Source organism: Neolamprologus multifasciatus, chromosome 6, assembly GCF_963576455.1.
Source record: "Neolamprologus multifasciatus chromosome 6, fNeoMul1.2, whole genome shotgun sequence".
NCBI lineage: Eukaryota > Metazoa > Chordata > Actinopteri > Cichliformes > Cichlidae > Neolamprologus > Neolamprologus multifasciatus.
In genome coordinates this window covers 17,043,176-17,174,171 of record NC_140444.1, presented here as the reverse complement: position 1 = coordinate 17,174,171, position 130,996 = coordinate 17,043,176, and the positions used below count along the sequence as shown (strand labels likewise).

Genomic DNA, 130,996 nt, shown 5'->3' with positions numbered 1-130,996 from the left:
GGTATACTTGATAGAATTACCTTAATTCCTCATGGCACAGATTGAACAAGACGCTGAACATATCATGGATCATGATAGCATTACGTGATTGCTACCGATTGGTTTCTCATTCATGATGCAAATCTTTGTGTTTCACAACATGCCAGAGGTGATATCTGGTGACTGAAGTTCAGTTGAGTACAGTGAACACATTGTGATGTTAAGGAAACCAGTTTGAGATGTGAGCTTTGTGACATGTGTCTTCCTGCTGGAAACAGCCATGAGAAGATGGATGCGCTGTGGTCATGGACATTGTCAGTAACAGTAGTCAGACAGGCTGTGGCCTTTAAATGATACTCAGTTGGCATTTAGGAGCCCAAAGTGTGGCAAGAAAATATCCCCCACACCATTGCACTACCACTTTGAACCTGAACCCCAATAAGGGAGCAGAATATCAGCCCTGGCAGAATGTTTCGAAATCTTCTGTTTCATTGAGACTGTGCGAGTTGTAGTCTAAGTGTCCCGTTCTGAGCTGATGGGAGTGACAGTACGGTCTTCTGCTGCTGTAGCCCATGTATTCGAAGTTTGATGTGTTCTGCATTTAGAGATGCTCTACTGTTGATCTCGGCTGTAACAAGTAGTTATTTGAGCTTTTGTTCCCTGCCTATCAGGTTGCAGCAGTCTGGCCATTTTCTGATCTCTGACATCAGCAAGGCAGAGAACTGCCTCTCTCTTTTTCAGATTATAGCATATAAACTGGAGATCATTGTGGAACAAAATCCCAGTAGATAAACCGTTTTTGAAATAGTCATACCACCCCATTTGGCACCAACACCAATACAGATGCACATTCAGAAACATTTGATCAAATTTTTTTCTCCCATTCTGATGTTTAGTTTGAACTTAAGCAAATCATTTTGACCATATCTGCATGCCAGTGGGTTACTGCCATTTACGAGCAGTTGAACAGGTGTGCTTAACATTTTATGACAAAACAAAAAGAAACTATACCACCTTACCCTTACACCTTACTTTTGATTTTTAAATCAAACTTTAAATACGTTCCACATTTAATATTTAATTCAGTGGTTCCCAAACTTTTTTTGCTGGGCTCCCCTTTGTTTTACAAGAAAAATGTTCCGCACCTACACGAGTATTTTTGACAACGCAGCTGTTTCGTCCACGCGTAAACGGCGTTTCGAATCACCGAAAACTGAGATTTTTTTAAACTCCTTTTTCGCATTTATGTGTGGACAGGAATACAGAGTTTGTCACACAACGTCAAAAGTATGTGCCTTTTTTCACGTCACGCTGTGCGCCACATTATTGTTTACATGAGATGAACTGCAGAATGGCAGATAGAGACAAAATACTGTTACTGTTAATCTGACTATCTTCGGTTTTTACACGCTTACATATAAACACGCAGTTACTGTCCCTCTATTTACAAAAGCAGAGGTGTCACGGTGTAATTATTTTACGTGTAGTTGGTTTTTTTTCCCTGTGTAACAATATTCAACATTGCTATCAATACATTTTCAAAAAATGCCTCTCTGTGCAAAATGGGTTTAAAAACATAAACAACTGTGAGATACTGTTTGTCTGTGATTTGAACCAGGGGAACAAATCGTGGCAGGATCAGCATGATTTTATTTGTATCTCGCTTTAACTTTACTGTATAAAGGGCTAACATCTCCAAAATGTCAGGATTAGTTAGTCATTACAACAAGTGTTTGAACTAAAAATCAAGAATGTGGGATACTGTTTGTCCGTGATTTGAAGAGCCCAGCGAAAACCAATTCTGCTGAGGAGACCTACCTCGGCACTTGTGCAGGTGAAACCAAAGGGAAGATATGCTTCACCATATTTTCTAGTCTTTGGCTTAGAATGAAGTTGGTTTGGAAACATATTCAGCTATGCTACATCTCCTGCTTTGCGTTTCTGCTAGCAGTGTCCAAGCGTTTTGTTTTTTTCTCCCCCTTTTCATTCCGCGCCCCCCCTGCAATGGCTCTGCGCCCCCCCTAGGGGGCGGGCCCCACACTTTGGGAAGGTCTGATTTAATTCAAGTCAGATAAATAAATATGAAAAGCTAAACCTAATAAAGTAAGGCAGATATTCAACAAGTAGAAAGAAAGAAAAGAAGACATGAGGTGAAGCAGACCAGAACCTACAAACATTTTGTGAGTCACTGAGGACCATCAAAGAGGACTGTTGTGTTTTGTTTTTTTCCCTGACCACGTAACGTCTGCCCCCCTTCGTTAAGAAAGCTGAGCTGTTGACTGAAAAGGATCAGGGGAAGATCCAGGCTGATTTGCAGGCAAGAGTACATCAGCTTAGGAAACTGAGCAGGATACGTACACACATCAACCTAAAAGTTATAATTAGCATTCTGTAAATATATTTTCCAAATATTTTTTTAAAATTAAATATCTGCAACTATAAGTATCACTCAATGTTGATACATTTTAAATAATCTGTTCGCATTTAACCCCAGCATGTTAATGAAATGCTCCAAAGCCAACATAATTTTTCATCTTTCTTCTTTTTCTATATGATTTATCGCAAATACTCTTACATTTTATTACACTCGGTGACGCTGAAAGGACTTTTGTGGATTTTGTCCTTGACTTTTGCTCAAACAAATCAGGAAAGATTTTTCTGAGGGGATTTTTAAACTATTTTTCAACATTTTACACATTAAACAGTACACTGATAATCAGGCCCAAATGTATTATTTTACTCCCAATCATTTTTGTTTATGCCACATTATTTATTTAGAATTCCTAACGCTATTAACATATTTAGTTTGTGATTGAACTGATATCATTGATCATGAGTGAAATATACATATATACAGCATACAGAGAACTGCACATGTAAAAAAGTAATTTCTGAATTCACTGAGACGTAAGAAAAAGCTTCCACCAAAGGTCAGACTGTACAGTCAGCTTTAATTTGAGCTGCCTTTTAGCACTGAGGAAGATATCCTGTCTTGACCCAGGCACAAGGGGTCAGCAGGTCTCTAAATCTGTCATTACGCGTAGTCCTAGTTTCTTTAGTTCATCTCTTTAATTGTTTAATTGGATTGCACTGGTTTTTTTCCACTACTAGCACAGAAAGCTTTCATGAATTAATCTCTGGTGGTGGAGCAGTTGTAGTTGTGTGAGACAAGAAAATCACACTGCATAATTTTGTCCAAAAATAGGAATTATTTAACTAATCACAACTCAGACACTCCCTCTGCTGCTCTCTGACCCGTTAAATGTCAGACTGAACTTAACAAGGTCTGTAATAGAGATGCATGACCTAAAGTCATGTGAATAAGAGCACCCTCCTTCAGTCCTCCTAAGGTTTTACATACCAGGACATAATAAAAAAAAATGAGGTCATATGGTCATTACCAGGTTCTGAAATTATTTAATGCAACCCCAGATGAACAGCAACACATGACATTGTGACACTGTGTCATTATTTAACGAAAGCGAAGCCAAAATGCAGAAACAATGTGAATCACTCCATGATTCATGATTGGCCCACACTTCTTTACAGTGTTGCTTCAGTTCCTTGAGGTTTGTGCTCATTTGCTCATGCACATTACTATCACAACCTTTCAGTCAGGTTGAGGTCTGGACTTTGACTGGGTTCTTGCCATTCTGTTGTATATGAGCTGGATCATTGTCCTGTTGAATGATCCAATTTGGTCCAAGCTTTAATTGACAGATGCCCTCACCCTGCCAAACAAGCCATGCATTTTCAGTGTTTTTGTAATTGTACTTTGATGAAATTTAATATTCTAACTCTTGTTTTATTGCAGTTTATCTGAGTATTGCACAGTCTGATCTTGGGGGACCTCCAGTCATGGGAAGATTTTTGATCTTAAAAAAAGGTGCTTGGTCTTATAACTCTTTACTTGCCAACCCTTTACTGCCAAAATTTAAATCAAATAAATAATAACACAGTTTAATATGCTTAGGTTCTGTTCATCTGAGGTTGTGTTTAAATCAGGTGATGTAAGGTGATGGGTGGATGGATGGATATGTAAGAACTTAGAATTGGGCGTACTTTCTTTTCACTGTAAGCATCCAAGCAACATTTACGTAATAAGGTTATCACTTGCAGTTTCTTCAGAATGAAAGATCTGTTGCTATGGCATGTAAAACTGTGCTGTAATTAAGAGAAATGTGAAGGAGGCCATTCACATTGTTGACATTTCCACAAAAATGTCAACAATGTGAATTTCAATTTGTGATTTAAAAAAAGGGTTGCCCTTCAAAACAAATCTCTCTTTTTTGTGATTTCGCATTTTCAATGTGATGCAAAAAGCTGCTCGATGCAATGTTGTATTTAAACAGTCAAGATAATGTTACTGATTTTGTTTTATATAATATCAAAGACAGTCTGCACCATCTTATTAAAAAATATCAGATGGCTAAATGTTTTGTAAATGCCATCATCTGTGTCAAGTGACCTTTGAGGATTTCTTCATTAAACTGCAGAAACGTCTGCCTGACATTTCATGTTTGCCTTCTTCTGCCTAAAGATTTAAAGACAATTCAGCAGATAAGACAGCGCTTTATTTTTTAATTTATATTCATATGGGTGTCATTTTGTATTTGCTGAAGGTCACTGGTGTATATTCCCACATCCTTGAACGTAGTTTGATCTCAAGCTGCTTCTTCTCTGTGGGTCAGCAGTATGAACTCCCGCTGTGCTTTGCTGAACCTCCACAGACACCGCTGGTCCTAAAATTCAGATAAATTATTTTCTGTGGGGCTGTCTCAAGAGGCCTAACATTTCACTTGGCCTTTTCACCATAGGCCAGCTAGTTTTGCTTGAAATAGCTGATCCTGTCCACGTGGTGTCTCTGTTGCCCCACACTGGTATCTGGACTGTAAGCTTCTGCACATCTATGAAAGAGAGATGTTTTCTGTGAAGAGAAAGAGGTTATGACCCTGACATCAACTCACCAGTTACTTTATAAGATACACCCGTGAAGTCATTACAACAGATTGGCCATGATGAAATCAAAAAGTGATCTTTTTATTTTCATGTTTATTATTTAGGCCATGCACTAAAGTGAATTAAAAGTGTTCCTAATACTTTGCTGCTATTTTGCAATTTTTAGGGCAACCCAAAATCCAGTAAACCACACTCACCCATTATGACCTCAATAGCAAACAAGATTTTTACCTTTATGATGATCTCAGCAACAAGTGAAAAATAAATAGTTCATTAAAGTTATGGCAGAGTTGTATTGAATTGCACTGTATTTCCCAGGTTTACCCAATACGGTAGTTTAAGTGTAATTTCAATTTGCTAAATGGTATTAGATGATTAACAAAAGGATAAACTAAAATGACTTGAATCCAAGTGTTTTTTCACAACTCTCAGTATGAGGTCCAAAGAAATGGTGATGCAACTGAAAGAGGCCATCGTTAGGCTGAAATAAACAAAATAAATGATTCAGAGAGAGTAAAACTGACAGGAGTGTCCAAATCAGAAAAAGAATGACTTAAAATAAACACTCTGGTCAGCTCAGAAACACAAAAGGACCTCAAAGGGGATGGAAGAAAAATAAAAAGAATTATTAAATTATTATTATCATTATCATTATTTCCATAGTTAAGAAAACGGCTTCACAACAGAATACTCTCGAGGAGGCACATCATGGTCAGAGTCTACATAAACAGAAATACAGAGGGGTTACAGCAAGGTGCAGACCAATCCACCTGGTGCATAACACAATGGTGGAGGTAATAACAATAAAGAAATCTGTACTGCTATTCTTTCAGCTAAACGAGTAAAAGATGACCTGATTTCCAGTTACAGATGTTAAAGATGGCACACTTCATTAATATTTTAAGCAGGATTACTTTTTTATGTCCGTCTTTTACAGTTTTAAAAAAACTTTGGGAGCCCTGCGTGGTCAGTGCTTTCTTCTTTGGAAAATGTCAGGGTAAGTTATGGCTTTTTGAAGTGTTCCTGTTTAGGAGATATTTCTGCTTTGTTGCTGCTAAACTCTTCCACATGTGAGAGACTGTGTAGTTGTCCTAAAAGCGCTTCTTTTTTGGTGATGTTTATGTCTGAGGACTGTGAAGCAGATCACTAAATCTTAAGATTGTGTTTGTTGAAGTACTCTGTTACATGTGTTATGGTCTGTTTAGAATTACCTCTCCGTTGTATAAGCCACCCTCTTGTGCTCTTTAGCTTTTTTACAGACTGGGTGATGTTAGAATTTAGAGGTTTAACTAAATCAAGGTTTCCCCACCAGTGAAATGTTCTTGTTTTGAAGACCAAGCTGCTTGATTACAGCAGGAAGAATTTTGTGTGTCACTGCTAAAAAGCTTGTTCCAAAATGATTTGGGCTTCTTTAGAAGTTGTTTTGCAAGATCTAGGTACTGAATTTTATGGTGAGGACACAGGAGACTCTTCCAGTAAGGTCACAGCTGTGAATGTGTTGTAGACGAGTACGCCAACGCTCCAGTCTGTTGAAGGTTTTCGATTTGCATTTTGTTGCATTCCTAAGGAGGGGTCCTTTTACAAGTCCTTCTTGTTGTAATCTCTCTCACGAAGTTTCATTTGTCTTCCAAGTGTCAACTTGACCTTAACCTGAGCAAACACCTATCTGAAAACACTTTTCTATCTTCCTTTAGCCTTCGTCTGCTTTGTTGGCTTCAGTTATTTTACTTCTTAGAGTGCTGGGAAGTTGCTTAGCCGTATTAATAAAATATTAATAAGTAGTATTTAAAATGTTTTCAGATTCGCATCACCTCACCCTCCCTAGAGATGATTGTGAACACTAAAGCTCCAGTAGGGTCTTTTTATTAGTTTTATGGGCTATCCAAATTATTGCATAGTGCTGCTTTCTAAAATTGTACTAAAACAAAGAATTATTGAAATAATGTTTTATTATTAACTTTATACCTTCTTACTTCCTATATCCTTCTGTAATGGGCTGATTTAAGTGCCAATTAACTTATAAATCTGCACATAACTTCAGTTCATCTTCTACTCACCTAGCTCAGTTTTCACAGTAATTTGGTGCACAATATTTGGCGTGGCTCTGAATATTGTTGGAATTGTTCTATTTTTTTAGAGACAGGGTCCACTTTACCAATTAGGTAATCAAGATGCACAGTATCTCTTTTCTGTTTCTCTTGAAGTCGTTCCCCCTTCTCTTTATTTTGGTAGGTTTACGAGTTGTATGATGAGGCACCCCCGAGACTGCAGATCGTATGGTGTTTTATTTAAAGACACTCACTTTCTAGACTAGGCTTTTAGCACAGCTGTAGTCTGTGACCCACTTATACACAGACACTGTTGGCAATGAGGAGAAGGTGGGTGCTGTACGGGCTGTAAGGAAATGAATAAGGAGGTAGATCTGTAGGATAAAAAGAACGAGTAAGTATAAAAAAAAGAGAACAATGAGAGGACGTAAAGAGGACTGGGCTGTAAGATGAGTGTTGGGAGATTAAAGATTTTGAGATGTTTGCAAAGTTGATGCTGAGCAAAAGGAATACAGAAATTTTGTCTATAGTCGTGTAAAATAACATTTACCCAGGACTCTATGCAGTCTTGGAAAAACCTAAAGACACCCGTAGTGCTTCTATATGAACTAAAATTGTGGGTAGTACCGAGGTCCTATTAATGAAATGCACTTTATTAACTGATCATCAACAAGTGTGAGCACCTCTATAAAAGCTGATGTTTTGGCAGTTTGCTGGTCTGGGGAATTCAGAGGTTTGTTAACACAACCCATCAAATTCACCTCAAGGTCATTCTCCACTGCTTAGAGAAATTAAAAAATACATAGGAACAACATTTCAGACTGTACTGGCCTCATTTAGCATGTTAAATGTTAAAGTTCAGGACAATAGTATTAGAAAAACACTGAATGAGTATGGCTCATTTGGAAGGGTTGCCAGAACAAAGCCTCTTTGCTCTAAAAAGAATATGGCAACACGGCTTAGGTTTGTAAAGTTAAGTTGCATTTTAACCAGGGGTAGGGAACTCCAGGCCTCAAGGGCCAGTTTCCTGCAGGTTTTCAGATCAACAGACCTGAATCAAATGATTAGTTCATTACCAGGCCTCTGGAGAACTTCAAGTCTTGTTGAGGAGGAAATTTAATCATTTAAATCAGCTGCGTTGTATCAAGGACACATCTAAAATCTGCAGGACACTGGCCCTTGAGGCCTGGAGTTCCCCCAACCCTGATTTAAACAAACCACAAGACTTCTGCAACAAGTTCATGAGAGAGATGAGACCAAAATCGAGATGTTTGCACTTAATGCACAGCTCCAAGTTTCATGGAATCCAATCACAGCATATCAGCGCAATGATGGTGAAGGTGGAGGGGTGATGACCTTGCAGTCATTGAGTTGCCTCAGTGAAGCCATCTGTCTGATAGCCAAAGCTTGGCTGAAATTAGGTCATGCAAGAGGACAATGATCCTAAGCACAGCAGCATAATCTACAACAAAAGATGAAAGAATCAAGATGCTGCAATCTCAAGGTCGATACATCAACCTCTTTGAAATGCTGTGGTGGGACCTTAAGAGAGCAATGCATAAAGAAATGTCAGCAAACCTCTATGACATGACTGAGCAAGTTACACTTGTTGCATGTAGTTTTTCACAGGACTGCAGAGAGTGCTGTAAATATTTTATGCTTCACATGACCGTACATGTAAGCGAATGCCATAAGAACCCACAAACTATTTTTTTGTATATTGTATGTTCTTTTTAATTAAACAATTAAATGTATCATACCAAGATAACTGCAGGTGTGATTTATAACAGTAATAATTATCACATTATATGTAAGCATTCGTGGTGTACTTGGTGGAAATCAGACTGATTATTTCATCTGTGTTTTACCTCATTTAGTTTCTAAACTCACATTATAATGCTTTAGCCAACGCTGTCAATGCAACGTCATGTTATGGATAATATAGGTAATATTATCTACTTAGTAGCAGCCTATCGGCTTTAAATAATTTGTGGCTTTTTGCACTTGTATAAACAAACAAACAAGCTCCAGCAACCTTCTTAAAGCCATCATTGCTCAATGTTTATAGGGTTTTCCCAAAGAATTATATAAACTCTTACTAATTCATTATTTTTGCTATGCACTGAGTACATTTTTTAAGTTGAAAAAGACTAGAGACTCATTGTCGGGGCTGATTTTAAAGTAGCTGTTTTTGCAGGTCAGACCACATCCAACATACACACATTGTGCGATATCAAACAGTTGGCTGCTGAACCAGTTAGAGTTAAGAGTTTAGTGGTTTATTCCTGCATGTGGGAGTTCTTTGGGGTTTGGTCCGACAGACACAAGCTGCACTTTGAGGAAGTCTCTTTCTGGGATTGCGATTTGTTTTCCTCTGCTTTCATTTTCTTTCTTTTGATTTAGAAAACAATTAGCTGACCAATTACAGATTTACAATGGAGTTAATTGCAGCCTGCGTGTGATAAAACAAGGTACAATATAAAACACCACAAGTTACTCAAAACACCGAAAGACAATTACTCTGTTGGTTTTCTGAATGTTGTATTTATTGTGCAGCTTTTTGACTGGACTGCACTGACATTAACACATTTTTCATGTTTTTTTGGCACACTGTGGTGTAATAATGGTCGTTTGGAGAAGAAAAAGCGTATAGCTGATTAATTGGTCAAAAGGATCTCTGATAGTTTGTAAAACATCCTACTGGGGCTCTCTAATTTACTGTATACTCCTTGTATATAAATATGATTTATGACTGCTTGTTCCCAGTAACAGCAGTATGCTACGGTTTGTCTCCACACACACACACACACGCATGCACAGAGGATTTGAATGCAGGGGGAACCACTTGCAATCTATGAAGAGATGTGAGCTGACATGGCTCTTGTGGCAGGCTTACCACGACGGGAAATGGGATCCCAAAAGCGGCAGGCATACTCCAAAACCCAGCCCCGCCGAGCTTTTGGCTGCTGAACACTGACCCAGTGCGACCTCCCTCAAGGCATCCTTTGAAAAAGTGTGACATCATTTTGGGGAGCTTTTGCACAGAGTAACAGAAAAAAAGGTATTTGCCTGTGAAACTTCATAATTTCTGAGCTCTGCCACTGCAACCTCCTCCCCCTGTTCAGACCTCGCAGCATTTAATGAACAAAAAGATGTAAAATTCATGTGTCCTCATTCATTATTGAATAATAATACGGAACAAAAAGCAGCATAAGCTAAATGCGTTGGAGAAGTCAGACAAGCTGATAACTGGGTCACTACCTAAAACCTATAATTTTTCACCTTCTGACATGCTGATGACCATATTTGTCAGATATGGTTTGTAAACCCTCCTGCTGATAAGGCCAGTGTCAACTTGATTGGATTTATGGTTAACATGTAGCACTATGTCACATCTCACAGATTTTTAAAGTTAAACCTGAACTTAAACCATATTTATTAATGAAATCTCATTGATTAATTGAATGAAAATCATTCACTTAAAAACATTGTGGACACACAGAGCAATACTTCAGTAAAAAAAAAAATCACAAATGCTATTAGAAACAGAGGCTTTTAAAGGGATGAGTATCTGGGTCTGAGTTGTTGCTCATTTCAGTAAATGTCAGATGCCACTGTGAAAAAGGTTCAACAAGAATGGATTGAAAGCTGTTCTAAAATTATTTCTAAAGCACAGGGCTGCCCTGCACAGCTTAATACTGGTCAAATCCCCTTGAAGAAACATGGTTGCCGCACCCATGTTCTCATTGTTTAAGCTTAAAAACAACAGGAATTATTTTTGCTTGTGAGTACAGTTTTGTTTGTACGATTAAAACAATCAAACAAATATCTCATAGGTTGTTTTTGTTTTCAAGTAATGTGTGGTTTAAACAGCAGTGTTGTAAAAAGTAGAAGGTTTTGTTCTATATTAGAGGACAACATACTTATCAATAGCCATGGTAAAATCGATTTATTTTTTATTCAATATCCTAACTACTTATCAAACGAGGTATCGGGGATAGGGGTTGGAGCCTGTCCCAGCAGATATAGGACAAAAAGAAAGGTACACTCTGCCACACACACCATACACTATACACTCATGTCCATATACTCATCTTCAATTCAGAGGCACCAATCAATGTAGTATCGCCTTACACGTGAGTGACCTCCAGTTCAACACTGGGAGAAGCTGTGCTCCTTGTGCCGATCCCCAAGGAAGGGTTGCGTCATGTAACATCTGTGCCAAATCAAACATGCGTGTCCAACCACTGTGGCAACTACTCAGGAAATATGTCTTTGGACTGTGGGCCCATGCAGATTCTTTACAGAAAGCCCCCCTTTAAAGTACCAGGTTTTAGCGAGGTATAACACTGAGCGTCTACAGCCATCTCTAAAACACGTGGAGGCTCTGTTATGATTTGGGTCTGCATTGCAGCCAGTGGTGTTGGTCGCACTTGTTGGAATTATGAATGCAGATTTTGATCCGCCATAGAGGAAATATCACAAGCATTTTAAACATGACGATGTTCCCAAACACAAAGGCAATGCACTACAAACATACCTAGATAGAAAAGCATCAGACATGGATTGGCCTCCCCAGTGCCGGGAGCTCAATGTTATTGAAACAGTGAGATCATCTTGACAGAGAACAAATCAAAAGGCATCCAATGTTCAAAAAAGGGCCAGGGTCCCCTGATGGGCCTCAAAGGTACTGCAGTGGAGCCACAGTAATAACAAAAATTCAGTTTGAAATTAATCAAACATAGCTGGTATAGGCCCCATGGCCCTAAACCTCATCTTTGGGACTTAAAGAAAACACAAGAAAGCTTCCCTAATAGAGTTCAGGCTGTGTTGAAGAATAAAGCTGGACATAACAAATATTGACTTTGAAGCTTGTTAGAACTGTACAAACTCTGGTTTTGCCTTATATTCTGTATTCCCATTTTTATTTGCACAGTCTTGTTTGAATAAATCCCAGTAGCCATTTCCCATTTTCCTAGCAAAGCATAAAGAAATAAAGGTTGACTTTTGCACAGTACTGTACATTAGAAGAGGGCATTTTTCTCCTTATGTCTTCAAAGTAAGACTAAAGCTTTGGTGGTGGAGTATTTGGGGAGTTGACGTTGAACTCAGAATTATCTGTCAGCACTAAATCCCGCAGTGAGAGGGAGTAAAGCTTGCCAGCTCCGTCTGCTCAGAGAGACGGGGATCATTTAGGCCACAATGCTAAAAACCATTAAAGTCCCCCTCCTGTCTCCCCCTCTCCTGAAGCTGGAGCTAGACCAGCTGCCTGGCCTCCTGTGTGTTTTTCCATCTCCACATTGATCCTTCTCACAAGCCACCTTTGACCAACATTTCTGTCTTTCTTTCTTGTGACAATGTTTAACAGTATAATATCATTCAGAGACACTGTGTGAACACTGTGATGGACTTTGCCCCTAAATGTTACAGTGCAGTCAGTGATTACTACTGTGGAGTGATTTTTCTTTAGCATTGATTGGGATGTGTATTCCTTTTATTGACTGTGTATTCACATCTGTCTTCATGCTCAGCAGGGAATAACATGGTTCACTTGATTTGGATAATATCAGAACGCACACAGTTTCCCTTAATATGACAGCATCCCAAAAGGCCTTTGTCTTTAAAACCACAGCAGTGGAAATTTCTCATGTTCATTCATTAGCATGTGGATCAGGGATGCAAGTAACTCAAGGGTGAGGAGCTGTGAAATGTTATGTGCCAATGAATCCCATGTGTGACAGGTGTGAATGTTGAATAATGCATAATGCTTGATGCCATTTTTCATAGGAATACCAATAGAAAGCATGACAGTGGGTGGCTGGAAGATGCCATTTATGAACAGCAATGTTAAACCTTAAACTTGGAGGTAACTTAATAACCCTGAATGCAAACATTAAGGGAGGATTTTTTTAAAAATTTATTTTAGGTAGGAGTTCAGGTTTCAACGAACTGTCATGTAGGGCAGCGGTCCCCAACCCCCGGGCCTCGGACCGGTACCGGTCCGTGAGTCGTTTGGTACCGGACCGCGAGAGTTGAGGCTCAGGTGTGAAATGTATAGTTTTCAGGGTTTTTATCGGTTTTCAGCGTTATTTTGTTATCGTTTTGATTGTTAACTCAGTTTTCCTGGGTCTTTTCACGTGTGTTATGAATAAATCTTCTTTTTTTCGGTACCGGTACTAGTTTTATTTTGTTGTATTTATCCGCGACACATTAAAGGCCGGTCCGTGAAAAATATTGTCAGGCATAAACCGGTCCGTGGTGCAAAAAAGGTTGGAGACTGCTGATGTAGGGTGTGTCCCTAAAAATCCACAATATAAAATCAAACAAATGTCCCGCACCCCCAGGACTGACTGATCTTCATCTTCAACTAGAGTAGAGACGTCAAATACAAGAAGATTCAAATCTGAACCTCTAGACTTATTTGGAAAATGTGAAGGCATACATTTTAGACTTTTGAGTATTTTCATAAATGTTAAAGCTTTTCCTGCTGATAAAGACCTTCCCCCACAGTCATTCATATCACACTAAAGTAATGCATTAATCAATAAATATTAAAATGACAGGAAAAACCCTGTTTTTCATTATCTACTATAGAAATGGGGACACGGTAAAAATAAATACATAAATTAATTAAACAAGACAATTTATGTAAGTTAACAAAAACATTCTGCTTTATAATTACACTAGTGAACTTTTTCTGTTATTTTTCACACATTTATTTATTACAATTTAAGCTCAAAGAGCCTTAATGATAGCTTTCTTTCATTGGCTGCAGCAGCATTTCTTTATCATGTAAAAAAACTGAGGTAAACTGTTCAAATTAAACTTATTTTTCTTACACTGAGATATTGTAGGGATTAAATGGCCAGTTAAACCCCTATACACTGGCAGAAAGGAGAGTTTCATTGGTCCAGCGCACTTGAGACCCTACCTACAAAGTGGGCTGTATGTGGCCCCCAATGTAAAATGACTTTGACATCCTTGCTCTACAGGCCCTTAAAATTACATAAGGGTTTTAATAAGGTGCTTTATACTGTGAGGTCAAGACCCTATGCAAAGAAAACAGTGAAAACTCCCAACAATCATATTTCCACCTGTGAGCAAACACTTTGGCAATAATGGGAAGGAAAAACTCCCTTTTAACAGGAAGAAATGACATGACCCATGAAATTATTGCAGTTATTGTAAAATAAAAGAAAACAGCTCAGGTGGAAGGTTTTTTTTTTTTTTTTTCAGATTTACTTTCATTTAGTGATCCTTTGGAATACCAGTTATGGTGCTAAATAGGAGCTGGTAATTGAGATATACAAAGATAAACTCCTCTACCAAAACAACTGTATTTAGTTTAATACTTTTAATTTATATGTAAGAGTTGAAATAACAGGTTGAGCACTCAGTGAGTTCTTCAGTACATAAAAATATTCTACAGCTATTTATAGAACAACACCAGGGGCCAGTAAATGAAGAAACAGGTACACTATGTCCCCCAGCTTCACTCTACAAGCCTCTTTAAAAGAAATCGTGTCTCCACTTTCCTCCTGCTCAGTTCCTACCTGAAACCCCTGCTATTATCAGAATAAGGAACAGAAAATCGCACATCTCAGCCGGCACAGCTAGTCTTTCTCACCGTCTCCGGTCGCTGAGGGGTTAAACGTCGCTTGGTAGTAGGAAGTGGGTGGCTGGAGCCGAGGATGGAGCAAAGACTGTGAAGCAAACACAGATCATTTCTTCACAGGAAAAGCGGTGCTACACCCGAGAAGAACAGAGTAAACACATCGAATACCCGAAGACGGACAAATCCGTGTCCCAGAGGACGAAAACGAGAAGCGATCAACCTGCTTTCGATGCCGCTGTGTTTGCATGTTTCACCAGATGGACGGGTAGAGGCGCTTCTCATTCATCGTACCTTTCCCCCCTTTTTTTCTTTTTTTTTAAATGCACATATTCCCTGACGTGGATGTGTGATAAGATCGAGATCTGTGGTAGTGATGTGCAGTATGCATGCAGTGAACTCTGTGTACCTGCACGCAGCACATAGATGTATGTGGCTTGGCTGCTTGAGGACTTCTTTACTGGGTTTTTAAACCAACGGAGCATCATCGCGACAGAAGCATCTAAAATGGTGATCTAATTTAATTTTAGTGAAAATGTTTTTTCTCTTGGGCCGTGGATCACCGGCGGTTCGGGAGTGAAGATGTGCGCAAACTTTGTTTTATCTTCGCCTCGATAAGCCTCGGTGTGAGGGGTTCTTCTCTATCTCCCAGCTGGACTTAAGTTCATGCAGAGCACGCTGATCCCACCGTGAAGCCTCTTGCTTATTCAGCACTTCGCAGAGGAGCCTAGTCAGTACTCACTGTCAGTCTCAGCCAGCATGGGATGTCGGCTGGGGTCGAGCACAGGAGCGGCACTTTTTATATTTTGGTCAAACCCCGGTGTAGTTTTTTGCTTGTAGCACGTGACGGTAAACGTTTATATATGCGTATTTATACATAGGATTTATGGTATTTCTCATACTGACCTTAACAGGGCCACCTAATCTCCGGAACATCATCTGCTTTTCTCTGAAAAGTGATGTTGACACCTACCGACACTCCGTCGGGTGTTTCGGCTTATTAGCGTTCAATTATCACGTCTTGCTGGCTCGCTGAAAGCCACGCGAGAGTGGACCCCTTCTCGCCCCGTCACCTGGAGACCAGGGGGCCTCGAGACCAACCGACAGGTGTGACATCCCCTCCGACACGCGCTATGGATGATTCAGGGATCATCCGAAGACGGAGGCTGCAGGTGAGAACTTTTGGGGTGTTACGCAAACGCAGTCATTACTTGGATAGAATGCCGTCATTTCATAATAACAGAAAGTGTTTTCATGGAAGTATGGAAGATTTCTTTGGCCAGAAGCTGCTGCATGGTGGTGATTTGTAGATGTAAGATTCATGTAACACGCATTCCTCTAAATTCGATGCAGTTTAAGTAGTTTTTGTACATATAATTGAATCTACAAATTACAGTTATAAGATCATCATCTTACATTAAATGATTAACAAGAAGATTACCCAGCATACAACCAGTCTTACAATCATTTAACGTGACAGAAAGATGATTACGATACAGATCGAATAGAAAAGGAGACAATATTCCCTCTTGTCTTACTCCATTAGATACAGAAAAAGATTTAGATACCTCCATGCTCCACTTAACTTGCATAGTTCTATGTGAGTACCAACACAGTAAAATCCTAATTAGATATGCAGGGACCCCTCTGCGTTGCAATTTAACAAACTACTTCAGATGTCAAATGTTTTGGAAGCATCTAAGGAGCACATAAAAACTATTGTGTTCTGCCTCTTAAATACAATTCCTTATAAATGTCAGTGTCCTTTTCTTAACCAGCTTACATGTATCACAACTGAGAATATGAATGCAATAATTGGCTAATATGGCACACAGACACCTGACAAATCATAATGTTGTCATAGTTATTAAAATAGATAATTAATTTCTAGTAGTGGTTACATAAAGTGATAATAAACAGATAATAATCACAGACCGTATGAAGCTTTCTTTATATGTTGGACATCCATAGTAATCAGTTGTGTTGGAGACTGAGTAAGTTAAATGGGTTGTACTGTTACATTTGCATTATGTAGGTTAGTCACTTTTATTGTGACTGACATGTCAAGGCGCCGGTAAAAGCTTGCTCTGACGCTCGTGTAGTGGGCGAGTGAAACTAATCAAGTGAGACAGGCAGAGCTCACCATTAGTGCCACTGTTTGCTAGTCTGTCTGAGCTGCCTTTTAAATTAATTTACAGTAAGATTAGTTTGCTGAAAATATCCTTCTGTAGAAGAGTTCCCATCACTTATAAATAGTAATAATAATAGAAAAAATAATAAACAATTTCCTGCAATGCTATTCCCTAGATTGTAGTTTGCCTGTGTCCCCACTGTAAGGTCATGAGGAAAACAAGGCAGTCTGTGGGTATCACAGCCATCCCTGCCATTGTTGAGCTGCACTTCTTGAACTCCGTGTTGACATTAAGACCAAGCATTTGATAAAAGTACAGGAAGCAGTAATGTTTGTGTACTTCCCGAAATGCATTTGTGCGTGATTAACAGGTTGTTATTTACCAGAGTGTAGCCTTTTATTAAAACTGAACTCCCATCAGCTTTTCCTCCATCTAAATGATTTATGCTGATTACCGTCTAGTTTGACTGCTCAGTCTATAAAACAGAAGAAAATAATGAAATTACATCCAATATTAATCTCTATTGAGAGAGCTTGATTTGTTTGTTTCAGTATCAAATGACTAACCTGGACTGACCTGAAACCATAAAAGTTTGTGAGTTTTACGTCAAATTTGGATCATTAAAATAGTTGCTTCAATTTTGCATTTTGCTGCAAGTAAGTTGTTTTTACTCTGAACCTATGTGTACACTGTATTTTTAGACTGAAAGATTGACACCATGTTAAAATATACTGAAACATGGCAATCGCAGGTTACCAGCCTCCACCGGTTACATGTAGTATAAAAAGTAGTAAATCTTGACAGTGTCTTTCCTTATTAAACAGGTGTTATTCCTTCAGCTCTGCTCTGAATGGGCTTCTCTGATGAATTCCTATGTGTTAGAGTTGTGTTCTTGCACCTTCTTAACTCTTCACACCAGGAGACTGATCTTGTACATCAAAGAAGTAAAGAGATCTGGATCAGATATGTAATATAGATATTCTTCTCTGCAAATGAGTACCAGAGCTTGTTAGAGTAGAATTTAGTTCACCTCAATGACTGCTCTATGCTATAATGATGGTTTGGCAGGTTTCAGTGTGTGAATGAAACACTCAGAAGTCCTTAGTGCTGAATTATTTCTTCAGAAGTTAATCATATCGGAATTTCAGCTGTGGATCTCAACACTGTCAATAGAAACAGAGAGCGGGTAAACTGGCAGGGGACAAGAGGCAATCTGATGTGCACATTAATGTTATGCACATGCAAATACACAACGAGACAGAGACACACTCTGTAAAATGGACTGTAATGGTAATCAGGAACACATAACCACATAGAAACACACAGGTACTTGGTTCGTGTACTTTTTAGTCATGTGGTGTTTAATGTGTAGGTGTGTTTTCTAGTTTTTACAGATTATTTTGATTTAAAAATCATGTCTCCACAAATCGTTATGGAGACTAAATTTCCTTATAGGATCATGAAGTTCCCCTAAGGTAGCATAAACCATTGAATTTTAAGGTGAAGACATGTTTTGAAGCCAACAGTTAGTTTTTGTGTGTGCGTGCATAACACACAAATTCTGTATATGTACATACAAAATCGACTCCCACCCTCTGGCCCTATACTCTCCAGTTCCATTGAGAAGTGGTCGATATCCATATCTCAGACAGAGGAGGTCTAAATGCTGAGGATGTGGTGCAGTTGTCAGGCCCATTAGTAGGACTAATGGTGGCCTAACAGCCCTGTGTGCCCTGAGGGAGGAAGACCAACCACCAGCAGCAGGATGGCCTGAAAGGGCTCGAGGCTGGGAGGAGGAGGAGGAAGGGTGGCGGCAGCATAGATTAGAAGAAGGCAGCAGCTGTGGGCTATACTAGACCCCATTTAAGTGCTCGTTACAATATCTGGATCCCTTTACTGTCTAGATCTGCTTTCATACCAGAGGGATGGAGGAGGGAGGAAAAGGACTGAGTGTATATACTGATGACATGTTTGTGTTTAGCACTGATGACTACTTCACTGGTCAACTATGACAGTGAAGTTGACCAGTGAAGTTCAGTGTCCACTTGTATGTGGACACTGAACTAATTTGGGGTAAAACTGAGGTGGCTGAAACACATAAATAAGTGCAATAATGTTTTAGGTCATCTAATAATGTTTCAAGTCAATATTATATATATATGTTATATAGCACATTTAGGCACAAGCAAAACTATCATAGGAATAATATTAATGATTTAAGAACAATAAAGAAAAATAGAGTAAATAATAATAAAAAATAATAAAATAGTAAAAAAGAGGAATTAGGAAAAATTAAGCAATAGTCTGAAGATGAGAAAGCTAATGAGAAGATGTTTGTTTTCAGTTGCCGAGGAAGATGACTTAACCTGAGAAACAAGATGATTCCAGGGAGTTTTGGAGCTTTGACTGAGAATGCCTGATCACCTGTACAACCTTATCGGGAATTTGAAATTACAAGAAGTCAACAAAGTGAGCGTCATAGAATATAGCATTGTAAAGCCGTAAACTGGAGCAAGCCCACAAAAGCACTTACATGTGAGAAGCAACATTTTTAAATTGATCCTGTATGTCACAGGAAGCCAGTGCAATGATTTAAGAATGACTGGAATATGATTCCACTTCCATGTAGCAGTCAAGAGTCTAACAGCAGCATTTTGAACCAGCTGCATTCATGATATCAGGTTTTGCTCAGTCCAACAGATGAGGAATTGCAGCATTCTAGTCTAGATGTAATAAAAGCATGAATGACTTCCTTGGGATCATTGATAGAAAGAAATAATTTCTTCTTTTTTTAAATGAAAGACTTTAACGCTTGATTTAATTTGTGAGTCAAATTTAAGAAAGGAATCAAAGATAGCAACAAGATTTTCTGATGTTTAAGATTTGATGCCAGGGGCTTAAGATCTGAAATGTCGGGATGAATCACTAAATGTTTGGCATTGAACAGTTTATTTTCAAATCAATAAATCATAAACAGAAGATACAAGGTAAAACATGGGACTTTAACAAAAGTACCTGGTGCCAGGTACTACGAGTCGTGCTGAGTAGGTGCTAGTGGAAAAGGGCTGCTAGACCTCCTGAATGCCCCATTCCAAACACTTACACATGTCCAGCCATGAGGTCCACTGTATATCAAAACTTTCAGAGATAAGAAATACTTTATTAATCCTAAAAATAGGTAAAATACTGTGTTACAATAGCCCAAACAGCTTATATCAATAAAAAAAATGCAATGTTACAGACCAAAATAGGTAAGAAAGGTTAAAAAATAAAACTAAAGAAAAAGCTTGGTTAAACTGAAAATAACAGAATATACAAAAAAAGTAAAGGCTTCAAAAAATGTAAATCTTAATATGATTCAATAAGGAGCTTAAATGAAAAAAATGATTGCATTGTACTATGAGGTGGAAAATATTTTCTGCTTTTCATCCTAGTACCAGCGACGCTGAAACAGAAGTTAGATGTATTATTGAAAACATGTATTAAATATGCATCAATTATACATGGCCTGTCGTAATTATGGTGGTGCCAAAGGAGGAAGTGAGGTGATGCTATGACGGAGTGACAGCGAAGTCTGTAACAACACGAGATCCAAAAACATCAGAACTCAGGACAGTTTTCCAACCAAAGATGATTTCCTTTATAAATGCTCATAAATATTAGCTAACTAGTTATTTGTTACCATAGTGATGATTGCTTTACCTTCACAAAGTCATCATTTAAACTCAAACCCATGAAATTGTATATTTATTTCTGAAGGGCCACAAAACTGATGTCTTCATATCAATAGGTGCATCAGATTTATTTCTTGTTCTGGAGAGCATGGGCAAATTTTATCTTTTAATTTGGAGGGCTTGTTGGACAGAAAACAAGGCAGCATTGAGAGGTGTGCCAACAGAAATCTGTGGCTGGGACATCGAGATGTACCTTTGACACTCGTGTGCTGCAATTTCAACACCAGTTTATGTGCATAATGGGTGGATATTGATGAAAATATAGGCCCAGCAGATGGAGTGTGTATGCTCGACTCTGCTGTGGCTGGCACGCCAGACATATTTAGCTAATAGATTAAACATATAAGCATGTGAATTTTCATGGTCAGTAGTTTGCTGATTGGCTAAACCTGCTGTCATCTATAGTTTAGTAGTCATTTATCTCCACTGGATCCACAGTAATGTTTTATACCACTTCATCTGCTTCACGTGTTTTATCCACCTATCTTCCTCTTCGTGTCCAGCCTTCCTTCTGACTGTATCATTTTCATTCTGCAGTTGTCCAGCTGCCACATCATTATGATGTCACACATAAATCACTGTAAAACATTGACGTTCAGTAGATGTTTTGATCTAAAGTTTTGGTTTATGTTTTTTTCCCCCATATCTCCTGTTGGTCCTTTCTGTGATATTTGGATGTGCGACAACAGCTTTAGACTGACTTACACTTTTCATGTGAATTTGATATCATGTTAAATGACAATTACAGACTGTAGTGCTCCAAAGACTTTATATCAGTCACACAAAGTCATGCTGTCATGCAACAGAAGCAGTTGCCTCATTAGTAAACACACAATAATAGAAAGTAGATCACCAGCAATCATGACTAACACCCTGAGTTTAGGCACCTTTCCATCCATTTTATTCAACTGTAACCGTAGTCTCTACTGTGGGAGAAAGTGTATCAGTCATATGAGTTGTTTTCATCTGAAGAGAAGGTTATCATATTGTCCGAGCAATTGTACGTGTGTGGAGTACAATATACTTACACTTAACCCATATGGTCAAACACTCACGCACACACAAACAAACACAAATCATGCTGTGTGTCTCATCCCGCTCTCATGTAGGAGTATGGAGTAAGCCACTTACACACACACACACACACACACACACACGCACACACACACACACACACGCATAATTTGTCCAATATTTTGTTCTGGGCAGTGTGCCCATTTCCAATATGCTAAGCACGAGGGATAAGAGTGTGATCACTGCAGAAGATCCAGCTCTGTTTGCCAAGTCCTGTCACTCATTGCCATGCCCACTGCTTTGTTCTGCCTCAACACGTCCTTCTGATGTCAGTATTATTCAGAAAAGGGTAGGTTTTGCACTGGGAGAGCAAAGTGTACATCAAAGCAACAAATCTAGGCCACAATATATTTGGGAATACTTTCAAATATTTGAACTACTTTTTGCAGAGCTAGAATTCCCATGCCAGAAACCTTTAAAGAAATAAAGTTTTTGCCAGACTTAATTCCCGAAATACATGAAGTAAGAAAAAAATACCAGCTCTTAAGGTTTCAAAATCTGCACATTTCTTCGAGATGCTACATTATTTCAGACCCTGGTGTCAAGAGCTCTGAATTGAAGGCTATTAAGAAAAAACTGAAGACTTGCAGACTGTTAAACTGAACAATACACTGTGTGACATTTGCCTTCCAATCTGCTCTGAGTTTTGGCAGTGGAAACAGAACAGAAGTCTCATGACTCTGCCCAGAGGAGCAACATATTAACATTTTTCTTTTCTATGGTTTGCACTTGGCCTTCACTTGGTCCTTGGGTAGATATTAACTGAAAAGCAAAAGCCAAAGAAAAAACATCTGACACCCTGTCTTAACGTCTTAGGCAAACTTGCATAATATTTTAATCTGGGTTGAACTGTCCTGTCTTTGCAAAGCATAGCGACCGAGGAGCATGTGATTAATGGGCTGTTACTTGGCGCACGGAAGCTGTGCATAATACATTAAATGTGCCAGGGAGGTGTTTGTTTGTATGTGCAGATTTCCGTGAGTCTGGCTATGTTGAATTAAAGCTGTAGAAAATGCTTAACTAACTATTAACTATTACTATAATGCTTAACTATGCTTAACTATAACTTTTGTTTAAATATTTGTATGGAGGCTTTCTTGTTATGTAATGTAACTGCAGTGCCATGAATGTGAACTGGAATTTGTATGTGTGTCCGAGATTACACTTCTAAATTGTTGCAGTGTGAACATGGACACATTTTTGCATTAGTATAAGCACAAAGGCAGAAAATGGGTGCTAATAATGAAACGTCTTGCTAGTTCCAGGTCGGACCTCAGTTTGTCTTCAGAAATGCCTTAAATCTTCATGGCATAGATTTAACAAGGCGCTGGATTTTGGTCCATATTGGAATAATTTGGAATTCTCACATTGGCCGTCTGAATAATGCAGCAGAAATTGTGACTCATCAGACCTGGAAACATTTTTCTAGTTCTTTATTGTCCAATACTGGTGAGCTTGTGAGAGCTGTAGCCTCAGTTTCCTGTTCTTAGCTGACAGAAATGACATCCAGTGTGGTCTTCTGCTGCTGTAGCTCATCTGCTCAGATATGCTGTTCTCCATACCTGAGTTATAACGAGTATTTATTCAAGTTACTTTTGGGTTTCTATCAGCTTGAAGCAGTCAAAACTGCTTTCAACTGATATTTTCACATTTTTGGTCCATTTTCTGTAAACATTAGAGATAACTATGTAGAAAAATCCTACAAGATCAAAAGTTTCTGAAATATTCTACACACCCTATCTAGTACTAACAATGATGCTACATTTAAAGTCACTTCAATCACCTTTTGTTCTGTTTTGATGAACTTCAGCAAGTTGTCTTGACCGTGTCTGCATTACCATATGACTGGTCACAAATGGTCATGAATCATATGACTGGTTGATTAAATATTTGTGTTAACAAGCAGTTCAACACATGTACCTAACAAAGTGGCTTGTGAGTGTATAACCGTGAAGACAGAGAATGAGTTTTAATAATGAGCCTCAGTGATACTAGCACTGTATTGCTTATGCATCTTCTAAAGGATGATCTTTAATCATTTCAGATGTGCCCAAGGTGTCAGTTGTTTTAGAAAAAGAAATGCATAAAATACATGAAATGTCATAAGAAGTGATTTTATTTTGAACATGATACATTCTTAAGCATGAAAGTGACGGCGCCTGGAGACAAATACCATAAAGGAGATGAAACAGAAATCAGATAAACAGAAGCAAACAGGTAACTGTTTTTCTTAAATCAGCTGATCAGTTTTTTTTATTATTAATGTAACAATTGTTTAGTAATGTGACATCTTTGTTGCATTACAATCAGTTCAAAATCTCAAAATTTAACTTTTGGTACAACTTTGTATAAAATAGTTTTACATTTACTTGTACACACCTGGAATCAAAGGAACATCAGCAAATTGTCAGTGTTTTTGTTGTTCTGTATTAATTCATTTACTAAAAATTAACAAAAACACTTGTTCATCAATTGACCAGAACAACAGAAGTACACATAGATTCAAAAATATGTATTAACTTTTCATTACGGCTTTTAGAGACTGAAATAGCACTTTGCTACATTGTGTTAAGGATGCACAGTGATTTATTTATGAGATTGAAATCCTTATTGATTAACAAAGGATTGCCCTTTTTTGTCTTCTGGCTTAGGTCTGACGTGTGTCAGGAGATTGTGGCTACTGCTGCTATTGATTAATTTTATTGTATATTAATGTGTAGCTTAAATGTGCAATTATTACATTTCATATTTATTTATACAATATGAGGTTTGTGTCATTGTCAGAACTTCTTTTCTCTGAACTCAAAACAAAGGAGAAACTTTCTGGAATTAAAGAATCTCAAATCTCTGATGAATGGCTTTTTAATTATGAAGAGTAATGGAGTTTTCAGATAATTACCAATAATTTTTTTTAAATAATGGATCAATTAATCAGTGCAACACTGCGTCAAATGTGTTTCAGATTTGCATTACTATCATTATTTATATTAAATCATGTAAATACTGAACAGTGGAAAAATCTTATATTAGAGCTAAAATTTAGAGAATAATAGTAATATTGGTTTGTGCCTATATCTTGCTGTGATACGCTTAGCAATAGCCAGTAACAAGAAAGCAGTACATACAGTAGCTGTCAACTGAAAAGACAGTGAGAGGGAGCAGGTGTTGGGGTTTGGTCCATTAGCCATCCCTATTGCCCCATATACACACACACACACACACACACACACACACACACACACACACACACACACACACACACACACACACACACACACACACACACACACACAAGACTCCAGTGGGGCGCTCTCTGAGTCACCCTGGCGTAGCTCACTTCCGCTTGATGATGTACCGTATTAGCATCCCTGAAAAAACTGACCATGATAGATGATGTCACTCCCAGATAAAAACTGTCTGCCCTCCGCTCTACCTGAAATGCTATTATTAAAGTTGCATATTTTAATATTGAATATAAGTTGTAATGAGTAGTTGTCAAGTAGCACTTTCTTGGCAAGAGTTCAGTGAAGACGTCATGTCTGTTCGGCATGTATGAAGCTTCAGTTTGGATATGATAAGTGTCTCTTATTATAAAGACTGAAAACAAGGACGAACACTGCTCCATACCACCGACGAGAGTGGTAGATTTCCTGCAATGTAATTCTCTGCAAAAAAGTGATTAATTTTGGTAATTTTTGGTCTTTTAATGATTTCTTTCAGAGTGGAATGATTGTACAGCATACATATTTAATGACTTAAAAAATAATTGGATGCACAAGCTTAAATCTGTGAGACAGATAGTAAGTTGATTGGCCAAAACAAAAGTTGGGATCATTCTAAAAAAGCAAAAAATGTCTAACCAAGGAACACGAGCAGGACAGCAGGAAGTTAAGAATAATCTGCAGGCAAATAATAATGATCATGTAATGAACCAATCATCAGATGATTCAGTGAGAAAAAACAAATATTATATGAGATTGTAACTTATAAAACAATACAGAAAACACCCAGAAAGAAAGTGGAAGCTCTTGTACAAAGTTATGGACTCATGAGGAAAAAAAGATGTGACAAGAACAAAATATGTAGAAAAATGGCTCATGACCCAAAGCACACCACCTCATCGATCAAACATAACGGCTGGTCTGTTATGGCTAGGCCACCTATGGCTGCCAGCTTAACTGGCACACTGCTTTTTATGTATGATTGTACTGCTGACAGAAGAATGAGGAGGTATACAGGAGCAAACTGTTTGCTCAAATTCAGCCGCATGCATCAAAACACGCAGCCAAAGCAACCAGAATTATTCAACTCAGTCTGATTTTTGCTTGTTGAAAGCTGGGCTAAAGATATCGACAAGAGCTAAAGGTGGTTGCAGTGTGAGAGCATCACCAAGGCAGATAAGAAGCATCTGGCTGCGAGACAAAGACTTCAGGCAGACAAAAGATTTTTCTCAAAATATGAAGTGTGATGAGCTTATTTCTGTCCTTTCATCCAGTTACCTTTGACTTCAGTTTCTAAACATCTGGACCAACTGTTCTGCGTATTAAAACCTTGTATGCCTTAACACATGGACCATTCTTGTCGTGCTAAATACTGAATATTGTAATGTAATTTTCTATCAACGGACTGCAAGTGTGTTCATGGCCCACGGTGTTGGAATTGGGCGGGTTTGGGTAGCCGGCTTATTTTGAGACTGGAGACAAAAGCTCCAGCTGTCAAGTCACGTTTCATCAGTTTGACTTTGTAATGCTGGTTTACTTAAACAAAGGCAACGAGGGAGATGGAGGGACAGAACTCTCAGGATCAAATCAAAACCAGTGAAAACCAGTCACAGTCCTTTATAATTACCTTATTTCCCTCAACTTATGTGACCCTAGCGTATCTAGTCACTTATATTCATTTGAATTCACAGACATGGCTGTGTGTGACAAGCCGAGTGGGGGGAAAAAGACGTTATCTTTTTAGCAAAGCCATTGAGAGGTAGAAAATATCCTGATAAGCGACACAGGACAGGCTGACAAGAGAAATTGACAGTAACCTGATCTTAGCTAAACTGAATGTTTAATGGTTTTAAATTGGGACTTGATGGGTAACAAGCAGCATACAGATTCATCCCAGTAGATCGTAATCACATCAGAGTCTTTACAGTTGTGTCCCAGTGTCATAAATATAGCAGCAAGAATTTTTAAATTGATTTTGTCTCCCTCCAACCTGGTGTTTCCTGAAGCCCTAAGGTCTCCAAGCACTTACGAGGGATTATTTGTCAAACTGCTTTTCACTGACAGTATACATGAACAATATAGTATCACCTTAAAGCCAAGCTGTAAATTAAAACATTGCTCTTTTTTAAAATTTTCATCTAGGGTATTTTTATTAAGATAACATATTGAACATACCCTGGATCCCTACTCTAAACACTTAAGCCAGTGTTATACTTTAATCGTTTTAAAATCAGCTCGGGGTTTGGCTGTAGTGCAGGGGTCGGCAACCTTTTCTATCACAATAGTAATTTCAGATATGATATGCTTATGTTGCATATACAAAATTACATAACTAAAGTTTCACTACAAGTTTATTTTTTCATGCAACATTTAGGAAATAAGGGATCATTATTATCATGTTATGGCCCACTTTGAAACAAACCAGCTGTAAAACCATGCAATCCTTTAATGAAATTTATTGATAGTAAAAGAAAGGGGGCCAGTTTCCATTTAGTTTTGAATAAATGGAAACTAGCCTATTGCAGACCTAAGCAACTAGTGAGCAAGTAGCATTAGTGGTGAACTCTAAGGAAGAGCAAATTCACAGATTGCGACTTTATGAATGTTAACCATTTATATATATATTATTGCTAAACAATTATGGTTCAGATAAATGAGGAGATGGTACCAGGTGACAGATGTATGCTGTGATGCACATATGATTTTTTTTTAACTGATGGGCAAAAGAAAGAAAAATCTTTCCTTTACCTACAGTAGTTAATATTTATGTTACATGTAACTTTTGCTATCAATTGCAGGAGTAAATCTCATAAACGTTTTCTGCAATATGTGGATGTGATTAATACTTAGGGGGCACAGTCACAGTATAAGAGATACTGTATAACACTCATGGAATTTACATTAAATGTACTTTAATCTAGGGCTGGGCGATATGGCCTAAAATCCATATCGCGATATAATTTGAAGCATGTGCAGTAATGATATATATCACGATATATTCTTTTCTTCTGTATAACATATTTTCCAAAGCACACTTAAAATCCTTTAATTTTCTCAAAAAGCGAGAGTGTGCCTTATGCATGAATTCTGGTTGTGCTTACTGACCTCGAACAGATTTTGGCGTGCAGAAATCTGTTAAAAAATGTTTTAGTACAACTTTGGTAAGCTGCACTGCTTGATGGATTGTCAGAGCATTACGGCTGCCGTAGTGAGGAGCTTTGCGGAGTAATCTGGGTCCAAAACTCCTTCTACTTCAGGTCCCAAAGTCAAACAAACACTAAGAGTTAAAAACGGTCTAAATTCTTTCATCTTTAATTAAATCATCAGCGTTGCTGCTTTATCGGGTGTAACAATTATGTTTTACATCCATGAAAACAGAATTTATTAAATTTAACGGAGTTAGAAGTTAAGAGGAAGTTAGCTCGCTAGTTTACACCTAAACATGACATACCATGTTCTGACTGAGAGATTTTTGAAACCAATTAAAACGTACAGGTCTGCTACCACTTCCAACATAAATGAAGACAGAAAACTAAACAGGAGTGGCGTTTGCAGGGTTACTGAAGTTGGACTACCTGGTATGTGCTACGTGATTGCTAGCAACACAGCTATGTTAGCATAACATTAGCACAGTGAAGCTGGAGGATGAAGCCAACTTTTTTCCCACTCGATAAAAGTTAACGTGAGGGATTCTGGTGGTTTGGGACAAATGCAATTGCATAGCAGGATGCTATACACGGGCCAAACTTCAGTCAGGAGAACAACTGAGATTATTCATCCACAATACGAGGTTAGTTATTAACATACTGCAACAACATGGGAATAGAACAGCTGCCAGAGAATTCAACATTAATGTATCAATGTTACGGAAGTGGAGGAAGCGCAGTTTTTGGCTTTCCCCATATTTCAAAAGTGCTTCATCTCTTTGCTATGACTGTCACCCAACATAATTTGCAGATGATAATGGTTTTAGCCGCTCCGATGCTTTCAACCAAAACAGGTGTGATGACATCATCAACATGCGCTATCGCGATAGAGCGATATAGTCAAAATCTCTATCGTTGGCCAAATTTATATTGTTTCTATTGTATATCGTTTATATCGCCCACCCCTACTTTAATCCTAGTTTTGTGGTAATTATTTTCTACCCTTGTGTCATATATGCATTTATCAGCCTCTTCATTACTGGGTTACTGGGCTGGACCATTCAGAACTTCCTTAATTCTTCATGGCATAGATTCAAAAAGGTGCAGGAAGTATCCCTCAGAGATTTTGATGTCATCAAGCAGTTTCTGCAGATTTGTTGGCTGCTCTGTTGGATTGAGAGCCATTCTTTCATTGTTGGTGTCCAACAACCATACCATTTTCAAAGCCACTTACATCTTCCCTGCTCGTTCTGATATTCAATTTGATCTTCAGGAGGTCGTTTTTGCATGTCTTCATGGCCCCAATGTAAACATAGCTGTTTAGGTATTTGTGTTAACAAGCGCTTAAACAGGTGTACCTAATGTGGCTCATAACTCGACAAATATCTGTTAGTAACATCCATGATGAAATTTTTTTAAAGACTTTAGGACAAAATGTGTGCTTTCATTCAGGTTCCTGTATGTTCCAGAGCATTTCACATTGAAACAGGCACGTCTAATCCCCACCTGAAACAAGAGGACACAAGCAAGGACAATGACAATTTTATTTATATACCACGCTTCATTACATGTAAAGTCAGAGTGCTAACGCATAAAATAAAGGTATAAAAATCTGTGTATGTTCACAATGGCCTTAAGGCAGAGAAAACAACATATTGCTACATTTTTTTGTGTAACTCAAGATCAGTCTAAGTTTTGACCTTGATTTGAACGTGCTTGTCCTGTTTTCTGAGAAATTATGCTGTGCTTCAAACAAAACATCAGTGCAAAATGTGTGAAGGGATACAAAAGGAATTCATGCCACATTAAATTGATAATATGACAGAAAATCTGGTAATTGCGTGTCTTTAATAAGTAATTATATCAGTGTGGTTAGATTAATCATAAACTCCTGCTGGTAACAGTCTGTATAATGAGATATTACAAGAGATGTTATGCTAATTCACATTTCATTACCACACTAATAGTAACTAATAGTAACAGTTTTCTGCCTTTTAGAAATGAGTCCTGCAGATTGCATGATGTGTAAAACTCTAACCAGTCTCATTTGTCTGCTCCCCCTCTCCTTCCTTTTCTCTCTTGCCTTCTCTTTCTCACCAGAAGGATCTACCTCTGCCCCGAAAAAGTAGTGGGTAAGTTTTCCTCTGCATTTCTCCTACATAATAATATGTTTTTTATTCAGTAGTATCTGTAGTGCACATGTGTGACATCATCAGAATACTTCCTGGAGTTTCTTTGTAATGTTGGTTGTATGGCTGTGTGTGATGTGAGTTTTTTTCCTGCTTTGTGGAATATCAGGAATTTTGTGAGATCCTGGTGGGAAAAGTATGATAATTATCTGTGAGGTATTAAGGAAATCAAAGCGCATTTAATGTGCTTTGCTACAATATACTGCTATTTTGCAATTCCTTGTATATTGTATGGGCACAGTTGTCTGACTTGAATGGCATACTGTTGAAAAATGAAGAAGGAATCATATTTTTTAAAGATTTTTTAAAACCATTTCAGCTTTATTACAGGAAGTCATGGTCAAATGATGTTATTGTGTAGTGGGAGCCTCATCTACTGACTGCAGCATGTTTCAGCTTTGCAGGAGCTTTTTCACTCATGGAGCTTCTCTGCTGGTTCAATCTGTTGCACCACTGAGCTGTGCAATGAAAGTTCAGCAGCAGGAGCACCGTGCTGTGACCTCAATGCCCCGTGTGGATGAGAGGGGTCTGAGGGTTGAGAAAAGAGAGCAGAGCAGTCTAGGACTTAAGCTGTCGAATGTTTAGTTACTTACCTTGTGGTGGGAGAACTGCTTGTTTATTGAATTACCAATATAATACCAATATAATATCTGCTGTTGCAAACTTACAGTTGGTGTGTCACCAAAACAAAAAAGCCCTGCGTGATGATACCATAGCTGGTGTGGCTATCCTAAAACTGTGAGCGTTCAAGCGTAACAATCGGTAAAAACTGTGTCATCTCCTTGTCACCCAAGCATGATTAGTCACTCTGCTACACCTGTGCCCCTTATACGTTCCCCCTGCCAGGCTGTGCTACACTGCCACCCATGGTGAACCCAGTGCAGACAAACACAAACATAGCAAGAAGCCCTTACAGTTGGTTAAGTAAGGCATCAGACAGTGAAGAGCACCCTGACATAGTTAACGAAGCTCTTAAACATGACTGAAATAAGGACTTACAAAAATCACCTTACACATACGGTGAAGATAAAGGCTGTGCTGAGATTTATTCTCAGAGAAATATTCAGAGCAACAGAATGTCTCTTACCATTTTCTCTTCATAGCCTCAGTCTGGGTGCCCCGGCTGGCTGATTCGTCTCTTAGTGAATGGAGCACAGAAAGGGAGAGAGAGCTGTCTGCAGAGGGAGAGCAAGACCTTAACTGCAAAGCAGAACGTGTCCATGGATTCTGCACAAAGTGCTTTATTGTAGGTTGGCAACAATGAGGTGAAAAGAAAAGAGTCATGTACCTAAGCTGAGGTACGCATATATCCTCTGCCAGTAATGGGTTTGACACCCATTAAACTTCAGAGCTGTCTCTAATTCTTTGTGACAAAGATTCAACAAGGTGCTGGAAACAATCCTCAGAGATTTTGGTCCATCTTGACATGATAGCATCACACATTTGCTGCACATTTGTTGGTTACGCATCCATGATGGGAATCTCCCATTCCACCATATCCCAAAGGGGCTCTGTTGGGCCATTTGAGTACAGAGAGCTCATTGTCATGTTCAAGAAACCAGTTTGAGATGATTTGAGCTTTGCGACTTGATGTGGTATCCTGCTGGAAGAAGCCATCAGAAGATGAGCAACAATTTTCTGGTAGCATCTTAAACGAGGCTCAGTTGGTATTTCTGGTTGATTGTGATTATTTGAGTTACTTTTGCCTTCTTATCAGCTCGAAGCAGTCCGGCCATTATCCCCAGACATCTGACATGAGCAAGGCATTTTCACTCAGACAACTGCCACTCACTGGATCTTTTTCTTTGATCTATAATCGCCAGACATGGTTGTGTTGGAAAATCCCTTTAAATCAAATGAAATACTCCAACCAGCCGGTCTGGCATCAAAAACCATGTCACGGTCAGAGTCACTTAAACAGCCTTTCTTCCCCATTCTGATGTTTGAATTTCAGCAGGTTGACTGAGTTCCTGCCATGTGATTCGCTGATTCTACATTTGCATTAACAAGCAGTTGAACAGGTGAAGTGACCATGAGTGTATATTGACTTCCCAATATTAAAAATTAAATGCTTATCCAGTTAATATTTATGCACACCGCTTAATATTTCAGAATTAAATTTACACCCACTTTTATTTTATTTTAAGGTTTTTTTTTAGTTTACATTTGGTTTGTTTTGACTGGCTCCTGGCTGCAGATGAAGAAAAAAACACGAAGCAGATATTTTTAGAATCAACATGACTCACACTTCCCTGGGTACGTCCGATGCCCATTGTGAGAAAAAAAATGCAAGAAAGAAACAGCTTATAAATAATAGAAAATAAGAGTCTCTGTATAATTTTAGGTTGCCTGACACTCATTGTGTTTAAAGTTTAAATAACATTTATATTGCAAACACAAAAAATACTGGTTGAGTTGGCTGCAGTGTATGACTCATTTTGTACATGACTTCATCAAGATCATAACTTGAAAACTGTAAGAAAAAGACCCACTAACACTTTGCTGTAGTTGTGCCTTTGAATGAAATGATTAATGGGAATTCCTTCATAATGTCCCACGTTAAAGCTATCAAGTCCAGAGTCAGAGTTCACAAAAATATGACTGACTTATCATACTGAAAGGAAACTCTGCTTAAGTGAGGTGCTTTCTGTGCAGTGTAGGAGTGAATGGGATAGAATGAAGTTTCGAGGTTTGACAGAACCAATTAAAATGGCTCGAGGTGTGGCACAAACATGTGAAACCCCTTCACATTTGACAGCTATGTTGGTTAAAATATGAAATGTATGTATGTATGTATAAAAGAAGCTTAAACGACGTGCGAGTCTCTGTCCATGGTGCTGAAACCAAGTTCCCCACTTTTCCTTTGCCCCTTAGTGCTGGTTTATCATTGATTCTTTTGTCCTCGGAATGCAACATAAGAATAGAACTAAACAAGTATTTTTATTTTTAAATCTAGATTTATATACTGGAAGCCAATGTAATAAAAACTTTGCTGTTCTTAAAAATCAGAAGCCTTGTTTTATTCCTCCCATCCGTCCTAATTGCTCTTTACTTTTTGGCTGTGTCCTCTCTTTTGCTGCTGCTCCTGCTGTTAAAAGCCTTCCACAAAATCAGGGAGAATTTGGAAATTTGCCTTCTGCTCAACATGCAGCCGGCAAATACCTTTGAACCTGGAGGACAGTGTAATTTTTCTCTATATGCTTACTCTTTGCTGTCATTGCTTCAAGTGTTGAAATCCTTGAAATTTTTCTGAAATTGATGTAGCCATGCCTTCCTCCCTCCCCTGCTTATTTTCAGCTCGCCCACTTTTGCTGTGCATGAGTTGAATGTGAATCGCCTAGCTCGCTCACATGTCAGTTTGTCATGTAAACTGTTATTGTTGTACTGCCTGTCCTGGTCGTTTAGGGGGTTATAAATATGAAGCATGGTGTTAATTCTCCCCATAGAGCTCAGTTTTAAAAAAATATATTATTAACTTCATTTTTTTTATTGCGTGTACTTCTCTGTTTAGTATTCTGTATACATCTTACTCTGAGCAGAGGTAATGTCTGCTAGCTGTAGTCTGACACTGTTAGCATATATACATGCCAGGGGTAGTTAATGTGCGTCTGTATCCTCGTTTATTGCAGTTTACTGTTAGACTCGGTTTGGCCATGCGTGTTTGTGTGTGTGCTCTTATGTGAATCATGTATGTGTGTCTCCAGCGGCTGTCATTGGATGTATTTTGTCCGTGACCTTTGACCTGTGTGGAAGGGTGGCAGATGTCACAGCATGACATGAAGGTGATGCTGGAGAGCTGGAGGCTCACAGCTGGTGCTGCTTTTGGGTTTTCTTTACATGCGTCGTCGTGTTGGGCAGTGGGTGTAATGACTGACAGTTTATGCAGAAAATAAATTGAAGGACAGGCGGGTCACCAACAAAAATAACACAGAAACACGGAAACACCCACCTTGTCTTCTATATGATATCATGCCACCCATCCCTCTCTCTGTGACCCCCGCTGTGTTTCAATGATATCATCGCCCTCCTCCCACTTCCTCCCCTTCTCTCCTTCTCTTCTCTCCCATGTATATTTTATCCACCCAGACTCCCACATTAGAGACGGCATCCATTATTGAATTACTCCCCTCAGCACTACTGTGCAACTGTCACCCCACGTCAGCTTTAACATTTGGTGGATTTGTTTCAAAGGGAGGGAAGGAGGGCGTACACATATGCACACACACACAGAAATGACATCTCTCGTGGTTGGGCATTGCAGAGCAGCTCCTGTGATATCTAGGACAAAGAGACAAGTGCCAGAGCTCATCCAATCTGGCATTTCATATTTTGGAAAAAAAAAACATAACTGTGTCAGTGTGTTTCTATATGCATGCATTAAAGTAAAAGGCTGGCATATAGCCGTGGTCAGACGTTTACACGCTGTCATCATGGGCATGAATATCATGGGGATTTAGGGCTTTTAATGATTTCTTTGAGCTGTTCTTTTTACAGGGTGGAATGACGGAGCAGCATACATCTTTAATGACTTAAAAAGTAAGAAATGGGTGAACAAGCTTATTTTTGATTTTCTTATATTTGATTAAATTTCCCTTAGCAAATTACATCTTGGTCATCTTGATTGCTTTTGGTAATCATCAAAAACTTCTACCATTCTATGGCTGGACATTTGACTGCTTTTCTTATCAGAATTGGTAGAGTTAAATGTTGAATTTGGAGGTAGTCCTCCTTCATTATTCCATCCACTTTGTACAATGTATCACTACCACTGGCAGCAACGCTCCAGAGCATTTTGCTAGCACCACTATCCTTGACAGTTGGTACAATGTTCTTAGGTTTTAAAGCCAAACAGCTCAGTCTTTGTCTCATCTGACCATAAAAGTTTTCTCCAGAAGGCATTTGGCTTGTGCATGTGGGCTGCCGCAAATTTCAGTCAAGCTTGAAGGACTTGATTTTGGAGCAAAGGCTTCTTTTTTAAGTGCCAACCTCCCAGTACATGGTGATGTAAAACTCACTGTGGACGGTGCCACTGGTATTCCTGCAGTTTTCAGTTCATGGCAGGCTTGAGCCTTGCCGGTCCCTGAACATCCTAACCAATCTCCTCCCAACTGACGGTTACAGTTTAGGTCCTCTTTCAGACCTAAAAAAAACCCCAACTCTACTCAATCAGGATCAATAACTATACATTATTAGACCTTGACCTTGATAGGTTAAAAGACCCTGTAAAACATTTAGCACAAATTACTAAAGGATTTAAGTGAGTGTATGGATACATTTGAGCCTGTATGTTTACTTTTGAACCCGTGTGGATTACAGAAAATCCTAAATAAATTCAAACTTGTGCACAAAGTAAAAACCTGAAAAAAGAACAGTTCAAAGAAATCATTAAAAGCCAACAATTACAATTACATTTCTGCCCACAATGAGTGTATTTAAACTTGTGATCACAACTGTTGTTTTTCAGTAATTTCTCACTTCCCCATCTGCATCTGCAGATAAGTACTAATTTACAGCAGTAGAACAATGCATGTGGGAGTAAGTAAAAATAGAAAAAAGGCAATATACCAACCAATAACTGGCTTAAAGAAATATTTTTAAGGTATGAGTTTGCATATATTTTCTGATTATCCCAATAAATCTAACAGAAGATCTAAGGATAAATTTATCCTACTGTTAAATAAGTATTGTAGTGTAGCAAAACGCCTGGTAGGTCCTCTGTGTTATAGAGCTCCCCATACCATTGCATTGCACATGAACACCAGTAATTATTTTGAGTGTTTATCACCTGCCTCTGCAAAGCAAGAAAGTACTTAGTGTTTTATTAAAAACCCAGAGTATTGGTGTCAAACTTTTCTGACTAAATGCACGTGTGTATCGTAGGCAGTAAGCAATGATGGCTCCTAGAATATCTAATATTACATTACTGCAAACCTGACATAGTTTAGTTGTAGTAACAGAGCTTCAGAGGCCATTTTTGATTGACTGAATTAATGAAGCATCACCTTGATGATCTATGAGCAGACTGGGAGGCAACACATTTGTGGTTAGGGTCAGGCAATGAAAGCAAGTAATAACAATTAGGAAAATATTGTGATTTTTTTTTAAGAAACGTTAAGATAAAAAGAAAAAATGCTTCATAATTTACTGTCAGCTATCTAACCAGCCTGAATGTTACTATAAAAAGCTTTCTTCTAATTCTTGTGTTAATGCAAGTAGATTTTGCACTACAAGGCTTGATAATATTATCAAAAAAGAAAACATGTTAGTAGTTGTTGCTTTATCATGAAACCTACAGACATTAATACCATCCATCCATTTGGATCCTATCCCAGCTATCATAATTGTACACATGGCACAGGTTAGCAGTCTATCACAGGGTTAACACATAGAAAACAGACAGTCAGTCACTATGGCCAACTAACCTAACATGCATGTCTTTGGACTGTAAAAACTCCACACAGTCAGCCAGTGGATTCAAACCCAGGACCTTCTTGTTGTGAGGCAACAAATCTAACCACTGCATCACTCTGCTGCCCTTGACGATAATACAATATAACAATAATATAATATTTAAAGCAAACTATACAAACACAGACGGCAGTTGATGTTGGCATCAGTACATGGGGCAGAAAAGAGAGAAAGAAAAATATAACATCATTGTCCTTGAATGGTCTGTTTTTTTAATGATGTCATTCCCTGCCTGGTGGTGCTCATGTGTAAGCTGTAGCATACACAAAAACACACAAAATAACACATGAAAATCACATTGCAGTGTCCCTCCTCTCTTTCTTTCTCTGCCTCTCTCTGTGTCTCTCTTGTCATTCACATTAGTCTCCAGTTCACTGCCCCCCTCATCTCTCCACCTCTGATTGGCTTTCACTCTCACTTGCGTTCCCCCCACATGCTGTTTCTTTCTTTCTCTCATTCATACTGCATATACCCCTTCCCTTTATCTTGTTCTCCTCCTCCCTTTTCTCTCCCTCTCTCACTCTCTTTGGTGCCCCCCCTCCCCCTTTTGCTCTGTCGCTGTACACTTCCTGGCTTGGCACGATACCCTTGAAAACAGCTCCACAATCCTCTCTCCTTCCGAGAGGGATGCTCGGCAGCCTGTTCCCCCTGTCTCCTCTCTCTCCCCGTCTCTCCTTTTTTTCCAACTTAAATTCTCATTTTCTTCATCTGTAACACAGATGACATTTCCAAATCCCTCTTCTCTCCCTTGCACACACTCCTGTAGGCATGCTCACGTGTACAGACATCAAAGAGAGAATGTGTGTGTGTTTTTAACTGGCCAGAGGAAGCTGACATGCCAGCGTGGAGCGTAATCGCTGCTTCTTGACTGCGCGCGAGCCTGTGTGTGTGTGAGAGAGTTTATTTCGGTGTGTGTACGTGTGGAGGCTCAGCTGCTCTCATGTTCATCTGCCAACACAGCCTCTGCCACTACCAACATGTTTCGACGCACAAAAAGGTAAACGCAAGCAATCTGTCAACGTGCAGTCTTTGTGACCGGTGTGGTGCCCTGCTGTTGTTAGTATGTGTTGATTCATCGGAGGAGGTTGTTGTGTTTTTCCATGATGTGTCCGTTGTCCCTGCCAACTGTCATGCTGTCTCACAGTTGTCTCCCTGTCTCCATTTAGCTTCAGCAATATGGTGTGTGTACTTGTGTGTTTGTTTTTTGGCATACATATGTGTGCGTATAATGTGCTTCTGTGCACACAGCATGTTTTTATATGTGACAGGTATATGGCAGGAGGGTTTTTATAAATGCATCATTTGTTTGCTTATACACTCCTTATGTGTGCTCATCTCTCTTTTACAATACAGTCCAGCATAAGACTTGTTATTTGTATTTTCACACATGTTAATCTTTATTTTAGAGTTGCACATGCTTTAGATTATGGGTTGTGAGTTGGGCTCCTGTCTGGCACACTCACTCTGGAAGGTATGTGTGTGCTTGTTTAGTAGCCTGCGTGTCGGAGATAGCTTTATGAAGTGAAAGCATTTCCAGTGTCCAGGGAGTGCTTGTGTAGCAGAGAGCCAGCAGTGGGCAGTACTAGAGTGCTGGCTGCCTGGCAAAGCTCCTGCCTTCCTCTTCACTTCTCTCCTTCTCCTCTACCTTCTCTTTATTCTCTGTCCCCAGCATCCCCCATCTATCTTTTTTCATTGTGTCTTTTTTCCTCCCCCATTATCCCCTCCTCGCCGGTCTCCACTGTGATTAATTGTCCTCATCTCATGTCATCTCAGGGGCATTAGTCGGACTCTTCACTGTCCCTCTCCATGTGCTGTATGTGAACAGGAGTAAAGCCTCCCTCACTCAAACTACCCCCCCACCCCACTTACTGTATGTGCCTTAGAGAAAATGTGTTTATTTGGGAGACTGTATATGTCTGTTTGAATTTCCTGTATGATCTTAACTCGTGTCTATATTTACACAGATGACTGTAAAATAGCAATACAGATCCACCACAGTATGAATTTACATCAATATGAATCCAGTGATCCTGTGCTCGTTTTTGGCTTGTTTTTGTCTTGGTGATTAGTCATTCATGGAAGTTGTTGTTGATTAATTTTCTGACCGTTCGAGTTTTTATGTTTGTTGGCACTGACCTGGCACTGTCTGCAGCACTAAATATGGAAAGCTGTCAAGTACTGTTGGCATCAGATGTCTGGTTAGATTCATAATCGGGTTTTCTTATTCTTTGCTAAGATGCAAACAAATAATTTGCTAGTTCTTAAGTTTAATTTCGACAGAGATCTTGCAGAAAACATGTTTATTAAACATAATTTTGCTTTAGGGTTTTTACAGTACTGTTTTTTCAAATCCGATGCCAATATCCAGGAAAATACTGAAAAGGGGGAAAAAAACAAAAGGCATTTTTAAAAATAAGAGTTAGAACAATGATGTTCTGTGCAAATGTATTCAGCTCCAGCCCTGTTTGTTTCCTGTGCTTCTGGTGACTTGGCACCACATTTTCATTAGTGATCACATAGAGTTAAGGCAGACTGCCACTTTTTCTGTGTACTTGTTGGTGAACCTTTACCTGCTTCAGTCTGGGACAATCTCGTTATTGATTAGAATAAAATAATATTTTAGACTAAAATATAAAATGCTGCGTTTTGTAAAAGAAGGTTTTGGTTATGCTAATCAGTGTACGTGGATAAGACATTGTCCAGAACAGTGTACCAGCCACATTTGTTTTTAAAAAATGCATTTCATTCCTTCTTTGTAATGACCTGATCTATATTTTTCACTTTGTAAGACACGTATGACTTACCCTCTATTCTAGATCGAAACAACATTAACATCTGTCCATTTACAGTTCAGTTTTTGCCACTTTTGACCAGAGACAGGATGTCTAGGTTTCAGTGATGTTTGCTGGCTGAAACCTGGTGAACAGACTGTCTATTAACCTTACAGATGGTCAGGACTGATAATATTTGCTGCCTAGCCCCAACAGTGACATTATTTTATTATTAGCTATAGCTGCTAGCTGCTAGCCGCTACCTTAACCATAACTTAGCAGACTGCTAATGTGGGTCATTGCTACTAGTTAAACACATAATGTTAGCGTGTGCAACAGCCAGGTTAATATTTATGATAACTGTTTAAATGGGAGCTTTACTGACCTCTCAAGATTCCTCAAAAAGCCACAGTGTTGTTCTTTAAGACGTTTGTTGTGCTGCTGTTCTGGTGTTCAGCTGATAGTGATGGGAGGGGCTGTGTGTCTGCCTGTCTACAGTGCTGCTGTTGTGTGATGGCACTGTTGGTATCAATCCTGTTACAAAAAGGAATATATGTATGTGCCGCCTGTGATATTTACATCTTAAAAAAAATAAAGCTTTATCGCATTTTCATAATTTTAATAACAAAGGTATCATAAGTTCTGGTGACATCCCTGTTATGCATACTGATTTTGTAAAAGTGTTGAGACTCAATTATTGTATCAGCACTGAAAAACGTTCACCCGTCCCAGGTTCTGTGTTATAAATATCATCCCTGCTTCCTCTCTTAATCTGCGTTTTTTAATTATCTTCCTTTCTCTTTCTTTTGTGTGTGTGTTTGTGTGTGGGGGGTTTCTTGGCCGACTGTGGCAATTAAGAGAGATAATGCTTTGTGTCCACTCCAAACAGATTGAGCTAGAGGAAGACAGTAAAAGTGTGTGAGTAAGAAAGAGAACAGGAGGCACGAGACAGCAGCAGGAAGAAGGAGAGTAGGGTGGGATGAACGGCAGAGCCTGAAGTAGAGTCTCAGTGTACGTTTAAGTGCAGCCCATGACAATAGAGTCCGAGTCCTTGTCTGCTTCATTCTGTCTTACTTGATTTCACCATCTAAAGGTAAACTCTGGAGGTTTGTTGCTCTGGATTTTGAGATCATGAAAGAAAGGCAGGGAAACGAGAGGAGAATTAAAAGATTCAAACTGGATATATATATTCGTTTTGGACATCATGCAAAGTACCAATGAACCCACTCATGATCAGGTCAACTCATGACGTTTCATCCCACTCACATGCAGGTGTTAATGTTTATTTTTCATTTGCAACGCAAAGGAAAGACTGACTCAGAAGGAGCGATCATTAGTATTTAGGTTTCCTGTTAGCTGAATCTTCCTCTTTACTAACTGGGCACCAGACTGCAGGCTTTATTACATGTTGCTCTAATCTAACTTCATTAAATATTGTAAATACTAGTTCCATTGTACCAATCTGATATGTGCAGATGTTGTTGTGGTCTCTGCAACAAGAAACTCTCAGCTTCAATAGAGCATACATTATGTTGATGGACCTGATACCCAGACATAAGTAGGTTCCACAATTATCTGCTTGAGCACATACTCAGTGGTGTTATGGCTTTTAGATGCTACAAAATAATGGTCCTTTTTCAGATATTTTTGTCAGCACAGTGTTCATGTATGAGGTTAAAAACAGGAACATGCTTATCTGCACTTTGCAGCAGCAGATGCATAAAACCTGGGTCTGTCATTTGGTGTTTGAGCAGCTTTATTGCGCTGATGTTTTTTATTGAAATAGCTGTGCAGAGAAAGGTAGTAAAGAAAATGTTCAGCATCGAACATGGATTCTCTTCTCCGTGCTTTATGCCTGTTGTTTGTACCGTGACAGCACCATCTGTTACTGGCTGGTGTTCAGGCTAGCCTGGACCAAAACACACAGACTGTTTTTGGTTCATCTCTGATATTGCGATGACATTATAACACAACTTATCATATAGACCCCTGAGCTGGATGACAGCCTGGCAAACCTGAACTGCATGATATCAAACCTGAATCTTCTGATAAAACATTTTTAGATAAAGATACATTTTCTTAAGTTCATCTTTATTATTCAGCACAAGGAAAGCTTTGAAATTAACTGAGCAGCTGGTGTCCGTTATTTTATTCAGTATAAATTTCTGACATGCATAGTTATTGAAAACTGCTATTAGAGTTGACCAAGAACACTGAGCTCATTTTGATCTTGCAAACAGAAAATATTTGTGTCAAATTAGTATAACACAAAACAAGTTGATATCTATTTATCAACAATTTACTGAGATTTCAGACACATATTAGAGTCGCTTTCTCCATGAGGTATGTGAAATAAGGTTTAAAGTGGATGTTTTCAGTAAATATGAATAGATATGGCGCACTAATGCAAAAGTCTGTCTTATTTTGTCAGTGATATTGTTTTTGTGTTTGTTTATCATTTACACCCATAAAACATATGTTGCAATGCTTGTTACCACAGTCATATATCGTAACCTTTGCTAAATAATTCGTTAAATGTGTTAAAGGTAACATGATCAGCTTGGATTTTCATATAAAATGTTACTTCTGTAACATTTTAAGCATCTTTTGATGACTGCAGCAGTACTTCACTTACGAACTTGGCCTGTATTTGTATAGCGCTTTTACTAGTCCCTAAGGACCCCAAAGCGCTTTACACATCCAGTCATCCACCCATTCACACACACATTCACACACTGGGGATGGCAAGCTACATTATAGTCACAGCCACCCTGGGGCGCACTGACAGAGGTGAGGCTGCCGGACAACTTAATATAACGCCCTCATATTGTACCGAACAGTAGGACTAAGGTGATTGCCTGATTATTCAAATTTTGTCTTAATAATCATAAGATTGTGGGTGGGTTTTATGAATGTGAGAAAGAGAAGTTGTCTCTGTTCTTGACTCTCCTGGGATTACAAAACTAAATATGTTTGGAAAGATGTGATTGCAGTATGCATGATTTGGTGTATTTAAAAAAAACAACAACTTAAAAGTAATGAAAATGTGAATTATTATATTTTGACAATCAGCCTGTCACATGGCAGACACTCAATACAACATGGTTGAGATGACCTGCTGAAGTTTAAACTGAGCCTCAGAATGGGGGTGAAAGGTAGTTTAAGTGACTTTCAACATTGTATGGTTGTTGTTGTCAGATGATCTGGTCTGAGTATTTCAGAAACTGCTGATCTACTGGGACTTTCCCACAGAACCATCTCTAGAGTTTACAGAAAGGGTCCAAAAAAGGAGATAATATCCAGTGACCTGCAGTTCTCGAGGTGAAAATGTCTTTTTGAGGCCAAAGGTCCATTCTGCCTTGTATTCATGCTGATGGCCACAGTATTTCTTGGTACACTGTGATGCACACTTAACTACAGACAGAGAACAGAGCACTTGATGATCTCTATATGCACAGTAATTTTGACAGTGGTTCAAACTCCGCGACTGTAGAAAGAAATGCAAACTGAGAACAGCTTTATTTTTGTAAAGGCACATCTATACTTCCTAGCACTAAATCATCTGGTGGTAACAGCGTTGTCACATATCTGATAAGAAAATGTCAAAATGGTTTCATTTACAGTTGAGTCATTTTTCTGTCTTGGAACACTGAGTTAATCTCCCCACTGCTATCTCCAAGAGATGTTGTGCCTTTGCTTTCTTGTGAACTCACATGCATTACCCATAATCACGTGATTTTTAATGTGTGCTAGACATGAGACTCCCTACTAATGCAAACGAGTGCTGCTCACTCAAGGAAGGGTTTTATTCTTTATGAGGTGGTGGCTAGGGATCGTTTGCTGTGAATGAGGTCACGAAGGGAACAAAGTGAAATGCCGTTGTTGCAGTGATTCAGAGCACTTCTCGGTCTCCACATGCAGTCTCTGCAGACAGCTGACACAGCTATCAACGCAATGTGGTGAGAGTAATGCAGACAAACAGGAAACCAGCAAATGAAAGGCCTGATAGACACATGCAGAAAGAGCCAGATAGCTCTTTGCACTACCGCAACTTCCTGCTGCATCACTCTGGCTGAGGATACACTTTCACACCTTAACAGGACATCTGACAACACCCTCATCTATAGAGGGAATGATGTGACTGAAATAGATGTCTGGATTTTTATTGTACCCAGTACTTTATTTATTTATTTGTCATATTTATGAGCTCTGCCCTGACTGAGGCACTGCTTTGAGACCAGTGAATCTTTGAATGTCATGTTGTGTCATCATACTTTTTTCATAATACACAGAAAGCTGTGCTGTGCTGCTGCTTCTGTGATTATGTGAGCTGTCTTTTTTAAGTAGTTATAAAAATTAAGTTAAAAAATCTAATCCAACTTGTGAGTTTTCTCTTGATAGGAAAGAACCTTTCACGAAGGTTCACAAGGTTGCAACCACAATCAGTTAGCAGTGTGCGCTGCAGCCTTTAAATTAGTCTTTTATTAGCTGTGATTGGTGTGACATGTCCATGTTGATTTGATTAAACAGACACTTTGATACTTTTTAGCAAACAAACACGTGTGAACTCAGTGAGGCGTCCAGGTTTTGTTCGAAGAATCGGTGAAGATTTCAGTACAGCTTAATATACCGTCATTCCTCAACCAACCTTAATTTATGTTCTTTATGCTAAGCTAAGCTAATTACTGATCTTTGTGTACACACAACAAAACAAGACTTATAGGCATCTTTCAATTAACACCTAACAATGAATTAAAACAGTCCAGAACAACTACAGCTAAAAGGAAATTAGTTCCATCCACAGTAACTTATTTTTGGCGTGTAGCTCTCTGCTGGCAACTCTCCATCGTTCCAGGCAGAGCAGCAGCAAGACCCCAGCACAGAGAGGGCATCCATGTTAACAGAAATGACACTGATTAAGTCAGACACATAAAGATGAAGAGGTGGGGTGGAGATCAGCTGATTTGGGTTGGGATTGAGATCAGGGGATCTGTAGATATTGCAGCTGAGCTATTATTCTGAAATCTGAACAGATTTCCCAAAAGATGTTTAACTTTAAAAAGAAAATGCAACCTAGATACCAGGTTTACACGCATACCAGGTTGAATAACCCATCTGTAGAGTACTTGGCTGCTCAGATGTGATTCTAACCCTGTTGTGATACGATCTCCTCTGTGAGCTTTTTTGTATCACCTTTATTGCTACAAACAGTAGGGAAATCAGTGGGATCAGGGTCAAATCTGTTTGTAATAATACAATGTATAACAGTGAAAAATTGGTAAAAATCAAAAAACCTCTGCTGTCTACATACATAAAAACATTAAACAGAATTTCACATCCAACAAGTCCAACAAGATCCTATTAAATTTCAAACCAAAATAGTGACATAGTTGCTGCAGAACAGTGATCTAACAAAAAAAAAAGCACAGATGAAAGGCATTGTTTTATATAGTATACGACCATACACCAGAGTTAAGTCTCTTTTTGCAGAGAGACATGTCGCAGGGAAGTTGCACTTGTCAGCACAGACTCACTCAGATTGATTGCAGCATGTTTACAATCTGCCTGCATTTATCAATTAGACTTCAGTTATTTTCAAATCTTCACCAACTGATCTGAGAGTAATTGCAGTCAGTCTGTGCAATTGCCTTCCTATTGAAAGTGGTCATGCAAATGTTAAAGGTGCTGTACGCTCAGTCTGTGGCCAGACATTCATGGGAACTACTTGCAATCATTTACAAAATGCTAAAAATTGAGTCATAAGCTTTTGTAGAGTTCAGGATCACTTCGTTATTCATTGTTAATGCACTCTGTCAGTCTCCTCTATCGGCTACCCACATGGTCAGTCACAAGTTTAACCAGTAAGTCAGTCTGAATGACAGGTTTTTAGCAGACCGGTCACCAAATTAAACAGTCAGCCTCACTGTCTGTTAGCCAACTTTCTTATACAATCAACAGCTGCATAAACAGCTAGGTTTAGAAAAACACAGCAATGTATTAAGTAATGAATTGGCAGCAACTCCTAGTAACAAGTGAGCATTGTCCCTTTTTCATAAATTCAAAATAGTCAAAATAGTTTTTTGACATGCTGAATTTTTTTCTGTGACCTCTTTTATTCAATCTTTTTCTTCTATTTGTCATTTTTTAAATTTTCTTTTCTGCCTTGTACAGAGGTGAAGCTATGGGTGTTACTTTTTTGTCCGGCTTTGTCACGCTTTCCCCTCGGTTAGTCTCTCATGAGGAATAACACCAAAAGCCTCTATTTATGTCTCTCTGTGCTACATGGCATAGCAACAAGAAGGCCATGTGACTAACCCCTGCAGCAACTCCTGACATCCAGACAGTCCTGTTGTTGCTCTCCTGTTTTCTTCATCATCATTTATCTTTTCTGCTTTTGTCTTTTCTTTTTTTTTTTGCATCACCTGTTTTATTTAATCTGCTGCCTGTCAGAATCACTCATTCATTCTCTCAGTCTCCATCTAGATGTCCAATGCTCAATAAATCTGCCCACATGGCTTGATTTGGACAATTTCCCAAGTTTGGGATCGATCCAGGTCTCAGTGACTGTTTCGCAATGTGCCTGTAAGAACAGAGGATGCACTAACAAGGACCAGCCTCTTAAAGGGGCAGCATTTTATTAGGTACAACCCTTTTCCCACAGTTGTAAATATGCACTCTATTTTAAGAGGTCCTGGCAAGAGACAGAGAGACAGAGAATGTCACCTGACAGGAAGTGAGACTGGATGGATCGATGGTGTACCCATTGAAAAGGTCTTGTGTCCTGTGTGCCCTGTGAGTCAGCACTTAGAGCAGAAGATGACACCACTGACTGATAGACAACACACACACACACACACACACACACACACACACACACACACAGAGAGAGAGAGAGTTAATAATCAGCAAGGTAAAGCACATTAAGCATGCACAGGCGCTCGCTCACACCTATCTGATGGATGGTGTAATGGGCGTAGGTAAAAACTTGTGTGTTTCCATTCCATGTGTGTGTGTGTGTGTGTGTGGGTGTGGGTGTTGTGTGTACGCCGGTGGACCATGACTGATATTCTATTTGCATGCACATGTTAGCCTATGACAGGTAAACCCCTCATCATGCACTGTTAGGCTGTTCATTCAGAATCTGCTGTCCTTTAATTGATTGTATTTAATACGGAGCTGCTGTCTTTTTATCAGTGACCATTTGTTGTAATTAGTGTGCTCAGCTGTCTGACTATAATGTGGTCAGACAGCTGAAATCTTTTATGATATCAACGAGAAAAGAAACCCAAGTGTTTCATATCCCAAAGTAGTACAGTGCTTTCGAAAGGTCGTGAGTCACCCTTCAGTTCTTTATGTGTTGCGAGCAAAATGGGACAAAGTTGGAGCGTTTTATTGTACAAAATAACCCCAAAACAGAGTTTGTACCATTTTAATGAGCTTGAAAGTCAGTGTGTCATAACCTCAGAGGCTGAACCTCTTAGGCAAACCTTCTTGTAATTTCTTTAGTTTTCAGGAATAATTCTTCTAGATTTTTGAAATACATTCAAAGCTCTTTTTGAATTCCATCAATTCTGACAAGATCCCCAACATCACATCCCTAAACCATGACAGAGGCTCCAGTGTGTTTTACAGATTGCTATAGACAGTCACTGTTGTGTTTAATTTGGGATACCTGAGGCTTTTCTCCTCATTTCCCTTTCTTAAGAATCGCTTCTTCACAGCCACATTTGCATCACTTCCTGTTTTTCCTGAGGTTTCACGGTTTTCACGGTTGTTCCAATACCATTATGTTCTCAGCTCCCAGTTCTTACTTTAAGGCACACTACATTATCACATATGAAGATCTGGATTTTAATTAACCCAAATTTGCCTTCAGGGAGAATCTTACAATATACGTCACATCTGTGCTGATTTAAAAACAGGTTGTTTATCCTTCCAGAGAGAGACTATATCAGCCCCAGCATTGCGTTAAATATCCCAGATTTAATCCCCCACATCCATGTGTTATTGTTTGCATCATTTTTATTTTCAGTTTATTGAATCTTTGGTCGGTGTTATGGGGACTGACCCTGTGTTTTTCTCCATGGTGTGTTTGTGTGTAAGAGACTAATGGCCCTATGCCAGCCAGAGGCCTGTAGGGGGATAATTGCTCGTCAAAGCTTCTGCACGAGTCATTACCACAGATTTAACCTTTGACCCCCTCGAAGCAAGCTGACCAGAGCATCATAACCACTTACAGCACTGGGGTTTCATCACTGGGAGATTGGGACACAGGCAGGGGTTGTTGGCTGTCTACATGTATATTTGTGGTATGTGGTATTTTTTTTAACAGCAGGATGTTTGCATCTCTATTTAATTTAAAAAAAAAGTGTATATATTAAAAAATAGAGTAATTTATACATGTAGTTACTAATAGCTTTGTTCTCTAAATGCGCAGCGCCCAACAGTATTCGTTGACTGGTCTGTAACTTGATCCAGCTGCTGACTGGTACTGGGCAGGTAGAGTTCAGTGGGTTCAGAACAGACGTGACCAGTGACAGTTAACTCGAAACAGAAAAGTCGGGGCTAAGGTGAGCTCCAGAGTTGCTGATAATTATGCATTTGCTTCTCCAGCCACACTGCTGATTTAAATCACACCTTAGTTTTCATCATAGTTCATTTTCTCCTCAATTAGTGTTTAATTAGTTTGTTGGCTTTTTGACCTTGCGCACATCAGCAATGTTTGCAGTGCTGCAGTTAACTTCTGTATAATCACACTGTTGAGTTAAGTTTCCCTTAAGTGGCTTATTACCATGTTCTTGTTAGTTAGAAGTACTTGACGGAGACGTGAATGAAGGAGAAGCTTGTCATTGCTGAGGATGTTTGATAGTTTCTGCCACAAACCTGGATGCCGTGTGCTATGTCTCCAGCGTATTGCATATAAATTGCACCTCAGGGCTCCGTGTTTGTTGACTGTTTAATCTGCACTCAGCATTAATCTCATGTTAAAAATGCTCCTTGTCACTGATTAATATTAACAGCAGATTTTGTAGGAAAATCAGCTAATATTACAAGATTATTGCCTGTATATAAAAAATGGAAGTACCACAGTGACACTACACGTTATGAATTCTTGAGCTTGGCTTTCTTCCCATGTTTTGATGATGTGGCTAGCTAGCAGTGGCTCTGACTGTAATCAAAGAGTACAGCACGCTCACATTGTAGCAACTTCTCACTCCAGAGGGAACCACACCCTATTTCTTACTCTTTTTAACTTCTATTTTACTCTAAAGGAAACCATCATTTACAAAATCAATGTAACTTTGTATTAACAAAGACTTCACACTTGTGATCAAGACCATAAAGTCAGTAGTGAAAGTTGGCACCGATGTTATAAATGAAGTAAGAATTGCGATCACTTCGATCGTTTCTTCTACATAGTCAAACTTATTTTTGCAAGCAGAGGAGTCGCCCCCTGGTGGCCAGTGGAATCAAGAACATCTCTTATTTACAGTGAATGCTCTGAGATAGTGTAGCCTTTCTATGATACCCATATGATAGCTGGGATACATGCCAGCTCCCCAGCCTTAATTTGTTGAGCAGTTAAGAAAAGTATGTCCACCTCTTCTTCATGCTCGAGATGTTTTAGACTATACTTGGAAGCAAAAAAACAACAACAAAACAACAAAAACATGTATGTCCTATGCTTTGACAGAGATGACAATGTCACGCAGACACACTTTTCTTCTCCCTCCCATATTAAAAGTAGCGTCACACTCGCAGCTTTCTCGTCAGCTCTGGTCGCTGTCCACAGAGGCCCACACAATGGCAGCATGCACCGCTGACCCCAGTGAATCACACGCTGCCTGATTGACACTAACCTCCCGCCTCGCCACTAGCCCTCTGTCACACACAGATTGAGCCTGCATGATGGATTACACAATGGATTATGATGGATTAAAAAACTGGCATTCACGAGAAAAACACACAAACGCTCATTGGCTCTGTTGTGTGAGCAGACTCTGGTTCTCAGTACTGAGGTTCACTGCCGGGTGAAATCTTTTTTCACATTTTTTTGTAGATTAGAGCTGATTCAGTCTCGTACTCACCTTAATTATTTAATTTAATACAAGCTGTCTCCTTTCTTGCTGTGCGCTCTGGTTAAAACCAAACAGTTGTAGATGACGCCGTTTGCTTCTCATGAGTGTGACTCTATTTCTGTTGCTATGGTAACATTGTACAACCCCCCCCCCCCCCCCCCCAGTTTCTCTTCGTCTTCCTTCTGTATGGATCGAGAGAATTTTCTCTTGATTGGCCTAATCTGATCTGAAGCGGTTTGAATATTTTAAAAGGAAAGAGTCTTGTTTTTAGTGACGCTTCAGCCTCTTATGTTTAAAATTCATGCATGCATGAGACGGATGACTGAATGAGCACAAATATCACTGTCAGCCTGAAAACAGAGAAGCTGGCAGATGATGTATTGCAGGACTGTTTGGCTGTAAACTGACAAACTGTAAACTGTTTGTATTTGACTACTAAACTAGAGGCAGATTTATGATCCAAAGATGGCAGTGTACAGCGTATTAACTGTGTCTACGTTTCTCCCACACATACACACAGAGACACACAAACACACACACATACTAACATCTTCTTAACCAGACTGAAAGAAGATGAGCTCAGGCTGCACGGCTATAACCGTGACGGAGTGATTTAAAGTCACATTACCACACACACCAGCTTTCTCTTATCTCCTTTGCTTTCCCAGTGAAGTGTATCCACGGCGTGTTAGTCAGAAGCCCCAACAGCCACCTATGGCGCCTATATTCCTCACTGACTGCTACTAATTATCAGGAAGGGATATAGGGTGAACATGATTGGACTTTGCAGCTTTCTTAAATGATCTTATTGGTACTCCCTAGAGAAGGGACAATGGTGTAAATATACAGTTTTTATAGAGTGTGCATACCCATAGAACAGAGCAACTATAGCTACATTAGTGAGCCTTTTTGTACCGATTCACTCCCCACGATGTCACACATAATAACTGGGGCTGCAGCTAATAGGAGTTGATTGGTGAATTTATAATTTGACTTTAAAATATCAAGTGAACCACAGGAAGTTTTATCAAAGTAACAGTCCAAAATACAAACATATTCATTCTAACACATATAGACAATAAGAGACAGAAATATGCACCAGATACAGCAATGAGCAAACTGTAATGTTTTTGGTTCATCGGCTAATTATCCACAAGGACTGATTTTTTTTCTGTGTTTTGACTGTTTCAGTTTTAATACTGTTTCATGTCTTACCTCATCACATTACCGTTTCCTCTTGAAATTGTAGTTTTAGTAAAAAGAAACCACAGATATACCTGTTCAAACACACATTAGGGCAGATAAATAATCAGCCAATCACATGGCTTTGTTGATGCCAGAGGTTAAAGGAGAATTGCCGAAATGCTTTGATCTGATAAAAAGACAGCTCTTACTCAAATAACCAGCTGTTACAACTAAGGCATGCAGAAGTGCATCTCTGAACACAAAACATGCAGTAAAGTAAGTGGGCCGCAGCAGCAGAAGACCACACCCACCTCTAATAGTGGGAATCTGAAACTGCTAAAACAACAAAATTGGACAATAGAAGATTAGAAAAATGTTGCTTGATCTGATGAGTTGCAATTTGTGCTGCAACATTTAGATGAAATGGTCAGAATCTGCTGTAAATCCATCCATAGCTGGAATCAAAGGCTCAGGTTGCTCTGTTGGTATAATGAAAAGCATTTAAACAATACATCAAAAATTTAAAGCCAACACATCTGCAGCATCTGAGTAGTATCATGTCACTATGGCCCGAAATGTCCGAGGAATGTTCCCAGCACTTTCTTGAGTCTGGATCACAACAAATTATCAGAGTAGCTGCTAAAACTGATAAAGTGGCCAGAGAGGCAATATAGTAGACATCCAACAAACAGAAACAGGCGTTTTGTTAAGAGAACATAAACACGTAAGCTGAGGAAAAATTTACAAATGCTGCTATACAGCTGTTGATGATCAATATATGGTGATCTCTGTGACCTCGACCTCAGGGTTGAGGTTAGAGGTCAAGTTTTCTGAAAATCTTGTGAACAAAATAAATCAAGAAAGATTTCCCCTTTCCAATTTTCACATTTATGCCATAGGTTCATCTAGCAGGAGGCTGTGCGGCAGCAATGGTGACTGCCAGTATTTTCATTCATATGTTGTTTAAACTTAAAATACAAGCACAGGAAAGCTGAAAATCGTGTGTGCACGCATAATTATACAAAACAAACAATATTTTTATGAACTGTAAACAAAAAAGGAAAATATATTATGCAATATTATATATATTAGAACAATGCAATGTAATATACAATATTGCAATGCTATTTAATTTGTGTTATTTAATTTTTTGTATAGTCTTTACTGTTATGTACTCATATTCCTAATTATGCTGCATCAAGTTTGATGCTAGAAAGCGGTTCTTTATGCCGAGGAGCACTAAAGCACTTTATGAGGCTTTCTTTTGATGTGTGACTGATTTGGCCTCTGTATGTAAGTCTGTCTAACAACAGTAACCCAAACAAACCAAATTGCAGTAGGTTGCAAGGCACTGAGCTTGGTCGATGGTTTCAGTTTTGTAAAAGCTTTTGTAAATGTGTGTTCATGCTGGTTTTGTTAAACAGGTTCTTGGTAAATGTTAGAAAGGTACACTGAAAGAGACCTAAAAAGAAAACCCAAAACAGTGGAATATACAACCACCATGGTAGGATGGTTTTACGACCCGTCCCCCCTTTCCCCCGCTGTGTCTGTCATATGTGCTCCACTTAGTTTTAACAGAATTGAAGTAGCAGGGCTCTTACGGTGACCTTTACTGGTGTGACTGGCAGTTGGAGTATAGAATAAAGAGCAGAGCTCCTATTTAACCTTTGCTACAGTACAAATGCTTAGGGCAAGATACCCTTTTGAAGCATTTCATTTAAGATAATGTTGTAATGCAAAGAGGCTCTCAACTCCACAGGAAGATTAGATGGCTTTGCCTTTGTAGGGTTTTCATTCTGCTTCGTTTTTTAATAGTTTAGTCAACCTTGTATTGCCTTAAAGGGGAGTTAGGGGAGAGAATGACTTTTCCTGACGTTACACATTTCAATTATTCATCATTTAGAGAGTTAATTTGGGAGAAGGAGAAAGCAATATGGATCCGGGCATGAATGGAGTTATCAGAATATGGTGACGCCATTTGTTGTGACTGGGGATAATAGAGAATAGGAGGAAAGTCGCAAAAAGGAGGCAGGTAGAATTAATGCTCCTTCCCGGTAATATGTGGTTTGCAACATTAGGTACTAGACCTGAAAGTGAATCACTCCCATTTAACAAGTCACTGATAGAGTGTTTCTCCTGTAGATACGATGAATCATGAATCATGAATCAAAAGCTAAGAACGTGTTCTGAAGTGAAGCTTGAGTGGTGTACACTCCAGCGATTCAGCTTTTTGAGAAAGAGCAGCAGTGAGAATGTGGATTTTTTATGCCTCTAGGAAAGAAGAGGAAGGGAAATGAAAGTGAGTTTCAAACAGGTTCAAGGAAATGTGCACTCGAGTCTTCTGTGCCTTTTTTTTTATTCCTTCCTCTGCCACCCTTCCCCCTTCTTCTGTTCTCGTTTTAAGAGAGTTGAAGCAAAGTATGGTGTTAAGCCACTTCTAGCCCTCTGTCCAAAGCTAATGCATTCCCCTTAAATATTTCAATGTGCTTCTCTTGTGTTCTGCAACACTGAGTACAAGCTCTCCCTCAGCTGGCACCCACAGAGGCGCACTGCCACCAATGAAATCCTGCCAGTTAGACTTCTCAGACTGCTAGAAACAAGCACTGAAGATTTGCATTTAAAAAAAGGATAGAGATGAGGGAGGTAGGAAGGAACTCTAAGACTGGGATGTAGATTATAGATACAGGGTTTGACCATGTTTGGGATTTTTTTTCTTTACTCCTGGGTGTAAATGCTGTGATTGTTTTTTACTTTCTGCACAGATGTAGAGCAGCATGCTAGCTGATGCAATAAGAAGCAAACTTGTGTTGTTTGTCAGATTCGGTGCTGCTTTCTAAAATCTGCTCTGACAGGCACTAATGTGAGTCACACACAGAGACATTAAAGCCCTGTGAGCAATCCTTACAGGAAAAGAGCACCTGAAAAATCCTCTTCCCTCTTTATGAGCTGTTACATAAAACAATGACCCTTGTGCACTCTCTGTCAAAATGCACAGCGGCACCTCCATTGGCGGCAGCATGTGTAGTCTTTATGGTTCAATAACTTCGTTCCTTCATTATGGTCTATACCTGCCCTCCCTGTTCCTTCTTTTCCTCCCTGTCTTCGTTCCTGCCCTCCATCAATCTAGCCTTTATATTTCACAGCGGCAGCCATCATGCAGCTGGACCTTGAGGAAATTAAAATCTGTCTTGCTTTGTCGCACTCCCCTGTGGACCTGCAGATGTCAATAAAATCCTCTATTATGTTCTGGCACATGCACACACAGAATGACATACTGTACTCAAGATAAACAGCATGCACACAAATATTTAACTGCAGGCTATAGAGTTATTTGGGCTGTCATGTAAGCGCACGGCCAAGCTCGGCGAGTGTATTCATTAACCTGGTGCTCCCTGAGTCGTTTGGGCTGTCAGCTGTTAATTGATCTAATAAAGACAAATACTGAGGTGCTCTTTGTTCTTGTTTACGTTTGTAGTTGCAGAACCAGTAACCGGAAAAGCCTCATCCTGACCAGTACCTCCCCCACCCTGCCACGACCGCACTCACCACTGCCCGGACACATAGGTCAGTATGCCTGATGTATATGTTTTACCACATTCTCAGTTTCATTCCAGCTGCCTTTCCTGAACATCATATCAGTCTGTCCCGCCGCTTGTTTCTTATCATCTCAATTATCTGCTATGAAAGCCAAAATAAATTGTCAAAAATGGGCATTGTTGAAAATTTGAATTAAAAAGAAAAAAAGAAAAATTAAATGAGGTGCAAAGTTTGAAAATAAAACAAAATTTACATTCACTGTTTTTACACCAGCCAAAGGATTGTAATTATATTTTTTCTGTTGACTCTTTCTGCATTTGCATGCAGTCTGCAGCTTGCTTGCATTGGCTGTGTATCCTGTCAGGTTGATCAGTAGAAAGCTGTAAAATATCCCCATGGCTGTCTCATTGCATCGGCATGCAGGAGCAGAAAAAAATCCAAGAACCCGCTCATGCAAACATGGATCCATATGGTTATAAGCAGAGGGATTAGAAATGAGATGCACATTTCCTAAAGCTTTTGACACAGTTATTCTGAATATTCTAGGAAGTGAACAAAACCAACTGACTTTTAATGTAAAACAACCACAAACAGAATGTATTTTAGTTTATTACCCTGCCCAGTAACCCAGAGCGTCTGTTTTTTTTAACTGTTTTTTCTCCATATGTATTTTATTAGGAAGCAGTCCGTTGGACAGCCCGCGCAACTTCTCACCAAGCGGACCTGCCCACTTCTCCTTTGCCTCTTCTCGAAGGTTGGCATCAGTTCTTTTGTGCAAAATATTGGAGCTTGACTGCTGTTAGGATTATTCTGAGACACATGCACACAAACACACAGTGAAATCCTTCAGGGAACACACCCACTCAGTCGCACACACACGTGTAAAATGGAGCTGCAGCTTTGTCCTGGGTCTGTGTGACTGAGGCGTGACAACAGGCCGACATGAATCAGGCGAAGTGCCTGGACTTTGCCCAAATGAGTCCCCCCTCATCACTCACTCAGGGGAAGTGTCAGACTCCGGGACAGACAGAGGAGGCCTCAGGGAAGAGAGGGATGAAAGGAGTGAAAGTGTAATTGGATAGATTGAAAGGCAGTGAAGGTGGCAGAATTGCTCCGGTATAACAGCCAATTGTCCTGTTTGGAGGAACAAAAATAGAAACTGACATTTCGAATTTTGGCTGTTAAAAGTTGTAGAGAAAAACAGTTTTTGGTTCCCTTTGTGTCTAACATATGCTTTCCTGTTTTTCACTTTTGTTTTTCATTTCTTTTCTCAGGGCCGATGGTCGCAGATGGTCTTTGGCTTCTTTGCCTTCCTCAGGATATGGCACCAACACACCCAGCTCAACGGTAGGTTTCAGCAGAAGATCGAACTCTTTGATTATCATTCCTGCAGTTTAATGTGATCATTGCTGGAATTCTTTTGTCTGGTTAATGTATTAAATGCATTTCCTTTGTCATAAAACATGTGCAAGGCTGATTTCATCATATTTTCATTGTTTATTCTTTACATCCCGTCTGTTTTTCCTGACCTTGTTGGTGCGTTGCTACATTCCTTGCTACCTGAAAGGCAAATACAGATTAATGGAACAAAAAAAGGATATAGCATTTGTCCCATTTCATTTATGCTTAATCCGATTTGTCAGAGTTGATCTTCAAAAACATCAGTGTCACTGACTCATTGTTGTAAAGCTTTTGTTGCTAGAAGGCTGACTCTATAATTTACACTTTCCGTAAGGTGGAAATGAAATTGTTCCTACTTGCCGCAGCTTTTCAAATCTTACTCTGGCTGTGGGTAAAGATAAGGAGACTTATCGCATTTCAAAATTCTTCCATGCGTCTCATCCGTCGAGCCCAAGGTTGTTCATTCCGGCACCACTAAATCAGAGGGTGTTTTCTTTAGTGGAAAATAACCTACAGGCCTTGAGGGCTCAAGTCAGAATCACCACTATTAGCTATCAGAGGGCGATAAATGTCTAGTCATCATTTGACTGACATATTTCTACTTGATTATTGCCTGCATGAAGATATTTACAATCACTGAGCACATGGGCATTCAGCCTGGACAGATGATCCATACTATAGACAGACAAATCGACCGAGAGGTCGCTCCTGTTAATGATGCTGGGCAGGTGTCTTGCATTGCCATCTCAGCCACCATTTCTGTAAATGTGTGTCTAAATGAGTGAATGAGAGGCAAATTTTAAAGAAATATGCTGTGCAAAGGTTGAAAATCACTATGTCAGAGCAGTTTATTTGTCCTTCATTATCAATAAAGGCTTCCACACCATATGTGGCAGCTGGAGCTCAGATGATACAGCGAGTGGGCCATTAGTTGCCGAGTAGTTGGTTAGTCCTTGAGTATTTAAGTACTTGAATGCTTAAGGACACATTCCTATACAAATATTAAAGAAGGAGAATAAATGAAAGCAGGTGTATAAGAGGTTACCAGCATTATTGACCATACAACAGATGTGGCTTCCTTGGCGACAACTTTCCTCCATCTGTTGTGTATCATTAACTGCACAGCCACTGCTGCTGACTAAATGTGTCCTAAGACAAAACATGTGTCTATCAAACTATGCTGCACAGTGTAGATGCAGTGAGCTTCATATAAACCTTCTGATGTAAATTGTTGAGCCTCTATGATCATCGTATTTTTTAGTAGACATTCTCCCCGCGCTCCCTTTCGAAAGTGCAAAACAGAGAAGTGTGACCAGATACTACGTACTGCCTTTCATTTATAGTTTTAGCAGAGAATCGTGAAAAATGACAACAAGAAAATGTGAAATGTGTATTTTGTTTTGTTTTTTTCCCTTTGGCTAATTTGCTGCCTAAGTCATGAAACTGCACCAGAACTTTACTTTCGATTTTTCTTCCATTGCTAAATAGATGAGGTGCATTTTATAGCCTGTGCATGAATATGGATTTCACTCAAAGAATTCATTTGCATATATTTACATGCACAAAATCAGCTCTGGCGCTGCTGAATTCATATTCTAAAGTTGCATGTGCTACATTTGTTCCGTTTGGCTTTGAAACAATTACAGGCCACAGTCGCGGCTAAATGCCATGCATACACAAACACGCACAACTCCGCAGTCTTTGACTTTGTAATTCCTCTTGTCAGTCCCAGATGACTGTTAAGAAGCTTCTGAGTGGCAAGAACATGCATCATGTGTAAACCAGAACTAAAAATAAGTAATCAGTTGCTAAGATATGTTCGACCTGATTTATCTGAAACTGATGACTTGGCCTCTCTGGAAAAAGTAGAGCAGAGATAATTGTAACCAGTCTGTATTCATGCCTGTTCCAGTATGTATTTCTCCATCCATCATTTCTTCGCAGAGACACAGAGAGATGATAAAGAGGGACAATGGAGACAAATAAAAGAGAGTGTAGGTGGAAATGAAACTCGATTTGAAGCAAACAGAGAGCTAAAAACAATGTTCGCTTTCTTCTTGAGTGCAAGATGTTTGCGGCATAAGAGACTACCCGGAGAATTGAACACTGCCAAGGCCCATTTGGTAAAGACTCCATTTGAGAAATGGACTTTAATGTGTTTGATGCTCAGGTGGATGCATTGACTCATAATCCACTCCCTGTACATTTCTGTGCTGTCCTGAACGTGATCGTTCCCTCAGCCTCTCTTCTCTTTCGCACATCATTTCTTTCATTGACTGCCTCCCGTGCTTCTCACAGCTGCACATGCAGAGACACGCACACACTGTAGATAACCCATTGATCTGTTTTTACTGAGATTGAAGGTGGTTGCTCTGTGTCTCCATAATCTTCTCCACCTCCATCACTCCTCCTACCCTGCCTTCCGTCCCATCAATCAGTTTTCAGTGCTCTCCTTGTTCTCCATTACTTGCTTGATTAGCTACAGCAGGGCCACTGTATACTGAACAGAGCAGATCAGAGTACAAGGTGTATGTGTGTGTGTATACCTATAGGTAGAAATGACATAATATTTTAGAGAAAACCTACAGAAAAAGTTGGAAATGTATACAGACGGTTTAAGCCTTACAGATGACACAAACAATAGATTCCTAATTTCTGCTTAGATCCTGCCTCACACAGCAAAACAGCAATTTTACACCAGGGCAGATACAGGCTTGTCATATTACTCCTAATGCTCAGATTTATTATTATTTTTTTATATTTTTATTTCTACCTTTAACTTGTTTATAGTTGATAGTGCAGTCATAAGCTGAAAAAGCACTTTGGTCTTTTAAAAATAAGATGCATGTTGAATATTTCACTGAAAATCTTTGTAGTGGGAAGAAACTATGTTTTGCCATATGTCGGATTATACTTTACATTTCTGTCTTGGTTCTTTGTTAGAGATAGGAGTACATTAAAAGGAGTCAGTTGAATTTGTTTGGACATCTAGCTCTTAATCACCTCCTAGGTGAGGTGTTTCGGGCAGATCCTCCAAGGAGGAAGACCCTGATACACATGCAGGACAAACTAAAGAGTTTACATCTCTCCAGCTGGAGTTCTGGAGAAAACCACCCTTGTTTTTCTCCAGAAGGGCTGACGGAGTTGATCAATAAGAGGGGGGCTTGGGCATCTTTGCTTAGACTGCTGCCCCGCAACCCAGATGAGCTTTAGAAGATGGATGAACGGATGGATGGATGGATTAAAGAAAATAATTCCAATTTTTTGTTCAAATGGTGAGACATTCTCATTTAAAATCAATGCAGTCAAACAGTTTCATAGCTTATAAGTGCAGCAGTGTCAATACACAATCCAATGGAAAATGCATTCCGCTCATACAACCTGGTATTTTTGTACCATTATAAGTGCTGTGTGCATTTGGTTCTAAGCATACAACCTATATGTTGCTGAGACTGCCTATTTTGTAATTTATTATGTTCGTGCCCTAAACCAGTAGTGACTTTATAACACATTTTATCATGAATCTGAATCTTTAAGCCACGCTTTTCAACTCTTTGGAAGGATCTGCTGCTATTCACTTTTTTGAGATTTTCAGTAAATGCAGTGAAAAAGAATCATTTTATATAGAGGCAACGCTTCCAGTAAATATTCCATTCTGGGACTGACTTTATATTTTCCTATAAAGCTGTTAAGGCCAAGCATTTTTTATGATCTTCAAAAATTTCCTCCTCGGGCTATTCTCAGTAGCAAATCTTTCTCACTCCATTTATAAGCCCGATGCACCTGAAATGAATCTGCATATTCTTCAAAATATCTTTCAGGAAAAACATGCAGAGACTAATTTCGCTTTCTGTTTAGCCTCAAAGCCATTAAAGGTCAGAAGCATCAAGGTTGAATGACCAGTGATTCAGCTGTGCCACCATAATAACAAAACTAAATGTTGCAGATATTTATCGTATTTGTTTTTCCTTAGTAGTAAGCAAGCAGAAGTGAAGAAAGACTGACAAGTTGGAGAAATGCTCCAAATGAAGTAGCAAAAGCAAATCATATAAACTTTTATTTATTCATGACATCCATCATGTTCAGTGGCATTTCCCCTCATTCTTCAATCTTGCTCATTCTTTGGGGAACTTCTTAATTGATCATGTTGCACTCTCAGCATTGCAATTTCTATACTTTTCTTCAGCCTGCAAGAGACTAACACCTGAAAAGAGTTTCTAATGGATTTTTATAGCAGAAATCATTGTGTGGCCAAAGCCAACCATTATGTCCCATTGGGAGATGTGTTCATTAAGGCTCTCATTGATCCAGGCTGTTTTTTTCCTTCGGTGCTGTAGAAAAGTCTTTTGTTTAAAACCAGGCAGCGCTGCCATTAATCGCCCAGAGGCATGAGATGCTTAACCAGCAGTCAACTTTTACTCAGGGTGATTTTTTGATTCCCTGCAGTCTTTTTGCTCTGTTTTTCAGTCTGCGTTACTCTGTTTTGCACTCCTACACCAACTCCTTCTGGATATTTTGCTTGTTTCGCCACCTCTCTCCTTGTTCTTTTAACTTGGTTTCTTCTTCGTTTCAGTTCTTTGTTACACCCACCCACATTATAGTACACCTTGTTCTTCTCTTCTCTTCTCTTCTCTTCTCTTCTTGTCTCTTTGTTTTTGATGTTCTTTTTCATCACTGGATGTCTATTTTTAAACTATTGATCTTGCAGCTCTTACAAAGGCTTAAAAAAAATCAAACGACGGACAGTTCACTTTTTAACCTCCTTTTCATGTCTCTCATGTCTCTCCAGTCATCCAGCTCATCCCAGGAGCGTCTGCACCAGCTGCCCTTCCAGCCAACCATGGATGAGCTGCACTTCCTGTCCAAGCACTTTGGCAGCACAGAGAGCATCACAGACGACGACGGCGGGCGCCGCTCGCCGCACGTCCGTCCTCGCTCCCGAAGCCTCAGGTGAGAGCGTGACAGGTAATGGGCAAAAGACTGTTTAAGTAAAGGATCCCATCCCTCCTGTGTGACACTGGAGAATAAAGATGTCAACATCAAAGCTTTGTTTGAGTATTCTGTGTAAGACATAACAAAACTAGCCAAAATTCAACATGGCAAGCTGTTATCAAAGGACATTTAGCAGCCATTAAAGATGATAAAAGTGATATTTATTCAGTTACTGTGCAGGACCAACTTCTTTCTGTTATTAAGAGGTGTGGAGTGCTCTCAGTCATTAATTCAGATGAGTCGCCTTTTGTGAATGTGCCAGTGCTTTATTTGGTGCAGCTCGCATTTACAGAGAGGGGACATTTGGTTTGTTAGGCCTTTTCATCAAACACATCATGCTCTGTTTTGAAGATGTGTCTACCTTAATAAACAGCACTTAAGTCCTTGCTGTACCGGCACCAATGCAACACTGTAAAATATCCCTTTATCATGGTATAGCGATAGGTTTGCAGTAGTACGCAGGACACAGTCGACAGAGGTGGAAAGTAACAAAGTACAAATATGTTACTTGAGTTTTCAGGTACCTGCACTTTACATGACTAGTTATTCTTCTGACATGTTTCTTTACTTTTAGTAACAGTATCTACTTTACTGTTACCACTCTAGGCTCTAGTTTGAACACATTTTAGGAGAATATTTTGCCTTTCACACATTAAACCCATTTGAACCTAAATAGAGGGAACATGAAAGATAATCCTATTGGTGGATCCAGCATCAGTGCTTAATGCTTCTGACTGGCGTAAAAGACGCAGAGATGATATGCAGGGAAGAGAGCAAAGATGGACCTGTGACAGAAAAAAAGTACCATTAGCAGCTCCATGACACACAACAAACAAAAACAAAGATATTGATCAGTTAGCTTTTCACAAAACTAGCGGATAGAAATACCCCTCGAAGAGTTACTTTGTACTTTTTTTGTCGTTAAGCTGCCGGGGCGGCGAGCCACGTGGACACCTACGTTTGTGAATGCGATAACTCAAGAAAGAGGCAACGTAGGAGCTTCAAACTGATACCATAGGTGTGTCTAATAGGAGGCTGAGGGGTAGCGCCAGTTTTCACTTTGACCTAAAAGATATTGAATTAATATTTCTACCTAAATCTTTCAGAATGCAAGTACTAGCTGTACTTCTACTTAAGTGAATAATCTGTCTACTGTTTCCACCAGTGCAACAAAAAATAACCAGTAATTATCTTTAAGATGTCAGCTGTCATGGGCAGTTTGCTAAAAGCGTACATAAACAGTTTAAACTGGTCCCTAAGTATAATAAACAGCTTAGAATAATAAACTAGCAGTTAAGGATAAATGGTTGAGGACGTTTTTATATTTTCCTCTGAAAAGCAGTGAAGTAGAAGTACAAGTGCCTCAAACTGTAGCACACCATTGATGTCTCTGTACTTAGGGTTAGGGTATTTTCCACCACTGTTATTATATCAGTAGCGAGTCCAGCCTCCAGTGTGTTGAGCATCTCCAGGGTGCAGCAGCTTCTTTAATAGCTGAAGCCTCTGGTGTACACTCCCTGCAACCACACCTATTATAGCCTCCCCTCTGGATGCAACATGTCCTAACTACATCCGACACATCACTACTCATCAGTATTCAGTTTTCATATTAAGCTCCTCAGCAGTTCCTGGCCTAGATAAAATCAGCTTACAGACTTTCCTTATTGTGTATATGTTAAATTATAATGTGTTTTCCCATAAAGGACTTTTTATCAGTTCCTTTTTCTTTACAGATGTGTAGATCAGCTCAGTTCCTGCGAAATAAAATCAACAAAGTAGACTTTTGCTGCCATATGTTGGTTTAGCTTACATCTTGTGAAAGCATATGCTGAACTTTCATGTTTACATGCTTGTGACATCTTTGCCACGGTAAGGATGGAGGAGATGTAGGAAGGGACTGCGTTCATAATAGAAACGTGGCGTACTGAATTTCTGATCAGTTTATTAGCGTTATATACCAACAGAACAGACATGAGGGAGTGCGTTGAATATTTTCTCCGTTCAGGTGAAAAATACAGAATTGCTTCTCTTTGGGCTGCCTCCTCTCACTCTGTTCTGCTCAGTCGGTGCTGTATATTACACTCCTGCTCTCTGTTTGTCTGTTTTCAGCCCGGGGCGCTCACCATCCTGCTATGACAATGAAATAGTGATGATGAACCATGTCTACAAGGAGCGCTTCCCCAAGGTCAGGCTCGCACAACAAATACGCAAGTGTAAACTGTACCTCCACGCACACCTCAAAATACACACACACATGTGCGCGAACACATACACAATACGCATACTGGCAACATACATCTCTCAGCTACATTTAAAATATTTGTTATATTTCTTTTATCCAAAGTGAGTCACTATTTGCAAGAATCTGTTGTTTTAAGTAAGCAGCTGATGATCTAAAAGTGCTGGAGGGGCTGAACATGTAAACAAAACAAGAAGTAAAACAAAAAAAGCAGCAAAGCAGCTCCCTGGAATTTCAGACAGTGATAAAAGCTGCACTTGTTTACTGTGATGATGTTAAAATAATTCAAAGGTAAAATGCTAAGTTCTAGTTCCAGAGGGAACAAATAACTGAGTTAAGGTCTTGTTGACCTGATGTTGCTTTAAACAGATTTTGCATATGAATATAAAGAATTTATAGGCAGGGAGAGGAATGGACACTGCAAGTTTCCTCCCTGAGCACGCTTTGGTGACATGGTGAAGCTTGCCATCCCTCTTTTGCACTCCTGATGGACTTCAGAGACCAAAAAATGGATGGCATATACACCAATTAAACTACTTGCTGCTACACCAACCAGCAGACCAGTGACTACTGACCAGGACCAGTTTGAGGTTCATGGCTGTGTTTAAAAATGCTTCAAAACATGGGCAGCCTTGTGATCAATGAATGACACACACCCTATTTTAAACCATTTCAAAACTAGAATTTAACATTTAATTATTTCAAAGTGTAGTGCGCACTCTGTGCCCATTTCTACTCATTTTCAGTTCGTACTGGATTCCACTTTAAGGGTTTTCTGCTGCCACAGATTCCCTAATGCACACTTCTCTTACAACAAGCAGGTATCTGTGTGCTTGGTACTTTAAACAATGCTCACCACTCTTTATTTATTACATGGTTCATGGTAAGCTGTTAAAAGGTCATCCATGTCTAAAGTCCTTTAGCAGATCAGAATTATAAAAGTCAATTAGATGTGTTTTAATGACTCTGAGACGTGTAAACATGACTCAGTGTCTCAGGGAGCCAACCATTTTGATGAACAGTGAAGTGTGTGCAAGGAAATCTTTCACATTGCAGGTGTCCTCAAACACCTGCCTACACACACACACGTATACACACAAATCATAATCCTGCTCATTCACAGTGATGCATTGTGAAGCAGCACGACTCTTCCCACTCACAAATCCCAAGTTGGTGAATGCAGGTTTAATATTGCTGTATTTTTTTAATGTTACTGTAGGAGTAGTTATCATTTGCATACTTGAAAAAGACTTGCAACAACTGTATAAAACTGACCAAAAATATTTATCACAATATACATTTGAAAATTTGCGATAACGATATAACTCACAATATAATTGACACTAGACAAAATACTTTACAACTCCACAACTTGCAAAAAAACCCAAAACATCAATGTATTTTCACTTAAACAAGCAGCTGTTTTTTACGTGCATTAAAGTTATCTAAAGATTTAGCGTCGTACTAAAACATTTGACAGATTTTCGAGCACCGTGTGCCACATAAAATCGTTTCGAGGTCAGTAAACATCACCAGAATTCAAACATAAGGCACACGGGATTATAAGGGGCACTGTCGATTTTCAGAAAAATCAAAGGATTGATTTTAAGTGTGCCGTATATTCCTGTAATAACGACGGCCCGCTAGCATGCGCTACCAAAAATAGTGCTTTGTTGTTTATTTGAGGGACGAAAGCTAAACCAGTTCCACACCACTGAAGTTGCAGCATTTTCACAAACCAGTTCTGGTTCATCCGTTTCATTCAACGATCCGCTTTCGCCCTTCTCATTCTGCGTTGCCGCCATGCTTTTCCCGCCATGTGCGTATGAAAACAAAGGCACTGCGCATGCGCATTTTACCCAAATTCTATCGCGATATTTCATTTTCTTATCGTTGCCCAAAATTATACCAGTACTACCGTGAACGGTATGATATGGCCCAGCCCTACAGCTGAATTAATTATAATGACCATTAAATGAGCTTAAGTGTCTTTACTTATTAGAAAATAATAGTAGCATCCTTGCTTTGCTTCGCCATATATGAGTACTGGTCATTTCTGAAAATAAAATAGGCAGAAAAGGCACATTAATTCTCTAAAGTAGCACTTTACTGTGGCATAATAATAGCAAGCTGAAATACATACAGATTGAAAGCACAAAAATGCACTCAATATAAAGGTTAAAAAAGTGACAACAAATCAAGGTAAGCCTTTATACACACAAGTTTGCAAAGTCTAATGTAGTTGTCGGTCTCCTCCTGAGGTTTGAGTTTTATGAATATGATGGAAATACTAAAAAGAATAACACAGTCAAAAGAGGTGCAATAGCAACCAAATGAACAAGGACCGAACACAGGGCGCGTCACGTTGTGTTACATCACTTCACACATCATTTTCGTTGAGGTGCCTTAGCTGAGCTGAGTTTCTGCAGCCCGAGAAAGAAATATCCTAAAAAATCTTTTTTTTTCCTGCAGGGGAATGAACAGTGAAGTGCAAAAAAACATCAAGGCCCTTCCACAAAGGCTTGTTCAGAAAACAATGAGTGTCGTGTTTAAAGTAGCACATTTATATAGAATGTGTGGAGCTGGCTGAGCACCGTATATTGAGATAAAGACAGGTGATCGTATTATCTTACACTCACTGACTATTAACCACTGTTGTGTCTCTAATCAGGCCACAGCTCAGATGGAAGAGAGGTTGGCAGACTTCATCCAGAACTACTCCCCAGAGAGTGTTCTGCCACTGGCCGACGGGATTCTCAGCTTCATCCACCACCAGATAACGGAGCTAGCCAGAGACTGCCTGACCAAATCACGCGAGGGCGTCATTACCAGCGTTTACTTCTGTGAACTGCAGGAGAATCTGGAGAAGATGCTGCACGACGTGAGTTGTGTAGCAGGAATCTGATGTGATGTGCTTCCAAACCTCACTAACTAACCCTGTCTCTCCAAATTTCTGTCTTTCTTCATCAGGCCTACAAGCGCTCTGAGAGCTCGGAGCTCACCTTCGTCATCGAGCTTGTCAAAAAGCTCTTCATCATCATATCTCGTCCTGCCAGGCTGCTGGAGTGCTTGGTGAGTTCCGCCCTGCTGATCTGATTGTGGCTAAACTTTCAAACACATCGAGAATCCAGACTTTCTTTATTTCTGGAGGCATTTTCTACCCCCATTGAGCTGCTCAAAGACACTCCCGTCCTCCCACATGGAAACGGAGGGTCGAATATGCTGAACTGGTACTACAGAATCTAAAAGTAGGGCAGAGTGTCGACTGTTTGTTCATTCTGAACTGATGAAACATAAGTGTGTCACTGCAGGAAGCTATGCTGCCACTCCAGTCAGGAAAGGTTCAAGGTTTGTTTAATCTTTTATGTTGCATCTGTTTTACCAGTATGTTATTAACAGAGAAAGACAAGACAGGATGTCTTCTTTATGTGTTTCACTTTTGCAACTTACAAGTATAAACAAGTAGTGTTTGCAGCAATAAAACTGTGGTGGAATAAAACTGTGAAAAAAGAACAGGATAAAGGTCCCAATTATACAGATAAAACTACAGCAATGCTGGTGTCTCTACACAGCATTAGGAGGCCAACATTTTGGCTACTAAGCCAGAGAAGATGTCTGTGGTAAGTGATTGCCAAATAGCAACAGACCTCAAACCAACTGACCTCAGACCATCCCCTGGGGTATCCCATTGCTACTGCCTTTTTCCCCGTTAACCCTGACACTTTTACAGAAGTACAATTTTTTTTTTTACACCTAAAAAAGAAAATCTGCATACAATTTCATCAAACATGGCAAACACCTCTGTCTCAGATTTTAGAGAATTCAGAAGCCATTTGAGCCTTTAAATGTTCTGCATTTCCTGTGTTGAATCTTGCATATTTGAATCTCAAACCAACTCTGCTTGATTTGTTTTTATTCTGTCATAACTTCAGCGCACACATAACACATTTATCACCAGTTGGTAATGAGATACAGGCCCAATCCAGTGGAACATGGAGATAAAATAAGCAAGATTATAAAAGACAAGAAAGGCAATGCACAACACCTCTTAATCTTTGAATTCAGGTAGTTCAACCCCTATTGCAACAGGTGTATAAAACCAAGCCTTCAGGAACAACAGCCACTCAGCCATGAAATGTCTGACTACATAAAGTTAAAGTGCTGAGGTCCATAGTGTGAAAAGTCACAAATGCTCTGCTGATTAAATAACTGCAGAGGTCCAAACCTCGTCTGTCATTAACATCAGCATAAAATACTGTGTATCAGGAGCTTCATTTGCCATAAAACTGCCAAATCAAACATACGCAGCTACAAGCTGTGGTGACCCTTGTGATAAGGGAGCAGTCAAATGTAGCTAGCTAACACGTTTTTAAAAGAAATACTGACATTGGCCATCAGAGTACAAATAACTTTATCACGATGTGATTTAGTAGCATGTCATATTTTTCCCCTGTTAATTACATGTAAAAATTAGAAATTTTAGACATACCAGTTGCCAGATTGCCATGAATTTGTGATTTTTTAAATCCAAGCCAGAAGATGTACCATTATTTGTTTCACACCTGTCTTCTCTTGACATGCCTTTGCTTGCATTTGGAAGTAGCTGCTACAATCCATTCTCTTACTTCCCATAAATGTTGCTTTACCTACAGCATTCTTAACACATGGGAGTGTATGAATGCTGAAATACACTGTATTATACATGGAGGTCATGGTTTTGTTCAAGCTGTGTCATTCAGCACATCATTCATCCTCTGTTGCTGCAAATTGCATGATTATTGCTTTAGGATATTTTTCACTCTCGTTCTTCCCACCCCCTCAACTTGTCCGTTTTCACAACAGAACATCAAATCCGGTCCAAGACGGAGCTGTGTCCTTGACATGCTGATTCATTAATTCAACAAAACTTATTTAGTAATAACAAGCCTCTCTGCATCCACAGGACACACCTGAATATCAGCTCCCTGATTGATGGTGCGGTCCCTCCTCCCAAACCCTCCCGGCTCATCTTTCTGTTGCCAAGGCGACCGTCAGAAAAGGTCGATAGGGTCAGGCAGGATGTGGAGGGGACTTTAGATCTTCACGGCCCGTGGGTTAGAGAGAAGAAGGCACACACAGATGAAATGTTGTCCATATCCGTAGAGTTCATTTAGCATTCAAGTCAGTCACAAGGTCTCATTTGGTGAAAATGTCACACAGTCAGAAGGCTGTTAGCTGCAAGAATATTATCCTCCAGCAGCGCAAACTATCAGAGAGCCAGGTTAATTCCCCATCTCCGTACTCCTTTTTTTTTTTTCCCCTCTAGTCGAAGGGAGCAGATATGAGAGAGAGCAGGGAAAGAAATGATCCTGGCTGCCCCAGGCTTTCTAATCAAAACGTTACTCCACCAACAGCAATGAGACCGAATCCCATAAGACACCACAAAAGGCTTTATCATAGGAAAAAATGAACATTTTCAGAGAAAGCAATTTAAAGTTTGGAAGTGTATTAACACTGATTGTGTTTGTTTGACAGCCCTGTAACAGTGTTCGGTCATGAATTTGCTGCAGGTTGAACTAAAATCTAGTTTTATGATTATAAGTTGGATGTACTCTTAGAATTACTTACTGTTTATGTCTCATGGCACAACATAACATCGTTTTCTTTATGCTCGACTAGTGTTAGCTGTTATCACATCCTTTTGTGACTCCACACTAGAACGTTGTGGTTCAGTAGCCGGCTGTTGAACTGGAAAAACGTAATCTGACACATTGTTTTATCAACACACTACAGTTTGGATATTTTAAAGTATATAAAGAATGATATTGGTTCGTGATTTTAATTGAAATAGAAACTATAGAATTAGAAATAATTCGAGGTAATAATTTAACTTATAGCTTTCACAGTGTAAATATTTGTTGGGTTTATCAGTTGAATCTGAATTAAATGTAGATTTTTGAGTGTTTAGTCTGGTGATTCTCAAAATTATGTGACCTTTCATAAAATATATAATCACTGGCCAGTTTTTAAGGTACACCTTGCTAGTGCCACATTGGGTGTCCTTTTGACGCTGTGATGATTTCAATTGTCTTGTGCTGCACACGTCACCACTTCAGCAGTGGTCTTTGTATGTGAGATCATGTTAATTTAAGATGCATGTACAGTACGAGTGTTTTGTAGCTTTTCTTGACCCCTCCTTGTTTGTTGTTGGAATTATAGGAGTTCAACCCAGAAGAGTTTTATCACTTACTCGAAGCAGCAGAGGACCACGCCAAGGAGGGACAACTGATGAAGGCAGACATCCCTCGATATATTATCAGTCAGTTGGGACTGACCAGGGATCCACTGGAGGGTAAGAAATGGGAATAATAGGTTTCAGGTTTTATTCCAGAGGTGTATATATAATAGAAAATATGAAAACAAATGGAAGTGTAAAGTTTTTAATTTGCAAGAATGCTTTCCAACAGATGTTTGCTGGTTTCAGGTGTTTACTTTCACTCCCAGAGCTGGATAAGTAGATCAATACCACTTGTGTCTGAGTCGGGATTTGATTAACCTACTTCACTATAAAAGCCGAATGCTGCTGGAAAGAGCTAGCCTGGTACTGTTCAAGGGGGAAAACAGAGCCACCAATACAACTGACTGTACAGATTAGCATGCTATGCCTGTTAATTTAGCAAGTTAGCATAAATAATGTAAGATTTTGGTGGGAGTTTTGTGCTATAACTCTCCTCCTGATCTAAAGCAGTGAGGTTCAGTGACTTCACATAATCTTAGTATTAAACTGATACAGTAGGAAATAGTGACACACTTTAACAGCTTGATGTTTTTGCTTTAGTATGTTAGTAAGATTTGGCAGCAGTAGTCGTTGCAAAAGTGCATTTCATTTAGCTAACGTGGCTTCTCACTTGTATCTTTTCCTCTCATCCTATCTGCAAGCATGTGAGAAAAATCCACAGAAAAAAATGTTTCATCTCTATTTTGGGTGGTGGCAGTATGAGGCTTTAAAAAGTGCCACTTTGAGATATTGATCAGCTTTTCTTTACGTCCATGATGAGGATATATTGAGATGAAGAGTCTGAGCTGCTTGGATCATTTGCTGTCTGGTGGTGCGGCTACAGTTCTCTTTTTCATTCATCATCATGGCTCGAAATCAGCCCCCAAACTCACAGTTCACTATTCCCATCTGTTCAGCCACTCCCAGTCTAATCCATCAAGAGCTCGCATTAGCTGATGGGTTAAATGGCTCAGAATGACTCTTCACAATAAGCCACGGTGCTTTTATTTCAGAATTCATGAGAGATGTATCTGGTTAAGTCTTTGTGAGTTAATCTCTTCTAACAATGTGCCTGCTGATATCTCGATCTTGCACTTTCTTTAGCACCTACATTGTCATGCATAGGCACACATGCACACCCACATAGCTGCTTACACTTTCGCACTCACATTTCTTTTCTTGGTTTCTCACACAGAAACAGTGTCAAACAGACACTGACAGAATATACAGTTTCCAGCTCAGTGACTTTTATCTTATATAAAGTTTAGAACTACAAAGAGGCTTTCAAAAGGTAATTATCATTCAATTATTTCAACAAAACAGTTGTGTAATCAGTGTATTCAAGCAGCTGTCACATACAAAAAATGCAAGAACACTGGAAATTAGCTGCCACTCCTCTGCCACTGTTCATGAGGGGAGTAAGAACAAAGTGAAGAGGAGGGAAATCTGAAAAAGAGAAGAAAAATTAATAGAAAGAAGCTGTTTTAATTCTCATATTTTACTTTGTGGGATTTGGTCTGTAGCGGTTAAGAGCTGCCGTTTTTCTAACTGCTCACAGCGGTGTGGGAGGCCTAGTGTCGCTTTTTATTGTCACTTCAGGTTTGTCTGTTAACTAACATATGTCCCAACAGAAATCGTGGGCTTTGACAGCTACGACAGTGAGGGTCCGCACACTCCAGAGACCGATGACTCAGCAGAGGTGACGAGGAAACACGCATGCACAGACACAGGAAACAAATTACTTGTTTTGTTTTTAACTTTGAATTATAATTGTAAAACTCTGGGGATTTCATCAGGGAAAAGGGAGAGCCATCAAGCCACCAACTGAGGAAGACTTTCAGACCATAAAACTGATCAGCAATGGAGCCTATGGGTGAGTAACTGATTAATACGTCACTGATCACACATAGAAACCTAATTGTATCCAATTTTTTTCTTGAGCTTTAAAACTAATCCAGTGGCTAAACTTGGTAAAGATCATGAATCTAAAATCATTTCTATTTGAGCTACAATACAGATATATAGTCTGTCTTTATGTCACACACAGGGCAACAGCATGAAGAATTTGGATCATGAAAACATTGAAACATGAAAGCTATTTATGAAGAGATTTCTAACAAGCTCCAACACAAATGGCAGAAAGATTGTCAGACTGAACAGCAAAGATCTAGAATTGGACTTGAATGTGTATAAAAATATTTGTTCAGTCTAAATTGGAACTGGTCAAATCCATCAGGAGCAGTGTAACAAATATTTGAAACAATCTTTCAAAAGTGGATGCTGGTGCTGAGTTTACATGTTTGTCCCTCTGCCATTCATTTGAAAAATTCATTAGCCAGTTCAGTTTTCAAAAATTTTCCAATCTGGTAACTTCCTGTTTTAAGACCAGTTGTACATTTCTGGCAGCTTTATTTTGCGGTCAATCGCTACTGCGAAGATGGACTCCAAAATCATGGCCAAAATATGAAAACAGAAAGATTGCGTTAAGTTACAAAGAGCAGAACACTCACCATTGCTGTGTCATAAAAAAAACCAAATTATCAGTTTTGACGTTTGAAGAGTGTAGATCGATTGGTTGTTTACATCGCTCAACACAAGCAGAACTGCATTACAAAATGAGAAGACACATCGTCCACATTCAGAAGCACATCTCTGTATAGTGACAGTTCTAATGATTTAAACAGGCAAATGTTCAGCATTCAAACTACAGGCGAACATTAGTCAAAGCCAGATGTCTCCCCGTTATGTCGACATCAGCGTGCACAGTAAAGTACATACCTACACAGCACGTCAACAAATCATGAAAAAAAGTCACAGGATCTAAAAGATGAATGAATGATTGCTGGTAAGGGTCTCGATATATCAGTACTTACGAAGGGTATGTTGTGACTTACCTTCAAAATTCTACAAATACTGAGAAATATCAAATTTGAATCCTTTCTCTCCTTTGCTCTGAGGCGCGGGGGAAAAATATCGACAAGTCGATGAACATCATCTTCAGATTTATTCGGTAAATGCCCAAGACGTCTTGAGAAATATAAATCGCCGCTTGATTCATTCATTTGGTTGTCTTGTTTTGGAAAACCCGACTGTAAACAAGGCGCGACTATCACGCCGGAAAATAAGCGCTCTACACGAGTTTTCCTACCGGAAGTAGCATTTGCACACCAAGAACACAGAATTTCAACCTCTGGCTAAATTTCACCAGTTACACTCTTGACTTAAATGCTCAAGTATGGTGGACCCGAAATGTCAAATGCACAACTTAAGAAAATACAACAAAGAAAAAACACGCAAAAGCACACAAAATAAAATAGGTCATGATTAAAACACAACAGAACTAGAAAAATACAACTGAAGTATTTTTAGGGAGATAATAATGTGACGGACCAGCTGCGGATGTAACAAGCTAATACTACACGGCTAATAGCAAGCGTATCTACAGTGTTATATGAATCATGCGATTAAAACACACGTTATCTTGCATCTTTTTCTTCTTCTTCTCACAAAACTGATGAAGACTTTTAAGCGTGTCTCGGTGCAGTCCTTTACATATTTTAGTTTTTGTAACCGCTGCAGTTGGTCCTTCAGATAAATGCCTCATTTCTGTTGTGTTTTGTGTGCTTATACAGCGTTTTTTCTATGCAGTCTTTTTCAAGTTGAAGTGTATTTTGAGCTTTCAGGGCCACTGTACCTTTGACTATTAGTGATGGGATTTCCGGCTCTTTTTAGAGATCCGGCTCTTTCGGTTCGGCTCACTAAAAAGAGCCGGCTCTTTCGGCTCCGAACCGGCTCTTCAGGTTGTTTTGTTGCTTTAATTAATTTATTATTAACAACAATATAAAATTATGCACAAAAGGAATTACTAACGTTAAAAAAAGGGGTTTTATTTATATATGTTTATATATAAATATATGCGGTGGCCCCTAGAGACAAAACACGTACAAACTCCAAAACACATTTCTAGCATGAACTGAACTTCCAAAGCAGAGCTACTAGATCACTTAAATTACACAACTGAAAGCATGTGTGTATTGTTTGTGTATTTATACACAGGCACTCATATATATTCAAATAATTTAAAAAAAAGTTCATTTACCTGTTACTACCACACACCAAATCCATTGGTACTTGCTGGCTTGTGTAGCCACTAGGTAACAAAAGCTCAACACTGCGGCCAGCATCCTGGAGCACTTCTGTTGTCTTTTGTACGTGTTTTGAGTTTTTACGTGCTTCAGAGTTTGTACGTGCTTCGGAGTTTGTACGTGTTTTTACGTGTTTTGGAGTTTGTATGTGCTTTGTCTCTAGGGGCCACCGTAAATATACTTTTATTTATTCACTCCACATAAAATGTAATAAATAAATCATATAATACAAAAACCAACTATTCACATTTCAAATTTTAACTATTTAAATTTTCAGCTTTTTCCTTTTACAAATTTAAAGTGAAACAACACAAAACACTGCAAACCACAACACAATTAAATATAAATTAAAATATGAAAACAAAAAGAAGATGCATATTCTCTGTCATATGGGCCTGCATGAATAAACTTTCTGAATCCTTTATCATCTGCAACTGAAAATAGTTGTGGATGATTACTATACCTTTCTAATGTGATGTTGTTGTCCCTGGCTCTCTTTCTCTCTCTCTCCCTCTGGCTCTGTTCCTGTGCTACCGAGTGTAACTACCGCCCCTCCCCCCTCTGCCCAGCGTAAAGCACAAGGCTGCGTGCGGAGTGAAGAGGAAAAAAAGTGCGAGAGAGAGGCTGAGAGAAAGAGAAAAAAAAACCCACGTGACGGCTCGCTATAAGGAGCCGGCTCGCTTCCTTCACGTCAAAGAGTCGGCTCTAAGAGCCATTTCGTTCGCGAACGACCCATCACTATTGACTATAAATAACTGAAATTTATAACTTCAAAGCTTCTCAAGAGCTCATTTGTCTCAAGTAAAGCCGAGCAATTCACATTTGCTACATGTTACTTCAGTAGTCCGATGACAACTGCAGAGTGCTGTGCAGGTCGAGGCACTGCCTTTTCACCCATGTGATAGCGCTATGACACATACAACTCGGTTAGGACATTTAACATTCATCCGGTGACATTTTTTTCCTGTGCAATTTGATGCATGAAGTCTCCTTTATCCTTGGCTCAGCTCTCTCATGCTGGCACATCCGTCATCTTTTTTTAGCCTATTTTTTTTAGCAGGCTACCACAGAGAGACAGATAACCATTTACTGTCACGCCAACAGCTACTTCAGAATCACCAGGTAACCTAACCTTTTGCTTTCACCTAGTACTCAAAGCACTTGTTACACTGCAAGCTGCATCCACAGACACTATTTTGTTCATGGACACATGAACAAAAATGTATGTGGGGTTCAGTTTCTTCCCAAATCCCTGATAGCAAGTTTTAAAAAAAACAAAAAATGTTTCAGATTTCTACAAGTTGACTTCTAAATGGTTGAATATGCATGATTTAACAATAAGATCATTCAGAAAGCAAGACTAGTTTACTGTAGAAATTACATGTTCTTGCCTTTGTCAACAGCCATATTGAAAGTGGACAAGATCTTGTGTTTTCAAATTGCTAATTGGCTTTATCAAACAAGTGATCATAAAACAGTTTATGTACCAGTTTTGGTACTTATGTCCGCCTGTAAACGATTTCCCTATAATGTCATCTGCTGATATGTTGTTACTGCTGCAAAGCTGATAATGGTTTCTGTTCCCAAAAAAACAAAATCATAATGCCCTGGGTTCAGAAATTGAAGGTTGGTAATCACTAGATTTTCTATTAGCATAATGATCCCAATCATGCATCCAAATGAATCAACATTTAATAGAAAATGATACTGGGACACGGTAGCAGTCACTGAAGTCCTCAGGATCCTGGGATGTAAAGAAGACAGTGGCACTGTGAATACTAATATAAATACTAATGATAATACCAGAAATGTGAGCAGGAGCCAAAAATACCAACTAAAAGATGATGAAGCTTGGGAAAAAACCCTGAAAACTTGAGTTAGATCAGAAAACAACAAAGGTACTTCTATTAGTATTACCAAAAATAGAATTTGGTGGTTGTAAATTTTTGTTTAGATAAAAATTATTATCAAGGTTTTATGCATTTTTAGTGTTCATATATAATATTGTCTTGTAATGCCATGAGGGATGAGATATAATTGGCACGGCACAGGAAAAAAAAAGAAATAATAAATACAGACACTAAAAGCAGCGCTTAATCCTTCATTCTGTCACAGAGAATAATTAAAACGCACAGAGAGATTCAGATGGGATGTATTTTAAAATGCACATTTGACATGTTGTCAGGAATCGGGATTCTCAGGGATTCAATGATTTGAAAGAAAATAAAATAATAATACATTTAAAATGCACTTCACAGCAAAGAGACGGCCAGTGGGGATGTAAACACATGAGTAACATATGGTCTCCTCTCCACCTTGACCGGGTCACATGCTGCTGCATGTTAAAGACTGTCAAAAGCTGAGTTAGGTGAATCAGCGAAGAAAGCGTTGTACCTGGCAGGCCAGCATTATTCTACCATTATCTGCCAATGAGAGAAAATGGGTTATTTTTCAGGTGTAGTTCAAAGACTCGGTTCAGGATCAAACAGAAAATGAAGATTACGAGCTTGGGGGTTGACATTTTGTGCTTGAGGTTTTCAAGTCTTAATGTCCTCCTTGATGTGTCCACACAGCCACACTTTATTGAGCTCATGTCTGAAAGGAGATGAAATATCCTCTGCAGTTTGTACCACTTGCTGTTTTCCTCAATACCTCATTTCTTCTGTTCTGTACTCGTCTGTCTCCCCTGCGTTGCAGCGCCGTCTACCTGGTGCGCCACAGGGAGACACGTCAGCGTTTCGCCATGAAGAAGATCAACAAGCAGAATCTGATCCTAAGGAACCAGATCCAGCAGGCGTTTGTGGAGAGGGACATACTCACATTTGCGGAGAACCCCTTCGTCGTCTCCATGTTCTGCTCCTTCGAAACGCGACGACACCTCTGCATGGTCATGGAGTACGTTGAAGGTAAGGGGGTTGGCTGTGGTTTTTCACTAGATCTGAGTTCAAATTGATAAGATCGTATGAAGCTACTCTAAACACGTGCCTTGATTTCTTTTTTGTTGTGTGTTGGTCAAGTTTGTGCCTTGTGTGTAAAGTAACACATTTCCTCCCTGACTCTTTTACATCTGTGAAATAACCTCCAGCACGTCAGGATACGCTTTTCACGCCACCTTTCCTTTGGATGCTGTAGCCATGGCCTTTTCTGTTTTATCTACATTTTTTTATTTTAATTTTCATTCAATTCCTGTACTTATTTTTTAAAATTGTGAATAAAACTGCCACCTGAGCCTCTGGCTTCTAAACCGAAGGTCAAGCATTCAGGAAACGTGCAGTGAAGTATAATGTCTCAGTTACAAAAAAGGGCAGGGGAGTTTCACTGGCTCACGGCTAAAGCTCGACTCAGTTTTCCTTCTATTTGTGCTGAATTGTATTATTTTGTCAAGATCGCTGTTGATTCACAGACACACTGAACTGTCAACGGTAGGTACGAATTTATGACTCATGTATGATGGCAGTGCCAAATATGGATGGCACAAAAATTAATTAAAACCCCCAAAAATAGAAACATAAAAAGCAAATTGTTTTACTAATTCACAAAAGACTTCTAATGTTCTAGTGATAAAAACAATGACTCACATTTAATGAATTTGTTCTCCCTAATCAGATCAAAATATGTCTTTCTGGGGTTCGGCATCATTTGTTTGAAAGTTTTAACACGTCGAGCATAGATTTATGTTATAACTACAAATTCACATTAACAGTAACGCGTGTTGTTTATGTGATTGCAGGTGGGGACTGTGCCACTTTGCTGAAGAACATTGGGGCTCTGCCTGTTGAGCTTGCGAGGATGTACTTTGCTGAAACTGTATTAGCCCTGGAGTATCTGCACAACTATGGGATCGTCCACAGAGACCTCAAACCCGACAAGTGAGTGTTTAAAATTTATATTATCAATCAATATAACCACTTGTTTAATTACACCTGTTCAAATATATTATTAACCAATCATATGGCAGCAACCCAGTGTATTTTGGGTTGTAGACATAGTCAAGACAAACTACCAAAGTTCAAACAGAGCACCAGACCAGGAAAGAAAAGTGCTTTAAGTGACCCTGAATGTAGCATGTTTGTTATTTCCTGACAAGCTGATAAGCTGAGTATTTCAGTAATTACTGAGATTTCCACACAAAACCATTTCTAGGGTTTACAAAGAGTGTTCAGAAGAGGCAAATTATCACGTGAGCGGCAGTTCTCGTGAGGAAAATGCTGCAGTTAGCACTATTGCTTCACTATAAGAAGGTCCTGGGTTGGATTCAATCAGATGACCTGGGCCTTCTTCATATTCTCACTCTGCTTCTTTCTGTGTACTCAAGTTTCCTCCCCAACATTTAAAATACATGCAAGGGGTTGGGTTAATAAGCAATTTCTGAATTTGCCATAGGAGTGAATGTGAGCTTGAATATTTGTCTGTCCCTCTGTGCTAGCCTTATGTTAGACTGATGGCCTGCACAGGGTGTACCTAGCCTTTTACCCTATGACAGCTCGAGCCCCCTGTGATCCTAAATCATAAAAGTGGATGGAGAGATGACTGAATGGATGATAATAATAATAATAATAGACATGGACCGAAGCCTAAGATAATGCAAAAACAAAACTCATCCAAGTTTTTCTTTAACAAACAGCCCTTGATAAAACTTTAAAAGTCAAAAGCCTGGATCGGGTGCATTCATTAATCGAATTGGCAGCTTGCACATCTGGAAAGGCACCATCAGTGCTGAAAGGTATACACAGATGTTAGAGCGGCACACGCTCCCATCCAAAGGTCTTTTTCTGGAACAGCCTTGTATATTTCAACAAGACAATCCTAAACGGCAAACTGCATTGAGTGCAACAGCCTATTAAACAAGTCCAGCTGCTGAACTGGTCTGTGTCCAGTGTCCTCTGTCCTTTCACTAACTGGAAACCTAAAAATAATAATCAAACCAAAAATACAACAAAGAAGACCCCAGACTGAATCCTATATGGGAACAGGAGACATTCCTCTCCCAGAAGTTCAACAACGGATCTCCTCAGTTTCCAGACACGGCCGTGGCCATGGTATTTGTAATGCCTTATGTAATTTGTGTAATATACTGGGGTATTTATAATCAGAGGTATTTATATCTATTAGAACTATTTTGTCATGTTTTGTAACATTTAATTTACTTTAATTGGTTCGGTACTTACTGTGTCGGAGCTTCTCTGACTGCATATTTTCACATAATTAGAGATCAATAAAGTGTTCTGATTCTGATCATGGCCCAGTCCCAACTTCTTTTTTTTCAACATGTTTAATGTATTTAATTTCCTCAGTTTAAGTATTTGATGTGTTTAATGTTTTCTATTGCAGATAAAATATGGGTTTACAAGATTTGCAAATTGCTGCATTCTGTTTTATTCAGATTTTACACAGCTCCTCAATTTTTGAGGGATTGGTTTGGATTGCTTTATGGCTTATAGGTGTATAAAAACTTCTGTTTTTGGTTTTGTTTGGGGGGGGGGGGGGGTTTCATGTCATTTGCCAGAATGAATGCCTGTTTTCTCTCTCCTTGTAGTCTCCTGATTACCTCCATGGGCCACATTAAGCTGACTGACTTTGGCTTGTCGAAGATGGGCCTAATGAGCCTTACCACCAACCTGTATGAGGGACACATTGAGAAAGATGCCAGGGAGTTTCTGGACAAGCAGGTACGGTACCCACGACCTCACACCGGTCGCATTAAACATGTTAAAACATGAAGTACAGCATTTTAATGCAACATTTTTAATTAGTAACTTTATGAATGAGGTGCATGTCCACTTAGAGGCTAATTAGCTGAATCCCATTTTAAAAAATCCTTTTTTCAACCACGCATGCAAACCTGCCAAGTCATCTGGCAAAATCAATATTATCCGAACAAAGATGCTGCATTACAATGCTTCCTGTTTAGTCTGAATAAGTGAATCATTAATGCCCTCCATCTCCATAACAATCCTGTTTTGCAATTACAGTAATTGTTTATACTCTGAATTAAACCAGTCGTGAGCAGTCAGATTGGGCCGCGTGTCCTTTTCATCTTCTCAGTGGAAGCAAGCATCTGTGTTTCTGCCAGTAATCAGCTCACATCTGCAGAAACAGACTGCAGCTTTGTGGTGGAGATTATGGCAGAGAGAGAATTTCTCAGTCAGTCAGAACTTTTACTATTGGGCTGTCCTGATGTGTCTGATTTAATTTGTCCACAATTCTTGTTTTGGATAGTTCCCACTAGTTGTCACTCAGTATTGATGTACCTTTTGTTTATCCAGAGCATTTCCATTACGTCCACAGTCAGGGGCGTGATTTCCAGGGGGGTTAGGGGGGTTATGACCCCCCCAATAAAATTATTAATTATCTTGCATAGATAGGCTGTTGATTTTCAATTTTCTAATTTCAGTTATTACCAGCAAAATAGTTGCATCTTTAATCATCTAGGAATTTATCCAGATTTATTTATTTATTTAGACAGAGATCTTGACCACCCCAATGTTCAGCACAAAGTTACGCCGATGTCCACAGTAGCAGCTTATTTTTATTAAGGATGATTAACTTGTCTTTCTTCCTCTTTCTCTCCTTTTCTCCTTTTCTTTCTTCTTCCATTCCTCCAAATTGTCTCAATCATTGCTCACAGGTTTGCGGTACTCCAGAGTACATCGCTCCAGAAGTGATTCTCCGCCAAGGCTACGGGAAGCCGGTGGATTGGTGGGCCATGGGGATCATCCTCTATGAGTTCTTAGTGGGTTGTGTGCCTTTCTTTGGAGACACTCCTGAGGAGCTGTTTGGACAGGTCATCACAGGTGAGGAAATTGTGATAAACCTATGTTGCTACTATGTTTTAAAGGCCTTCTCAAACTGCATAAAGATTATAAGTGGTTAATGATAAGTGTACTAAGACTTAAAGCCTTCTGTAAAGGTTAGAAACCAAAGATTTTGAATTCTGTTCCAGAAACTAAGTATGTATTTTTTTCCCTTTATTATTATTCTCACCTTTTGCTCTCTGTTTCTTGTGCCTCTGGTAGATGACATAGTTTGGCCAGATGGTGATGAGGCCCTGCCTGCAGATGCCCAATCCCTCATCTCTGCCCTGTTACAGACCAACCCTCTGGTCAGGCTCGGTACAGGTACTGGTTTGCTCTTTCACTTGATAGCTGGTTTGACATGTGCAGCTATTTGCAACAGGAATACGAATGCAAAGTAACATTAAAAGGAACAGGTGCAATATAAAACAAAAGTATTTGGGGTCTTGTTTCTTTTTGTGCCCACTGAATATGAAGCTAAAGCTAGCCACTGGCTAGCTTAGCTGAAAGACAGATAAAGCCACCTAAAACAAGCTGTGGCTTTAAGAAAGCATAATAATTCTTCACCTCTTGACACAGACAGGAAAGCTGTTTCTCCCCTGTCCACCTATAACTTTCTGGCTTAAGCGTTTATATAATGCATAAAAAAGTATCATAAAAAATCTTATCATCTCCACTTGGCATTCTACAATATATTTTACATTTGTTCTTGAAAGACTATTCATCTCATTCATCTTTATTTTTGGATGAGGGTAACAATTAATGTTGTTTACACACCCACCACCAGGGGGCGCATTTGAGGTAAAGCAGCACTCCTTCTTCAGTGAGCTGGACTGGAACAGTTTGCTGAGACAGAAGGCAGAGTTCATCCCTCACCTGGAGTCAGAGGAGGACACAAGCTACTTTGATAGTACGTGTGTCTGGATTTATGTGAAATGACATTAATATTAGGTTCATGGGTTATTTAAGGATGTTCTGACACAACCCCAGCCGGAAAATCCCATTTTATCTTCTCTGCCTCTCTCTCTCTCGTGTCTGCCAGCTCGCTCCGATCGTTATCACCACATCAATACGTACGACGAGGATGACACCAATGATGATGAGCCAGTGGAGATCAGACAGTTCTCATCCTGCTCTCCTCGCTTCAGCAAGGTCTGACTTTGCCTCTCACTTTTTTTAATCTCTGTCTCAGTCACTTTTACTTTTTTTTCCTCACTCTGTCACATTTTGTCACACAGACATCGGACAGGATTCGATGAGTGAAGAGACAAGATTTTTAGATAAAAGTAGGTCATCCTGTACATAGTGTAGCATCTGGAGGTCGGACCAGGTCTCATGTCTGCTGCTAATAACTCTAATTGGACTCACTCCTCCATCATCGCTGATGCTCTTTTCTCTTTCTATTTTAAGACAGTCAGGGTCTTCCACCTGCTATTTTTCTAATTCCTCACACTATATTTTTTGCTGTTCCTATCTACAGATGTGTTCTGATCCAGACATCTTTTTAACTATATTTGTTTTCACATTCACACTTTCTGCTCGGCTCCTCCAATTCTGATCTGTGACTCCCTCTTCTGTCACACTTTCTCCCTCAGATGGGATTTTCTCACCTCATGCTGTCTTTTCATATCTCTTTGTCTAACTCGCTCTGCCTTCCCTGTATTTGCTCCGTCCACCCCTGCTTGAAAACAGAAAGTGCCTCAATGAAATCCCAATTTCAGTTAAATTTAAAATAACGTTACAGTTAGCGTTGCAAGGCTGTTTGGCAGATTTTTACAGGTATTGCACGTGAACAGAGACATCTGCCAAGCACCCTGAAACGACAAGATCTGTAGCAAATACACTTATGAATTTAATTCATTTTAATGTACTGCTGTAGAGATATCATTATTAATAATGATAATTTAATCACAAACTACTTTAATTATTAGTTAAGTGGCTTAGATAAGCAAAAGTCTGCTGGTTTGAGTTTCTTTGGTGTGAAGACTGGGTACTTCTCTCTTACTTCTGTAGCTCTAAAGATAAATCTCTGACATTTGGACTGAGAGTGAGACAAACTTTGGTATTTTATTTGAAAGCTTTCTGACATTGTCCACACCAGACTATCAGCACAGGAACAAGGAATCTTACTCGGAGCATGCAGGAGGGAAAGCAGATTGTCAGATAAAGACTAAAAGAAAGACAGGAATGTTTATACACAAGGAAGTGATTACTGATTAGCAAGGTTTCCAAACTCAAAATAAGACAAAACCCAGACACTGTGACACCAAGCTATTAGATCATTATCCAAGAAATTAAAGAACAATTTAATTAGTAATGTAATGTCGTTCTGCAACCAACAAGGGCGTGAATGCAAAACTTAGACCAGCACACTTTTAAAGTAGGTTTGGTGACATTCATTAATCTTTCTTCTGCATGCTATAACAGAATGTGTCACCTCATACATCAGTGTTGCTAGACCCCTTTTTTAGGACAAGGGCCCCAGTAAAATCTCAGGCTTGAATTTTGACAAGCACTTATATTTGGCAGGGGATTTGTTCAGAAGCCGAGGAGCATTTGCAGGTGTGTCCGGGCATGGAGGCTGCAGTGAGCAGCCAGTTATCCATGGATCAGCATTCTGGCTGAAACAAGAATCAAAATGAATGTGCATCAACGCAGTTGGGTCACTTTAATAAGGATCTTAGTTAGGGGAAGTTTAAATAGCATGCTGTATGGCACAAGGTGGTCTTTGGACAACTCTCTCCAAACTTCCTCCTTACATACTGAAAACAGTTTGAATGTAATTTTTAATTCATCACACTGATTTTCAGTCCTCAGCCTTTTCTTCCTGCTTCCCTTCTCTAAAAATGGGCTTATTGACAGCCACTTTTCCACTGAGACCATTTTTGATGAGGCTTCAGCAAACAGTAGGTTGGATAACTGAAGAGCCAGATGCATCTCTCAGGTCCTGTGTCAGATCTTTGCTGGATTTTTTTCCAGTAGCAAAAATGCTATTTTATGCCTATCAAACTCTGCTAGCGCTGTCATTTTTCATATTCAACTAAAGAAATTATCAATTTTTACGACATACTGCTAGTATCAAAGTGCCTGAAGGTACAGCCTAAAATTGATTCTTTGCTAAGTTAAGTTGCCTGTTATTTGTAGACACAATACTGGTTGTTCCCTTGAATTAGGTGTCTTTTAATGTTTGAGTGATTCATAGAGTTAAGTGGATTCATAGAGTTAAATGAAAAAAAGTATCAGGTAGGACTGGACTGAGAGTGAATGACTGTAAATGAGTCTAAAGAAAAACTTTAAGGACCTTCAGAACGCCTGGAGAACTGTTGCTGAAGATCACTTTAAAAATACAAGAAAATCTGACTCCTTTTAAGCAAAGTATAAAGAAAATGAGGGGTTTTACATAGTGCTGTATTGTCTTGATCCTCTTGAACCACTAACAAACAAAGATAAAACTAGATGATAGAACAGAAGAAACTGCTGCTAAATGACTGCGGTGCATTTAACAAATGAAGGAATGCATGAAGCTAAGAAATTGTTTGTAGCTGTTAACATTGTTTTTCTGAGCCGATAGCTCAGTCTTCAGCTGATACTTGTTTCCATGGTGCACTGCAGAATATTCTTTAGGCTTTCCTTAACACAGCTCAGTTCTTGTCCTCCCCCACACAGCTTAGCTTTCCTGTGTTACTCTGCACATAATAAAGGCCTTACAATTTAATTATGCACATGTCTTTGTGGTACGTTAATACTCACTTGCATGCAGAGAAAACATTCATGCTGCTGGGAGTGTCTTTACAGTAGTGCAAAGCTTCTTAACTGCTTAATTTGATAATAAAAAAAAAACAAAAATACTGTACTTAAATTCATAGATTAGTGATATTGTAATATTTCTACAATATCTTCTAAAAACAGGCAGCTGAGAGATCCTCTTTGTTTTTTTACCCTGGGTGGGCCTTCCTGACACAATGTCCCAAAGATTTATGCCTCCTTCTACTCTCAAACATATGTTAGGCAAATGAGTTAACTGCATTTTACTTTTAGATGCACAGTGTTCCCATGATTAAAACCCCACTGATTATATAGCACAGTAACCATTTGCCATGATTACATAATGCACACAGACTTGCATCAAAGCAAACTGGTTAATAAATTCCAAATGGACATTTTCTCCAGTCTTGCTCACTCACATATCTGCAAAAGCCAAGGTGCAAATTTGTATTTTTGAATTGACGCTGCCAATAGTGAGAATTACGACTGCCAGAATGTCCTAAAATTTAACAGCTCATAATGTTCTCCTTATCAGACTCTTAAAGTATTTCGGCCAGACTGTGACACATAATTTTCCACAGAAATTGCAAACCTGAGCTGTTAGAGGCTTCCTAAGGAGGCATATATGCATGTTTTAAAGGCTGAATCATCTAAAAGAGTAAAATCTTTTTTTTAATGGTCTGCACTCATTTTGAGCTAGCAGACCACATTGAAAGCTAAAACCTGGACCGAGATACTCCATTAACAAGTCCTCCATCGATTTGGCATTTCAGACTCATGGCGGGCGGTTTTATCTCCTGTAACTGAAATTGCAGTGCGACCACAGACAGTTTGCTTGGGGATTCAGGTGTGTTACACAGCACTGGATGTAGCCTCAGGCAGTGATTATGAGTGAGCTACAGGCATTTGGTGAATATCTGATTATTTTATTTGTTATACTTCTGGCTCTATCCTTTATGCAACTTTCATACATAAGCAGACCTGTAAAAATAAACTGAAGTGCAAAAGCTGGTGAAATTTAAGGAATCTGACATCTTCCCCACTGGTTGGCTGTAGCTCAGGCAATGCAGTGGTTGCCTTCTAATCAGAAGTATCGCTGGCTCCTCCTGTCCATGTGCTAAAATATTTTGGGGCGAGATACGGAAACTCAAGTTCTTACCAATCCATCGGTAAATGTTAGATAAAAGTGCATAGGTGCACTCGGTGGTTGGCCGAATGACACTTGTAGTCTAAAGCACAACGAGACAAAAGTTGTCAATGATAGTACCAGTCCATTTATTTGTGTATTTTATGCCAGGTTGCTACCAGAAACTATAGACTGAAAAGATTAAGTTTCCAGGTCAAATTGAGACGTGGCTCAAAGGAAACTGAAGTGGGATTGCATAGTTTTCTATAGGAAAGCTATGCAAACTATGCACTCCCTTAATCTATAACCTCATAAATACCTTCCTGAAGAGGCTTCAGTCTTGACAATCATACTGAATACTGCATGCTATTAATTTTGTAAATTATGTTACCAATTAGAGTAAAATAGATGATAAAGCAGTGTGCGTTTTAGGCTGGGCAGCTTTGTGAAGTTGCTGGTTTCAGGAAAAAAAATGACATCAAGCTTTGGTTGATGTCACAGACTTTTATCTACAGTCTATGCCAAAAACACTCCACCTGAACTGAATAATGAAAATCATCATATCACCAGTAATTGTTGAAATAAAGGCATGTGTCTGAAACAAATTCACACAGAATGTATATCTGCAACTCCAACTCAAAAGCAACATTTCTCCTGAGCTATTAATCGAAGCCAACAGACCAAATGCTCATCGATCTGACTGTGTCCCGCTGCAGGTGTACAGCAGCATGGAGCATCTTTCTCAGCTGGAACAGAAAGCTACGAGCTCCGTGTCCCGTCGGGAGCACAAGGGCCCACGGGAGGACAAGGTAACGAAGAGAGAGAGCATGGGCAGCTTCAGCATGAGGGACAAGAGCTGGAGGACTGGATCCCCTGAGATGTGAGTGGTGGGCAGCACTGAATAAGGTTCAGTTTATTGTAGGTATGACACAGTAAGGAGGGGTGTTCTTTACACCTAAGCAATGTATGAGGATGTTCATGAGGTGATTCCCTGAAGGTTTTTTCCTTTTGGCAGCCTCACTTATTTCAGTTTGTCTGGAGTTTTATTTCCGTCTCACTCACACCAGTTCTGACACTCGTTGTATAAAAAGATCTTTGTGTGAGAATTTGCACTCACTTTGAGACAAAAACAGCATCAGGTCCACCCAGTCTGAAGGAGGAGAGCGGAGTTTGATTGGTGCCTCATATGTTTCTGTTCAACAGATTCATTAGTTTTATTCCATTTCATTAGTTTGAGTGCAAGTGGTTCAATGATACTTGTACCCTCGATTCTGAAGCTGTTTCAGTTCCTAACAGACACAGCTTATTAGCTCTTCGTCTGTTACAGGAAATGCCTGCCTCAATCTTAATATTGAAAACGAAAGACCTCTAATTAGCTTGCATCAATCATTTTAGTTTGTAGCTCGCATAAATGGAAAATTTACTCTCATTGTGAGATCTAATTCATTCGTACTGTGGTTTGCATACACCAGAAACAGATTTCCATTACTTCTCATGTCTCCATTTCACCTCAGGCTGTTTGTCGGGATTGAAATCACTCTGTATTCACACGTGAAAGGAAATAACTGATAGGTTCTGTCTCCATAACAGAAAATCAAGAGACTCATTATTTATTACCTTACCTATTTTCTCCCCATCCAAAACAAATGGACATTATCTGTATCATCTCTCTCTTCAACCAAGTCTTTTTTCCTACAGCTCATTATTTAATTATGATTTAATTAGAAAAATAATAATTTGTGACTGATTGTGTCCCGTCTTTCTCTGCTAAAAAAATCACTGGTGTTTAATTACTGCTAATTCAAATGCAAAGTGAAGTGATGTGGTTCATTAACTAGAAATAAATGTTTTCCTTAGAAATTTAAAAAAAAAAAAGTATCATCTCAGACCTTTTGTCATATTTCTTAAATTGTGAGTTTTTATTATTCCTAGTCTAGAATCATTGACATTCCCATCAGCTGAATTTTTGTAGAATGGTAATTACCGAAAGCAGGGAAGGAAAAGCAAAACACACCCACACAGGTTCTGTAGGGCTGTTAGAGCTGTAATAGTCATTGCTGCACTGTTAGAGCAGACAGTCACTTGCGTGGTTGCAGAGAAATTTGTGCCATTACCTTCTCTGACTGCATCCTTCTCTTACAGGAAGCGCCTGTCCTGTTCAGAGTCCCTCTACACAGAAGGTGATGCGAGCCCTCCTCTTGGTGCCCGACGGCGCTTCTCAGCTCTAATGGACACGCATCGTTTTGCCTCACCTCTAGAGGGCGAGTCCGAATTCCTGTCCCGCCAGAACTACATGAAGGTCCGTGGCACTTCGCTGGACGGGACTACTGTCCCCTCACCGAGCCTGCTGGAGCAAAGGAACAGTCTGAAGGAGATCAATGGGGCAGGTGTGTCAGCAGGCGGGAAAGCCTCAAAGATGTTTGACGCAAAAGAGGTTTTGCCTATAAGATGGCTACTGTTGAGTCAGCTGAGTCATTTTTAACATTGTTATTAATTTGTGTGCTCACAGACAAATCTCCAAGGCCAGGAGAGACACCGGGCATTACCACAGCCATCACCACATTATCCCCTGCAGCAACCGGCCGGGATGTGATGACTCCTCTGTATGACCCTCTGGGGCCCCGAGCAACAAATGACTTGGTCCTCCGGAGGGCACGCCATCAGCATTTGTCTGGTGAGGGAGAGAAGCGAAACTCCAGAGCAGGCAACAAGGTCATTAAATCAGCCTCTGCCACGGCCCTGTCTGTTATCATACCGTCAGGTAAGAAGGGCAAGGAAAGAGACAATGAAACACTTAATAATACTACTGATACGTCATACTTATTTCTCCTCTTTACCATCTCCTTGCTTTTAGTGGAGCAGCATGGCGGCTTCTCCCCGCTGGCCAGTCCCATGTCGCCCCACTCTTTCTCCTCCAACCCTTCGTCACGCGACTCTTCACCCAGCAGAGACTTTTTCCCGGCAGTCAGTGTGCTGCGCTCCCCCATTACCATCCACCGCTCTGGAAAGAAATATGGCTTTACTCTCAGAGCCATCAGAGTCTACATTGGAGACAGTGATATCTACAGCGTACATCACATTGTTTGGGTAAGAAACTCTCAGACATGTATTAATGTTGTAGCTGAACTCCATAACCTCACGCAAAGAGGGATGGCCTGTGTTTTGATTTGTGAGTGTGCTTTTAGAAGTGGAGCTGCCATTAAATAGGAATCAATAATTTAAAAAAGGGGGATTAAACTGAAGGGAAGCACTTAGAATGCAGAGCAGGATTAGGACTGCAGTAAAGCTGGACAATAAGGACATAACAAGATCTAACATTGCTGTTGAACGTTAGAGCCACTTTTCTAATCTCACCATACACAAATATGCTACATAATCTGATCTGAAAATATTTGTCTTGTCTTGAGATTTACCAGTGAGAATCACAGCATGAGCATTCTGTTTACATGGAGGTGATTTTCCCCCTTCCGCGAACTTGAATATTTTTTGCGTTTTGGCAGCATGTGGAGGACGGTGGCCCCGCCCAGGAAGCTGGCCTTTGTGCTGGTGACCTCATCACTCATGTCAACGGGGAGCCCGTCCATGGTCTGGTCCACACTGAAGTAGTGGAGCTCATCCTCAAGGTCAGCAGGCTTATTTATTCTCAGTTGTTCCGCGCTGGCAATATAAATAACCAGCTTTCAATTTCAAGAGAAGGCTTTATGTAAATGGGCTTGTCAGTGCAGAAATTATTATTGCTCTTCTGTGCAGAGTGGCAACAAGGTGACGGTGACAACCACACCTTTTGAGAACACCTCCATTAAAGTGGGCCCTGCTCGTAAGGCCAGCTACAAGTGCAAGATGGCCCGGCGAAACAAGAGGACGATGGGCAAAGACAGCCAGGACAAGTAGGACAAGTAGCTGCTACACTGCTCTTATACAACAACTCAGCTGAACTCTCGCCTCAATAACATATTTTTCATTATTATAATGGCTATAGAGTGAAGAAGAGTTAGCCTTACTAACTCAAGAGCTTTACGTGTTTTGCTTTATTGATTATAACAGTTTTGTGGCTGAGGTACACATTATACATTTAAAGCAGAACCTGATTTCTATTTATTTTAATGTACTACAAAAAAAATATCTTCGGAGATTATAACAAGACTTCGAAGTCAGTAACTGCCTGAGGTCAAAGCTATCTTGAATGCAGCAATGACAGGAAATTTGTCAAAACACTATAGAGCAGCACATCACCCTGAGTGGTTAGTTAAAAACAAAATGTCTGATATGATTAAAATAATAGAGAATTAAATCAAAATTGTGTAGTGTTTTTGAGCTTAGCAACAGTTTAAAATACTCAGTGTACTGTATGATCTGTAGCTAGTACGCATTACTTGCAAACCCATCAGTACTGTGCTTTTAAACAAAGTTAATAAATACTGTAAATTACTGTCGGTTATTTGTTGTTCCCAATTCAGACCTTCCTTTCTTCTTTATTTATTCTCTTCTCTATCCCGCAGTAAGAAGCGTAGCTCCTTGTTCCGCAAGATCACAAAACAGTCCAATCTCCTGCACACCAGCCGCAGCTTGTCCTCCCTGAATCGCTCTTTGTCCTCCAGTGAGAGTCTTCCCGGCTCCCCAACTCACAGCCTGTCTGCACGGTCTCCAACTCAGGGCTATCGCTCCACCCCTGAGCCCTCATACTTGGGTAGGACACTGAAAATAATTAGTGCACAAATTAATTTTACTTCCTTGGGGGTTTTGACAGCTTCACTCATCTTTTCTGCTCTCTGCAGGTGCGTCCTCTCAGAGCAGCTCTGCAGCATCCAGCACTCCAAACTCCCCGGCTCCCTCGCAGCACATGAGACCCAGCTCACTGCACGGCCTCTCCCCGAAACTCCATCGCCAGTATCGGTCTGCCCGATGTAAGTCTGCCGGTAATATTCCACTGTCCCCACTGGCTCACACGCCCTCCCCCACCCAGTCTTCACCTCCACCTTTACCAGGTCACACTGTAGGGAGTTCCAACACAACCCAGTCTTTCCCTGCCAAGCTCCACTCTTCCCCGCCGGTGGTACGTCCCAGGCCCAAGAGTGCCGAGCCTCCGCGATCACCTCTCCTCAAACGCGTGCAGTCAGCAGAGAAACTAGGCTCGCCTCTAACCCAGTCAAGCTCTACTGGAGGGCTGGGGGGTCCACTGAGGAAACACAGCCTTGAGGTGCAGCACTCTGAGTACCGCAAGGACGCCTTCCTCTGCGAGCTTGGGCTCCAGAGCCTGCTGGAGACAGAAGGGGAAAATTTGCCTCCTAATCCTCCCCCTCTACCCTCATCCTCAACTTCCCCAGAGACTGGTGTGCTGAAGCCAGCGAGGAGACTGGGGAGACAGGAGTCACCACTGAGCAGGGAAACACTACTGGCTGGAAGGGAGAGGGAAGAGAAAGAGAGAGGAGTGGAGAGGGAGAAGGAGGCTGGGACAGGATCGCAGTCATCCTTAGGAAGAAAACCTCATGCAAGTGAGCAGCCTTTGAACTCACAAAGCTCTGTACTAAGTGCAGGAACTACTAAAGCTATAACCCCTAGCACGCCTACCAAAACAACAGGGGGTTTAGGTGCTCACAAGGGGCCTGAGAAGCTCACCCAGAGTCAGCCGGACATGTCTCCAAAACAGCTAGACTCCAAGATAGCCAAAAGTCTGTTTTCTAATAGTAAACATCCACTGGAGCAGCAGCTAGGGGGCAGACCTGAATCAAAGCAGGAAGGAGACAACAAGGGCCGGTGTGGTCTTCCTGGAGCTGCCTACAGCAAAAGCTCTGCTTCTGCTCCAGATAAATCCGTTGGCATCAACACAACAGTGACAGGAGGTCCTCTGAGCAAAACCTTTAAACCATCAGGAGTTGGAGACGCCCTGAGAAAGATGGGGACTGACAGCAGTGACACAAGGACACCAGACCTTGGCTCCAAAAGCCCCAAACTACCAGCTCGGGTCCTCCCTCCTGTCGTTCCCCCACATGGGCAGGTGCTGTCACTGGCCAAAGTGAGGCAGGGACTCGGGGCTGTCAACTGCTACCGGGGATCACTCGACTGGGAGGACAAATGTCGTCTGGAGGTGGTGGAGGAGCACTCACCCTCTCCTTCTCCCTCCCCAACCGCGGTAACCCCCTCCCTCTGTGGACCTTCCCTCTGTAAGTCACGGCCTGTCTCCCCTGGTGACAAGACAAGCTTCGTCAGCCAGCTGACCACTGTGGCCAAAAACGTCCTCGGGCCGATCAAGCTCGGCTCTCAAGAGGGGGCCAAGAGCAAAGAGCAGCAGTCTAAAGCAGCAGAGGAAAAGCAGGGAGGCACAGTGGGAAAGTCTGACTCTCCAGCTGGAGGTCGAGTGGTTGTTGGGGCTGCAGTGGTGACCCAGAGTCCTGCTGGTTCACCGCTAGAGAAGGCAACAGGTAGCAGCCTGCCGAAAATGTGACCTCATGGAGTCCCTAAATGGGACTTTAGTAAAAAGAAAAAGAAAAAAAAAGAAGATGCCTTTTTTGGACAATGCAACAGAAGACTAGCACTTAAAACCAATGTACATTCCAGTTTAAGAGTATAAAATGTTATTTATTGATTCCAATCACTGACTGAATCTAACCTAAAACCAGGAGTAAAAGATCTACTGTAAAGGTGCATTAACTGTTGATTTTCTATTATAAATACTTTAATAAGAGGACTCTAAATGTAACGTGAAACACTTTATCAGATGTATATGTGAGTCTGTGTGAATGCATGTCACATGGTTTGTACTGTACATGTGTAATAGGTACAAGATGGTCAAAAAGTGCTTTACAGATCAAAACATGCTGAATACTGTGAATACCAAATCCAGTCACTCTATTTTTTCTTTCAGCCAGCCCTTTTTTTGTTTGGGGGTTTGTTTGTTTTTGTTTTTGTTTTTTTTACTGCTCATCAACCAAAGCAGTGAAACAGTCAAATCAAAGTTGACACATCAAACAGTTACTGAGTAAGAAGATTATTGAGCTCTTTATTCATCATCCAGCAGTTTACTTTCCTGAGTTAAACGGTCAGACGAAGCCAAAGCAGGCACTCTGTCAGTGGACATCACAGCGAGCACAGTCTCGCAATCTCTGTCGTAGGGGATTTTGTGTGTGTGTGTGTGTTTGTGTGTGCAAGCGCATGTGCGTTTAGCTACCCTGGGACAATTTCTGGTGGTTCTTGAAGGCCACAGAGGAAAGCGAGAACGTCAGACCTCAGCGCTTGGCGCTTATCTCTCCTTCGCAGGATGGGCTACCGCAGCCCTTTTCTTCACTCCATCTCTGGCTGCTGCCACATTCGCAAACACACACTCGCACATCGCCACAGGAAGCAGCCGTGTCAGCAGCTGATTTTCATGCATTTAAATCCATACGCCTGTGGTCACACGAATTAGGACACAAGTGTGTTTATGAGTGGATTAAGAAGCGTGTGACCATGTTTGTGTCTGTTCAAAGACTCGGCAGACTCAGCGAGGGTCATGGCATAAAAATTCTTCTCAAAATGAGCAGTCAGGATCCAGTAACAGTTAAAGTATTATTTTATTTTTTAAGCAGGAAGGAAATCCTTCCCCAACAAATCAAACCGGCACAGTGAAGGTTGCTTGGGAGACTATAGCATGTTAAGGCATAGAAAAATGTATTATGCACATATGCAGTGAACCCATGTGTTGTTTTCAGGCAAATCTGGAAAAGCAGGCAGTCATGGATGTAGCATACTATAATCTACTTGTTAAAGGGCTCTATAGCAAAAGTAGGGTTTGTGCATACATGGAATATCACATCGAGCCTGTTCTCTTTAAACCAGGCTATCTACAGTGTAATCAGAATGACTTTGTATTTAGGTACTTACAAGTTAGCTTGTCCAGACTGATTAATATAATCCTCACATTTTGCTGTGCAACATACAGATAAAAGTGTTTGTCAGTGATCTCAGCAGGAATGCTGGGAAATGTTCACAGGAGACACACACACACAAAAAGATGTTCCTCTCTCATTGGTCATAGTCACTTTCTTGTAATTCATGACTATCCAGTGTACATAATCTTATGCAAATCCATGTGTGAGAGTAGGTGGCTAAACAGATTAATCCAGATGTGATTGTTAATTGTCACTTTCTGCCAGTGATTTGATTTATTGTAGATATTCAAGGTTGTAAAAACGTAAAAGGGAAACTGATTCAGCCAACAACAGCATGTAAATCTGACACCAAGGCAGAAGTTCACGGACTAAAATGTACTTTTACCTGCAAACCTCAAACAAGTGGTTCAATCTGCACAACATATCTAGTGAAAGTTTGTCTCGGTCACTTCCGACTGGGTGTTCAGTGTACAGTTTAACGAAGAGCAGCCGCTTGTTGCTTTACATTGTTGTATCTGCCTGGAAATCTGCAACAATGAGCTTAAGACTGCATAGAGCTACAAACCAGGAGGCTGATCTCTGCTGTGTTGGCACTCTACAGTTTTTTCACATAACCATTCATGAATATGAAACCATATCCCATGCCTTACATGCTTGGCAGGGATTTCTTTTCCCATTTGACACACTACTCTACTGCCCTCCAGTGGTTAGCATCAATATCAAATATTTGAAATATCATAATCTATTGGAGTGAGTGTTTCCTTGATGAAGTGCAGAGCACTGATTTGATGGTTGTTGTTAGCCATACGGTTACCAAATATGCATTTAAAGTTCTAATGACAAAATATTTGCAGTAATTATAAAATGAACACTTGAAACATGAATTATTAATTTTCCGTTGTGACTGTTAATTATATCTTTGTGAATAGTTACATTTTTAAATATACTGTCTTATATTCACAGCAAGGAGTTCTTTTATACCTTGATGTAATAAAGGAGTGATCAGGTCATCTCAAATCACCCGATTAAGAAAACAAACTCCTGCAGTTATTGTATCAAAATTCAGGCCTTTTGCTGATCAGTGGTGTCTATAATACATGTTTTAAAATGTCTTTTTCTTTCCGTGGTTGACAGAGAGAGTAGTAGAAATGCACTTTATTTGAAAGAAAAAAAATCTTGAGTTGATGATATTGTTTGTAAGTTACTATCCTGTATACAATGTGGATTCTACAAATGAACACAAAAGTCTGATAAGTATAAAAACATTCCACATTTCTCTGTTCACTCGAAGTGTATTTAGTTGTACCACTGCGGCATTTTTGTTTGTGATAGGTGTGACCTAAATGCAGACACCTGAAGTGCAGTACGTGGAATAAAATTCCGTTTTTGTTCCAAAACTTGCAGGATCTCACTCTTTTTTGGCTTTAACCTCTAATCCCGCAGCAGCATTTATCACAGTAAGCACACTTCTGGCTACAGCGTGCAGGTAATTATAAATAAGTTCTTTACACCTGAAAAAAGATGTTCATGTCATCGTAGCTGTTACTAATAGGAGAGCTTGGTGGGTATTGTTAATTCTGACTTCAGTGTCTAGAACTTCTTTTAGATCATTTAGAGCCGTCAAAGACAGGTGTAGCTAATAACCTTTCACAGCTGCTGCAGCGCTATAATCTCTGGAATAAAGTCATAGTTAATGTTATTAGTTATCTCTGTCTTTCTCCAGCTGTGAAAAGGTTTATGAAGCTGATTCCTTTGCAAATGAAAAGTGATCCTATCAAGACTATCAAGATTACAGTTAGCTGCATTTATTAACAAAATAAAATGGATTGGAATCTTCTTCTTCTACTGAAAAAACAAAACTGTCATTGACTAGTGGAGAAAACATTCACATCCTTTAAGTGTCTAAGGCCCATCTATTTTCTGCTACTTTTGGAGTTGCAGGGAGGCTGGAGAATTTCCTAGCTGGTACAGAGCAAGAAAAAAGGCACACCTTGTACAAGCTGTGAGCCACTACAGAGACAGACAACCACACACTGACATCTGAGCCTACAGTCAGTTTGGAATCACCAGTTAACCTTAGGGACCAAGTCTAGGGCGTGATGTATGTGTAACCTCCACATGTGAAGCCATGTTAAGACGGAACTAAACAAATACTTGCACTACTTGTGCATACTCGCACTGAATTTTTTTTTTCTTAGAATAAGGATAAATTAAATTAAAATAGTGTGCTTGAACTAGGGCATCATGGTGGTACAGTGGTTAGTCCTGTTGCCTTACAATGAGAAACCCCTGGGTCTGACTTAACCAGGCCAGCTGGGGCCTTTTCTGTGTAGATATGCATGTTCTCTGTGGGTAGTCTGACTTTCTCTCATAGTCCAAAGACATGCATGTGAGGTTAAGTGGTCTACCGTTCTGTGATACAGTAAACTGGCAACCTGTCTGCAGTTTGCCCTATAACAGCTGTGCAGCTGTACAGGTGCAATAAATTATTACTTTCATAGCTGATTAATTAAGCAATGTTATAACCATCAGTCTAACCCCTGAAAATCAAATGCTTGGAGGTAATTTATTTTTACATGAAAATGTATCCATATGTATTTGAAGACATATGACAGGTCTGTTAATATATTACTAATTTAAAAGATGGTAGTGGTGTGTGCTATGATGTTTGGTTTGAAGACAGTGATGCTGACAAAAGACAGGAGGCAGAGAAGATTTTCATTAAGAGTTACTGATATGGACAAGATTAGAAAAGAGTATATCAGAGGAACAAATTAGGCTGAGGGGTTTCAAGAGAAAGTTAATGAGGCAAGACTGAAATGGTTTGTAGATGTACAGCAGAGGGTAAGTGAATATACTGGACAAACAATGTTGAATATTGAGCTTGAGAGCAGGAGAAAAAGACCACAGAAAAGATTGGATGCAGTGATTGAGGACATGCAGAGGGTTGGTGTGACACAGGAGGATGCCAGGGATAGGATGACAGGTTAAAAATATATGTTATAAGTATATAGTTTAAAGTTACTTACCCTTTTTTATCCTTAAAGCTTGAGTCTTCTACCAAAGCCCTGGGGGCTTTAGGGTCCTGCACAGTGCACTGCTCTGGACGGAGCTCTCGAATATCGTTTATGGGATCTGCTGGAGCCACTTCCCCCGTTTGGCAGTCATCGGATTACCACAGTCACCATTGTTGCCTTCACCCTACACATCTTTTCTAGCTCCTCTCTTAGCCCTTGGTATTTCTTGAGCTACTGATGTTTCTTCTCCCTCATGTTGCTTTTACTTGGTACAGCTGCATCTTCCATTATGACTGTCTTCCTCTGCGTGTCCACCACTACTATGTCCAGTTGGTTAGCCATCACCAGTTTGTCTGTCTGTATTAAGAAGTCCCGCAGGGTTCCCTGCACAGGCTTATCATTCCATGATGGTTCCTCTTCTTTCTCACATAATCAGTTGTGGCCATCATCCTGGTGTACTCATGGACCTTGCTGATTCATCCTGGATGGTGGTTCTGACACTCATTAGTGCTCAGACTCGTTCCTTCCTTATAGAGGAGGTGGCTAATGTTTGCTCCCTTTTGTAGTCTGTATCCATATCTAGTCTTCTTAATGTTCTGGCTAAAAGGGGGTTCAGGCCTATGCAAAACAGCAGTGGGGACAGAGCATCTCCTTGGTAAATCCCGCTCTTGATGGTGACTTTCCTAAAGAAGGTTCTTAAGGTCCTGTTGATCTTGTACAGTTCTAGGCACTCCAGGATCCATGCATGAGGGATTGATTCACAGGCTTTCTTGTAGTCAGTCCAGGCATAGCACCTGGACTGTCTACAGTGCTCACCCTGGTCTTACAGCCTCAAGAAACTGCTCTATCTATCAGTAGCTGGCGTTTCTGCCAATTCCTTACTGGGTCCTGCTTGAGACTTTTTTTTTGTTGGATTTTGGATGTATGATGGTTGAAAGCTGCACAAAGGTAACTAATTACACCATAATTATTTACTAATATATAAACCAAAATTATATGTTACTTATTATTTTAACTTTTTTCAATTGTTGGCATGTTTGTACCTAAATTTATTATTTATGTTTAGTAACGCATACTTTTTAACCAGGTCACTCATTGCATAACTACAGGACTTATTATTAGCCAGTGGCACCCTGCACTGCGCATTAGTGCAATATTATCCTATCAGATTTGCTACAGGATTTAATTCAACCAATAGTGGTGCGCCGGAAAAGGACAACAGGAAGTAAATGTTGTCCGGTCAGGGGCTGTCACACGGAGCAGCATAGACGCTATGTAGTAGCTTATTTTCGTAACCGTGTAGATAAATGACCTCCTGTGTTAAATGGGAGGAAGTCTATCATTCGTACATTAACTGTATTTTATTATAAAAGCATTAAGCTCTTCGGGGATTCCGTCTTCAGTGCTAGAGAGCTAACGCCGGGGCTAGCTGCTGAAGTTAGCGTGTTCAGCCAGCTAGTCTCAGGCTGCCGCTGTACGCCAGGAAGGAGGAAATATCCGAAATGAGTGTCTCTATTACGGGGTACCGACCTGCTTAACCGACCTTTACATCAGGTATGTTGTTGCTGGCCTGTAATTCTTTAATAATGGTTAAAGACGCTTTTTAAATTAGGTATGCGCCGTAGTGCTGGTGAGTCTTTGTGGCCAGAGGAGTAAATGGGAATTGACAGTGAGGCTGCTGGTCAGAAATCCGTTCATATACCCTGACACTGGTCGTGTCATGAGAGTGTTTCTATAATAGATTATGGCTAATAAACCGGTTGACTTACAGGTGATGAAAAATGGTAGCCACCATCATCATCAGATGACTTTTACAGACGTTGAAAAGCCCGACATACCGGTTGTCAAATGGTTATCACATGATGAGTGTTTTTTTTCTTCTCTACCATAGAAACGTTTCCATCAGCAGGATCAGTTAGTACTCATCGTAATACTCTCTGTTCCCTGTCGAAAGTGCTACTCATCAGTTTCAGGGCAGGGTGAAAAAGGTCTCTGGTACTTTCCTTAAGTGTTTTTCAAATTGTGAAATGGGCAGCTGTGGATGATTACTCGGATTTACTCTGACAGTTTGGGGTTTTTTTTATGTTTCTTTGTACAGTTTGCACTTGATTCTGACTTACAGATGTTAAAAAACGAAGGATCTTACTTTGTTCTTGTTTTTTTTTCTTGAGTTAAACATCCATAATGAAACAAGGAAACCTGTGAACTGCTCAGGTCCTTAGGCTGTTATCAGGTCTCTCAAACGCAAACATATTGTTTTCAGCAGAAAGTATGAGTGTGGATCATTGACAGAACGTATAATGCAAGAGGAAAAGTGTGCATACACGAACATTTGTTTTTATTTTACTTAACCAGACAGACAACTCAGATTAAACATCTCTTTTGCAACAGTATCCTGGCAACAGTTCAATCAGTTATACAAGCTGATGATACAAATACACAAGGGAGGCTTCAAACACACATGTGATTAAGAAGAAGGTGCAAAAGCAAACAGCTTCCTCAGTAGTTATTAATAATGACCTTACAGAGTTTTTAGAAAAATATAAATATCTAGGGGCACACACTAAAATGATATTCAAATACCAGTGACATTTACATAAAAGAATACAGCAATTATAGTAAATGTGGAAGTTGGACATAGAATGGGTCTTTTCGTTTCCAGCTCTCTGTCTTAGTCACTGTGGCTCAGGTAGCTCAGTGGGTCATCTGTCAGTCAGCAGGTTCCTTGACCGTTTGAGTCTACCTGCAGAAGTGTTCTTGGGCACTGAATCCAGAGTTGTACGTGCTACTTAAGTTTTATAGTGTGAATGTTAGAAAGTGATTAGCCATGGATAACAATCCTCCTTCTTATAAGAAGTATTATTTAATGAATGACTTTGATGTTTTCAGGAGAAATAAAATTTGTTGCAATTACATAAGCGCATACATCAGCTAAAAATTTGACTTCTTCTTTTACCCTAATGGTTTATGTAGTCATTTAACTGCCAAAGTGCAAACTCTGCCTCTTCTGTTGTTACCAATTCCGTTTTAACAATAGTGAAATTGGGTTGAGTTTGTTTGTTTGTTTGTAGCAACATGAAAACAAGACAACACTCCCCACAGCCACCAACACAGCTGGTCCTCCTATTACATCAAACAGAAAACACACAACCAGGTTTCAGGAGAAAAAAATGTTAGAGCATACAAACCAGAAACAGGTGCTCATCTCTGAAGGCAGTGTTGAAACTGAAAATGTGTACTTTAGTTATATGTCAAAAAGACAGAATCTGCTAAACAATGAAAAGTTTCTCTAAATTTACAGGCTAATAATCAACATATAAAAGGAAAATACCATAGAAAGTGATCAGTACAAGATTCATGGGGCCTCTGAATCTTACTTTTTTTTAAAAAAATTGCTCCTTACATCAAGGTAGAATGTCAGCATAAACAAAACTATTGAATGGAAATACACCAGGCACTACAGAGGATTATCAGTATTCTTATGCTACCAGACTTCAAGACCTGTGGGTGGTACTTGACCAGAAGCAAAAGGCATCAGTAAATGTATATTTAGCATTCTGATTACAGAATGGAAGCTTATTACTTATTACTATCACATGGATGACAAATGTCACGTCTATCCGTTGATAACTGGATATATGTGACAACGGCAATGTAGAAGATGAAAAACATTCAGCACTGAGTAGAGCTGTGCGATATGACCAAAATCTCATATCCCGATATAAGAATTCAATCGTCCCCATAACGATATGAATCACAAAAATGTAACATTTTCTGTAAATTCTGTGAATCTCGGGCAGCTCGACTTGTGGGAAGTGTTTCCAGCTGCGCGTCATGTTGCTGGAGTCGAGTGTTTTAACCTATGCATGAAACTACACATTTTTAGACATAAGTTGTTACAGCCGCCGTTTTCTTAATGAGTATTTATTACACGGCGTGCTGCGGGGAAAAGCCTGTTCTAACGTTTGAGTCTAAGGTTTATTTTTTTAGCACCTGGCGGGTCTTTTTTACTTCTCATCCGTAAATAATCTGCTCTTTCACGTGATTTAGTTTATTTTGAAAAGTCTCGACAGGATCTTGAGCTTTATTGTGAAAGGTTTATGTGGAACATAAACAAGCGGACACGTGATGGTGTTACCGTCGTTGTTGCTAACCACAACGCATAAAAACAGGCGCTTGTCCGTCCTTAGTGTGGTTATATTAAATATAAGAGAAAGAGAGAACTTTAAGAAATTAATATAGCCACTACAGTGACCATCAAAACCATGAAAAAATATTACCATAAACAGTTTATTTTGCGACACCACGAAACAAACGATAGCATAAAATGAAACGATAGACGTTTTTATATCGTCATCCGATATATATAATTATATGGAACAGCCCTAGGACTGAGAGATAAATATTTCAAGAGGCTTTTCAAACCTACAGTTTAATTTGATGAAACATAAAATTCACTTGTGTTTATAAACTAGAAATAACAGGGAGATTTCAGACTTCTGTTAAACAAGATAGCACAGATAATTAAGAGCCAGGAAAAATCCAGTGTAACTGTGTGCTGTGTATTCAAAGAAGAAAAGCCACTTTTAAAATGAGTTTAAATCCAAGTAAATATTTGAGTTAATAAGTATATGAGTTGCAGGATGAGTGTAAAAGCGTTTTGAGTACAAGATGCATCAGTAGTTAATTTTTTACCTAGATTCTTGTGTTGTTCCTCTTTTTCGTTCATTCATCAGTTCTGTGTCGCAATGAGGAGCACAAGAGGTAAGCTCTGAAGTCTCGGAGCCATGAACTCAGTTTCCCCGAGTGCAGCACAATACGTAGGGGGAGTCATGCAAGATGAGCTGGTGGACAGGGGGAGGCAGCAGCAGCCCATGGAGCGGCAGGGCAGCTTTGGAGTCAGGCCTCCACAAACTCAAGGTGCCAGCAGAGAAGCCGCCGGGGAGCTTGATGAGATGGACAAACTCAAGGCCAAACTTATGTCAGCGTGGAATAATGTCAAATATGGTTTGTAGTCAGTTTTAAGTAATGAAGACTGAGTGTGGGATTTTTGTTTATATAGAGGAGTACTGAGATTTCTGCTTTGAGAATCCTTTTTGCGCCTCTGTCTGCAGGCTGGACTGTTAAGTCTAAAACCTCATTCAACAAGATGTCTCCTGTGACTGTCCTGGGTCACTCCTATCTGCTTAACAGTGAAGGTAAGTGCTAAATGTATTAATGCATCTTAAAACTATTTCCTCTCTAGAGAAACGTAAAGAAGAATAGACCCCAGGTGTTGTAGTGATGTGTGCTGTGGCTAACCACACTGGTTAACCGTTTCCTTTTTAAATGTTTATTTGACATGAGAAAGCTGAGCAGTAGGAACTAAAACAGATCAAACTTGCGCTTTTATTTCCAAAATATTATATGCAGGTATCATAACTGAGCTTTTTCATCATTTAAAATTAGTAATACAAACAGCTTAATGCTTGAACAAAGTGCTAGAGCTCTAAATATGTGTGTGTTTGTGTGTCTCTTGCTCCACCTCTCTATTTCACTCCCTCTCAGATGAGGTGGACCGGTTCCACCTAGCGTTTGTGTCCAGGATCTGGTTGACCTATAGGAGAGAGTTCCCTCAGCTGGAGGGCTCCACCTGGACAACAGACTGTGGTTGGGGCTGCATGCTGCGCAGTGGGCAGATGCTGCTGGCACAGGGGCTCCTGGTTCACTTGATGCCCAGAGGTAGGACTCTCCGTCTGGTACACACATTTTTACATTTAAACATAAGAAGTGTTCATCCATTAGGAATATAAAATATCATAAAAATTAGGTTGCGGCACTGACCAAGATGTGTCTTCTCACATATAACTCAAAGCTAAAGATGGCCCATCTCTCATTTCTGGTTTAGCCAAGAGAGATACCTTAGTAGAGGGTGCAGGAAGCTATGAATTGACCAGGGTATAACCTGTGCTAATCTCAGTGTGACATTTGTTATTCATTGACTTTGTACTCTGGAACTGTCCAGTTAAAGACCATTTAATTTACTATCCCAGTTCGTTGCCCGTCGCCCCTTGGTCAGTTACAGAAAAAGTTAGGTGTCATTTCCAGATGAGTGAGCAGTGTCCTCGGTTTCTCAGTCACATCAACCACCACTATGATAGCAAGGAGAAAACCCTCAGGTTTGGGATCTTACCTACAGGTTCTCACATGGTAGCCATGTCCATCTTTTATATACAGTCTATGGTTGCCTCAAAAACTGACAACCCATCCTTTCTCTAACTCTGTTCTTTTGTTTTATACACAGTTTTATACTGTTTTTTTCTGTGTGTATACTCATGTCTGTAACATCCTCTGATCGTTTAAAGTCTGAAGAAAAAAATTAAATAAATCTTGTTTCTGTTTTTCTAGACTGGGTTTGGCCAGAGTCTCAGCAGCTTACTGATGTGGACTTTGAGGTATTCCGTCCACGTTCCCCAGCCCGGGCTGGAGGGGTCCCAATACCCTCCTTTGGCTCTCCACGAGGTTCCAGCACCCCTGAGAAATCCCTGCCAAGCAGTCAGGCACCCAGATGCAGCCAGAAGAAAAAGGTCCACGATTCCACAAAGGACAGGCAAGAACACATCCACTCCAGGCTTGTTACCTGGTTTGGGGATCAGCCCCCAGCACCTTTTGGCATTCACCAGCTGGTGGATATTGGCAAAGGTTCGGGGAAGAAGGCTGGTGACTGGTATGGCCCCTCTGTAGTGGCACACATACTACGGTAAGGGCTTGTTTTTGCAAGCAAGGCTTTTCTGTGTTCTGAAATCATTTACACAGCAGTTAAGCATTTCCAGAATTATATGGAATTGTTTTCTTGTCCCTTTCAGGAAAGCAGTGGACAAAACATCTGTGGTCACAAACCTGGCTGTATATGTGGCTCAGGATTGTACAGGTGAGATTTATAGAGCAGACATTTGTTTAGCTTAATAATGAGAAAAGAGCAGATTGATATTTGCTTTGCACCAAGAGTGTAAATACACTCACCGTTCAGTGTTTTTGTACATCTAAAGTTGAAAGCATTTTTCAGAATTGGGGATTAACAAACTTAAAATGTGGCATGGTTGTTTGCACCAGGCGGGCTGGTCTGAATATTTCAGCTGATCTATTAGGATTTCCCCACACAATCATCTCTGGGTTTTACAGAACGATCCAAAGTAAAGAAGTTATTTGGAGTTATTTGGCCAAAAATGCTTTGTGGATACCAGAGATCAGAGGAGAGTGACCCGACTGCTTCAAACTGATTGGAAGGCAACAGAAACTCAGATAACCACTCATTACAATTTAAGTATTTAAAAGAGCCTCTATGAATGTAGAACACTTTGAACGTTGAAGCTAATGAGCTACAGCAGCTGAATATCGTGCCAGGGCCACTCCTACCAGCTAAGAACAGGAAATTGAGGCTAGAAGTCACACAAGCTCAACAAAACAACAGAAGATTGGCTTGATGAGTCTTATTTTTTTCCTGTATCATTTGGATCATTTAGTGTTAGAGTCTAGCATAAACAACATAAAATCGATCCTGTGAGGTTGTGGTGTAATGGTGTGGGGGATAGTTTCTTAGTACCAACTGATACCTTAGGCTATGGATAGCCCGTATAGATTTGAAAACTGCGTTTTCATCTGAAAACGCTCCGCCTCCACACTGGCGTTTTCAGTCATTTTCACAGAGTTGTGCGTCCACATTGAAACGACCCAAAACACTTACGTTCTAGTCCTGCGCATGCACAAAAGCGAGTGAGAATTAAAGAATTTGAAGAAAAGCTATGTGGAGCATGTACAAACTGATATTAATCATTTTTAGAGCAGTCAAAATTGAGAGCAATCAAAACAACTACTGTATAATGCACTCCGCTATCTTAAAATGCGTCATCGAGACGGGAAAACACCGTCTCAGTGTGGACGGGAGGCCAAAACGGAGAGAAAACGATGTGTTTTCAAACAAAAACACATTAGTGTGGACGTAGCCTTAAATTTCACACGAACCAAGCACCTTTGGGATGTGGTGGAACAGGAGATTTGCATAACAGATGTGCAGCTGTCAAATCTGCAGCAACTTTGTGATGCTGTCACATCAGTATGGACCAAAATCTCTCAATGTTTCCAGTGCTTAGTTCAATTTGTGCCAGAAATAATTAAGACAGTTCTGATTGCAAAAGGGAGTCTAAACCAGTACTAACTAGGTGTACCTAATAAAGTGTCTGCTCTCTATGTCATGCCTGTTTTAACCCTCACTGTTTCTGTGCCTTGTAGTGTACAAAGAAGATGTGGTGCGTCTGTGTGATCGGTCACTGAATCAGACTTCTTCCGATCCGTCCAGTCAGGACTGGAAGTCTGTTATCATACTGGTCCCTGTCCGGCTGGGAGGGGAGGCCCTTAATCCATCCTACATCGATTGTGTCAAGGTCTGTCAACCATCCAGTGTCTGACCCCACTTCCTAAAGGATTTTAAGTGTCTAAACTCATATTAAAAATATTTGTGTTCATTCTCAGAACTTCTTGAAACTGGAATGCTGTATTGGAATAATCGGAGGCAAACCAAAACATTCGCTTTATTTCATTGGTTTCCAAGGTGAGGATTGCCAAAAACATACTCTGTACTTTTTTAAAAATCTTTTTGCATAAATCCAGCCGAAGCAAGGGCAGCTAGGGAAGAATTGACATTTTTTGCTGTTAGGCCCCTCGGCAACCCGTATTATTCTTGCAGTGGCGATGCAGGAGCCACACATTCTCTCAGGTGTGGATAATGACGGACTGCTTTGGTGGGGAACTGCTACTTCTGCTTATCACGCTCTGCATTACTCTTCACGACACTTTACTCTTAGACTTTAACTTAGGATATCTAGAAGCATAAGTAAAATGTGCTTTTAAAAAGCTGATTGCTGCTACCTGACACTGGTTTAAAACCCTTAAGGCAAAAAAGCACATCCCAAATAAATCTTCACACTACAAATGGAAACTTCCTGTATGAACCATCACAAAGCCTCTCTGAAATTAAAATTGGGCCTTTTGTATCAATGTCTAATATAATATTATACATATGTTTTGGTGGTTTGTTAAGGAAGTAGAGTTTGTAACTTACAGCTTTGGGCTTCCGTGGTAGTTGTTAGGTCAGCAGGAACAAGCTGTCTGAATTATAAAAAGTATGAGAGACTATTCATCATTTAACTATTTGATTTATTGTTTTATACTTGGATTCCTCTGTCTGGCAGATGAGCAGCTGCTGTATCTGGATCCTCACTACTGCCAGCCAGTGGTCGATGTCAGTCAAGTTAACTTCTCACTGGAGGTTTGCTGCCTTCTTCATTACTCTTCTCTTCTGTCTGTCTGGCTTTTATCTCCTTTTTATTTTTTTCCTGGGATCATATGACTTCAAACTCATTCACGGGTCATTAAAGATAACACGTCTGCTTAGTTGGCTCTGATCTGTTTATTGTATGACCCGTGTCTCCTTTTACCACTCTGCAGTCGTTCCACTGTAGCTCTCCTAAAAAGATGCCCTTCAACCGCATGGATCCGAGCTGCACCATCGGTTTCTACGCCAAGAACAAGAAGGACTTTGAGTCTCTGTGTTCTGCTGTCAGTGAGGTGAGTTTTTACAACCTCCTCACATTTTTGTGGCTCTGATTTAATTTATACAACATACTAGAAATGAGCAGCGTTTTTTTTTTTTTTTTTCTTTCGTGGAGATAAATCTGTTCTGTTTCTGGCAGTTAAATATGTTTGAGTTGGTTTGGAGGGGAAAAAAAAGCAATATTAAGCCATCACTTTCGGCTCCAGAAAGCTGAATAATCATCTTGCTGTTTTCATTTCTGCACAGATACAATTTCAATAGCTAAAGTTGCATGAATTTTTCAAGCAAACATTTCCGATTTAATTTTTTCTGAGTTGAGGTCAAAACATGAGAATTGGCTGCTTTTCTTTGTAATGCCTAACAGTCAGTTGAATACGAGAGCAAATGTAGAAAGATAAACGACACACCTTTAAACGGCAACTGTCGTCTTATGGCGACCTTCACAGGTCCAGTTGTGATAGGTGAGTGTAGATATACTCTGTGAAGGGGCGCCCGAAGAACACTCATTTCAATTCCCCACACCAACACATCCGTGTGGCAGGCGGTTTTATCCGACAGTGGCAACACATCATCTAACATAAAAGATTGATGTGCCCCGGTGTCTCGGAGAATGGTGATAGGAACCCTGCCCATCTCTTCTCCTGCCACCGAAACGAAACCTTGGGAAAGGAAGGTTTTAAAGCGTGACTCTACCTCCATCTCTGGGTCACACCCCTGCATCTGATCAGGACCGATAGGTGGGGAAACTACTTTAATGAGCCCCACGGGTCCCTTAGACCCTCTGCGCTGTTCTTTCTTCCGCAGCGCAGGACAACTGGCGATCAGGTGACCAGACTCACGGCAATAAAAACATTCCCGCCTTTCAGTTTCCTCCTGTCTCGCCCTTCGGGTCTGTTTAGGAGATTTTTGTCTCTTTTCCTGCCCTCCCCTCACTTCTCGTCCTGCCCCAGTTGGAAATGGAAAAATGACTTTATGTGTGAGGGTGAATTCATCTGCTAAGACTGCTGCTTTTGCCAGGGACATCACCTTCTGCTCATTTAGATAAACTACTAACTGATCCGGGAGACACTTTTTAAATTCTTCTAAAAGAACCAACTCCTTCAATCCCTCAATATCCCTCACTTTGCTGGCTTGCATCCAGCGTTCAAACAAGCGATGTTTCTCACGGGCAAACTCCACAAAGGTTTGTTCAGCGGTCTTTTCACTTTTACGAAATTGCTGACGGTAAGCCTCAGGAACTAATTCATACGCGTGCAGAATTGATTTTTTTACAATATCATATTGGAGGCTGTCGTTAACGGAAAGGCTAGTACATACTTCCTGAGCCTTGCCGATTAACTTACACTGAAGTAGCAGCGCCCAAAACTCCTTAGGCCAACTCAAGGCAGCTGCTATACGCTCAAAAGCGTGAAAATAGGAATCAACCTCAGCCTCCCGAAACGGAGGTACGAGTTTAACATGTTTGGTGATGTCAAAACTTGGTGAAGTAACTGTGGACGTGTCAGGGCGACTCGAGACAGGTGTGGAGGCAGCGGAAACAGGTGTCGAGACAGCGGCGGGCTTACGTTCCAACTCCAACGCTCTGACCCGGAGGTGCATAGCTTGCACCTCAAGCTCTTTGGCGCGAACCTCTACCTCCCTAATACGGAGGGTCAAACGGAGGTCCTCCGTAGACCCTACTGCCTGAGGCTCCTCAGCCGCCCCAGACCCCACCTCTGCCGCATCCGACCCCGCCTCATCCGCATCAGGCTCCACCTCAGCCGGGGACACGCCAACGGGTCCTTTGGCATCTGGCTCCGGCTCAGCCTCCGGAGCCACCTCCACGCCGCCCCTACCAGGCCGCTTTACAGCCGCCCTCGGGGAAGGGAGAATGCCCCGCTCCACCAAGCCTGCACACAAAGCATCCTTCACCTCCGCTTTCCGGGCATTATAGGACACTTTAATATCAAAAAAACTTGCTATGATAAGCAAATCCGCCTTTCTACACAACTCTATCTTATCCCAGGAAGGCGAGGTAGCAAAGTCATCTAAAGGAAACTCCATCCTCCAACACACACACACCACACACCTCCCCACACACAAAAGAAAAACTGCCCGAACAAACCACAAAAACGAGACAAAGGACGAGCCCCCAAATCATGTTACGACCCGGCTCGAGATGACCGTAACAAGAGCGGGGTGTCCCGTGACTTCCCACGCCCAAGCAGACACAGCCACAGCATCGGACTTTTAACAATGATTTATTGACAGAAACGGCACTCACGGTAGTGGGAGTGAATGATTTCGGGGTGAGCTAAGGCCAACACAACAAACAAAACACAACCTAGGCTTCGGTTCTCCTCTGACCTGTTCACGAAAAAGAAAAGAAAGGAATGACACAGTCTGACCTCCCTGGTCTAAAAACACAGGAGAAAAGAAGGCTTCCCAAAATAATCGGCAGCTCACCCCTACTTGCTCCGCACTTTACACACATGCCCGACCATATAACCAAATAACTATTTCTACGGCTGCTCCGTCTGGACCTGAGGCAAGTGCACGGGAAGTCTGCCACACCCCTCCACCGCAGCTGTTCGGTCGCCCTTTTATAGTCCGTGTCCACAGCAGGAACCAGTTACATCAGGCCGTTCCTTAGGTCCACCAATCACAGCCGAGCCCCTGCACAGGTGAATTAGCATACACACGTTAGGAAACAGATAACCCACCAACACAGGCACGTAACACGAGTGCTACACAATCAAATGCAGGTACTGTATGTAGATCTTCATATTCCATTCAAATAATATATGTGCCAAGGATGTAATTGGTTTGTTTGGGCTTTTGCATTAAAATTATTACATTTTTCACCATTGCTAGAGCTTGTCCCAGTCTTGAAGTGTTCTCGGTAATTCATGCAGTAATTTTTAGAAGTATTATTTACCATTGTGGGAGAACAAAATTGGACTATTTTCCCAAAACAAATTTAAATATAATAAACTGGGAGATATCATTATGATAGTTTGAAGAAGAAAAATGTCAAAAACTGATTTATTCCCCTGTTTTTCTCTGCGTGTGATATATTCTGTTTTGTTTTTGAGATTATCTGCTTTAACTGGACTTTGTTGTCCTTCCAGGCTCTGTCATTGTCGAAGGAGAAGTATCCTGTCTTCACCTTTGTGGAGGGCCACAGTCAGGATTATGGACTTGAGGGTCACAGCAGCAATCACAGTGGACCTCCAGCTCATATCCTGCCTCCAGGAAGACTAGGCAGAAGCAACAACAGAAGAAGCAGTGAAGAGTTTGTCTTCCTGTAAAGCTCTGAGGACGATGCTCTCCCATCTGTAGGGGGCAGAAGTGGACACTCGATTGCCTTTAAAAGACTTGATTCTGTCGATGCTGCAGCTGCAAGGCGGGCACAACTCTTTTGTGCTTTGTCTTCCTCATTTGTCAACACGGCTGCTGTCATCACCTCTGTGTGGGTGGCGTTATAAGCTAACAGGCATTAGTGACTACTGGCTGGAGCACTGCTTTACCTGACGAAGGTCACTTCAAAATGGATAGAAACGTTTTCAAGTACTTGAAATGTTCTTGGTTCATCTTATCAGACGACGTCAAAAAAAGCCTCAGTGGTGTCTGCATCCTCTTTAATTGGCTCACTCGTCAGCTGCCTGATATTGTTCATGACTTGTATTATATCACATTCCCTCTGCTGAATATTTTTTTTAAATTTTTATTCTTTAAATTAATTTATCAGATTTAAGAATGTGTGTTTTGTGTGTGAGTGAGTTTTTTGTTAGTGTAATTTATTTCTTTTAAATTGTGTTTAGGATTATGCCATGTGGCATCCCAGAGAAATTTCAGATTCTTCCACGAGGGTCTTGAACAGCTGTAAATTCATTTTTAGACCTCGTGGTCTCAGCCCATGCACTTTCAGACTCTTTATTCATTAAGGATATGAAAATCTGCAAGAAATCTGCTGTTACATTGTTCCTGCTGCTTAAAGAACTAAAGGTCAGGTATAAAGAAAAACAATGCCTAAAGTTGGAGATGACTTTTGTATTTTTGCCTGTCAAACTGTGGCTTAAATCATTCCCGCTATACTATTATATAAACATGTTTGCAAAGTAAAACACCCAGCTCTTACTTATGTACGTGTTCTAGATTTTACCTTGCACCGCCAAGGTAATGAGACAAACCGAAGCTGAATGGAGATCTTTTTTTTTTTAATTTATTTTGTTGTTTGCTTCATTTTCAGACTTCTGCTGCAGTGTCTCTGTGTTTTTGTTTGTCCCCTTTTTCTGTGAAAGCTACTACTGCAAGTTGCACTACTACTGTTATTGAGTTTATTGTCCTGATTAAACTTCAGACACTGGAATTACAGTACATGTTACTGTGTTTTGTGTGTAGATTTGAACTGCAAGTATATACGCTGTCAAAGGAACGAGAGCGATGGGAAATGATCAATTCAATGTTCTGTAGTTAGCAGGGTCAGAGCAAATATGCTTGTTGTAAAGTTTATGCAGCAGATGCTGAAATAACATGTGGCATATAATTTCATTACTGACACCTTGTTAATACCACATTGGAGCCCTCAACAAGGTGCTGGAAACATTCCTGAGATTGTTGTCCATATTGACAAGATTGCATCATACAGTTAATGCAGATTTGTAGGTTTTGAATCTCTTGTTCCACCACATCTCAAAGATGTTGGACTTAGGCGATATGAGTACAGTGACTTTATCATCAGTTCTGAGATGGTTTGTGACATGGTGCATTATCCTGTAGGAAGCAGCCATCAGAAGATGGGTACACTGTGACCTGCAACAACACCAAGGCAGGCTGTGACATTTAAATAATATATGATAAATGTCCACCACATCATTACGCCACCATGACACCATTTATTGTATTTTAAATTGTGGGGAAAAACAAGCATGCAGTATGTATTTTTTATTTAGTTTTTTTGTGCTTTGCAGAATCGAGACTAAATTTAAAAAACGGGACAAACGCTGCATATTTAAAAGAAAACACGCAATGAATGAAAAGTGCAAAAACCTCACAATAAATTCTCAAAATTAAAAATGCCAAATATGCACTGCACAGAGGCAGAAAACGATGTATTTTGGTTGTGTGTGTTGCTTTTCAAGGTGGCAGTTATTAAGTCGCGTGATTCTAATACCTGTGTTCACAGCCACCGTTCACGATTTCACTGTTGTGGGTGAAATCTAGCCAGAGGTTATCTCGACATTGAATATTCCACGATTATTTTGGATTTTCAAACAAGAATTCAGGGTTGATGCACGCCGAATACAGGTTTGCCGTCTCTGCGCACGCATGCGCGCTGCCGTGCGGCCGTGACTAGACATTCGGTCATAGGAGCTGTGGAGGGGGGCGCTCGAGCCACGTCGGTGAAAGAAATCAACGCTTGCAGGCAGATTACAAAGAGGGTGAGTAGGCTAATTGCGACAACTGCTGCATCTTCCTTCATCACCCGCAAATATCAGCTCGGGAGCGCAGAAATCCACCCAGGACTGCCAATCCTGTTGATGCGGGTAGGTCTGTCGCACAAGCACAGTCCGCCATTCCCCTTTTTTTATATTTAACGAGACACCCTTTCATGCCAGAGTGAAAAGATTCTCAGCAGCACGGGCTCTTGTGCATAATTTACTGTATTTCCCCGTCTTCAGCTCAAGTTCAGTGGTAGACCCAGCAGCTGTAATTGCATATGCGCGCAACGGGTGATTTGGTGCAGCGCAGCTGGCGAGCAGAGAGTCTACATCTGATAGGCTGGACAAAAATTCACCCCTCTCCCGCAAAGATTGTGCACCCTCATCATTTATTAGAAATGCAGCTGAAGTCATATGCAGACTTTATTGCCATGATTTTTTAATTGTCCAAACCAAAACCTTATTACTTCCTTCTTAGATAAGTAATTGGTGCATATTTCATTGCCCTCTTACTGAAATTTGTCATTTCTCTTCTCTCAGGTCCCTCCTGCTCATCCAGGAGCAGGAGATCCCGGGCGATCATGTCAACACCCGATCCCCCCATGGGAGGCACCCCTCGCCCTGGTCCCTCCCCTGGTCCAGGTCCTTCTCCTGGGGCTATGCTTGGCCCCAGCCCCGGACCCTCCCCAGGCTCCTCTCACAGTATGATGGGCCCCAGCCCTGGTCCTCCCTCCTCTGGACACTCCCAGCCAGGGCCCTCTGGATATGGCCCGGACAGCATGCACCCTCTGCACAAAGTAAGGGCATTCAGGCAGCAGTCCCAATGAGACGCTCTACTGCTGCTCGTGTTTCCGTCCTTTAGGGAACCGCAGTTTGTCAGCAATTACTTTTTAAACATCATTGCTACAGATTTACAGTGACTCTTAAACAGAAAGGATTTAAACATTAATTTCACTTGCTTAAGAATGAAGTGTAGATGATGCACATGTACAGCAAAGCATTCAAGCATTTTCATCTTCAGATTTCCATCTTCATTTAAATTTGATGTTTTCATCATGCTTAATTTTGCTCTTTGTAGTTATAAGATCTAAATATCAGTATAATGTTAATAGACATACATATTATCTAATATTTATTCACTAAATAAATTATTAACTACTAGCTAAGCTTGAAGGAGAATGTATCAGAAATATTTAACCTAAGAAAACCATTGATTTGTTCCATTGATTACGGGTACGTGATTTATTTCAGTGTTTTTTTCTAAACATTATTATTCACTGAGAGTTGATATGCACTAAGTAGCACCTGTACCTGTGAACCATATCAATGCTCCTCTTCCATATTTGATCCAAAAATTGAACATGTTTGACTTGACATTGGTTAACTGCTCTTACTCTACATGTTTTTTTTTTTTTTTTCATATAACTACGCTTCTGCTTACTTAAGTTTTGCCTTTGGTATTTGCTTTTTAACTCAGTGAAACTTCTGCAAATCCTCTGCAATGGCGACTTTTGTTCAAAACTGATAGTGTTTAACTTCAGCACTGTCTGATTCCTCCCACAGCCCATGGAGGGTTTGCACGAGAAAAGCTTGAGTGAGGAGAGCCGTTTAAGTCAGATGAAGGGATTGTCAGTGAGACAGGGCGGGCACAGTGGTATGGGCCCCCCACCCAGTCCTCTAGACCAACACTCACAAGGTAGGCATGTTACCTAAACCATTCTTAAGCAATTTGCTTAATTCCTACATTGCGTAAGACATGTGACGGCTTTTAAGCATGACTTAACGGCAGTGGTGTGACTATGTGTCCTGACTGGCTCAGAGGGGAGTGTCTCTGTTGTCACCAGCTGTAACATGAACCATGAAAACCGTTTCACTGTTTCATTATTGAAATACTGAATGATATACAACTGTCATGGCTCAGTCTAGCGCAGACAAAGACAGCCCGCTCTGTGCTGTAAGGATGGGATATAGACAGGCTTAACGTGGTGAATCACAGTTAACAATCTCCTGGAAATAATCATAACAATAATAATAATCCAGGATTTGATCAAATTTAGACAATAATTTATTGTTTGTTAGAGTTTGCCTCAGGTTTGGTACGATGATAAGTTTTGTGTTTTGTGCTTGGCTTGAAGACTGTAAGATTATTATCAAATTTTCCTTTGAGGACCCGTAGAGAGTGATTCTCTTTACCTGCCTGCCTTTTTCTCTGTGTATTCCAGGCTACCACTCTCCATTAGGTGGCTCTGATCACTCAAGTCCCATCCCTTCAAATGGTCCCCCCTCTGGGCCCCTTATGCCCTCATCATCTTCCTCCTCTTCCTCTGGTGGTCCTGGCTCTGCCTCTACACCATTAGATGGCTCCAGTGGAGATCAGCACATTTTGGGTCCTAATAACCGACCCGTCCCTCCAGGCAGTTCTGGACCAGGCCCAAGCCCTGGACCCAGTCTTGGCCCCAGTGTCCCTAGCCTTGGTCCTGGCCTTGATACCAGCGGCCCTGCGGGACCTGGAGGTCCTGGTGGTCCAACTCCCTTTAACCAGAACCAGCTTCACCAACTTAGAGCCCAGATCATGGCTTATAAGATGCTAGCCCGGGGACAGCCCCTCCCAGACCACCTTCAAATAGCTGTCCAAGGAAAGAGGCCGATGCCAGGGATGCAGCAGCCCATGCCTAGTCTGGCTCCCGGAGCTGGAGGAGGGCCAGTAGGTGGTCCAACAGGCCCAGGGCCAGGGCCAATGGGCTCAGGCTACAGCCGAGGTCACGGTGAGCAAGCATGAGGAATGTCCGAAATAGCAGTACTGTTTCTTAAAACCTGAGGGCAAATACATAGAAGACTAATTCACACCTCCACTTTAAGTCTTCCTCAGCGTTTCATAAATCTCCCACAGTATTGTTTCTAAAATTTTAACAAGGCCTTGTTATGGATATCATCCGTATTCAATCTGCATTCTTTGATTTCTTAGGAATGATGGGTCCAAATATGCCTCCCCCCGGCCCATCAGGAACCCCAGTTGGGATGCAGGGTCAAAATACTAATGGACCTCCCAAGTCATGGCCCGAAGGTACGTGGTGCTGCTATAAGAAATTGTGATAACTGACTGTCTCTTCACTAGGAGCATCTTTGTTGAAACCTAGTTAGGGTGTTAGTGTAAAAACAGCTGACTAAGTGCTGATAGAAGAGTTGAACTATGCTGTCGTACAGTGTTAGTTCTGCTGTAATTCCTAATTTTCCTTTAGACGTTCATCATTTTGTGTAGACCACAGTGACGTCCTGACTTTTTCTACTTTTCCTCACTACACTTTCCTCCAGGCCCCATGGTGAACGCAGCAGCCCCCTCCAACGCTCCACAAAAACTCATCCCCCCTCAGCCCACTGGCCGGCCATCTCCTGCTCCCCCTTCAGTTCCGCCGGCTGCCTCCCCGGTGATGCCCCCACAGACCCAGTCTCCCGGCCAGCCTGCGCAGCCTACTCCCATGATGCCTTACCATGCCAAGCAGAACCGCATTACACCCATTCAGAAACCCTGTGGCCTCGACCCTGTGGAGATACTGCAGGAGAGGGAGTACAGGTAATCAAGTCTTTTGGGGGATGCGCTGTCCTCTGTCCCATTTATTTATCTGTTGAACAAAATAGCTAAATTGAGCTTTAGTTATCTGACTCTTAAGGGTTGTGTTAATTTATACTGCACCATAATCAGTACATATATTTAGAGATGGCCTACTTTACTTTGTGTTAAAACTTTTAAAGCATATAATATTTACCACAAGCTTTTTCTTGTATATTTTCTATCTTATGTTTATAATATAGTACAAAAAAATCAAAAGTACAAAACAATACATCATTTTTTTGCATCGACATTTGGGAAGCAAATCTTCTGTCAAGGCCAGTTTTGCTGTTTTTTTCCACACCAGAATTGAATAATTTCTTCCTTTTCCACTTTACCTTGCCTTTCCACCAAATTCCCACAAATTTGGCTCGACTCTTTCTATGTAATCTTTCTCACCAGGAGACAAACAGAAGGCAGTGATCACATACCTCATGACTTTCAAACTTGTTTGCGTAAGTCACACCAAAGTTAAAGCTAAACTTCAAAGCCCATACATGAGTACTCGTGCCTGCACTAAGTTGTCTCTGCGTTGTGTGATATGTCATCAGTTCTTTTATTTAAATGATTGACAGCTCATTGGAGTAAGGACCTAGCATGTCATCTGTAAATTTTTTAAAGATGTCGGCACTCCACTGGCAAAGTTCTCGACTCCAACACCTCAAACACTTCACACAGTTGCAAAGTGATTTTGTTTTTGTCCTGGTTTCAATGCACCCCTCTCTCTGAAGGGAACTTTGGTTTTTTAGTGCTTATTTAGTTGTATGGCACAATGTTAGTGTTAGCATACTTCTACACACCTAGACTAAAGGCTGTTAATATCTCAGTAGTACCTTTTCTCTTCTGTGTGCTATGGTAGTTGTTGTTTTGTCTAGACTAAAAAGTCTTTCCTTTTTAACCTTATTGATATGTTTCAGGGACTTTGATGTTTCATAATTCTCACCATCAGCTCCTGCACAAAAACCCTTTTTTTCTGGGATATAACTACTCGTTGTACCTGCTTCTTCAGGTTACAAGCTCGTATAACCCATCGCATTGCTGAGCTAGAGAATCTACCGGGTTCTCTGGCTGGTGATTTACGAACCAAAGCCACCATAGAGCTCAAAGCCCTGCGACTACTTAACTTCCAGAGACAGGTATGCACTACAGTCACATCCTCACCTTGAACCTTAACAGTAATGCATCGTTGGCAGTTATGGTGAATCAGAGACCATTACGGTTTGTGTGTGTGTTTTCAGTGTGGATGGTTCTGCTGGTGAGTTTACATTTTCTGTGTGTTTTCTATTGTGTCTCTCTGTAAAAGCTGCGTCAAGAGGTGGTGGTGTGTATGCGCCGTGACACAGCTCTAGAGACCGCCCTTGATGCCAAGGCCTACAAGCGAAGCAAGCGACAGTCTCTCCGCGAAGCCCGCATCACAGAGAAACTGGAGAAACAGCAGAAGATTGAACAAGAACGCAAACGTAGACAAAAACATCAGGTTGAGCCCAAACTTCGAGGTTAACTCTGATATTTTTTTAAAGTTTTGCTTCTCACTGATAATCTCTTTCTGTCCTTCATCCAATCTAAACAAAGGAGTACCTCAACAGCATCCTTCAGCACGCCAAAGACTTCAAGGAGTACCACCGTTCGATCACAGGCAAAATCCAGAAACTGACCAAAGCTGTGGCCACCTACCACGCCAACACCGAGCGGGAGCAGAAGAAGGAGAATGAGCGTATTGAGAAAGAGAGGATGAGGAGGCTCATGGTAAAAAGAAGAAACTATAATATCACTTAATGCCCATCACAAACGTAGCAGTACACAAATCCCTCCTACACATTGTACCATTTTTTTTACCCAGGCTGAGGACGAGGAGGGCTATCGCAAACTCATCGACCAGAAGAAGGATAAGCGCTTGGCCTACCTGCTGCAGCAGACCGACGAGTACGTTGCAAACCTCACAGAGCTGGTCCGAGCCCACAAAGCTGCACAGGCCCTCAAGGAGAAGAAAAAGAAGAAAAAGAAAAAGAAGAAGGTACACAGACAAACACAGACACTCCACTGTAAAGTCTGAGTAACACTGATTTTTGTTTCTGATTATGTTCTGTCGCGTATAACCTGATTACTTATTTTTCCCTTATGTTGCAGGTGGAGAATGCAGAGGGTCAGACTCCTGCTTTGGGTCCTGATGGAGAGGTGAGCAAATGCAGAAGCCTTAATGAAGACTGTAGAGATAAAGACATGGTACCAGAGTTGAAGCTGCAGTTTTAAGTCACTGTTCACTGCGGAGAATCATTTCTTCAGCTCGATTCTCATCGGGCACAAACGGCACTGACATCACATGACATGGTAACCCGCAACAGGAGACCAAACAAAAGCCTTTTGCTACTCGGAAAACAAGCAAAATATCACCCACTATTTGACTGAGCACAATGATAAACACCTGGACTTTATCACAACAAGAAAGCAAAGTGGTTTCGCTGTAAAAAAGATTTATAGAGCACGTGTTGTACTGAATTACAAATAATTGGGAATTTGCTTGATACTGTGAACTTGTTTGTTTGATCAAATAGCTGCAGCGCCAGTGATTAACCATCTGAATCTCTGTCAGCATTCAAAGTCTTAAACAAACCCTCTCTACTCCTGCAGCCTCTGGATGAGACGAGTCAGATGAGTGACCTGCCGGTAAAGGTCATCCACGTGGACAGTGGGAATATCCTGACAGGGGTGGACGCTCCCAAAGCTGGACAGCTGGAAACTTGGCTGGAGATGAACCCTGGGTGAGTCTGGATGCAAAGAGGAAGGAACTTGTGTATGCAAATGTTTATAGAAAAGACATATAAATGTTTTAATGCAATTGCCCAGAGAGATGATGTTTACAGGTTATTAGTTTGTCCGCACGTCTCATACTGAACACAGTCTCTTAGGTAGATCTTAACACAAACATTCAGGATCAAGGATAGAGGGATCATTCTTTGATGTTTGAGGGTATGGTGATATCACACAGCCTGTTGGGTGTAATTCATTTCAAATTCATTAAAACTGTAATTACATTACAATTGCAATTATGTCATTCCATTACAAAGGTTCTCCAGTTGACTCCACACTTTTCATAGAAAAAAAACCAGCAAAAAAGCATCAAACTGGCCTGTCTTTTGTTCTTTTCTTTTGTTAGCTGATTTCAGTTCATGTGCTGGGATGAGGAAAATGGTGCAGTGATCTACAGCTTTTGAGGAGTGTAGATATGTGTATTACTTTTATTTTTAATGCACCAAAGGACAAAAAAATCTGGTGAAAAGCCATGTCCAGGACAGACAAAACACACAGCACAGAAAACACTTTTAGTTAAGGGGTGGAAGAGCAGTGTGCTATCTTGTGGCAAGAAGGTCCTGGGTTTGAATTCACCGGCTGGCTGGAGCCTTCCTGTGTAGAGTTTGCATGTTCTCCCTGTTGGTGCTTTCTGGGTACATGACATGCACGTTAGTTTTACTGGTGGTTCTAAATTGGCCTTAGGTGTTAATTTAAGTATGAATAGTTGTCTGTCTCAGTATGTTAGCCCTGCGATACTGAGACAGATAGTTGTCTGTCTCAGTATATGTCTGTGAAGGTTCTCAGTCATCCAGGTCATCGTAGTCAAAGGAGCTTGCAAAGAAAAGCGTCTGGACTTCTTTAAGTTGCTTGAAGACGTTTCACCTCTCATCCGAGAAGCTTCTTCAGTTCTAAGGTCAAATGGTGGAGAGTCCCAGATATAAACCTAGTGGGAGTTTCCCCCCAAAGAGGGACAAAAGGACCCCCTGATGACCCTCTAATCACCTGAGCCAAGGTGTGAAAATGGGTGTGGGTCACAAGGTGAACATTGGCATCCTTGAAAGAGTGACCTTTATCCTTAAGATGCAGATGGACTGCTGAGTCTTGTCCTGTGGAGGTGGCTCTTCTATGTTGTGCCATGTGCTTGTGAAGTGGCTGTTTGGTCTCTCCAATGTAGAGGTCTGGGCATTCCTCGCTGCACTGTACAGCATACACCACATTGTTAAGACTGTGTTTAGGAATTTTGTCTTTCGGGTGAACAGGTTTTTGTCTGAGTGTGTTGCTGGGTCTGAAATGCACCGGGATGTCATGCTTGAAGAAGACTCTCCTGACACCAACTGTCTGCCATCTATAATCCAGTTTTGAGTTCCCTCCCCAGACGCCTTAACACGCACTCACATCCTGGGCCATCTGACCTCAGGAATTCGCATGATAGGTTGGGGCCAGGTTTCACAATGAGCTCACCCGAAACCCTGGCTGATTGGGACCCACACCCATTTTCACACCTTGGCTCAGGTGATTAGAGGATCATCAGGGGGTCCTTTTGTCCCTCTGTGGGGGGACACTCCCACTTGGTTTTAATCTGGGACTCTCCACCATTTGACCTTAGAACTGAAGAAGCTTCTCGGATGAGAGGTGAAACGTCTTCAAGCAACTTAAAGAAGTCCAGACGCTTTTCTTTGCAAGCTCCTTTGACTCTGTCTCAGTATGTTAGCCCTGCGATAGACTAGCGATCTGTCCAATTGTTCAAAATTTCACACAATTGCCTCATAAAAAACGAACCACATACTAACTGTACAAGTGATTAGCATTATCATTTACTTAAAATGACACAACTGAGCATAACGACACCCGCAGCACAGATAGAGATTGAGCTTTACGGATGATTAAATCATTTGGAGAAATTTAGTTTTTAACAAAATAGTCTCATATATACATTTCTGCCCCACTTATTCAAAATGTTCAAGAACAGCAACATCTTCTCATTATTTGTCATTCAGCGGTTTTGTCGTTCCCTGGCAGAGCTACTTTCAGCGTTAAAGGACAATATCAAGGGACAAATTTTTTCAAAGTGTATTTATGTAAATTTGTCCAGATATGAGGTGGCTCCCCGCTCAGACAGTGAAGACAGCGAGGAGGAGGAAGAGGAGGAGGTTGGTTTAATTATTTTTTTATTTTTTTTGTGAGATGTGTTTGAAGCCACTTCATATTCATTCATCCAGTGGGAGTTAAAAGCAACTTTTAGTTCACATGCTGTCTCTCAGGAGGAAGAAGAGGAGCCTCAGCCTTCGGCAGCTCCAGTAGAGGACAAGATGAAGATTACAGACCCAGACAGTGAAGATGTGTCAGAGGTGGACGTCCGACACATCATTGAGTGAGTTCATGTAACGTTTATTTTTGTGCAACGTATGTGCTGTTTAATACAGCGAATTCCACCAAATGTCATTAATTTTGTGACTGATTAAGACTTTACATGTCATTTTACAGAAATGCTAAGCAGGACGTGGACGATGAGTATAGCGGTGCAGCGTTTGCTCGAGGACTCCAGTCGTATTACTCTGTGGCTCACGCTGTCACAGAGAAGGTGGAGAAACAGTCCAGTTTGTTGATAAATGGGCAGCTTAAACAGTATCAGGTGAACACGCACAAGCAAGTACATGAAGCACTGACAAATCCTGCAGTTCAGACATTTTACATCTTTAGCTACACGCTGGTCAGGACTGGATATTGTCTATACTTCATCAGAATCAGAATACTTTAATAATCCCAAAGGAAATTATGCACTTACTCTGCTTCTTCTTCTGGTTGTTGCCATATTAATTAAACACATAGAGACATTAAAAGGCAAATTAATTTGAAGGTTGCCATAATTCAGTGGTTTTCAGGCTTTTTATTACAAAATGCAGTGGGGGAAATAATCATTTGATCCTCTGCTGAATTTGCAAGTTTGCTGACTTACAAAGAAACGCTCTTTCTGACAAAGAAAGGTAGGATTTTCAAATTAATTTGACGCGGAGGGGTAGTGTGCAGTGGGGATAGGTTAATTGATTAGTCTAAATTGCCCATAGGTGTGAATGCGGGAGTGAATGTGAGTGCAAATGGTTGTTTGTCTCTGTGTGTTAGCCCTGCGACAGACTGGCCGCCTGTCCAGGGTGTACCCCGCCTCTCGCCCTATGATAGCTGGTATAGGGTCCAGCGCCCCCTGCAACCCTGAAAAGGATAGGTGGAAGCGAATGGATGGATGGAAGGGGTAGAATTTTTTAATATAGGCTTTTCTATTTTCCATCCGTCTATCTATTCTCTTAACCTTATCTTTATCAGGGTCGCGGGGGGGCAGCTGTCATAGGGTCTATTGGGGGGCTAACTTTTTCTATTTTATTCTTTCATAATTTTTTTTGGACTATTTACACTACTTATCTATTATTTTTGCCTTTTCTGTTAGTCTTTCTCCTCAAATTTGTTCAGACCCAATTAATTCTTTATTTAATTTATAGTAAATCTTATAGATTTGTTGAGCCATCTGTCCAGCATGCACTCAAAAACTACTATAGGTGTACCCCCATAGATTCTTATACCATTGCCATCAATATTCTATTTATTTCAATAAAATAAGTATTTCTTTAATGCCCACATTAATGTTTTCTTATTTTCTTGGGATGTTTTTTTTACGATTTTCTATGTGAATGTCCTTTTTGGCAGATTCTTAAAAAGTAGGACTTGACATTGAAGTGGGACATCATAGGAAACAGAGTCTCTCAGATTTCAAAGCAGTAATAAATACCCCCCCCCCCCCCCCTCTTTTTTTGTCTTTCAGATTAAAGGTTTGGAGTGGCTGGTTTCTCTTTACAACAACAACCTGAATGGGATCCTGGCCGATGAGATGGGTCTGGGAAAAACCATCCAGACTATCGCTCTCATCACATACCTCATGGAGCACAAACGGCTCAACGGACCCTACCTCATCATTGTACCTCTTTCGTGAGCTCGCACGCTTTTGCTATGACAGTGTTTCAGTCCTGCACAGCACTTAAATAAAGAAGAATGTAATAAATTGTTTAACTAGACGTAAGCTGTCTCTCATTGACAGAACTCTTTCTAACTGGGTGTATGAGTTTGACAAATGGGCGCCATCAGTCGTTAAAGTGTCTTACAAGGTAACACAAAAATGGGTGTGCCTGTCTTTATCTTAAAATCTTCTAAAGAATTATTGAGATATTGAACCTTTTTTTTTTTAGGGGTCTCCTGCCGCTAGAAGAGCGTTTGTCCCTCAGCTGCGTAGTGGCAAGTTTAATGTTTTGCTCACCACTTATGAGTACATCATCAAGGACAAACAAGTACTGGCCAAGGTGAGTTTGACTGCACGGACAAACACAGACTCAAGGAAATGAGCGAACACATTGAGGCTGTGATGGCATAGATTTTCCTTTATAGATTAAAAACATTTGTTTCTTTTCATACCTTATTTATCATACTTCTGTTTTACTTAAGGTTTTTGTGTCTTTGGCTCCTTAAATCCCCCCAAATCCTCTAAACGTTTTTGAGTCTGGCCAATCTGACCTCCCCCTGCATCTCAGTGCTCTCTCTCCTAGGTCCTGCAACACACTGACACGACCTGTAATCCACGTCTCCCACTGTCCTCTGTGACCATCATGCTGCTATGCACTCATGTAGTCATATAGGGTTCCTGACTGTGCTCACAGGTGGGTGTTGCGCTTCAGGCAAGACTTTCCCATGTGGTGGTTACAGGTACTAGCCTGGGACTGGGCCAACTTGAGTCATCAGGACAAAGTGGACAAAAAAAAAATCCTCCTTTTACGCACTTTCAGTTATTGGTTGGTGTGGCTGGACAGGAGCAGTGATACAGGGTATTGGCACCGTGGTTTCGCCCACATGTGATCCTCTTCTCTCCTTCAGATCCGTTGGAAGTACATGATTGTAGACGAAGGCCACCGCATGAAAAACCACCACTGTAAACTGACCCAGGTCCTGAACACCCATTACCTTGCTCCGCGGCGAGTCTTGCTGACGGGGACGCCGCTGCAGAACAAACTTCCTGAGCTGTGGGCGCTGCTCAATTTCCTCTTGCCCACTATCTTCAAGTGCTGCAGCACCTTCGAACAGTGGTTTAACGCCCCTTTCGCTATGACTGGAGAGAAGGTGTGCAGAAATATAGGAAGAGTTTTGAGGTTACAGCAGGGGTCTGTTTTGCTAAATAAGAGTGTGAACTGTCTCTTTCTTCCACTTCAGGTGGACCTTAATGAAGAGGAGACAATTCTGATTATTCGTCGTCTCCATAAAGTGCTACGGCCCTTCCTGTTACGGAGGTTGAAGAAGGAGGTGGAGGCACAGCTTCCAGAAAAGGCATGTTTCACACGCACTGTAAAGGCAACATCCCGTTTAAGCAGCTCTTGTTTTCTTTGGCATCATTTCTTGAGGAGACGTATAGAAAATGAAGTTTTTCTGTTCCGATGTTGTGCATGCATGCTTAATGGAAACACATGTTTTTCTCCTATCCCTCAGGTGGAGTATGTGATCAAGTGTGACATGTCTTCTCTTCAGAGAGTCCTCTACAGGCATATGCAGGCCAAGGGGGTCCTGCTCACTGATGGATCAGAGAAAGACAAGAAGGTGAAGGAACACATAATTTGAAGTATTGTATTGTATTATGTCTGTGAAGGTTCTCAGTCATCCAGGTCATCGTAGTTGGAGCTTGGAAAGAAAGTCCAGACGCTTTTCTTTCCAAGCTCCTTAGACTGTATTGTATTATATTGTACACTCTCCTTCTGTCCCTTTTATTCTTGCTTGCTGTCTTCTTCATCGCTCTTGTGCACCATCCACTGCTTTGAATACTCTCTTCACTTCAGTTATTATGCTTTTACGTTACCGTGCTTTGAACTAATGTTGGTAAAAAAAAACAGCTATCTTAAGAATGTTGCATTTTTTTTTTTTGCATGTACTTCAAGTCCACGCCCCACACTTCCCAGATATTAGCAGTAAAAACATTTTTATCATATCATATGGTCAATAGGGTAAAGGGGGCACGAAGACACTGATGAACACCATCATGCAGCTGAGGAAGATCTGCAATCACCCTTATATGTTTCAGCAAATAGAGGTAACACTGACGAGCCCGACACATAAATACTTTGTAGTTATTTGCCTGTGTTTATCAGTCCTGCTTTTATCGTCAAAGGTTCTCTTTACTATTATAATAAAGAGAATTTCTGAGGACAAGAGCAGCCATTTCTGACTTCTGTTTGATGTGTCAGTGAGCTAACGGTCATAAAAATCAAGCCACAGTTGAACTGAAATATTTGGTTGTACATTGTGTTTGTAGGAATCCTTCTCTGAACATTTAGGATTCTCTGGTGGGATAGTTCAGGGGTAAGTACTGCTTCCTCTTTAGGTCCTGATCTCAAACACACACAAACAAACTGCAGCCTTTGTAAAAAATATCCTCCTTTCGCTCCCTCAGTCCTGACCTGTATCGGGCATCAGGAAAGTTTGAGGTGCTGGATCGAATTCTGCCAAAGCTGAGAGCCACAAACCACAAAGTGCTGCTTTTCTGTCAGATGACCTCACTCATGACCATCATGGAGGACTACTTTGCCTACCGTAACTTCAAATACCTGCGTCTGGATGGTGAGACACTGATCTGTATGCGTATCAGTTCTTGTTGTCCCCTTTTTATTTGTTTCCCTTTGGTTTATCTTTTTTGTGAATTATTGCCTGCATTTCCTCTTATTTCCCACCTTCATACCTCTCAGGCACAACAAAGGCTGAGGATAGAGGAATGTTACTGAAGACATTCAATGACCCAGAGTCAGAGTACTTTATTTTTCTCCTGAGCACAAGGGCTGGAGGCCTCGGCCTCAATCTGCAGTCTGCCGACACTGTAGTTATTTTTGACTCCGACTGGAACCCACATCAGGTGTGATGCATATTTATATTGATTTTTTTTAAATCAAATCAGCATTCAAGCTCATATCAGCTTTGATTTGCCTTTTTTTTCGCACTTAGAGGCTGAAGATAAAAGTCCAGGGTCTGTCCTCAGAATACTGGGGAAGATATTTAGGTTTCAGTATTTAATATTGTAGTGTTCACAGTTTATTGACAGTGAAAGCAGAAATGGCAAGGTTTGGCCTCCACAGCTTAACTTTCTTTATCTTTCTCTCCTACCCAGGACTTGCAGGCACAGGACAGAGCTCACCGCATTGGTCAGCAAAATGAGGTACGCGTGCTACGTCTCTGTACAGTCAACAGTGTCGAGGAGAAAATCCTGGCAGCGGCCAAATATAAACTAAATGTGGATCAAAAAGTTATCCAGGCTGGCATGTTCGACCAGAAGTCTTCCAGCCACGAGCGCAGGGCCTTTTTGCAGGCCATCCTGGAGCACGAGGAGCAAGACGAGGTCTGGGGTCAAGACGTGTGTCTACACATGAATGTGTGTGCGTGCATCGCCAACACACAATTTAAAGAGTGTGCTTTCCTCTGCTCTACCTGCCATTGTGTGTCTGCTGTATTCAGGAGGAGGATGAGGTGCCAGATGACGAGACGGTCAACCAGATGATTGCTAGGAGCGAAGAGGAGTTTGAGCTGTTCATGGTGAGTTTCTGTGTGTTTGAATGTGAGGTAGAGATTCAACCGCGCAATAATATTGTGTCCCCGCATCTTTCCCTGTGTTTTCCTCTTCTTGCTTCCGTAGCGTATGGACCTGGACCGACGCCGCGAGGAGGCTCGTAACCCACGACGAAAACCACGGCTGATGGAGGAGGACGAGCTGCCCACGTGGATCATGAAGGACGATGCTGAGGTTGAGCGACTTACCTGTGAGGAAGAGGAGGAGAAAATGTTTGGCCGAGGTTCCCGACAACGGAAGGAAGTGGACTACAGCGATTCGCTAACTGAGAAGCAGTGGCTCAAGGTGCGCCTGAGACAAAGATTTCAGGATATAAATTGGCTTCTAAACTAACTGGCTTTCTGGAGGAAAAGGCAAATTTGTGGGGGGGTTAATTTTAACACTTATATGCTAATCTCTCACTCTGTATCTTTCCCTGTTCAGGCGATAGAGGAAGGCACACTGGAGGAGATGGAGGAAGAGGTACGGCACAAAAAGACGACCCGCAAGAGGAAGCGAGACCGTGACCTGGATCTCCCTGGTCCCTCCTCTTCCATAGGGGGACGTGGACGGGGGGATAAAGATGATGACGGGAAGAGGCAGAGGAAGAGGGGACGGCCACCTGTCGAAAAACTCTCACCAAATCCTCCCACCCTCACAAAGAAGATGAAGAAAATTGTGGACGCTGTCATCAAATACAAAGACAGGTAGCAGAAATTGTGATTGTGGCAAATATGAAGATTTTTTTTCAGTCATTTTAGTCAATTTAGAAAGAAAGTTCAACACTGCCAGGCTTTCTTTGTGTCATGAGAAAGGGGTAAAAACCCCAGATTGTAGACCCCATGATGTCACGAAGTGATTTCATGAATGCTGAGACTGAAGATTATGCCAATAATGATAAGAAGATCTGATATCAGTTGTTAGGTTTGGTCTTCAGGAAGACCAAGTGGCAGTTTATATTTTGACTGGACTAAACACATTCACGTGTCTGGGGTGGCAAAAAACCCTGTAACACTTTTAATAAATAGCCAACAGCAAATTTGCTTTGAGAGCTATGATTAGTTGGATTGATATTGCGCACTTGTGATAATAATGTCATGTCCTGCAGCGCCAGTGGGCGTCAGCTGAGCGAGGTGTTCATCCAGCTGCCGTCTCGAAAAGAGCTGCCCGAGTACTACGAACTCATCCGCAAGCCGGTAGACTTCAGGAAGATCAAGGTAAGATTAAATAGAGAATAAATACATTAGTAGCATGTTTTCATTCCTGCAGCAGAGCACATTTAAAAAAAACATGTTTAAAGGTTAACAGACTCGCTTGGTGTGTTATTCTCTCGCTTACATACCCAATGTTTGTGCTGCGTCTTCAATGTTAGGAGAGGATTCGAAGTCATCGCTACCGCAGTCTGGGTGACCTGGAGAGAGACGTCATGCTGCTCTTCCAGAATGCTCAGACCTTCAACCTGGAGGGGTCGCTGGTGAGACAGATGTGCTGTATAGAAAAACACCTGCTGTTTTATTTGTTTTTTACTTGCACAAGACAAATCTGAATTAGAATTTGTGTTATTTAACTGGTATATATTAGTTCCTGTGGATGGATTACAGTTGAAAGTGAAGCCTGATTAAAGCTGACGAAAGCAAACACTCTGAGGTCGCATTAAGGCATAAAAGACCTCGTCGGAAAACTCATCATGCACGGCAATATATCAGACATTTAATTACCAGTTGCTGATAAATGATTTATGTTTAAATGATGTGTTGAGGCTGAATGCTTTACCCTGCAGCCACATGATCATAATCGGCATCTGCTCGCTGTATTTATGAGCAGATATACGAGGACTCCATCGTTCTACAGTCTGTGTTTACCAGCTTGAGGCAGAAGATCGAGAAAGAGGAGGAAAGTGAGGGAGAGGAGAGTGAAGAAGAGGAGGAAGAGCAGGAGGAAGGATCAGAGTCCGAATGTGAGCATGCCTGTGTATGTCGTGCATAGAGAGGAGAAACTGTTCAGTTGTATTTGACTGTGTCCTAACTGATTTAGATTGAGTTTGTCCTTTTATGTCCTCTGGCAAACATCTCAAAATTCTCTGTATGATTACTCTGACAACATGTTCTTTCCATGTGTGTTGATTTCCAGCCCGTTCAGTGAAGGTGAAAATCCGTCTGAGCAGGAAGGATAAAGGTGGAGATCGAGGGAAGGGACGCAGCAGACGGACGGGACGCACCAGAGCAAAGCCGGTCGTCAGTGATGATGATTCTGAGGATGAACAGGAAGAGGTAACTCAGTGTGTGTGTGCTGAAGTAACCTTGTGAAAAGCAGGATTTTAGTAGAAAATTGAGACAAAGGCATACAAAAGGAAAGCTCATGTAGAAACACAAAACAGAGCACAAAAAGCTGGGGTTTTTTTTTGTCATTTTCCTTTAAACGTTGCAAGCATTTGTGTGGGGAATTTTTATGGGATTGATTGTTTTTTGCTCAGTGCAGGTAGAGGCACAAATATACACGTTTGTTTTTTTTGTTTCTTAGTTTGCAGGATATCTCAGGAAACCTGTAAAATCTTTTCCAGTCAAATAAAACATATCTCTGTTTCCTTTTTTCAGGAGCGCTCCCCAAGTGCCACCGATGAGGAGGCCTGAACTGTACTGTGAATTAGGAGAGAAGGGTGTATAAAGGGATATCCCACCAAATCAATCAACACTTCTAAAGTAATAAAACATGCCTCAGTCCACTCCATCCACCCTCAGTCAAATATGTTCGAGAGACGTCGAAGAAGAGGAGTTTCTTTCTGTACATTTGCAAAGACATGTGATCATCAGATGGCTCCATATACCATAAAATATATGTTGCACAGGGAGTGTTGAGATATTTGTATTCAGATATAATCTAATTACTGCTTCATTGGTGACAACTATGAAGAGAATAGCACACAAAAAACACAACAGCAAAATATGCTGTGTCAGCAAACCATGAGGCGGTAATGTAAAGGTGTATTCTGATAAACAAGAGAAAAGCTGCTGCCCACTACACAGAGCAGGACATGCATGTTTGTAATAAGCAAAGGTGGGAAAAGTTCCTTATTGTCATCTTTTTTTTAAGTCAAATGTGTAATTATAATTAAAAACAGATCTCTTCTTTAATTTTAGTGTACCAATATTTAAGACCTATTTCAGTAATTATCTAGATATTATATGTGATAACAGTGTAGAGATAACATGCTAGGAGTCTTCATCAGCCTGTCTTCAGATAAATGCCCCGAAGCTTTGTGTGAGGCAAATTCTAGTCTAATGGAAACATGTACTGCAATGTCACTTTATTTTAAAAGTTCCACTGTTTGGCATTTATTTAAAGCTATATATAAACATTTAATGTATATTTGTGACCAGTATAGTATGACTCAGCGTACTTATTTTTACTAATTTACTGTGATAACATCAAGATATTCTATTGATTTAGAGCTACGTTTGACTATACTGTCATGTCACAGTTAATAACAAATACATAAATCCAGCTATGTAACCATTAAATGTTTGCATATGCTTATAAATGCCAAATATGGAGCTTCAAATGTTATCATCAAGACTATCATTATTAGACATTAAGTTTGATTTTTGGACAATCTGTCCTGATGTTTCACCTCTGCCTCACTTTGATGATGTTTTGTGACAACAGTCTCTGGACCTGCTGTGATTTCTGAGGTGTGTGTACATCACGTTTCTGACTGTTTCGGTTGGAAAGCCAGCCAGCTGTGTACGCAGGGTGTTTCCAGACTTCTCAGAAGCTCTTTAGCAACACACCACAGTTATTTGTCTGAGGTTTGATGGAGCTGAGGCCCAGTCACTCGCCACTACTTTACAGAATAAAAACACCCTACTTTACCTTGCTGCTGCTGCTTACCTGTCACACTTCCAGTATAAGCACTTACAACTGTTGATTGTAGAATTCAAGAATCACAAGGTTGTAATACATGAGTACTGTAACTTGTTCTTCTGTGGTTGTGTGGTGACTTTAGGATTTCAGAACAGTTTCATCTATTTCGGCACTTTTTCTGCTTTTAATTTTTAAGACAAAGGACCAGAGGGACGTCAGCTCCTCTCTGTTTGTGAATGCCTCACGGCCGTATGGTGTTGGATATACTGTATAGAGTATTTTCAGATTATAATGTCAATGCATGTATGTACAGCTTGCAAATTCAGTACTGTACTTATCTCATTACAGTAGGTAACCAGAGTGAACCAAAGCATTGGTGTTTGCATCTGTGTTGTGTTGTTTCATTGTGGCTAAAACTTGGAACAAAACAATAAATTATTGACAGTGTGTGATGTAGTGCTGTGGTTAAACGAGTCAAAATTAGTCTGTATGTTGGTAATTGATAGTTTGGGTCACTTTAACTAACATATAAGGGCTTGTTACATGGATCAGTTCAATTCGGTTTTATTTGCATAGCCCCATATAACATATATTAAAGGGGCTTAACAAGCATAAAAAAAGAAAGCAGGATTAAGTGGTCTTTGCTCACTGGATAGTTCTGTGTTCCTTGTAGTCTATGACTAACATTAAGGCATGTGTGGACTGTACTTTGTAAAGGTCAAAGTTCAGAACACTCAAGGCAAAATTCACAAGTAAAACACGAGTTTTTAATGTTGAAATGCCAAATACCAGCTGATCGTCAGGCAATCAGCTATATTTATTATTTTTCTGACAACTTGAGCCCAGAAGGATAAACGCCAGTAAGTTCGTCTGAGTTAAAGGTTTTGGGGGTATTTACATGTCTCAGTTGACATTCTTTAAATCCTATGTCTACAAACTAAAAGCGCTACGGCAGTAGTTTTCATTTCAGCAGATTTTTAACTTCAGACCAAAACAAACCTGCTGTTAGGATCAACTGTAAGGTGTAATGACTCCACTTCATCACTAGTAGGAGGTCTCATACAAGTAGAACAGTAAAATCACACCTATGCCCTTTAGGTCTGTCAGTTTTCTTAAGCCTGATACACCCATTGAGCTTTCTTCAGTGAGTTTTAGATGCTGTTGTTTTTACCATGGCCAAAGCATCAAACATAATGTAAAATTAGCACTATGTTGTAATAGTCCCACAGGCTTGATTTTTTTTTTCTCTTTTTTAATTCCTAAACTATAAAATCAGGTGTCACAGGTTGAGATGTGTGAGTTTTTTGGTTAAAACTGAAGCTCAGTGAGTTTAGTGTTGGTCAATAAGGGGAAGAGGGGAAAGTACAAGGATGAGTCAATATTCCTTCTTTGGCTCTCGGAGGAGGCGGACGCACTTTTTCTCCTCTCCCTTATCTTCCTGCTTATGTCCTTGTCTAGTCTCGTGGTTTTTTTGTATTTTCCCTGGAACATTCTCTCACAGTCTGTTCTCTAAAACCTAAAAGAGGAATTATGGATTGGATCAACTGGTCCCTAAATGCAATTGACACCCCTTTCTCAACGAGAAGTTTGGGCTTGGGTGAGCCTGAGTGCTGAAGATATCTACCTATTTGGAACCATGGTAACAGGGTTCTGACTGATCAGAGCTGGCTTGGCCCTGACTTATCGAAGAATTAAGGAAGCGGAACCGGCTGTTCAAACCCCCACAAGGCTGCCCGCTGGGATTGGAACGATGGGAGAGGCGTGAGTTTCTCAAAATGGGCTCATTGAGTCAGCACGGATAAGTTCTTGGAGAGGCTACGGCTGCTGTGAATACTCAGAATAAAATCTCTGACTGCAGACTGGATACATCTCGCAAGGGCTAGCCTGGAATAACATCTCTGTGCGCAAATCGGATGACATCTCGGGGAGGCTCACTGCCGTGAGTTCTCAGAAATTGGCTCCTTGAGCACAAGAAATGACAACATCACAGAACGCAAGTATGGCGAAGCTCGCGGCTCTCCAACGGGAGATTGAGAGACCAGTGTTGGACTGTAGAACTGCTTTGAAATTCATATGAGCTGTTCGCACTAAAGTAAAAAATACCATCACTTATGCGGATACCCCTTTGGCGCCAGCTGCAAGGCCGGAACTGAACAAAACACCCTGATAACGACTGTGTTTAGTCTGTTCCTTCCCATTCCATGCAAGGCCACCTGGGTTGACTGGAAGACCGTTTACTTAGCCTGGCAGGGCGAAGGACACTGTCTCAGCTGAACTATGGACACGCAAACACATACATATACTGATACTGATAAGCACTCACTGACGCATCACCCTCCCTACCCCGTTTCCAATGCCACCTCCAACGCTTACCTCC

At 40.5% G+C, this 130,996-nt stretch overlaps 3 protein-coding genes and 1 long non-coding RNA gene across 11 annotated transcripts; 3 read left to right on the top strand and 1 right to left on the bottom strand.

Moving 5' to 3' along the window:
* The first annotated feature begins 14,262 nt into the window (after positions 1-14,262).
* On the top strand, positions 14,263-94,117 carry LOC146516767 (microtubule-associated serine/threonine-protein kinase 1-like). Of its 6 annotated transcripts, none has more exons than XM_085162839.1 (27): positions 14,263-15,770; positions 30,009-30,037; positions 54,073-54,161; positions 54,813-54,888; positions 55,409-55,481; positions 60,325-60,485; positions 62,637-62,712; positions 65,438-65,647; positions 65,737-65,838; positions 68,965-69,097; positions 70,654-70,721; positions 70,819-70,895; positions 75,865-76,073; positions 76,898-77,036; positions 78,704-78,836; positions 79,796-79,961; positions 80,184-80,285; positions 80,749-80,871; positions 81,004-81,113; positions 85,569-85,732; positions 86,995-87,239; positions 87,362-87,613; positions 87,707-87,939; positions 88,353-88,475; positions 88,603-88,739; positions 89,352-89,539; positions 89,628-94,117. In XM_085162839.1, the coding sequence occupies exons 1-27, from the start codon at positions 15,732-15,734 to the stop codon at positions 91,292-91,294; spliced, it is 5,124 nt and encodes a 1,707-aa protein (XP_085018965.1). In that variant the 5' UTR covers positions 14,263-15,731; the 3' UTR covers positions 91,295-94,117. The 6 variants fall into 6 exon arrangements, with proteins under 6 accessions (XP_085018965.1, XP_085018967.1, XP_085018964.1 ...); XM_085162841.1 differs by having other exon boundaries at positions 30,009-37,559; XM_085162838.1 differs by having other exon boundaries at positions 30,006-30,037.
* Positions 66,833-75,104, bottom strand: LOC146516768 (uncharacterized). Its single transcript, XR_014874568.1, has 2 exons — positions 73,907-75,104; positions 66,833-72,716 (listed from the first exon to the last, which is right to left on the bottom strand). It is a non-coding gene; the product is annotated as an uncharacterized LOC146516768 (long non-coding RNA).
* Positions 94,118-96,938: 2,821 nt separating the features above from the next.
* Positions 96,939-109,679, top strand: atg4da (autophagy related 4D, cysteine peptidase a). Of its 2 annotated transcripts, XM_085162876.1 has the most exons (11): positions 96,939-97,288; positions 100,471-100,741; positions 100,849-100,932; positions 101,282-101,455; positions 102,122-102,473; positions 102,580-102,644; positions 104,003-104,154; positions 104,243-104,321; positions 104,962-105,038; positions 105,218-105,337; positions 108,434-109,679. In XM_085162876.1, the coding sequence occupies exons 2-11, from the start codon at positions 100,522-100,524 to the stop codon at positions 108,611-108,613; spliced, it is 1,503 nt and encodes a 500-aa protein (XP_085019002.1). In that variant the 5' UTR covers positions 96,939-97,288; positions 100,471-100,521; the 3' UTR covers positions 108,614-109,679. The 2 variants fall into 2 exon arrangements, with proteins under 2 accessions (XP_085019002.1, XP_085019003.1); XM_085162877.1 differs by lacking the exon at positions 100,471-100,741.
* A 958-nt stretch (positions 109,680-110,637) lies between these two features.
* smarca4b (SWI/SNF related BAF chromatin remodeling complex subunit ATPase 4b) lies at positions 110,638-129,075 on the top strand. 2 transcript variants are annotated; one of them, XM_085162844.1, is made up of 34 exons: positions 110,638-110,851; positions 111,287-111,543; positions 112,310-112,442; positions 112,969-113,511; positions 113,712-113,810; positions 114,059-114,317; positions 115,363-115,489; positions 115,657-115,830; positions 115,926-116,099; positions 116,194-116,367; positions 116,481-116,528; positions 116,982-117,112; positions 119,236-119,293; positions 119,405-119,514; positions 119,628-119,775; positions 120,955-121,118; positions 121,228-121,294; positions 121,376-121,486; positions 122,055-122,297; positions 122,388-122,501; positions 122,661-122,768; positions 123,169-123,255; positions 123,478-123,524; positions 123,616-123,782; positions 123,908-124,071; positions 124,324-124,551; positions 124,668-124,745; positions 124,846-125,064; positions 125,203-125,465; positions 125,867-125,975; positions 126,131-126,232; positions 126,583-126,715; positions 126,889-127,028; positions 127,353-129,075. In XM_085162844.1, exons 2-34 carry the CDS (start codon positions 111,328-111,330, stop codon positions 127,386-127,388), a joined length of 4,974 nt encoding a protein of 1,657 aa, XP_085018970.1. In that variant the 5' UTR covers positions 110,638-110,851; positions 111,287-111,327; the 3' UTR covers positions 127,389-129,075. The 2 variants fall into 2 exon arrangements, with proteins under 2 accessions (XP_085018970.1, XP_085018969.1); XM_085162843.1 differs by having other exon boundaries at positions 124,324-124,584.
* The last annotated feature ends 1,921 nt before the right edge of the window (positions 129,076-130,996 follow it).

Bases quoted from the DNA above. Each gene is read 5' to 3' on its own strand.
- LOC146516767 (XM_085162837.1), top strand. From the start codon at position 59,929: ATGCTTAACCAGCAGTCAACTTTTACTCAGGGTGATTTTTTGATTCCC. The intron at 76,074-76,897 runs GTAAGGGGGTTG...ATGTGATTGCAG, and splicing joins GGTCATGGAGTACGTTGAAG to GTGGGGACTGTGCCACTTTG. The intron at 81,114-85,568 runs GTCTGACTTTGC...GTCCCGCTGCAG, and splicing joins GCTCTCCTCGCTTCAGCAAG to GTGTACAGCAGCATGGAGCA.
- smarca4b (XM_085162843.1), top strand. From the start codon at position 111,328: ATGTCAACACCCGATCCCCCCATGGGAGGCACCCCTCGCCCTGGTCCC. The intron at 115,490-115,656 runs GTATGCACTACA...TCTCTGTAAAAG, and splicing joins TACTTAACTTCCAGAGACAG to CTGCGTCAAGAGGTGGTGGT. The intron at 116,100-116,193 runs GTAAAAAGAAGA...TTTTTTACCCAG, and splicing joins AGAGGATGAGGAGGCTCATG to GCTGAGGACGAGGAGGGCTA.
- atg4da (XM_085162876.1), top strand. From the start codon at position 100,522: ATGAACTCAGTTTCCCCGAGTGCAGCACAATACGTAGGGGGAGTCATG. The intron at 104,322-104,961 runs GTGAGGATTGCC...TCTGTCTGGCAG, and splicing joins TTATTTCATTGGTTTCCAAG to ATGAGCAGCTGCTGTATCTG. The intron at 105,039-105,217 runs GTTTGCTGCCTT...ACCACTCTGCAG, and splicing joins AAGTTAACTTCTCACTGGAG to TCGTTCCACTGTAGCTCTCC.